Source organism: Pomacea canaliculata, linkage group LG6 (assembly GCF_003073045.1).
Source record: "Pomacea canaliculata isolate SZHN2017 linkage group LG6, ASM307304v1, whole genome shotgun sequence".
NCBI classification, from domain to species: Eukaryota; Metazoa; Mollusca; class Gastropoda; order Architaenioglossa; family Ampullariidae; genus Pomacea; species Pomacea canaliculata.
In genome coordinates, this window is record NC_037595.1 from 23492575 (window position 1) to 23614470 (window position 121896).

Here is a 121896-nt window from a genome sequence, read left to right on the forward strand (position 1 = left end):
TGTTTGTGTCTGTTTGTCTCTGCTTGCTGTTTGTGGCTTGTCAAGACGGAGGTGTAAAAGGTAATCATTCCACATCAATCATTGACATTTGAAAGACTAACCTCAGCTCATGATAATTTTCAAATAACTAGGTTTAATTAATAGGTCGTATCGGTTGGGTTCAGTCTTTTAGTAATAAGCATTTTAGCACCAGACTATTTACCTGCACCGAAAGAAGGAAGGCAGCAGGACTTCAAAAGCAGGTTTGCCAGGCTGCGTCAATATTTATTGCCTCTGGGTTGTCCTCCCTTTAGCTTGTAAATCACAATGTATTTATTCAAAGGGTCCAATATATTTCCTAGACCTTGCTTGATCTAACTTAACAAAACACAAACGCTTCTTATTAAAAGAATTGTTGACGATCATATAAATAAACTGTAGAGGTATGAGGGTACAATAATACTCGGTAAATTCGCTTTCATTATAAAACGAGAATTTGTAATCGGTTGACACCACCTTTTTGTTTATCGATCAGTTGATTACTTTATTTCCACAATGATAACAATTTTTTTGTAAATATTTGCTTGAAGTGCAGGACTTGCAGTATTCATTCAAAAAAATTAAGCTCACATATCCCTGTTTCTCGTTTTTCCGATTATTATTATTATTATTATTATTATTATTATTTAATACAGAACAAAAAACGTCGGTCCTAAATTGGAAAAGGAAGAATGACTACGACGACGACGACGACGATGATGACGACGACGACGACGACGATGATGATGATGATGACGACGACGACGACGATGATGCCGTCCTTTACAATGGATACTTCAGGAAGAGTATTGCGGTAAAATATAGCAGAGCCTATAATAAGAACTATAATACTGTCCGTGACTTTGATGTGTAAAGAAGTAAACAGATAAATAAAAAGTTAATCAAAGACAAAGCGTGGAGATAGGTATTGGAGGAGATCAGGGTGGGGTAATACTGAGAAGAAACATCCAGGTACTCGTTACGCATGCGCTCTCTCACACCGGACATTCCAGGTATCAACGTCAGTCACACTCACTCACGCACGTGCTACAATGACGTAGGCGGCTCTAGTCAAAGTCGCAGTCAACGGCAGGTCAGGAGGAGTCACATACCACATCAAAGCGCTGACAGCGACATCTCGCACAGACCGCTACACCATTTAATTTGTAACAACGATCATAGCTTGGGCATCCTTTGATGTAGAGAAATGGGCAGACCCGCCATCAGCTATACACCCATTTCCGACAGGCTGATCTCCATCCGCATGTCTGCCAGGCCTCGCAATGTCCCCAGACCTCCAAGTCGACATTCTGACCTCCAAGCAAGATACAAGATACAAGATATCTTTATTGTCTATAGTCACAAGAGACATAGAAATTTTTCTTCGTTGGGAGCTCCGAAAAAAAAATAAATAAATAAAAGCACAAAGACTGCGAAGTGAGGAGTTCTACGATCAACTGGTAAAGGTCAAAAAGGAAGGATAGTTAGTCGCACTCAGTTACTGCGATGTTAAGATCGGCCCAGATAATAAGACCTCGGTGAAACCATCTGCAGGGGGGAAAACTCCCAACGTTTTCACAAATCCAGTGACTCACCATCACCAATGTCCCTCCCGCATCTCCATAAGGAATGGAGGGCGGCTTATTCGGTTCATAACGAAATCGATTTCGCCCTGTGCCATTGCGTTTCCGATCCAGCATCAGCAAGACTGAAAGTAGGTCATATTCAGACGCTGACATAGTGACCTCATTCCTGTGTTAGCGAGTCGGGAGTGAAAGCTGAAGGCGAAACATCACTCAAGACCCAAACATATATTTTCATGGTCAACATAGATTCGCCACCCTTACTGTGAAACACAGAAGCTGTGGTGCTTTCAAAAGTTGAAACGGTTCTATGTACCCAGAGGAATAAGTAATAACCCTGAGTCGCTAATGTTACCCTAGGTCTCCGTGACTAAAAAAGGCCTTGAAGAGAGAGAGGAAGGAATCCAAGTACAAAGCAACTGAGACATCAGGAAGGGATGAAGGCAGAAAACAAGAACTGGATGGAGGATCAATGGAATGAATGGCATCGAGACCCAAAGTCGGACAATGCAGAGAGGTATGGCTCAAGGTGCCAGCAGAAAGGCGAACCAACTACTTCACCAAGACAGGTCAACACGAGACTTCAATTATCGAAGATAACAACAGCCACTTTCTCACAAAAAGCAGTTAATATATATTTGTGTTATATTTATTTGGTTACATGCGTGCGCATGTCCAGGTAGAAGTGATTCATTAACCAGGTTTAGGTGGTTAATGAGTGAATGTTAGCGATCTCACTTTCTCGGGTGCAACTTTATGTGTGGGGAAGGGGCGGAGTCCACCTCCTCTCGCTCGATACCTAAACTTTACCTTCCTCTACCCTGAGATACCCATTCCCGACAGCTGGGTCGACTGGGGAAAGGTTGCTGAGCAACTCGGCTCATTAATTATTGAGCGCTTATAGTTCACATCATCGCAATCAGAGCAGATCGCACTGTTTGCGCGGACTAACGACGATAAAAAAAATGACAATAAAAATCCGGATTTTAATGACATGCTGACTCAAAAAACATTTACCTACGTGTTAAAAGTACACGGCAATAAAAGAGTTAAAGATTAAGTGTAAAAAATACATTTATTAAATAAAATATGTGAAACTGGAATGTGTTCATCTTGAAAAACCATCCTTGTTGTAGATGCTGTGAGTTCATATCCCATGGTGTTTGTGTCCAGTGTTAAGTCCATAAATAGATATCTTAATAATATGCTAACCTGTGTGTAATGCCTTGTACCCCAAATGTGTATCGTGTCGTGTGCTGATATATGCATTACCACGTTGTCATGTGTCATGTGACCCTAGATGTGTGCGTGTGTTACTAGATTGTGTGTGTCGTGTACACAAATACTCTCTCTCTAATATTTGAGGCATGTGTCATTACATGCGTGTCTCTGTACGCCGTATCGATGAGAATATCACTGTGTACCGGATCTGAGAAGACGATTGCATGCTGTGACCACGATGTTTACACCCGACAGGTCTCGGGTACACTCAGCTGTCATGCAGAACCATGAACCCATTTTTTATTTAGCTTGCCAATGGTGCTGTTCAGACTTATTGAATGCACAGACACCTGAAACCTTGGGCGTGGCTATGTCGAGAGAAGTCAAGACGCCAGGTCACCAAAATCAGATGGTGGAACAGCGTCGTACAAACATATTCTCGAAAGCCGTCCACCAGTCCGGCCATCAGTAAGGGAAAATGTTGATATTACGTTTCATCAATGAAAGTGAGGTTTTTTTTTCCTGAAAAAAAATCCCAAACTAGTTTTGTAACAAACTCATGACAGCGCTATGTTTGATATCAACATTTAGCTTCAAATTATGTCCGACATCAAGAACAGGATTTCGTCTCAGTTAATGTCGGTGTGGTAGGGTACACGTATTTTGTTTGTGCTTTTTTTTTCTTTGCATGTCGGTTTGTTGACAGCACTTCATAACCACTCCTAGTTGAGTAAAGGGGACTATTTTCTGTGGGAGGGGTGGAGGAGGAATAAGAGGTCCTGCGCGCGCCGGTTTCCCGCTCTCGACGCCGCCATTGCCTGCACAAGCGAAATCAATCTCTCGCGAAACCTCGCCGCATTCGCAAGCGCGATGAACTCGCTGGTCCTGCCGGAAGTTGATTATGATTGCTCTCTCCGCTGCATCGATTTGGCTACAAACGACAGTCTCGGCTTTTCACTGATGCTGCCAGTATTCAGCCCTCTTCCCCACTCGGCATGGCCATCTTTTGGAGGGCAGTCTGTTCTTCCAGGAACATCCTGACCGCTCTCTGCTGCAGAAGGCGGGCTCTTCCGATATATTTTCTTGTCTTTATCGCCGCTGTATGGAGTACGGTGTGGATGCAGAAGAGCCAGGAGACATTGACGAAAGACGATGTCAACGAGAAAAAAGTCTCAACTCTAAAGGTTATCCGGTATGGTGAGGGACACCCGAGACTGGCGCTGTACTCGGCGCACGAGCGAACGCTGGACGGCGCCATGGTGGTGACGGTGGTGGGGCTGGTGGACAGAGACAATGTACAGTTCACTCAAGTGACCTGCCGTTTCAGTGTCGAGAAAGAAAAGCTCGGAAGTGGTAATGACACCTCGTATTGGGACACCCAGGGGAAAGTTTTGGTCTTGCCGGAACACCACAGCCAAAGGTACAGTTCATCACACCACAGACTTTTTATTCCTGTGGCGGAAAAATGTAATGACTGACATGTGTTGATTATACAGATAAATACAGATGTGTAATAATATATATGCTTTCACAACATGCTCTGTCTATTATAGTCTATTATATATATAACAGTCACACTTTTTTTTATCAAACATGCATGGTTATTGCTCTTTATCATCAGCACAACACTTGCTGAGTTGGAGGAGATGAAAGCCACAATTTTTCTTCAGATACTGAAAGCGTTTTCTCTGTTACTTTTGCTAATGAATCACTACTGCTTGTTTTGTTTCTTGTCCACATTAAGAGTGTTGTCTACCACATAATTACAAAGTCAATCAAGTCACTTACGGGGAGGAGCTTAGTTCAAAGATTTCTCAAGTAACTTCATTTTGTCATTGTTTGAATAAGAAAATTCGTTTGCTAACTTAACAGTCGGGTTGTTGGTACAATGAAGTGTGTTTTTTCTGTTACCTTTTTCTCTAAACTGTAGTTTGAAGCCATGGTAACTACAGGGGTACACTAGTCTAAGATACAGAATACATCAAATAGCTTTATCATTAATCGCATACATTTCCTGCTTGCAGGTACGGGGCAGCTTTAATTGACTGTCCCATTCTTCTTGAACGTCCACGCCCCAACTTAGTCTCCATTGTCGTGAACGTGACTGACCCCTACCTGTACTCCGCACAAATAACCTACCTTGACACAGGTGAACCCAAGAGACAGCTGGCACTTTGCATGCCGCCCATACACAGTGGATACAACAACTGGAAGGAACTCGTGGAGACGCTGGAGCTTCAGCAGCTCTTGGGAGTGGATCGCGCAGACGTGTACGCGCATAACACCGGTCCCAACGTCACTTCCGTCCTAAATTACTACGTCACCAGAGGCTTCCTGCATGTGCACGAGTGGCCAGACCCTCCACAGCCAGTCCACTACTTTGGCCAGCTGGCTGCCATCAACGACTGTCTCCTGCGCATGCGCAATGTCGCCAAGCTGGTCTTGTTTACCGACTTGGATGAGGTCATCGTGCCCCACCGCCATGATTCTTTGTCCGACATGCTGCAAGACGTTCTCAAAGGACAACAAGATCCAGATCATGTTGGAGCCTTCAACTTCCTCAACTCCTTCTTCGTGCCTTCAAATGACTCTGAAGCCCAAAGCAGACTTCTCCAAAACTCCACCCTCAACTCTGACCAGATTCGTCTCGCTCGTTCTCTTGGACTAAAAGCAGTGTCGGGTGTGTACCATGGCAAAGTTTTCCCTTTCACTGAACGCTCCAAATGCATCGTGGACCCGCTGACAGTGACGATGATGCAGGTTCACTTTGTAGGAATCTTTTCCAAGGGCTTCAGGTCAGTGACTGTGGATCCCAGCATTTCCTTGCTACATCACTATCGCGGGAGAGAAGACAGAGAAAATCTTGTTCCAGAAACTTCTGCCTTAAAATTCGCTCCGGAACTTATAAGGAGAGTGCACAGTCTCGGGAAAGCTGTTGGATTTCTGGAACATAGTAACAGCTAACAAAGTGGTGGTGGAATGATGTGAGAGGGAGAGACATGGAAAGCTTCTCTTTGTCTCTCTTTCTCTGTGTGTTTGTGTGTGTGTTTTTTATACAAACGCCGGAGATTCTGTCCGTTGGAGTTTTTGTTTATATAAAATATGTTGTTATTTTTTTATTTTTGTTTTGTTGTTGTGTAAGAGAAGAAATTACAGACTTATTACTTATTAATAGCTGAAGATAATATAAGGAGAGTTCACATTGTACAGCACTTCGATTTCTAGAACAGAATAAGAGCTAACTAGAGCAAGGTAGTGGTAGAAAAGAGGATGGTAGAGAAAGAGATACAAAGAGTTCCCCTGTGTGTGTCTGTGAGAGAGAGTCAATATTTGTTTGTTGAGAACAGTTTTCTTTATATGTCACTGACAGTGATGCTCACTATCAAGGGAGGAATACATATTTACATACAAAACGATTGTGCAAACTTTCTCTCTCTCTCTCGCTGCTTTCAAATCGTTGGTAACCAGAAGCTGTCTCTTCACTTTCAGTAAAGTTTTACTCGACACGACTTCTGACAATATTCAGTATTCCACCCTATCTCACTCATAAGTAAAGTCAGATCTTCCTGGTGAATTACTAATCACCTATTGTCTTGATTGCCAGAAATATACAAACCGGAAATCACTTCCGCTGAAGCCTGCAATATTTTAAAATATCCTGTCTGCGCTTCTTGAGTTTGGTTATTATTATTTATCACATTGCATGATATCAACACAGTGACCCATCAGAGTATCCGTGTATCCAGATTTTTTTCTAGGCTTCATCTGAGATCATAGGAGGGATGTCCTCGATGGTGCCTTCTAGGAGTTCCAAGAGTATGTGGTGGAGATTCTACAGATTATTATTGTCTTTAGTCCGAGGCTGTAAAATGTCAGAGATGCTCAGTAGGAGAGTCAACGTCACAACACAGACTAGCGTGACCCTCCGAGTGACCCCGAGGATGCCACGACACAGACTAGTTTGTTTGCAGTTCCATGTTTGCAGTTTATCCTGCCAGTATATCACAGTATATACCACTCTACCGTATTCCTTCTATCAAACTCTGGCCTCTGACAAACAAGAACAACACTCGAAAACAAATTCATGTATTTTACTCAGCAGGGTCACTTCCTTTTCAAAAAACATTCTGAGTGCACATACAGAGCAGGCAAGTAGGATTTCATTTTATATAAAAAAATGACGATTAAAGAGGATAGACATTTCATGAAAAAGAAACACTACAAGATTATATCAACACTCCAAAAACGGTTTTAAAACGGTTTGAATTTTTATCATCGCTGTCATCTTTCCGATCTTCTTCCACAGAAACACTTCGCAGGTACGTGTGAGAGAAAGAGAGAAGTTTGTAATATTAATAAACCCGGCATCTGTGTCAGAAATTTTTGTAATTTCACAAAATGATAGGAACAATGTAAGTGTAGAAGGCAGTATTGTCAACATCACTCAATAATACCCGCATCAATATCAGGCCCTGAGTGTGTATATTAATATGTGGAGATGTTGGGAAGGACATACTATCAGTCACTAAAAGTCTAGTTTGGGTTGTTGACAAGACAGACACCATTTATGCCAAACGTGTTCCAGTGTATGTGGGGTACACCCAGGTTACAGCAAGCCACGCACGACCAGCTGGCAAGTAGATATGTTAATGATCTATCGGAAGATAATAACACCTTAAGGGTCTCTCACACATCTCCGCCAGGACCTAGTAAAATGACACGGAGAGTGAAGGATTAGTCACTTGTTCACCCCACCACCTGTAGGTGGGGCAGAGGGTCAATAGGGGTGGTCCCTCCCTCTTGTCCTTGTTGGCTACTTGTTGATTGCATGAAGGATGCTGGGTAAGTGGTTGGCCAATGGCATCCCTTGCTGTATGCATCTCTTCGAATGTGTGAAGTGAGGCAGAGAAACCAGAAAACTGTAAGACACTTCTCGGCAGGACGTCAGGGTGGACGAAGCAACAGGTCAACAGGCAAAACAACTTCAGCATCTCTCAGTACCTCGAAACCAAGAGTTCAAGACTCGGAGGGAAGGACGCTTGACTAGAGACCCTTGGGTGAATCAGTGGCAAAGGACTGTCAGGACTGCTTGCTGTCGCCATGGAAATCAAAGGGCCACGTGACCCGGACCTGCACTACCTGTGACAGGTACACGTTCGACACCAGGACCGTCAGAAGTCGTCGTTCTCAAAGAGAAGCGAACGTCTGCTGAACGTCTGCTGGGGTCGCCCGCACTCTAAAGCAAAGGAATGAGAAAAACTCCACATCCAGGTGGCGTTCGTTCAGCGGCTGCACATACCATTGCAGTCGTCGAAGACACTCCGTGTAGGTCCCTGGACGAGAACAGTGATCACCTCTGTCGCCGGTACAGCAGTCGTCGCTCTCTCTGACGTGGTTGTCTGTTAGAGCTGTAGTGTTTGTAGTAGAAATTGAGAGCAGCTGACGTGTGATTATTTACATATTGTCCTCTGCAAGTTTATGTTGACTTGTATAGCAGGAGGTCAACCTCGTCACCCACGGGCTCAGTTCCCCGGGGCCAGTGTCCGAGTTTGTCGTAAAATTCAGGAACATAGAAACAAACACACACACACACACACCTCTACCTTTCATGACAGTTATAGATCGAAAGTTGACATCTTATCATCGACAAGACCATGCTCAGGGCAGAGATGGAGTCACACGAGAATTTCTAGCAAACTTCAATCAGATTTCTAGATATTTATATCAAGTATTCAAAAACAGAAGTAAAACATGAATATAAAGAAATATTAGCATGTAAAATATAACTCTATTGTAAATATTGTCGATATTTTATGTATAATTTATCCCTCGAAACAAACCAATGGGTTTGTTCGATAAAGAATTACTCTCGCAAACACACACACAGGTCCAGGATTTTCACAAAATTCTCTCACCACAACTATACGTTGTCGTCCTTTGCTTGAAATCCAATGCTAGTCCAGACACTGTGCACTCTCCTTATAAGTTCCGGAACGAATTTTAAGGCAGAAGTTTCTGGAACAAGACTGTCGTTCTTTACTCTCCCGCGATAGTGATGTAGCAGGGAAACGCTGGGATCCACAGTCACTGACCTGAAGCCCTTGGAAAAGTTTCCTACAAAGTGAACCTGCATCATCGTCACTGTCAGCGGGTCCACGATGCATTTGGAGCGGTCAGTGAAAGGGAAAACTTTGCCATGGTACACACCCGACACTGCTTTTAGTCCAAGAGAACGAGCGAGACGAATCTGGTCAGAGTTGAGGGTGGAGTTTTGGAGAAGTCTGCTTTGGGCTTCAGAGTCATTTGAAGGCACGAAAAAGGAGTGAAGGAAGTTGAAGGCTCCAACATGATCTGAATCGTTTTGTTGTTTGAGAACGTCTTGCAGCATGTCGGACAAAGAATCATGGTGGTGGGGCACAATGACCTCATCCAAGTCGGCGAACATGACCAGCTTGGCGACATTGCGCATGCGTAGAAGACAGTCGTTGACGGCAGCCAGCTGGCCAAAGTAGTGGACTGTCTGTGGTGGGTCTGGCCACTCGTGCAAGCGCAGGAAGCCTCTGGTGACGTAGTAATTTAGGACGGAAATGACGTTAGGCTCTGCGTCAAGGAGGTACATCTCGGCATGATCCACTCCCAACAGCTGTAGCAGCTCCAGCGTCTCAATGAGTTCCTCCCATCTATTATAACTTCCGTGAATGGGCGGAACGCACAGCGCCATCTGTAGACGGGGTGGTCCTGATTCAGGGGAGGTAATTCTGACAGTGTGAAGGTAAGGGTCAGTCTCGTTTAGGACCACGGACACGAAGTTGGGACGTCTTGGTACATCATGGAGGGGACAGTCAATCAAAATCGCTCCGAACCTGCGGTTAGAAAACAAAACAACGTAATTAGTGACAATGTAAACAACGTAGTTAGTGACAATGTAAACAACGTAGTTAGTGACAATGTAAACAACGTGTTTATCTTTATACTTGTCTGCTTTTCACCCTTTCACAAACATCGCCGGCATAGTGTCTACACATCGGTCACAGCCGAATTTATTAGCTACATCCATCATCCGGTTGAATCACTCTTTCCGCTTCTGGGTAATGCTGCTGTACCAAGCGGTGATTGAGAATGTCAACACACCCTCGATCGCCACCCGGTACAACACTAACATTCTCCTGTAATGTGCAAACGCCATACCTCTCATCGTGATGCTCCGGCAAAACGAAAATTGTGCCTTGTGTGTCCCAGTGTCCACCGCTTTCGGGCTCTTCCTTCCAGACTGTGAAGCGGCAGGTCACGTTGGTTGATGACAAGTTCCCTCTGTCAGCCAGCCCCACCAACGTCACCATCGCGGCGCCGTCCAACGTTCGCTCGTGCGCCGAGTACAGCTGCAGCTGCAGCTGCATGCAGCTGATCTCTAACTCAGACGACTCACGTTGTTTCCGCCACCTCAAACCACACACCACCACCACGACGATGACAAACACCCTGACGATCCTCTTTTTGTAGAAGCGACGCAGCAGGACTTGTCCATGCACAGGCAGCGCGCCATGTTGGTTTTTACTGATGAAAGAACCCGGAGGTCAGGCAGAGAAGGAGGGCTGTTATATCAATACTCAAGCGTTCAGCTGCAGGATGACAGATGGACCAGAATAAAAGGACTGTTTAGGTCGTTGGTCATATTGATTCGCTGCCAGGAGCTGTGCGTTCTTGAAGAACAAGTAAATTTTCCTCTCCACCCCGTCCCATGATTCCTCCGCCAACATTCCAACCACTGGAACCCGTTACGCTGACATGGCTTCGCGCGCGACTGGAGCGAGTGTATTGACTCGGGTAGATGTCGGTAGACTGCTGGCGCTGTCTAGTCCACGGTACAATCGCGTGAGTACAGCTCAAACCAGAGTCTCCCACCATAGACACTAACCTGTGATGCTGTGATTGTCGCGTGTCGCATGCTCTCTCACCCCGAACCTTTGTTGTAGAGGGGAGGAGGGGGTTGCTACGTCATTATAATATGACGCAATTTTGTTTTTGTGGTTTTTGACGTTTCATCAGGCTGCGGAGGTAAAAGAAAAGATAAGATGGCGGTCACCAGGGTGTGGAGCTGGAAAAGAAATCTGTTGTGAGAACATTTGAAAACATTTATCTGCGTGAAAATCCGTTGTGAGCCGTTGTGCTACACGGAACAATGATGATCAAACATCTCCTCGGCCGCAGTTCCTCAAAAAACATCCTCCACGTGCGCCTCGAGCTTTAGAGACAACTGACTGAAGTGTTTACTTGCTGTGGTGAAACCGAAACCTTAGAGATTGGTACAGAAGCGTGAGGGTCGAATCCCGACTGTTCATTTACGACGACAAATGTAGTACTTGCTCTTTTTTTTCTTCTTGTTTGCTTGCAGTCACTGGACTCTGTTGTTTAACTTGATACTCAAAGCATTTACCTGCTCCTCGGTAAGATATGGAGTTTGCTGCTGACCCATCAGAGTATCCGTAAATTCAGGTTTTTTCTAGGCTTCATCTGAGGTCGTTGGAGGGATGTCCTTGATGGGTCCTTCTAGGAGTTTCCAGAGTATGTGGTGGAGATGCTACAGATTATTATTGTCTTAACTGTGGAATGTCAGACATGCTCAGTAGGAGTGTCAACGTCACGACACAGACTAGTGTGACACCCCGAGTGACCCCGAGGATGTCACGACACAGACTAGTTTGTCTACCGTATTCCTGCTATTAAACCCTGGCCTCTGACAAACAAGAACAACACTCGAATTCATGTATTTTACTCAACAGGCTCACTTCCTTTTCAAAACATGTTTCCTCAAACGATATTGTGAGTGCACATACAGAGCAGGCAAGTAGGATTTCATTTTAGTTAAAACAAATACGATTAAAGAGGATAGACATTTCAGGAAAGAGAAACACTACAAGATTATATCAACACTCCAAAAACGTTTTAAAACGGTTTGAATTTTTATCATCACTGTCATCTTTCCGATCTTCTTCCATAGAAACACTTCGCGGGTACGTGTGAGAGAAAGAGAGAAGTTTGTAATATTAATAAACCCTGCAGCTGTGTCAGAAATTTTTGTAATTTCAGGTAGAAAACGATAGGAACGATATAAGCGTAGAAGGCAGTATTGTGCAACATCACTCAATAATACCGGGATGAATATCAGGCCCTGAGTGTGTGTATATTAATACTGTAAGGTGTAATTTTGTTCACAAGGTTACAATCAATTCATACCAGATGTCAGCACAGCTTGCTTTTGAGAAAACACTTTCTCCTTTGCAGGTCGAAGCTATAAAAATGTCGATTACACAGAAGCTTTCAGTCTCAATCTCTTTCTCTCTCACACGTTAAGACATAAACATAAAATAAACATAAAATAAACATAAAATACACTCTGTCATATGAAGATGTTAAGAGGGACATACTATCAGTCACTAAAAGTCTAGTTTGGGTTGTTGACAAGACAGACACCATTTATGCCAAACGTGTTCCAGTGTAGGTGTTAGGTGGGGTACACTACACCCTGGTCACAGCAAGCCACGCACGACCAGCTGGCAAGTAGATATGTTAATGATGTATAGAAGATAATAACACCTTAGCGGTCTCTCATACCTGTCCGCCAAACACACACACACACCTCTACCTTTCATGACAGTTGTACATCGAAAGTTGACATCTTATCATCGACAAGACCATGCTCAGGGCAGAGATGGAGTCACACGAGACTTTCTAGACTACTCTGTAGCAACCTTCAATCAGATTTCTAGATATTTATATCAACTATTCAAAAACAGAAGTAAAATATAAGCAATAAAGAAATATTAGCATGTAAAATATAACTCTATTGTAAATATTGTCGATATTTTATGCATAATTTATCCCACGAAACAAACCAAAGGGTTTGTTCGATAAAGAATTTCTCAGCACACACATAAACACATAGGATCAGGATTTCTACAAAATTCTCTCACCACAACTATACATTGTCGTCCTTTGCTTGAAATCCAATGCTAGTCCAGACACTCTGACTCTCCTGGTAAGTTCCGGAACGAATTTTAATGCAGAAGTTTCTGGAACAAGATTTTCTTTGTCTTCTCTCCCGCGATAGTGATGTAGCAAGGAAATGCTGGGATCCACAGTCACTGACCTGAAGCCCTTGGAAAAGATTCCTACAAAGTGAACCTGCATCATCGTCACTGTCAGCGGGTCCACGATGCATTTGGAGCGTTCAGTGAAAGGGAAAACTTTGCCATGGTACACACCCGACACTGCTTTTAGTCCAAGGGAATCGGCGAGACGAATTTGGTCAGAGTTGAGGGTGGAGTTTTGGAGAAGTCTGCTTTGGGCTTCAGAGTCATTTGAAGGCACGAAGAAGGAGTTGAGAAAGTTGAAGGCTCCAACATGATCTGAATCATTTTGTTGTTTGAGAACGTCTTGCAGCATGTCGGACAAAGAGTCATGGCGGTGGGGCACGATGACCTCATCCAAGTCGGCGAACATGACCAGCTTGGCGACATTGCGCATGCGCAGGAGACAGTCGTTGACGGCAGCCAGCTGGCCAAAGTAGTGGACTGGCTGTGGTGGGTCTGGCCACGTGTGCAAGCGCAGGAAACCTCTGGTGACGTAGTAATTTAGGACGGAAGTGACGTTGGGGCCTGCGTCAAGGAGGTACATCTCGGCATGATCCACTCCCAACAGCTGTAGCAGCTCCAGCGTCTCAATGAGTTCCTCCCATCTATTGTAACCTCCGTGAATGGGCGGAACGCACAGCGCCATCTGTAGACGGGGTGGTCCTGATTCAGGGGAGGTAATTCTGACAGTGTGAAGGTAAGGGTCAGTCTCGTTTAGGACCACGGACACGAAGTTGGGACGTGTTGGTACATCATGGAGGGGACAGTCAATCAAAATCGCTCCGAACCTGCGGTGAGAAAACAACGTAATTAGTCACAATGTAAACAACGTAGTTAGTGACAATGTAAACAACGTAGTTAGTCACAATGTAAACAACGTAGTTAGTGACAATGTAAACAACGTAGTTAGTCACAATGTAAACAACGTAGTTAGTGACAATGTAAACAACGTAGTTAGTCACAATGTAAACAACGTAGTTAGTCACAATGTAAACAACGTAGTTAGTGACATTGTAAACAACGTGTTTATCTTTAGCTGCATACTTGTCCGCTGTTTGACTGTATCCTGTACCATATGTTTTTAAGAGTGGAGCGCGAGAAGAATAATTTCAACAAATTTTACAGAAACCGGCATTAATAAACACCACATTGTATTATTATATGCTGTCTTCTTACATTAAAGTCAAATGAAAATGTCATTTAGAAAAAATATGAACAGATAAATAAAATAAGAAAGAAATGAAAAAAAAATACAAGGATGTATACAAATAACACCACCAGATTCAAAGGAAGGAGACAACTGCCATTCACACACTTCACCACCTTTCTATAGGGGACTACGAAGCAGAGAAAGTGCCTTCATACATTCTGAGTGGTGTTTGCAGTCAGTCCTTTGACACAAAGAAAGCAGACGGATTTTTTTTAAAGGAGCTGAAACCACACAAAAGGCGGAACATTTCATAAGCGTTAGCAAGGAGAAGTAATTTAGAAACTGCCCCGGATGTCACTCTCAATACGGCAAAGTGATAAAAAAATAGACCAACGCCCTTTCTCCAAGCGCACTTATTTTTCTCCCTGTCACCTACACACCTGGACCTTGGTAACACGAGATTAACGAATGGCTGCCAGAGTCGCCCACTCCATGGCAATGTGTCTACAAATAAAGCCGTTAGAGAGGCACGTCCAGGGTGAAACACCCGCTTAGGGGAAATATTCAGAAATATAGGCCACCCTGGGGGAACGACAACACGACCTTATCTTTGTCCCGCGACCTACACACCTCCATCACGTAAACGTACGACAGCTACGTGGACATCAAGAGTCTCACGTGACCCGTCTCTGTCAGATCATGTGTCCCCTTCGCCTAGTCCATACTTTCAATGAATTCATTATTTCGACTAAAAAAATTAATAAACAAAAAATAAATACTAAAAGAAATCATTATTTTCTCCATCTACACATTCAAGCTAGCATGGGTGGGAAGTGCGACCATAGCCTCACCTACCTTACCTACTCACTTCCAAGCTACGTGACAGATACGTTCAAGATTCCATCGATATTTCCAGAGAAACCGTGATGCAGACAGCAGTGTCATTTGCATAACAAACACACAAATAGATTGAAGTGCAGGTGATGTCGTGTAAGTATTGGGATAATGAATATTATTAGAAGCCGGGAAATGTCCAGTGTATTCAGAATTTCTGCTATTATCAGGAATCCACAAAATGTCAGAATACATATCAACGCTGGATAAATTTTATAATATGTAAATATCATGATGTCGATGGTAGACTGACCAGCCATCTCAGTCACGAGGAGCAAACATTCGAATGTCATCATAATATTATTACACACCCGGTCTGCGAGTCTGATTAAATTGTCAGGGTGTGAAAATGCTGTCTGTCACAGAATTTCGACTCATAGCCTCGACATGAACTGTCGGACTTCAAACACACCCGGACAGATGTCTAGCTTACCCTTTACCCTAATCTTATTTTAATTAAATCTCTGACAGGATGCAGATGGTAAACGAGTTCTGTTTCGAAGACTCCAAATAACAAACCTTTTCAGCCATTGTTTTGTTTTGTCTTCACTCATTTAAATTTACATTCCTCTGCTAAAACATCCAAACAGTAAATGTCAAATAAACTCTCGTTTAGAAACATAAAATCAATTCTTTAGAAAAACAAATTAGTAAACTAAGTACAGAATAGAAATAACTGGTCTTTGGCGAAAGATATTCGCTTAACAAAGGAGACAGACGACGCTCCTGTACACACTGTACACACTGTACACAATGTACACACTGTACACACTGTACACACTATTTTTTACCTGGTTTCTCTATTGACTTGGGGGACCACTCCCACAGTCCCCTTCCTTCGATTCACAAAATGGGTCAAGGGGTTAGTCGATGACTACCACAAGAAAGGAATGGAAGTAGGATGAAAGACGATAATCATCAAAGATGCGATGTAAGGTCTGACAATGAGATTAATATTCCAGAAGGTAGGTGGGAAAATGTGAAGAGACAGAGAATGAGAAAGCTGCTATGGAGGAGAAAACAGGACAATAATATTGGCCTATCTACCATATATCTCATTCCCAGATAAGCAAAGAGCAAACACACTTAGTTCGCTTCCCGACGGAAGTTGCGGAGGATGTTGGGGGAGGGGCTTCGAGTCTGCTTTGATGGTGGGTGAAGCACTTTCAACCAACTCTATTTCTATTCTGCTGTGTATTTTGCTTTCTTGTTTGTGTATTCGTGAGGATGAATACTGGCGGTCTCTGTGTAAAGCGCTTCTGATGGTGAAGAAAGTAAATACGCATGAATGCACACACACAGACACGCGCGCGCACAAACACACTCTCTCAGTCCTCATGCACTTAAGTTCCGCTACTAACAGCGTGGACAGACACAACCAAACACACATACAAGCACGCTGTCATGTGATGACATCACTTACATTGAAGGTCTAGTGGGGCTTGTTGACAAGCCGGATACCACTTGTGGAATATCCGGGAAGAACGGGTTTAGTGTGGGGGGTGGGGTAGAGGTGCTATATGGAGTTACGTGGTTACAGCAAGCTAAACATGGCCAGATGCATTGCAGAGATGTCAAGGATGTCTAGGAAGAGGAAAACACCTCAAGGGTCTCCTAGCTACACCTGACTGTCACACCAGGACCTTCGTCAACAGCATACCTCACACGCCTTTCACAAACATCTCCGGACATTGATTGAGTCTACACATCGGTCACAGCCACATCTACCAGCTGCATCCATCACCCGTTCGAATCACACTTTCTGCTTCTGGGTAATGCTGCTGTACCAAGCGGTGATTGAGAATGTCAACACACCCTCTAATCGCCACCCGGTAGAACTAACATTCTGCTTGTAAGATGTGCAAACGGCATACCTCTCACCGTGATGCTCCGGCAAAACGAGAATTGTGCCTTGTGTGTCCCAGTGTCCACCGCTTTCGGGCTCTTCCTTCCCAACTGTGAAGCGGCAGGTCACGTGGGTTGATGACACGTTGTCTCTGTCAGCCAGCCCCACCAACGTCACCATCGCGGCGCCATCCAACGTTCGCTCGTGCGCCGAGTACAGATGCAGCTGCATGCAGCTGATCTCTCTCTCAGACGACTCGCGTTGTTTCCGCCACCTCAAACCACACACCACTACCACCACGACGATGACAAACACCCTGACGATCCTCTTTCTGTACAAGCGACGCAGCAGGGACTTCTCCATGCACAGGCAGCGCGCCATGTTGTTTTCTACTGATGAAAGAACCCGGAGGTTAGGCAGAGAAGGAGGGCTGTTATATCAATACTCAAGCGTTCAGCTGCAGGATGACAGATGGACCAGAATAAAAGGACTGTTGAGGTCGTTGGTCATATTGATTCGCTGCCAGGAGCTGTGCGTTCTTGAAGAACCAGTCAATTTTCCTCTCTACCCTTTCCCATGATTCCTCCGCCAATATCCACCCGCCCTCGAACCCGTTACGCTGACATGGCTTCGCGCGCGACTGGAGAGAGTGTATTGACTCGGGTAGATGAATATAAGTCGGTAGACTGCTGGCGCTGGAGTCCACGGTACAATCGCGTGAGTACAGCACAAACCAGAGTCTCCCACCATCGACACAATCCTGTGATGCTGTGATGCTCAAACATCTCCTCGGGCCGCAGTTCCTCAAAAAACATCCTCCACGTGCGTGTCGGGAATTAAAGAGACAACTTCCTGAAGTGTTTACTTGTTGTGGTGAAACCGAAACCTTGGAGATTGGTACGCAGCGCGTGAGGGTCGAGTTTTTTAGGACGAGGATATTTTAGGGAAGGGCTGGGGATCAAGGGGGAGGTTACGAGAGGTCAGACGTGAGGGCTCGACACAGCTTTTTCTTAGGCCAACACAGAAAGCTATTTCGAGATCATTGGTTTTGGAGGGTTTTGTTTATTTAAAAAAAGTAAAAAAAAAATACAGTTTAGAATGCTGAAAAGTACCGACAACAAAAAATGTAAATAAGGTGTGGAAAACGAGGGCTTGACTTCTTTTATTTTTCCACAACACTCACAGACAGACTCCAGTGTTCTCGACCATGAGTGACATAAAAAGCGGAGTCTTGTAGATTAAAAAAAAAAAAAATAGGGGGAGAGGGTATAATGTCCTTGGTGACAGGAGACATTTCAAGTGACACACTTATACCCTTAGTCGATGTTTGCACAGGGACAGGTAGCAGTTTTCTTTGATTTATCCCCACTGTATTATTATATTCACGTTCTAAAGAGACGCACTGAAAGCATCTAGGAATGAATGACAGGTAGGCAGACGACAAACGTCTACGACCTAATATCATGTGGAAGTAAAAGTTTGAGAACCGCTGGTCTAGGGGCATACAGGCACAATTCACGCCTAGAAAATGTCCATAAAAATCACAAAAACTTAAAAGCAATATACCTCAAAGTCAGACTTACAGAGCTTTACAAAGCCCATCTACATATTTACAAACTAAATTATACTCAAGCGTTAGGAATCAAACGTTGTAGCTGACGGCGCTTTAATCGCTACTTGACCCCGCGTGACCCGCACTACTTTGACCCTGTCCACCTGCGCCAGTTCTAGCGAGTGTGAGTGGTGCAAGACTTGATACCTCGAAACGTTCGCTGACGACATGTTTCTAGATGTTTTGTACATTGTATATAGGTCCTGTGCGGTAGAGACAACAGTAGAAGTGAAGAGACATCACGAGAGTGGTTACTGAGGCAACGGGCGAGTGTCGTCGCTGTTGTTGGTGTAGGTGTGTCTCGTCTTTAGTCATCGTGCGTCATAATTTGGGTTCTCACAGTGCACAGGTCAACAAGGTCTTGTTGTGTTCTTGTGTGTTCATGCTGTTATGTAAATAATTTATTTACTACTCAGATCATGAGCTTAGTGATCAATGTACATTCATTATTACTCAATCAATCTTAATCGTCTGTAAAAGGTGCAAGTCCATGACAAAAATTTGTTACTTGAACACACAAAAACAATTACATTGACACATGCCTTCTTTCCCCCTAAACACATGGTATCACACACACACATACAGACACAGACACACGCGCGCGCAAGGCATATATCTGAGCAAGGAGAGAGAGAACCACCCACATATACACGCACGCAGACACACACGCAAAACGTGTTTCAGGACCTCATAATCATCTCCATGAACTCTTTCCCTTTGTTGATCAAGATTTCCTGACAGGTTAGGACATATTGCTGCAGCATCACGGTCCGGGGCCAGGCCTCGGCGATTTTGAGTTCATTTCAAATATTTACGTGAAACCTCGATCACACCCAGCGATAACACCTCGGACCTCAAAGGAGGACGAAAACACAGCACTCTACATCAATGTTTTTACAGGTAACCATAGCAGCTCATTAGTGTTGCCTTTACAAAGCTTTCAACAAAGCAAAAAACGTGTCGACTAAAAACTGATGAGATTACAAGTTAACGGTTGCCAGTGAATGGTTAAAGACCCCACAGCGTGCAATATTTTTTTTTAATATCAATTTCCTTTTTTTAATTTATTTTTAGTTATTACCAAAGTACTACAATCTTACCGATGCATTCTGTATTCCATTCGAGAAAAAGACAACTTTAAATGTCGACATAGTGAATATCATCAAGGCTACCTCCAATGAGAGAGCAGCAAGAATATTCTTATTAAGGATGTCCATCGGATACTATAGTGTCACTGGCTTAATCTCTTTTCTTGGCTGTTGTCATGTTACACTAAAGACATAATGCACTGTAATCATTACGCAATAAACTGGTTGCTCCTCATTGGGTCTTTAAGTTCATAATTAAAATAAAAAAGGCAGATAACAGAGAATAGGGACTGAAAAGAGGATATTAAGAGATAATGTTGGTGGTGGGGGAGCCGAGCCAATCAGTAAGGTTGAGGGGTCCAAAGGGGGGAGCGGGGAATAAAGAGAAGCGAGAGAAGAAATGAAATTAGTCCAGAAAATGGACATTTTGACGGGTTTGAAATCATCCCGACTGTTATAGTTTCCTCCATTCTTCTCGCAAACCACGCAGACTACTGCAGCTGTCACAGACACTGGATCATCAATAGTCCAGACGAGACAAGTTGAGTGTTTTTCATGCCACATCAGTGCTCATTTAGTTTCACTTTGGAAGAATCTGAGGAAATATTTCTAAAAGTTTTTGTCAGAGGAAGTGAGGACAAAGCAACAAAAAAAAAATGAGCCTTAAAAAATCCAGTTTCAAGCATTTCCGAGTAAGAGAAATTTTACCCGAAACTTTCCACTCTGGCGACAAACCTGAAGGTTCTCCCGACGACAGGAGCCCACGTACCATGCCCTGGGTCTTCCGGGTGACATTTGCGGTCCTGTTCCTCTTCGGGGTGTATGTTCCACTCGGCTCCAGTCTGCGGAAGGTCCGAACGTGGGTGAAGCTGCTCATCGCATGCGGCCTCGTCCTGGCTGGAATGTTTTTTCTCATCCTGGACATTGTCGACAATTCATTCGCTCTCTTCTTCTTGATTTTGACTGGAAAAAACTACATAAACCAGCTATTCCTTCTGTTGGTCAGCATTTCTGATCTGTTCCTTGCCACCACTCTCCCTCTCGATGGTTCTCGCTTCCTGCGGAATTTCGACAAGATTATGACCAGTTACCTGCACAAATACAAACAACCACGAAGCTCTTTAGCCTGCCGAGTGGTGTTCGTGGTTGTTGTAACAATGTTCATTGTTGTTGTAATAGCCAGTGAAAAGCAAGCAGTCTCCATGAAGCTCACCTTCTACAGTTTAGCCAACACTTCGGGGACGACAGGTCATGGACTTCCCTTTCTTTGGAGGCGCCTTGGGTGTCCTGAAGACACTTCTAGTCACTTACTTCAAATTGAACCAGATGGCCATTTTCAGTGCGTTCGTCATCTTCTCCATTTTTCTTCGATACGAGAGCAAGCGACTCATAGTAGAGATGAGAGAAGTTGTCCACCACGAGCTTGTCGGCTGATTCGGACCTCTTGGAAGCCTTCCGTGTCCGCCATGGACACCTGTGCAGCTTGATTACCTCCCTGAACGGCTACATGCGTCACTTCATCGCCTGCACTTACATTGGTGGCATCGTAACGATCATTATTGTCGGCAACAGCTTCACCACTCCGCCCTGAAGATCGACTTATATGCATTCTCAGTGACTGACATGGTCAGATCGTACGCCGGTCTCGCCATCGTCATCACCTACGTCGGCATTCTTCTGAACCGTGAGGTGACACTAACTCAGTATCTTAATCTGGCGATCATTTCTCGGTCTCAACCTGTTTAAAGACTGCTCACCAACTTGAGAGCAAATTTTTTTTGTATCTCCCAACCGTCGGTTTGGCCAAGTTAGGACTCGAAGCCTAGTTGACATTACAGTTGAGGAAAATTCTATTTAGAGATTGGTCGGCTCTTGAATTTAAAACAAACCTGATCCGGTTGTACAAGTTGGTACCGGAAGTGATCGCCAGATTAACAGCTTTGAAATATCACAAGGTTGGTCATAGTACACACTAATAATGCGAGTAAGGGGTGTTTGTGTGTGTGTGTGAGAGAGAGAGAGTGTGTGTGACATTTAAGTGTTGTCATAGGTCACTGGCGGGCGAGAAACTTAATTAGTACACAGACACATCAGATGAGGTATGATACCCAGGTTATCCAAGGACACCCTCCTCTAGGGGTGAACGCTCCTAGTAAAGACAAAAAAGCAGAGAAGACAGGGACTGTAATCACGTTTGTCTCACTCTTGTCTTTCTCGCTCTAACACCTGCACGACACTACCTGTATCACCAACACTTCACCCTAGGGTTCGTCAACCTTTCCCGAACCCCGGATCGTGGGACCTTCCCCAACGAACAATTCAACAATCGTGTAGGACTCTAGGTCATCACAGTCATTTTGTACACGACAGTCACAGGGAACCCCAGAGCCCTCTAGTGCCGACACTTTGCAAGCACTAACATGACGTACATCCTGTTCCAGTCATTGCCGTTGTTGCCAGGAGAAATTTATATCTAAACCGCTTATCTCCTTGTTTGGTTCCGACACACGTGTGCCAGTCACAAGCAAGATAAGTTGATGTGGGGAACATTGTTCTGCCCGAGGCGGGTACAAGTGTTTTGCTAACAACACACAGAGGTTATCAGCTTGACCTCTTTGTGGGTAATTCTAGATGTGAATTCCATGCCAAACACTAGACATTCATCGCAGTTTGTGACAAGCTGGTTCCTTTCTTATTATAACATTCGTCTGTCAGAGATTCTGTCTCGTCAACAGTTATTTGAAAATGCACCCGCCCGTTTATTTCAAGTTTTAATAATAACGAACAGGGGAAACGACTTCTAACTCGTTCCCTTCGGGGAGGTAACTAAATACCCCTCTCGTCTCCATTTTTTTTAACGTTGGTGGAACAAACTGAATAGTGTGATTGCTGATAAGTGATTTAAAGTTAATTTAAAGTTAGGGTTTCGCCACTTGTTAACATATTTTTGCATTGCAGATGCACAAGACTGAAGACATTTTGTACGACCTCGATTATGGGAAGATGACCACCAAAAGCTTCGAAATAGTATGCTGCAACTCTGAAATTTACTTTATTTACTTACATTTCAAGATGCTAAATTGATTAGGAGAGTTGAGCTGTTGGGATAGTGCTTTATAAGCTCGTATTTTGTCTGGATCATGAAACTGCTCTCTCATAGTTCTGTCTGTCAAATTTTATTTTTGTTCCAGTTGGGTGAGGCTACTTGATTGGCTTTGTACTTGACTGACATTATGACAGCGATGCCCCTTGACCTTTAGCTCAATAGCCTTGTATGCAAATGTTGCTTGAAACTATCCTGCTTTCATGTTAGGGTTATGGTATCCATTGTTATGAATTTCTAGTTTTAGTTGAATCATCATCTACTTGATGGATTTTTTCTTGTGACAGATTTCTTTTTACTCTTTCAGTCTTTCTTCCAGCTGTGAATTCCTCATCCTTATATTCAAGTTTCCTTTACTCTTCTGTATCCTAAAAACCGTAACGATTTACTCAAGTGCACGAATCTTTTTCTCATGACCAAGCAGAGCTCTATGGAAAGTATTATTCTCATTCATCACCCCTCCCCTCTCATCTGTTTCAAACACCAAGAGGTCACAGGTACATCATACATGCATGCGTTTACGTTGATTTTAATTTTAATTTATTTTATTTAGTGTACTAATTATACTGCTTAAATGTCTTTTATCTCTAGTGCTGGAAATGGGGTTCATTAGGGACCTATTGACTTATTGTTGCCATCACTATCATCCCCACAACCACCGTCACTGCTGTCATCGTCGTCATCATCATCATCACTACCTACCAATATCTTTCTATGCTCCAATGCGATGCCTTTGAGGCGAATGAGTGTCCCACCTCACTGTAATGTTGCTAATAATGTCGATGATAATGTTTATAGGTATTATCGTGTCATGTTCGTTCAAAGTAACAAGGACGGGGTGTGTTTCTGTGTGCAGGTGTCACTCTTCCTGTCTCGCCTCCAAAGAAAGTCTAATCGGGTTTAACATTTACGGTCTGGTCACCATAGACTCGTCGATAATACCTGGGTGAGGAACATGCACCCATCTGAACAGTTGCATACACAGATGTGTACACACAAACATGCACGCATGCACATGCACACATTCATGAAGACAAAAACTCTCTCTCTCTCTTTCTTGCTCGCTCATTTCAGTCCTGTACAGTGTAAACAAACATCTGCTTTATCTCAGTCTCACCACCTGGTGCGTGTATGAGAGAGAGAAAGAAGAAAATCGATTGATCACGCATGTCACTGTAGAGACACCACCTACCCCACACATGCACCAAACAATCGCAGACTTTTTAGTGTCGAAGACAGCAAAATCAGAAGTCAAATGAACAAAGTCAGTTCTTTGCAGGTTTTGAAACTCCTGATGATGTACTTCGCAATCATTACCAAGTTCCAACCGACAACCATAACGACAGCGGACAAGGTGCCTAACGACATCAGCACCAACACCAGCGCCATCATCAGCACAACGTTGTGGACGACCTAGACGACGAGAACGCTAGAAAGTCAAAAGTGAAAAGCACATTGTCAGACATTTTAGAACATGAAAAATACTGTTGTATTATAATTTTCATTATGCCTTGCTCTTTGTTAATTTGAATGCACTTCCTTCGTTTCCCTTCACTTTGTACTTTTTTGACACGACGATGGCTGACGACAGACTTGAAGCGGAACGTGTGACATTTCGACAGTAGGTAGGCAAACTAACTGACCTTTCTCGTGTCACCTCGCTCCTAATGAATACAACAAACGGTATTTGCACTCGTCTTGAATTACTATAAAAGTCGTCCTCGTTTAACTCACTGGTTTCTGTTCCATAATGTCCTTTTGTCACACTCTGAAGTCCTACAACTGCTCACTGAAGTGTAAACAGTCTTAAGTCCTGATCTCATCTGTTCACAGGAGTCTTTGAAGTACTGAATACGATTGAATGTCGTGCAATGGCTGTAAAATATAAACCAGATGTAAACTGCTTGTTGGCATGTGGTGTCCAGGATATGAACAACTCCTCAATGTAATTTGTATGCGCAAGAAGATTTATTATAAACACCATCAAGAAATAATGTATTAAAATAATGTATAGTAGTCATCTTTGATAAATATTAGATTATGGGACGTGAAACTCAAACTTTCTTGTCTGTTTGTTAAATAATCAAAGTGTATTTTAATAAACACAAAAAATCTGTTGAAATGAATTTTTTTTTTTTAGAGAATGGGTACTAACCGGTGTACGAGTGTACGTTGAGGATAAGATTACATTTACATCGTGTCATTGCGACAGAAAGGTCGTTGGATAAAACAAGGTTACACTAGTTTGTAACCTAAAATATATTCCCTATTCCCTTTGTACTTACATATACAAACTCTGAAATACATCCGCGCTTACACACACACAGACATTCCTTTAAAGATTCTGCATTATCGCAAAGGTTACATGTTGGCTGAAGTGTGCACATATGTCACGTGATGTGTCAGGTTTTTTCAGTAGACTGATGCAATGGGTTCGTGCCCTTTCCTGATGAAAAGTGGGTCCTATCAACGCCTGGCTCCGTCACCCGCTCCACGTGCCAAAGGTCAAAGTTCGCAAAATTCTTGCGCTGTACATTTTTGAACACAAACTACTTCACTAAAATCAGCTCCGACAGTGATACTATCGTGTTTCAACATAAAACTGATCTGGGGTGTAGTAGGGTTTTATTAAATACATGTGAAATACTATTTTTTTTTAAATAGTCAAGATTCTTGTGTGAATGGCTTTGGTGTTGTAATAAAAGTTGGTTCGTTTTTCTTTTATTTCTTTTTTTTTTGTCCTAATGTAATGTATATTTAAATATCCCTCTGGCAGTAATCTTCAGGTGCTCGACAGTCTTGTTGCGATTGTGCAGACTGTAGAGTGTAGACCATTTTGCCAGTTTGCCAGCAGCCTCGTGGCCCCACGTGCACTTGATTGCGTCACAACGTTCCCGCCGCTCCCTCCCTGGCTGCCCTCTGTTGTCGAGTGCAGTAAATCCTACAGGGGAACAAGGGGTGCAAGTGTGTTTCGTAATCTCTTCCCAGCCAATCCCCTGCTCGTTTTGAGATCGTCGACTGGTAATTGGTGAAGGGAGGAAGGCAGGTGAGTGGATGGAGGTGGCGTGGGAGGCGGACATGAAGAATTAGGACAGTAGACTGGGGAAAGGGAGACAAATACAAGCTGCATTGCACCTTATCTTCGCGCTCAGCACTGCATCCTGGCTGCAGCTGCAATCTGCTTTTTATTTTTTTTTTAAAGTAAAATAAAAGACGACTCCTACCCCATGACTCAGAAAGATCCTGCTACCTCCGTCTGCCGAAATTTTGGCTAGCTATTTATAGAACCAGAAATCCTTGTTCTATTTTTCCATATTCCTTCACTCGCGGCTTGAGCATCCAGCATGGAGCGAGAAAACAGCGCGGGTGGATTTCTGCGACTGGGGGGTGCCTATTTCAGGGTGGTCGTGACCAGCGTCCTGCTGGTCCTTCGCCTCCCTTCTCTCGATGCCGCCACCAGCTACGACAACGACGACAGCGACAGCTTTATTGCTGAATGCCTGCCGCTGAACTCTTCCTTTTGTCGCCCCTATGCTCCTACAATAACACCGTCTTCCCCAATTTCGCAGGCAAGACATCGCCGGAGGAAGCAGAAGCGGACGTGACGAAATATTGGTGGTGGGTGGAGAGTAACTGCTCGGAGCTGTTGGGACCATTACTGTGTGCCGTGTACTTCCCCAAGTGCCAGGACTTCATGCCTGTCCTTCCGTGCCGCTCCTCCTGCGAGTCTGTGAAAAAGTCGTGTGTGAGTTCGTGGAAAGTGCCGGCTTCCTGTGGCCGGAGGCGCTGGACTGCGACCAGCTACCCCTGGAAGTGGTGGGCGGAGCCTCCCCCACGTGTCTGAAGCTAACGGGGTCACGTGGCGATGTCCTAGTGACCACGCTCACCCCAAAAGATACTGGCACGAGCATCACCGTGAAGGAGGCGAATTCTGATAACAGGAGTTGGCCCAAAAGTTCCATAACTCTAGCAAACAACGACACCACGATGACGGTCGCCGAGGTGTTGTCGCCCCTTGTACAGGAAGGCAAGTTGTCTTGATTTCTAGGGTGGGTGAGCAAGGGGGAGAGTACATTGTGTTGTGGGTTCGAAAAAGCGCGAGAGAGAGTGTGTGACAGAGAGAGAGATAGAAGGCGAGGAGGGGGAGATAATTCATGTTTTTCTAGAAGCGAAAATCAGAGTCAGTCAACAAACCAGTGAACGATTCAACCAGTGAGTTAGTCAACAAATGTTTGGTTCAGAGGTTGAATGAGCAAGACAGAGCCAGTAGAATGTGCACTGGCACTTTTCCCACAGCAGAGAGGAAGGAAAGTGGAGGGAAAAAACAAAGATGGAAAAAAGTGTCTGTGAATGATTTTTTTTTTTGTGCTATTGGGTGCGAGATGCCTACCGGCAAGCAAACCTCATGTCATTCCGGATCTTTATGACTGTTGTCTCGTTGGGATTGGTGTTCACATTCTTGCCTTCTTTCTTTTTATGAACACACACTGTTTCCCCAATATTATGCTTACATTAGTAGTGATTAGATTAACGACACTGCCTTTTGGGATAGTCAGATAAAGTACAGTTCTCAAAACAAAATTCAATTTTTACCGAGTTATACCAGTCACAAGCCAAAATTCCTTGAGTATCAAATTTCACTTATTATCATTAGAATTGTCGTCATCTTGCTAGATGACACTGTAACCGCTCTATTTTCCATCACTACCTCCATAATCGATGTCGTCCTCATTATCTATTTAATTATCCGTTAATCTAATTATCAATTATCATAAATAATCCACTAATAATAAATGCAAAATTTGCTAAAGCACATACACTCCTAAGGAGCTCTTAGCGCTTAAGAAAAAGAACGAGATATGGACAGCATACTAGGGACAGGATACTAGGGACAGGAAAACAAACGAATAACACATGAACTATGAAAGAATAAACAACAGTACTAATGATGAATAAAATCAAAAATAAAAACCAAAGATTAATCATTAATCAGCTACCACCACCACCACCCCCATCGTATTATTATTATTATTATTGTTGTTGTTTTTGTTGTTGTTGTTTGCTGCAGTATAAGAACTCAGAACACCTTTTCCGTTGCAGGTCATTCCACTTCATCTCCCAGCCGGTCGTCTCCCTTGAAATGTTCCGCGGTGACGGCCCTTTTCCTTGCCTTGGTATCAGTGTTCTCATCTTTGACATGCTAAAAAAAAAATCACAATTTAAAATAGAATATTAGAACATCGTCATGATTAATAAAAACAACACATGGAGTTCTGTAGGTCAGTTAAATTGAAAGCATTAATTTACTGAATTACACCAGAAAATAGCAGAACCACACATATAAAAAAATCAGCTTTTGTTTTTATTTTTCTTATGTTCTGTTGTTGTTGTTTTTTGTTTTTTTTTTTATCTAAGTCTAATTTATTCAACCCAGCTTGTGAACAAGGCAGAGTAACCCGTTTTCATTTTATGATTTAAGTGCCTCTGTATTTTTTTTTTTTTTTCATCTTTTGAAGAACTTGTCTGACTTGACTTCCATGATTGTAGTGATAGCAAATGGCTTTTTCTAGATTCTTTGACAGCAAACAATAGAGCTGCTGGAGTTACCTTACCTCCAGTCATAGATTTCCTTGATGTTGATTTATTCTCTGTGTGAATTTCTGTGTGAATTTGCAAGAGTCACTGACTTCAACTCAAACATTCTGATCATCTAAGATCATTAACTTTTCTAAGTGGTGTCTTGCTGGTTTGCTTGGAACCTAGCTTGGAAATGCTAAAAGGTTACAAAAATAAGCATTACTAGACAAGGTTGGTAGCTGCCTAATTTTTACACCCCAAGTTTCAGAACAGGTAAGTAACAGACAGAAAAAATTTAACATTAAAACTGTAACTAAAAAAAACGTTCCAAATGTCTCGAATTCTGAATGGGAAGAACACAGAATCATGTCTGTCCATAGTATCTGCTTATTTCAGACAAAACTCTCTGAGCTTATGCATCATTATTTATTTTTATATTTTGTTATGTTTTGCATTTGATCAAATGAGAGTGATGTGATAAGAAGAATAAACTTTTCTATAAAACAGTTTAAGTTCTCGAGCTAAAATGACAATCAAGCAGCTTTAGTGTACGTTTGAGTGTGTGTGTATTATTCTTTTTTGCCTACCCGTGTTCTTTTTCTAATTGTTTATTATATGTGGCGAGTCAGAGAGGTAAGTGAAATGCACTTTAATGTCTCTTTCTTTGTACTCTCCTTAGCACAAGGCTTAAGACATAAATCTCAAAGCCCTGTTCTGCTATCAGCCATTGGACCAAAGTGCAGTGAAAATAAAAAGACTTTTGTACAGTTCCATTTATACTAAACAGCATGAAAAGCAGTTTCCTTACATCTATGAAATCTAATCAGTCGTCAGAATGTGAAAAAGTTGAAGGCAACAAAGAGTGCAGTAGTTTACACCATTTACACTTTACTGGCCACATCATACTCTCATACCCTCATATCTTCCTGTTTCTGTTTACTTTGCCGCAATTCTCCTGCAATCTAAGCTTTTATTCGGCATTGGAAATTATGTCAAGACATGTCGCTGAGTGAAAATGAGCAACCATAACAATGGAGGGGGCATAACTGCTATTGAAAGCTTAAAAAAGCAATGTTTGGAGGTTCCCTCCCTTTGACTGCGCTCGGGCTTTGTGCTTTCATTACGTTACTGTCTCATCCGCTCTACTTATTATTATGATTAATAGACATAGTTTTTGTCTTGTGCATATTCAAAGCTAGATGTCAAATTACACACACAAAATAATTTTGCTTATACACAAAAACATGTATATCACACATAAAAGAGCGATAAACATAAACACACACACAATATATAATCACTCACTCAAATAAGCACAAAAATCCACACGCACGTGAGTCAAAAATAAATCAGATCTAAAAATACATATACACACAACATATCATAGACGTGAAAACAAACATACTCAAAAACTCACATAAACACATTAAGAGATAAACCACACCATGCCCAAGGAAAGCGTGCGGCCATTCGCTCACATATGGTAAGGTAAAAGAGAAAGATGACAACAAGTTCTTTCCCGTCTACACAGGGACCGCTCACACAATTCCCTACTGCGGTACCGCACGGAGCGTTGTGAACTCTGACCTCTACAGCCACGACCCCAGTGACGAGGTACTGACAGCAGAAGAAAGGGCACCGAGCTGATGGCTGTCCTCCCGCGACAATGACGGCAACTAATTGGAGGAAGAAACCAGATCCCAACTTACTAATCCCCAGACACCTGACAGGGGACAGAAGGGGGTAGAGGATATGGTGGGGGACAGAAAAAAGCGGGTAGACAGCTGTCGCTGAGGTACCTCTCTGTGTCGCAGGTCCACGAACAGGTTCAACAGCCTCATGTCGTCTGAAATAAATAAATGACTGTTTCATCACATCATTGAAAAAGTCCGTTTGTTTGCTGAGATGCACTTTTTGCATGTTATAACAAAAACCGAAATGAAATAATTTATGATGATTGTAGTCGCTACCCATAGCTAATGTAAGAAAAGTATCTCCACCCTGATTCCATTGTACAACAACCCTAAAAGAACCCTCCAAGAAAAATTGTGAACATGAACAGGACGTTAATTATTCACAACAATGAGATGATAACTTGAGTGAGTCGTGCTATCACATTAATATACTTGCTTACATTAAAGTTGAGTATGTCAGGGTGTCGATGATGTCAAACAGTTCTCAAGAAATTTTCAATTAAATAACTTTTAGAGTATGGCTGGAAGGAATGGTTGAGAAGGAATCGATTTGTGATGCCAAGGCTGTTTCGCGGACCTGATTGCTTCCCTTTAATCATCACACGTGAGCAAAAATTCCTTAATTCACTCGGCCATTTCCCTAGAGTCATTTCGGCCGCAGAAAAGAACAGTTTGCTGTTGACAGGAAGAACTCAAGGCAGTCGATGAATGTCGAGTTAAAAGCACATTTAAGGTCCCTGTGACATCCAAAGAAATGAAAGAATGACAAGAAGAATAAAACATAATTGTTGCGGGTCCCACCTCTCCCTTTTATGAACTCGGAAAGAGAAGGTTTAGGCACACATGCACATTTCATCGTCGTCGTCGTCGTGTTTATTGCCTTTAAGAGAATGAAACCAGAGAGATATTCTCGCATAAAAATGTTCTCAGAGTTTCCGGTGTGTCCACACCCGTGAACTCTTCTCGTTTTATTCGTCTTATACGTCCGTCTGTCTATCCTTCGAAAACCCGTTTTCCCAGCCGTCAGCCATAGTCTCGTGTTTCTTGTCACCTGACAGGCTGTCGTGTCGGACATCTCCCTGCGGCGGGCGGACCAAGCGGAGAAGCGATTTGTTGGGCACATGTCGGTGTCACGGGTACAGAGCGCCCTGAGCCTGTCCCTGTCAACCTCGTGGAAAGGGATTCTCTCCCTGCAGCACTGGGCGGGGTAGAGGAGGGGCTGGGGGGACCTCTGTGGGAGGTGAGAGTGGGCTGGGGGTTAGTGGTGGAGGTGGTGGAAGGACAAGGCTCTTGCTCTCTTTGTGCACGTGCATTGTCGTTGCCGGTAGCAACCGCACGTGCAGGTTTCAGGGGGCATAAGCCGGAGTCGGCGCAGTGCACTGGCATCTCACGGGATGTGAGAGTTGATTGCCCCTGAGGGAGTTGGGCCGGCAAACAAATTGCAGTTGTGACAATAAATTATTTTTTATGAAAGAACATTTACAAAAAACAAAACAACTTGGGTTTTATCCCTTGGAGAACAGTAGTGGCTGGCAGGCAGAGAGGGAAAGCGAGATTCTGCAGCTTCCGAAGTGAAGTCCACGGATTAGGTTCATGTATTTTATGTATTTGGAGTTGAGGTTACTAGAGCAGTTATTACGCCCACTTAAGGCAGATAATTGTTCTTTCTGGTCCTAATTCCTAGCTATATAGTAGCTCAGTCATGTTGCCATACAAGCGAAACAAAAAACATCACTGGCCAGATCAGGAGGACCAGAGCTGTACAAGGCCAACATATCAAGCAACCTCATTATCAAAGGTCAGTTGGCCAGTGAAGATGTTTTCAGCAGACACTGAAGAATATTTATGTGCAACTAAAAAATAAATAAACAAAATTTTAAAATAAGCAACTTCTCGCCTTCTGTTTCTTGTATTTAGACATTCTGTTGTTATTTTAGGACCTCGTTCGATTCCTGGAAATTGGTCAGAGCTCGACACGACAACACGGAGACACAGCGCCACCAAGCGACTCGCAGCATTTGACGTTCGTGCAGGTCCTCCGGGTGGTCGGGATTGTCGTCTTTGATTGTGCGACGCATCCCCGGGACGCGGGCGACATCAAACACTCCAGACACGCCCCTGGCAGCTGACCTTCGACCGACCTGCGCACGCCCTCACGCACTTCCGTGCTCGGCCTGTTGCAGCAACCCGGGGTAGGAGGAGCTCCAGAGATTCTTGCACGCGCCACCGCGCATACCTAACACGTTAGAAAAGACAGGAAGAATGGAAGAGTGAGAGAAGAGACAAACATGCATAGATCAGCTACCAAATAAAAGAAAAAGAGAGAAAAGGGAAAGAGAAGAAATATGAAATAAAAAAGAGAAGGAAAGAAGAAAATAGAAAAAGAGGAAGAAACAAGTACGGTGCTTCTGTAGACTGACGGAACGAATAAATATAAAAGAAGGAAAACAACAAAACAAAAAGAAAATAAAAAAAGAATTCCGGTCCCCACTTGTTCATCTTGTGTCAGCCTACGGTACCCTGACGGTGTCATAAACACCACCCGACCCCGTTCACGAGTGGTAATGTTAGATGTAGATTCCTGCTTCGTTTTAATTGGCGGTACAGTCAGCCATGCAGACACTATTATGTCTGCAGAAGTCGTTCTCCTCCTCCTTTACTTCTTCCTCTGGCGGTCGACAAAAGGGGAGGTAAGTCTGTAATCCTACAAAATAAAACCTAATAAAACGAGAGCAAGCCACTTGACACGACCACGGCAGTCTGCGAGTAGCGCGCTCTTGAGTGCTGATGGTGGCCGCTGGTGTCGGGGCGGCCAGACACACAAGATTAATCTCCGTGTTTATTCTTTGTTCGCCCCGAACTGAGCGTAATTGGATGAGACGTATGAAATTCCGTGATTTTATTGTAGCGCCGACAACCATAGTCCTCTGACTGGGGACAAGTGCTGGCACTGCTTACCTTGCAAATGTATCCCTGACCCTATATATCTCTCTCTCAAATCATGTATATAAAAAAAAAGCCGCGGTGTTTTGTTTTGTTGTTTTTGATTCGCTGATCGTAGTTCGACCAAGAGCTTATTGCGTACCACACCTCTGTATAGATGTGTGTTCTCGTTGACCTCACGTTCCAGATGAGATCTTGGCGTTATTGGGTAAATGTTCTCTCGACAGACAGGAATAAAGACAAAAATTATAGACAGATCGATATTCATGCCTGCGAGGGTTGATATATATAAATGGTTTGTTGGGTGGACAGTCTATACTCATTTTCAATTAAGATCTCCGAGCAGCACGTGCAATGCGCGGCTGCCTGTACACACATGGGTGTCTTTGTGTCTCACTGCTCTACAAATTGCCTGCAGGCAACCGGGACGACTGTCGCCAGCTTCCCAGAGGAGACTATTGACATCTGCCTGTGTCCAAGTGGGATAAAACTGAAGGTGGGGTTGGATGTACACCACGGCCTTTCATCTCACAAGCACTCACTCCTCCCAGCGGCAGGTGTTGTTGCAGCAAAAGGCTGATGATTAGAGCAACCGACGACAGTCGTAACTGCAAATTTAGAACAAGTTTTGAGTGGTTACCAATGGCAACAACACGTGAACAGGATCACGTGCTTGTTAAGACTATTCGCAAAATGAAGCATAATGGAAGAAGTAACTGACTTTAGGTGACATCGAAATGGAAGGTCAAGGAGGAGTCCCAGGAGATTTTTAAAGTCTCGCTTAGCTCACCGTTATTACCGTTCTTGGACAAACCTGATGACTTGCTTATAGTTTAATGGTTATTTGGGCTGACTGCTTCATTTCCGACATCCAGCTGTGTCGACTGACACCCTGCCTAAACTACGTGATGAGCGTTGGGCATAATGATCAGAAAAGACACAAAAAAAGCTTTTGCTCTCAAGCCCTAAGGTCTTAAACGCACAGCAGAAAAACATCAACCGCCGCCGAGTTAATCTGATGAAAATATACAATGCATAACAACACAATGGCGACATAAACATTATGACCGAAGACAATAACGACAAATGCGATGTCGGACCTGCTATTACTGAGAGCTAGCACCGAGCATGTGTTTATGGCCGAGTCAGATCACCATAACTTTCCCCTCTCATCAGTCTATTGATGCCAGACCAGTGGCTGGTGTACATTCGCTCTGCAATGAACCGGATGGCACCGACGGAAAAAGTGCCTAGGTGCAGGTGTATTGATCCCCGGTCAGGTGACAATGGATCTGATGGGAGGTATGGAGGTTGCTATGGTAGTGGGGGATTCTAGAGCTTTCTCTTTTGTTTTAGGTGAGTGGGAGAGAGAGAAAAATGATAAACGGCTTGCACGGTATAGTAATCGTGTAGGGGATGGGTTAGGGTCTTTGTTAAATTCTTTGTTCTTTTTTTCCTCTCTGTATATAGTCCGGTGTCTAAAGAATGGCGTGTGAGCAGTAAAGTTGGATACTTTTGTGACCCAGCCCACTTACACCAAATGACCCACAGCAGTAGTCTCGCACACCTTTGCCCCTAAAAACTGAAAGGTCACAGCTTGATCTGTTGTGGCATTTTATTTGTGGCAGGTTTTATAGCCAGCAAACAAGCTCGGAACGATTCCACGAAACGCAAGTCAGGTGACATGGCGGAGGTCTCAAGTGAAGCGGTGCATGCTGGTCAGGTTCCGCCATGTCTGAGACCGTCCTTCACTGTACTTTGGGAAAAGGTCAGTGCCGAAGTGGACAGAGGAAGAACTCACTTGCATGCATGAAGGAATGGACTAAACTTGCTCACCACTACTCAAGACAGGCCTACGTGGTAAACCGCCGTCTGTCATCTTGTTCCTCCCCGGCGACTACCACCAGGTGACCAGCATAACCGTTCGTTAACTGATACCAAAAGATGAATAAATGAACGAACGAATAACCCAACCCGTTATGGCATGACATCCCAGATTATGAGAATGAGATCCTCCGATCCTCGCAAGTCGGCCAGTCGTGTCACGTCAACCTCGGGTCCCTGTAATTCCACGCCGGCAGTTGGGAGCTCGGCGCCAGGGATTTAAAAACCACCTCGGCCTCTACCAACCGAGCAGTTGCTCCACTGCGCGTGCTTGATTTTAATTAACCCTCCCAACCCACACACGCACAAAAAAGCCAACTGGCAGCACACGCTTTATCAAGGCTTGGGGCACATCAACGCACTTGATTGTCTAGGGAGGGAGGTACCGGGTAGGGGTCAAGAACGGGTAGAAATCCCCACCTACGCAAGAGAGAGATGGGGGGTGGGGTAGGGAGGCGGAGGAACTGTGGGCTGGTCGTGCTCTAACATCATGAGGGGGGGAGAGGTAAGGGGGGGGGGGCTAACATCTGCGCAAATCAAACGGATGAGGCGATCAGCCATGACCCCGTTGAAATGGGAGGTTAGAGCAGCAACCTGATACCCGCGCCTCGTTTTTTGTAGATTGTCCAGTTGTAAGAGCTTTTTGTTTCAATTTCTGTGCAGCTGTAACGAGTTTTTGCTTTTCTGTTTAAAACTTTCATTTTTCACGTCTGCTGTGCATTTGATCTTTTTTGTTGTTGTTGTTGTTTATTTTATTGGTCCTACATATTGGTAAACATTTATTTCACTCTGCCTACATATCCATTTTCATAAACAGAACGTTACTTTTTGAAAATAAAATTAACTGCTATAATAATGATATTATCATACAGAAAGTTTATTCACAAAACTGTTTGTCTCCCTTCTTTTTTTCCGTCGCAGTTGTCTTCCTTGCCTCAAAGGCGTCCACAGACGATGAGCGCGACACAGCAAGGACCGTACACACGTGCACACGCGACAATCGCAACACCACCTTGTGACACACATGTACGCACACGCATACTCACTAACAAACGCATACGAATATGCATGAACACGCGCACTCACACACAAATAATATTTGATATTATACACACAAATACAAATATACACAAGCACACGTCAGCACATACACACACGTGCACCCGAGGCAAGACACTGTTATTAACGTCTGCTACTCGGTTGTACAGTTCCATGACGACGGCAACACCATCAGCACCGCCAGCAGAGGCCGCTGCGGGTCGAAAGGCCAAGACTGTCTGATAGGATTACCTCCCCCTCGGCCGCCTGGCCTCCGTATCAAGTTCAGCAACTCCTGGCTCGTAGCCTGATTTACGCTCTCTTTCCTGCGGGCTGCCTGACGTCCAGGGACACCCCTGGGCGAATTTATGCTCCCTTTCTTTTCTTCCCATTTCTCCACCCTTCTTTTTTCAACTGCACCCGTAACTTCGAACCGGGCATGATTTAAACTGCCCGAGCCCTTGTATCATCCCCACTCCGTCTTCCCCTCAAAGTAAAACGTTTTTATTGAGGTGTCCATGTTGCTCTCAATGTTGTTGTTGGGTTTTTTTTTCTAATGACTTGTGGTTATGTTGCAAACTCCCCTTGAATTCTCTGGAATTTGCCAGAATGTCGACCAGGTCACTCTAAACTATTCTTGGCCACACTCCTAGTTTCCTTTTCTTGTCAACTGTAGGCTTTGCAGGATTTACATTTTTTTGTGTTTTTTTTTTTTTTGAACAAGATTGAGCACAACGGCTCTCATATTCATTGCCATCCATTTCTGTCTTATGAACGGGGGCAGGGGGAGTCTATAGACGCAAAGACAGTGGAATCGAGCTTCAACTGACCCCATGAGCACACTATTAATTTTTTCTAGTAGTATAATTTGTCTAGGGTGTCTCCTGTCGTTTGTTTTGTAATGACACTGTTTAAAATTTTCTTTCGTGGTACTTTGGCGGGTGGTAGACGCTGACGTGGACATAGGTACCTAAGGGTATGTACTGGCCATAGCAGGCAGGACTGGTTACTGCCCTTAGAGTCAGGCCTTTATCAGCGTTATCAGCCGCTGTTTCTATTCTTGACCCTCCGACGACCGGTACTGGCGGACTAGCACAGCTGTCGACATCTGGTTCCAGCTAAAGGATGAATGATAATGATGATAAATAATGCAACCTACTCCTGGGACCGTGATTATGAACAAGAGGTAAACGCGTACCCCAAGTCTTGTTTTACCTTCTTAATAACTACAACCATCGCTAGCATTGTCTAACCATAGCTATGGGTCGTACACTACCCTGTAGATTAAAACCCAACCTCCTAGGTCTGTGACTTCCTCCAGACTAGAACTAGGCAACTACACTAACCCTGGGATAACACTATTCCCGCTTCGTAACTAGGGATCCACGAGAGTAGAGAGGCCGACGCGGTGAAAAATGAACGGCACGGGGGAGTGGGGAAGAGACAAAAAAATCCACAATTATTGAAACAAGTTGCACGGGTGATCCTCGCATGACTCTCTCCCCTCTGGAGCGTTAACGATACTCACTGCCTGCTCGAGCTGCAAGGGGAGGTAGTTAATCGCGAGCAAAAACTCTTGATGACGTAATAATGATCTCGATTTTCCTCGTTAATGTACTGAACAGGGGCTGATCCGCCATGCGATTGTGGCGCCACGGTGCGGCAATTTAAAGACGATTCACGAGGGTAGGGTAGGCCATGGATGTTTGGGATTCCCACAGGTATCAACAACAATGACGACGACGACAATGATGATGATGATGAGGAGGAGGACGACGACGACGAAGACGGCGACGATAATGATGTAACCATCAATCGCACCCTCTGTCTCTTTTTGTCTCTGAGACACACTTAAGAAGATGTGAAAGTTTACATTTTCATGATGATGGCTCAGCAACTGGACATGAATGATAAAGGGTAGGTTTGTGGTTTAACAACTTCATCCAGGTACCTGTCGTTATTCCTTTATTTAATATGAAACGGGCATCCTCTAAATCCTGAAAATGAAAAATTTAGCGCAGAATGCTTTTGAAGCATGTTTTCTTGCATGTTACAAACAAAACACCTGTTCCGTAAGATGGATGGTGTTAGATTATTAATGGCTTCCACAGGTCTTTAGAACTGAAAAAACACACAATTCAAACATTTTTCCGCTTAGAAACATTCTAAGGTAAGATTTTCAATACATTCTCATAATATGCAATTAGTATGAAAAACATGCGCCGGTCACGTGGTACACAGCCGCGGTGCGCGTCACAACACTGCGCATATCTGCAGGAAATATTTAAACAAAACACGTGACCACATTTTCTTCAATCTCCCCACAAACCTCAAAAAGAAAAAAAAACCTTCTCCCACCCCAGATGCACGGGCGCCCCTCCATTAAAGCGAGCCTCATGTGGCTGTTTTATAATGCAAAGCCGATACTGAGTGGGGGTCCCTCCCTAACGAGCAGCAGCTGCTTTTAATGAGTTAATGTACGATCCAAAGGCATCCTCCTCATACAGTGTACTGGCTGTGTACCCCCATCTCCACAGCAGCTTTGCCGCTACCTCCACAGCATTAATGACATTCAGACATGGAGTGTTGCAGAACAGCTAATTGGTCACCGGGGATTTTCCTCCTCCCGATGGGTCTTTCTACCTGGAATTGGCCGACGGTACTCGAAGCATCTGTTTCATGCAGAAAATAACTTTAGTACCGCAGCCTCCACAGCATTCATTTAAAATGAAATGTTCATCTTCTGTTCATTGCGTCGAGGGAAGGCAAAATTATTAAGTTAACTATTTTTTGAATGGGGAAGTAAATTTAAAGTTCATAAATACCTGGATTCTCCTTTCCAGTATTGGCCAGCAGACTTCCTGTCTCACCTGAGGGACACAAACACACAGACGTGAGAACTGAACTAAACTGTTGATTTGATGTGTCTAACGACCCTTTCAAAGAAGGGTGAAATACAGTTTCATCCTCACCCATCGAGATTGAAACACAAACAGGCATAAAACATAGATTAAGATGAATATATGCACACGTCTCGTTCTCACCTCTCAATTATGCTCCTGCACAAGCGCGCGCGTGCACACACACACACACACGGGAGAAAGAGAGAGAAAGAACACAAACATGAAATTATTATTCGATTTTGTTGCAAAATGCATCCTAATACGCGTTGAAACTTCAAATCGATGCAGCTGCAAGGGTACACCAACCAGAAACCATATTATTGGCTAACCGATACGCATACCCACACATACTCATGCACCAGAACGAGGCCTCTCATTTTTTACCTCTACCTCATCATTTTATTCCCCCACCCCACCCTACTTTCTCTACGCCTCTTCAATCACTACTATCTCGGCCGTTAGTTCCCACCTCACCCCACCTCCCCACTACCTCCACCACCACCACCACCACAGATCGACGACGCACACAGAAGTCTTCCCCTCCCTTATCTCAAATCTCACCGTCAGTCTATCTCTTCTTCTTTGAGGACTGCAGCAGACGCGCACACGACTGCTAGGTGTCACCCAGTGCTATCAGAAGCTACATCCTAACTTCTTTTTTCAAGACGATATCAAGACATATCCAAGCAAGAGTGATAAATGTTTTGCACACGCACGCACGCACGCACGCGCACATGCACACCACAATTGCGTGTTCCGAGACAGAAATGGCAGATGTTCTTGTCATACATAATTTACATCTCGCGATATTTTGCGATAAACGCGAGCCTGTCTAGAGACCATGAAATAAGACGGAATGAGATATGTGAAATTAAAGGAAAATGAGTTCAGGGTGTAGGGGTAAAAACACCCGACTGAAGCACCCGGTGCCGCCAGTTGACTGTGTGACGTCATCCGTCAGGCGCGTGCGGAGGTCGCGCGGAACGGGGTCGGTGTCCGCGTGTCGCTGGAACGATGCGCTTGAGTGGTTTGAAGTTCAGGAAACAATCACACACACACGTGCACACACAGAAGCACGGAAAGATGAGGAGAGAAGAAAGATTGGAAAAGAATTCCCTAAAACACATACACACGCCTTTTCTCTCTCTTGTTCTCTCTCTCTCTCTCATGTTTATATATGTAAAGCGAGCACTCAGTTGCATTCATTCATGCGCCAGAACAAACATCGCAACCCCTCTCTTTCTCTCTCTCTCTCCTACACTTGCTCACACACACACACAGATGGAGCACGAGAGCACTCACTTGCACTCATTCATTCGCCAGAACAAACATTACCTACCCCCCTTCTCTCTTTCCTACTTTTTTTTTTTCACTTTCACGTGCGCGCACGCACACACACACTCATTATGACATACGATAACCAGTAATTTGCTACAGTTTTTCAAAGCAGAAACTTTAGGCCAAACACGCCAAACGTTTCAAAAGAAAAACTAATTAACATCAAAAAGAGGCTCAGGTAGGCTGTGCTGATGAATTTCAAACGCATCACCGTGCAAGCAGATCTGCAACTCATAAACACCAGAGGGCGCTCTCAGGAGGCGGTTTCACTTTTTCTTTCATCGTTCGTCCGCTGACCCCCGCATCCCTGCCTCCGTCCCTCGCTCCTCATCTTTGCTGCTGCTGCCGCCACGGTGCTCCGCGAAGCAGCGGTTTTTGTTGGCATCTGGGACGTTCTGGCTCATAGACTTTCATTACGAAGGGAGGAGGCCAAGGGAGGAAAATGAAGATTTTTGTGTAGTGTGTTTAATATCTGGACGCTTTGATGATGGGCGGGTGGGCAGGAAAGGCCGTGCGACCGCGTCTGGAGACCTCTGACGTCACTGCTCGTGCAGTTTTCATCCCTCTCCTCCATCCTCTCTCTCTCTCTGCGTGTGTGTGTGTGTGCACGCGCCTGTTAGCATGTGTGTATTGTTTGTGTGAAGTGTCATGTGCGTTTGCGTGTAGGTAAGCTTGTATGTGTGTGTGTGCGCGTGTCTGCATGATTATGTGTGTGTGTGTGGAAAACTGCTGCAGACCAAGAACAATATCAGGTCATCCGGGTGCAAACAGCCCCACTGCCTCGGAGATAGAAAAATAAACTAGAGATTTCCATCAACAAGTATGTAGCATGAGCCCCCTGAAGTAGCCTGATAATCAAAATATTTTCATCCTGTACCTCGCGTGTGAAGTAGGCAGGTAATCAAGAATTCCTAATTCCGTATCGTAATTGGTGAGGTAGCTCGGTAATAAAGATATTGTTATCTTGCACTCAAGCTCCGAGATAGAGGTTCCGATTCTCCACCTAACAAAGCTAGGTCACCCAGGTGCAAACAACCAACCCCTTGACTCGGCGATTTCTCCTTCAAAAGATTTTCATCCTCACCTAACTTCCTGTTCATCATTTAACTTCTGATGCAGCCAGATAATCAGTCTTTGTCGGAACCTCTGAAGTAGCCTGATCATAAAAAATCTCATCTTTCGCCTAGCCTCGGAGTCAGGAGGATAATCAACTATATCCAGAATCCGTTTAAAAACATCAATGAAAAAAATATCCCACTTTGCACAGCTAGAAACCCTGAAACAAAGACTAAATCCTTTGAGTTCAGATTCCAGATATGTACAGCATCCTCCCACGCTGAGCTGCAAGAAAGAAGTAGAAGGGAAGGGGTTTGATCAGCCTCCCTTTGTGACCGTTTGCACAGAAGACCACTGGGTCTCCATTTCACAGTGAGGCTAGGGGGAGGTGCAGAGGAGGGAACGAAGGCTGGGTCGTGCTGTTTGGGGGACTGGCAGTCAACAAGGCCAGAAGAGGACCTCTGTGTAGCCAAGATTGACATTATTTGTGCAGATTCCCTCGACAAACTCCCCTCTCAAAGGTGGTTTTTAAAGCGTGGCGATATTTAACATCTTTGATCTAAGCCCTATGTCCACACCTTGAGGGCTGAGATGGACGCGAGATGTCTTGAAAAGAACCAAAAAATGTATCCATCTCTGTCAGCCCTCCACAGTTTGGAATGTAGTATCTGACATCTTCTTTCGATAAAGTCCTGTTGTCTTTGACACTAACTGAGCACCGAACTCCAGGAAAATGTTTTTGCAGACCTTACAGGACAGCTTTGAGCCGAGGAACATGACAGCTTAATGCAAGAGCTACCAATCACTCCCTGAAGTGTTGACACTTGACGAATTAGATGGGTGACAAGCTGTGATAGTCTTGACTTGCCTGTGACGAATGCCTATAAAAATCATAAAGAAAATGCTTGAATGATTCACCTTTCCTTAGGTCTATGGTGTATAATATTCACACAACTCTTATTTTATTTTTTTTTATATTTATTTTTTTAATATTTATTTTTTTTGTTTTGTTTGTTGTTTGTTTCTGTTTTTTTGCCCAAGTATGATATCCGGTTATAGACCAGTTCTGATTATAAAATATTTTCTTACCTCTGAGGAATAAAATATTCAGACACTTGATAACTTTATCTCTATTCCAGATGCAGAGAAATATTTCTTCTAAGTTCGAAGGCTTTTCCATATTTAAAAATAAACAGGTTTTCTTTTGTCTGGACTAACTGTGACAAAGTTCGTTAAAGGCACTCATCCATCTGTCATTTGAAGGAAGGACGGCCTAAAGTGGCTGATGGCGCCTTTGGGAGAAAAGAACTGTTGTTGGTGAAAGGGGAGTGAAAGGTATCAACCACCCTCTCACCCCTCTTAACGTTTGATGTGGAGGGGGAGCCACACAGCTCACCTGTCCTAGTGTTTCTCTTCTGGCTGGACCTCAAGGGAGGTTGACGGAGGGAGGACACGAAACGTCAGTGCGTGCGTGCTCGCGGCGGCTGTTACAGTTTATGCTAGTCTACTCCCTTTTCCCGTCTCTCACATATTTTAATTAATGCTCCTTTTCTCTGAGAGATGATTAGTGCGCGCTCCTTCGAAGGATGTTTATTTTTTGCTGTTTATTTTCTTCGTTCTTAAATGTTAGGGATGTTTCAAGTTCGAAGAAAAATAGTAATAAAAAAATTTGTGTATATACATATTTGCTTCTGGTGTATATATATCGGTCTGTGTGTGTATATGTGGGGGGGGGGGGGGGAGGAGAGAGCGCTTGTGAATATGTCAGTGTTTGCAAGTAATCACACATAAGTAACCACAAAGTCAAAGACAGAAAATTTCCCAGTACTGAAAACAAACAAGGAACAAAACGAATAATATTTTTTCTTCTTTAAAAATTGCTATCAAACGAAAGAAGACTTATTAAGGATGAAGTAATTTTTTAACATTTCTACTAAAAGTATGTCCAAGACAACAATGAGAAAAAGAATAAATTAAGAACAACCGATAATTTAATTCAAATGCAGATAGTCTGAGAAGGATTTATTTACACATGCACGCACGCACAGGAAGAAGAGGATAACCGATACATAAACAATACCAACACTCATGTACTTATTATCTGACACTGGTCACGGAGGAAGGTGGAAGGGATGAGGGAGGAGGGGCGAGCCCCTAGCATCCTGTGCCCCAAGAAAGGCGCTGACAAGGTTCTCTCCCTCCCTCGGCCCCCAGGGTCCCGTTCTCGTCTGTCTGCCTCCCGCCGCACGTCACCGGCGTGTGGAGAGGTGAGATTGGCTGGCAGTGACGAGCCCCGTGTTGCTGCAGGTAATTTGTTGCCGAACATTTCACAATTATCTCTCGTCCTCCTGCGGCCGTGACGTCACGTGCTTCCTGTAACAACTTGGAATCCCCCCTTTATTTATTTTTTTAAAGTGTATTCTTCACGAGTAAAATGATCTTTTCATCCAGCAATCACACACACACAAACACAGCTTCAATATTTTCGTTTAGAGCTGAATAATCGCCAACAAAGAAATGTGAAGAGAGAAAAAAAAAATAAATAAAGACCCGATAGAAACTCGTCCCCACACTTTCAGTCAGACAAGTAGAGACAGAAATCACACATGCATGTAGACAGAGGCTCAACAATATGGTTCGTTACTGCACAGCACTTATCTATGCTCCAGGAAAAGGTCACAGGGTCACCTCTCGTCTTCGGCAAACATTTTTTCTGGCTGTGATAAAAATAATAATAACAGGCATTAAAAAAATGCGCAGATGCAAGACAGACGTGTGTTACATACACATTCCGCCCTTTGTGTTGCTTCATATTATTTTATTAGACCATTCTAAAGAGTGCTTAACATGAATTATGAAACATGCCTTTGAGAAGGACTTAAGAGCATCGAAAACCTTTCGGATTTTTTCGTCTAATACAACTAAGAGTAACACTGGGGACCAGGTTTATAGATGTGGATCTCTGCGCATGCGCTCAGCTAAGGTGCCATCGCATAGTTTGGTATTCATGAAGCTAGGGTAAGTCGTTATCCCGGAGTTAGACTTGGGAAATATGGGGCTCGTGCCTTGTTTCTGTAGTTGCTCGGCAGAATACAACTCTGAACTCTCCCTGTATTACTGTTTATGCCTGGTAAAGATTGTCTGGGGTAAATAAACATAAAGAATTCTGTGCGAGGTCTGGACATTTTGTTTTCTTGATTTCCACTTGGTAACGATTTACCCTCGGTTCATGAAGGTGTGCCTCCACAGAACGTTGTCGTTAAGTTGATGGTTATCCCAGCTATCTCAGTTCAAGTCCAGTTCAACTAGCTGCATAACAGAAGGTAAAAAAAACCAAAAAACAAACAAACCAATATTATCAGTGAAGGTGAGTGCTACTGGGAGTTAAAATCCAGCTAGGACTACCATGCATCCAACCCCAGTGGTAAGGGGGGTAAATAATGATAAAAGGATGTCACACCCGTTTGTAAAAAGATAAAAGGGTCAGACCGACTCACCAGCCACACCGACGACAGATAACACAATAATAAAATAATAACAAAACGGCGTCTGGCGGACGAGCAGTACTGTGTTGCCGAGATAAAGCAAAGAGGAAGAGGAGGAGGAGAGGGTGTAAGAACCCTTCAGAACCTTTATTATACCACGAAGATCCACTATAGCGGCCTGAGTACACCGGACTCTAAAGGCTCCACTTTCCTTCCCACAAATGAGAATGTGTATGAGAGAGAGAGACGACAGAGAAAGACCTTTCTTGAGTTCATTTATATGGATATATATATATTTGTATATGTGCGTATTTGTTTGTGTCTGCTCGTGAATAAATGTGTAAGTGCGTGCATTAACTCATTGTCAGTCAAGTTGGATTGTTCAGCATTCAGATGTTTGGATGGACAGAGCAGCCCAGCCGTTTGGAGGCAACGGGAGGTGCTGCTATAAGTCTTAGCCAAGAAATAAAAAAACCCAGCAATTTCTTTATTCACTCCTCCTCCCGTCAAGCACCCTCCACCACCTCCACACACACAGAGGCAGAGAGAAAGATAGACAAGGTGGTCTGCCTTCTTGTTACATGTAATCTGGCCGCCAGGGTGGCTGCGGAAGGATGCGAGATAATTGTAAATTGCTCTGACAAAATTACCCGCCATGAGTGGAACCAGAGAACAAGTTGATCCAAGAGGTAGGGAAATGTTTTCGGGGGATGCGAGTCAGAATCCAAGACCTTCAGTGGAGCTAGAGAACAAGTTGACCTAGATTCCTTGAGGAAGGGGAATATTTTCTAGGGATGCGAACCAGATTTCAAAGCCTTGGGGAGATGCCGTGACCCCGGCAACGCTGTCGTGTCCCCTCGTCTTTGACGCATGCGCAGATCTCATAAACATATGCAGGAAGCGCCATCTATACATCCCTTATGTTAGCTGGAGGGCAGTGGCGTAGGAAGATGTTCGGCGTTGGGGGGGCAAACTCTTTTTTTAAATTTTATATTACACAAATAGAGAAAACAAAACAAGCAAACATTTCGATCAGTACTGATTCTCCACACTTTCCTCTTTCGTCCTTGGAAAAGAGGCAAACCTCTAAATTTCACTCACTCACTCACTCACTCACTCACTCACTCACTCCACTCACTCACTTCACTCACTCACTCACTCACTCACTCACTCACTCCACTCACTCACACTCACTCCACTCACTCACTCCACTCACTCACTCACTCACTCACTCACTCACTCACTCACTCACTCACTCACTCACTCACTCACTCACTCACTCACTCACTCACTCCTCACTCACTCACTCACTCACTCACTCCGACTCCACTCACTCACTCACTCACTCACTCACTCACTCACTCACTCACTCACTCACTCACTCACTCACTCACTCACTCACTCACTCACTCACTCACTCACTCACTCACTCACTCACTCACTCACTCACTCACTCACTCACTCACTCACTCACTCACTCACTCACTCACTCACTCACTCACTCACTCACTCACTCACTCACTCACTCACTCACTCACTCACTCACTCACTCACTCACTCACTCCACTCACTCACTCACTCACTCACTCACTCACTCACTCACTCACTCACTCACTCACTCACTCACTCACTCACTCACTCACTCACTCACTCACTCACTCACTCACTCACTCACTCACTCACTCACTCACTCACTCACTCACTCACTCCACTCACTCACTCACTCACTCACTCACTCACTCACTCACTCACTCACTCACTCACTTCACTCACTCACTCACTCACTCCACTCACTCACTCACTCACTCACTCACTCACTCACTCACTCACTCACTCACTCACTCACTCACTCACTCACTCACTCACTCACTCACTCACTCACTCACTTCACTCACTCACTCACTCACTCACTTCACTCACTCACTCACTCACTCACTCACTTCACTCACTCACTCACTTCACTCACTCACTCACTCACTTCACTCACTTCACTTCACTCACTTCACTCACTCACTCACTCACTCACTTCACTCACTCACTCACTTCACTCACTCCACTTCATTCACTCCACTTCACTCACTCCACTTCACTCACTCCACTTCACTCACTTCACTCACTCCACTCACTCCACTTCACTCACTTTTATTTGTCACTGTCAGATTTGAACACACCACCTTTCAGTCTTCAGACCTCGTCTCTAACCACCAGGCTATTCAGCCGTTACCAACTAACGTGTCTAAAGTTCGTGAAAAAGTCAAGTTCGCCGTTTACAACAATGAACAAATCCGCTGAACCGAGACGCACACGCCCCAGAACCGGTGACGTCATCGACAACGAGGCTGCTGTTAACGAAGATGACTAGTGCACGACGGACCACGAACACTCTGCTACTGTCCTCCTAGGTACCTCCAACTGCCAGGAACACATACGTCATACTCAATGGAGTGAACAAGATCGGAGTGACAGACGGCAACAACCTACCCGATCCTCTCCTCTCCAGACATCATTGTACGCGTGGTCAGAGTTGTCTGCCCAGTCAATGGAGGACATCGAAAACGGACTACAGTACCCTACAAAGAACACCAACAAGAAATAAGTGACAAGATGGCCGGTCCTCCACAGTTCATTAGAATTGCCATCCCATAATGTCGAGGACTTTGTGTGGACGGCAAGACACAAGCAAGACAAGGGAGAAAATAAGTTTCACTGACCCAGTGACTACGCGACACGAGGTGTCCGTGCTAACGGTCACCAGGACACAGCACGGGACTCACCCGTGAAAATATTTCACATCTTCAACTGCGACATCGACGGTTTGCTGGTGAAAACACTATCCTGGCTTTGTACAAAGCATTAACGTGTTTGTTATTGTGTCTTACAGACATTGCTTGACGTCAGCAGTACACTGCAATGTTTCTCTGACTTCCAACGATACTTCAGTCCTGCTTCTACACTTACATCGCAAGGAAGAGCTGCCGGCCGATATCCTTGTTTTAGTAAAAAAATGTATTTAATAAGTTTTTGCATAGACTGCAGTGTACGGTTGACAATTTGATTTTATTGCAACCAGTAGGTGAGACAAACACAAATGTTTAGCTTAGTCTCGGGATTTTTTCTAAACCGAGTATATTTGACGGCGCCATCGTTAGGACAACAAGGAAAGGACTTTCTTTGAAGTTATAAGTTGTCGGTAGCCGTGAGATCAGATCCCGTCCCCAACACACCTTTTTTTTTTTTTTTTTATTTTAATTACCTTCTTTTCCGTACTCCCACCCGGCTAGCCTCTTGGTGACAAATTATGGGTAATGATCAGTAACAGGGTTGTGCCTCTTTTTCATTTTATTTATTTTTCTCTTTCAACTCGGGTATTTAAATAAAAGGTACAGCGTGTCCATTATTTCCAGTCACATGATGTGAAACCAAAGTTTAATAATATATGTGCGTGTCACGTGATGAAACATTATGTTAATGTTGTCTTAATTATGCTTCAGAAAGTGTCGTTCTGTGGGTTCCTGTCATTATGTATTCTGTGTTTAACGGTCTGCTTCCTCCAATAGTTCTTGCTTTCATCATCTGGGAAACGGATGGCCGGGTGGTTAGAGTACTGCCGTCCGTTCCCAGATGCTCGACGGTTCGATACCCGGGTATCCACACACAATCGACAGAGCTGACGGGAATGAATACCTAGGATGGGGAACGGTATAGCGGGGAGAGGAGCTGAGCCCCACCTTAACAAAAAAAGCTTTCGTCGAGAAAAGTGTGGACTACCCCTTCCCTAACACCTCCACCTCCAAAAAACAACAACAAAACATGAAAAGGTTCAGTGAATAAAAATTGTGTGTGTGTGTGGTTCTGCCATTTTGTTGTACTACGACTACTACTCCATATACACAGAAGTTTCTATCTACCTCAGCCACTTCGTTCCTATTTCGTGCAACCTACCCCTACCCCTTTGTGCTGCAGTCCCCTGGCCGGGTGGGTGCTTTTCTGTTGTCTATATCCCCCCCTTGTCGGCCGACATTGCACTCGTTTGTTGACATCTACGACCGCTTGGAGCAATCGACTACAAAGAACCGTCGGAGCCATTGTTTTTGTTCCAAAGGTCACGAGCTGCACCTCCACTCACAGGGGAGTTGCAACAACATCCGGATGGCTTCCACCCGGCACATCGCACAGAGCAAGGTGTCGGATCCGCCAAAAGGTCTCGCGTTTAAGTAATAGGGTGGGTTTGAAAATAAAGAAGTTGCAGCAAGTTCATGTCTATTATGTTGTAAGTCGACATGATTGTTGTAATACCGCCTTTCTTCCTTTGTCCGTCCCTTTATCCCCGCCCTCGTCAAATATTTATTTTTCCTTTTTTTTTAACTTTCTGTTTTCTATAAACTGTAACTACACTCGCTGCTTCACTCTGCTCAGTGATGCCATGGTTTGTAGTCGTACTCAAAATTGTACTTTCGTTAAAATAAAGGGGGAAATGCACACACACAAACAAGCAAACATTACGAGAATATACAAACACATACCGGTATACACACATATGAGCATACACAGAAACACGTGAAAATACAGAGAGAGAGAACACGCGCGCGTGGGCACCCCTCAGCTCCTCAGACCCCCAAGCACCTTGCACATGCCGTCATGGTAATCTCCGATCAGATCGGGGGGGAACTGGCAGATAAGGCTCGGGGGTATCGGCTGTGCGGGGTCACAGGGGCGAGGCGATGGCGAAGGGAGGAGGCGAGGGCGAGAGAAGCGATGGAGGCGGGGGAAGAGAAAGAATAAAAACAGAGATAGAAGAACTAAACGCATATCTTTAACAGAGATACGCCAAACGCATTTCCACCCATGCTTGAGCTTCGGAATGAAGCGGCGAGCGCCGCGAGAATCTCGCGCATGCGCGACGGCGATGGCGCGTGAGTGCTGGCGCGTGCGGGCATGCGCAGTGATGGTGTCAGATCAGAGATCAAAGGAGCCAAGAGATGCTGGTTAGGTATGGGCTCGGAGTGGGAAGGGGTGGCATACAGGGTGTCTGTCTATCACACAGTCTGCCTCTGTTTTTCTCCAATCACCACTTCACAAGTTCTTTTTAATTTTCTTGTAAATGTCCGTATCTCATCGCACGCGCACTTATCATAAAAAGTTAATGCTTGAGGCTTGAGTGAGACAGCGCGAGCGGGCAACAAATATATAAAATATTGCCTTCTTTTTTCATTTTTGAAGAACATGATGGAGTGGCACTGCAGTCGAGCTGATGGTCAGAGAAGAAAAGACAAAAATCTCATTTTTTCCCTCCTTGATTCCATCTTCCTTTTTTTTGTCTCCACTCACTTTCTGTGCATGTGTGTGACTTAGAGACCCAACAATTCGTTTCTAGAAAGTATGGGAACACTTGCACACATGCCAATTTTGATTAACCAGATTGTTTAATAGCACTGACAGAGAAAAGTAAAATGAGATGTAGACTGTGATACATTCATTGCCCTACCTTTGTGTGTGGTCAATGTGTCGCCCTACCTCGGTCTGTCAGCACAATGAGTCATCCAAAGGAGGACAGCATAAAGCCGATACTTAACCGAAACGTCACAAATCCGTTACCAGAACACACGTTACAAATTCAACCCAAGCTACCCCTTAATGACATCATGACAACAGGTTTATCCCCTTGGCTATCACTTTTCGGCTGGTTCATCAACTCCGGATCACTCTCAATCCTGATTTACCCCCGGCCCGCTAGATCCCTCATTCCGAGGGTAAAACGGTTTACAAAGGACTCCTTCTCCTTCAAGGTACAGGTGGGTCCGTGAGAAACACTTACTTCCATGACAGCACCGGACCAAAGGTAGGTGGACAGGTCAAAGGTTTACAACTACAAGCTGGAGGGTCAAACCTGACCGTTAATCTCAGTCGTCGATCTCCTGTAATAGAGAGATTAGGAGGAAAGCTCCCTGTGCTGATCACGGTAGGTAACCCGAGCTGACTTCCATCGTGATGCCAGTCTGAGGGAGGGTAAGGTTGAAAGGTGAGAGGTCGTAGTTTGTACGCGCGTCCGTGACGAACAACGAGCCCTGCTGTGCGACAACGATCAAATGACGAGCAAGTCGCTGAACTCTTGTCAGGCTTTATCGCTGCAGTTATGTCCCTTTTCAAGCGAGACGTGTCGAAACGCGGGATCCTCACTGGGTCGATTGTTCTGGACTGTGCATCTTCCCCTCCTCCAGTCTTCTCCTCCTCTGTACAGAGAGCGTGTGGATGATATGTCTTTTTCTAGTAGGTATATCTGGATGGGTCGAAAGATAGGTGTAAAAAAAAAAGGGTAAAGGTCATGTAGTCTAGTACGGACGGTGGATGTAAGTGGTTCTTCGTTTCTAGGGCATAGCATGTGTAGGACATACCTCATCTCTCTTCTTTCGTCGCCTGTGGGTTTAATAAACACTGGAAATGAAAGATAATCTCGGGATCGCATCCTTTGAGCGTGCGTTTCAGTAAACATGAGTGAGGGTGGTGGTGTCTGTGTATGTACATACATGAACGCTAGAAAGATAAAGCTGAGGATGGAGGAGATGGGGATGTAGGGGAGCTGGTAACTGTTATTATTACAAACCGTACACAGGACTCGCTCATCCATCATGCACAGAGGAACAGCCAAGCACGCGCCAGACGGCGGCCCTCAACCAGTTCAGACAACGACAACAACGTACACAAAAGCCTGGCGGAGGCGGCTGGTGATGGGGACTAATGCTGATAGGATAAGTCTGGCAACGACGACAAACTCGTTGCCTCCGTCGTCACCGCACAGCGCCACTGCGCATGCTCTGCGCGACCTGGCGGGGAGCAGCCAGCGGGGCGGAACTCGCTGGAGGAACAAAAGCTAACAAAGTGGGGAGAGAAACCCAAACACGTAACTAATTGTTATGGTATCTGGCGAGGGCCATGCAGACGGAATGCCACGTCTATGATGCTCTCACAACACCAGAGGGCGGGATTGAAGCCACATGCGGCAAACTACTGTCACGGGGAGTGCTCTCCCCTTTTTACTTTTGCGTCATACCCCTTCTCCACCCCAACCTCCTCCAATCTTCCACGTTTTTGCTCTCGGTTCTCTGTTTATGTTCAGGGTTATGACGGAGTCTGCTGCAGCGAATAAAAGCAAATTTGACGAATGTGTGTTTTTGTATGTTTCAGGCATGTGTGTGCAACCGTACCCTTTGAAGAACAAAGAAAATAGGACGAGAGAAGGGATGAAATAATGTCTTCAGTTTTAAGTTAGTACATGCATTTCTGTAACAATCCATAGCTATATATCAAGAACTAACAAAACAAACAAACGAAAAACAATATTTAGTAGGCACATGAAACGTTTCATCTACCCCAGTGACCGTACTTATTATGCCGTGGAAGTAAGTCGTTGCCTCCAGGTAACCTGGGAAAAATAAAAGGCAATTATCTTGTCTCCATAGTCACGAAACGGTGTCCATATTTTTTCTGTTCCTGTACCTCAGGAGATATCTTTCCACTGCTGGAACCGTAGTTATGAAGCGGTGGCAAAGATGTCCTAGGGTTAACAAAAATATGAAGTATAGTGTCCTCTGGATCTGTACACGGCTTTAAAACTTCGGAAACAAGAAACAAGATGCTTTTCCTTGAGTTCTCCATGTTGCCCCAGGACAACTCCTTTCCCTTGCTTCATAACTACAGCCCCTGATGAACAAACATCCGTAGGTACAGCAATATTGGCAGGACCTAACTACGTAGGCAAGATGATTGCCCTAGGAGTTCCCCATGTTGCCCCTTGTCTTCATAATGACAGCCTTCTACCAGCAATGTGAAGAAATAAGATTGGAAGGGATGGTGGAGGTAGAGGGCGGCACATCACGCACGTGCATGAACGCATGACCGCCCTTCGCAACTCACCAACTGCGACATTGTTCTGCCAACACTGCTTGGAAGCCTGATGATCGGGTACTGGGGTAGGATGCCCATGTCTGACCCCAGAACCAACGGCTACACATTTTTTGTTTTAATCTGGAGATCCTACCCGATTACCTGCCATAGAACTTTTTTCTGCTGAAGTTCGCTTCCTGCAGAATCCACAGACTCTTATCACAAGATATATCCACATTATATGTACGTTAAAAGCGATAGTAGATGGGAAAACTATGTTTCTGATATCGCACTTTCTGAGCCACTTATATCATTTTTATTTCACCGGAAACGATTTGGATTTTGAGTTTACTTTTTTCAAAGCTAAAAGTTCACTCATTTCCTCTTGCTACATCAGATTAATCTTGTCGTGGCTTCGGAGGTTTTTCGGACACATGGGAAGCATCAAGTTAAAATGACGAGAGAAAAATCTCAAAAGTACGGGGTGCTTGTCCACACTCATCTTATTCTACATCCGGGTCATTAGGTCCACGCTGTACTTAACCCTACAGACGTTCCTCGTACTGTAACCATGGAGAAGGGGAAAGGGGTAGACTGCTTGGATATGCCGGGGGCTACACCGCGATAAATCGAGAAAGATAGAATGGATAGACTAGAATAACAGGAAGAGGAAGGGATGGAAGGGAGGGAGCGACAGAAGGACCAGCACGAGCCAAAGCCAACTATGGTAAACCAAGACAAACAAAATTAAATCAAGCAAAAACAAACACGTAAACAAAACAAAGAAATTAGAGCGAAAAAAAACCCATCCGAACCGCTATAAAAATAAAAAAACGAGAGATTGTTTTCTCCACATAACGATTCCATAATCAGATTTGGCCCACATACATTTAACTCTCCCACTGTATCCCATAATAAAATTCTCCAAATCAGCGGAGATCTTGACAAGCAGCTTTCTTCACCTGTCCCTGAGTGTTCTACCCTCAGCCTCTTTCTCGACCCCAGCTTTAGTTTCGCTTTAAATCTTTTTATCTTCTCCGTTGCTGGGTCACAGAATGAGGGAGTAATTTAACATCTGCACGGTTCGGATCCACTGGTTGTCGGCGCTAGAACTTCTTACTTTCAACTGAAATCAGATGACAAAATTGACACAATGATCTCAAAAGCCAGAATACTTTGTCAAAAATTGACACATCAAACTTTGAAAACATCTCAACATTAAAAACGGACAAAGATTTGAATTAAGATTGATGTTTACTTACATAATTTGCTGGAAAGGTAAACAACCAGTATTTTGTATATTCATCCAGATGGGCTACAGTTCATGCCCACACACACACAGGGAGCATCACACTATAAATATTAATGGGAATTTCCAGGAATCGATCAAACCTTTACCTCCATCTGCTCGGCTGCTCCAAGAGCTTTTCGAGGGCTGCACACATGTGACGTCATGTGCTGGCGCGCGCAGACCATCATGTCGGCAACATATGTACACCGTCCTCGTGTTTATTTTGTGCAGGCAGTGAGGGATCTATGGGTGTTCTCACGCCATCTGTGTTGCGTAATTGTTGCGCAACGAGTTTCTACAGCTGCTAATGGCTATAGCTATCGAGCAGATGCTGGGCTGATACACCGCGACAACGAGATCTGCAGGCGAGAAGGGGCGAGAAGGGGCGAGACGTCCCCTAACTGGGCACCAAGACCGTAAAGACGTCAGCAGCGAGCCTGGCAAACCTCAGTCCATGGCTTCTCTGGAAGAGAAAATCTGTCTGGTGGAAAAGATCAGACCAACCTTAATAATTTTTTAATAAATCGCAAAAAGGAGGTGTGTGTACGATGCATAAAAAAAATACAACAACAAAATATTCCATTGCCAGTGTAACAGAAAATGCTTTCTAAAAGTCTTCTTTTCGACTAAATTACAATTTATTTATTTTAGTATCGAGACCGATGTGTGGACCGAACAAATACGAAAGTTGTCGCGCTTTAAAAGACTACTCACGCAAAAAAAAAAAAAAAAAAAAAAAAAAAAAATTAAATATTCTAATAATTGGGTTAAGCTTGGTGCAAGATACTGTTTATCAAATCAGAGTGAAAACGTTTTCGAGATACAGGTATACAAATACAGTAAGAGATGAACAACACTGACGTCACGATTGTACGTGCATACGTTTATGTTATTAAACCCTCACCAATGAGAGTGGCAGGAACATGATAATAGTCAGTTGTGATTTCTGTGAGGTCTGTAGGTTTATATCTCAAGACTGGTTTTGCCCAGGATTGTGGAAATAGCATGTTGCACTGAGCTTTGCTAATCATTAGAAATTTCTTGTTTGCATCCCACTAGTCTTTTAAAGATCGCCCCCAACACGATCTGGAAAAGGAAAACGGTCAATATTACCCCATGGAAGACAATTCAAGCCATCTGTCAAAATAGAACCACTCTCATTGTCAGGGGTGGGATGATGTGCAGAACAGTGATAATGGTATTTATCTTTTGGATGCTGAAGTGAAGCGAGCTAACAGTGCTAACAGATTACGCCACTTGCACACAGCAGCAGCAGCAGCAGCAGGCTCGTGCTGATGGGCGGCCTCGCATCGGAAAACAAGCTCTGGCTGGTTCCATTTCACTTCGCCTCCATCTGTCTTGCATCCGGGTTCTCTTTTTATTTTTGTTATAACAGCAAACACAACTAGTAGTAATCCCCACTCTTGTCTCTTTACCTCGCACTTTTCGTGCCTTTGTGTTGTGTGCGTGCGTGCGTGTTGTGTACGTTTGTCTTGTGTGTGTTTGTGTGCGTGCACACATCTGCGTGTTCTCCCAAGTCAAGGACACACGTGTATGTCGGTGCCAATGGTGCGCGCGCATTTTCTGATTAAACCCCCCTTTTCCCCAATTCCACTCTCCCTGCCTCCCGCCACCATCACCACCACCATCACCATCGCCACCACAACCACCATCACCTCCCAGTTCCGTGCGTCAGCTTCGTGCCGACAATCAAAAGAGACAGTTGTTGGTCGGTGTTATTGTTATAGCCGAGATGAGAAACATTTGGTGAGCGTTCGTGGGCTGCAGCACTTTGTTGACGACTCTGTTGGCTTTCACTTTGTCAGCATCCGTGGTCCCTGGGCGTCGCCTCAAGGTCGGAAATGAGCGCAGTAACTTTTCACAGACACGAATAGGAAAGAGGGGATGTCGGATGAAACGCAGGGTCGCTGTGGGGGTGGTTACACGGGTGGAGTAAAGGGATTTTAAGAAAAAAAAAGTATGAGAGAAAATATATACTCAAAGTTCACCCAGTGGCAAAGGAAATGGATGCATCATCCTCTAGGCGCTTCTATTTGCTCAGATGGTGAGGCAGGATTAAGTTTCATTATATCGAGGATATCGAGGGGGAAGGCAGTTATACACTTCACGACTTTAGGACTGGGTTTTAAGTCAAACTAAAAATGTATCGTGTCAAAATATAACCACTCGTGCGTCTTGTCTCGGTCTCTGTGATCTACCATTCTGACATGACAACCGCGAACACGAGGGTCCTGCCACGGAGACCCGACGGGTCTAAACCCCGATCCAATCCGCCTTTTATGTGGCAGGTTGACAGATGAGGCCATGTTTTCTTGTCGCTGCTCCCGTCTTTCACTCCACTTCGTCTGCAAAACCCTATATGTAGTCTCATGGAACCGATCGAGGGGCATGCACAGTGCAAGGGACAGTCGAATGAGAGACGGGGCTCGGGTGGGGGAGGGGCAGTGGAGTGAAAGGGTGGGTGTCAGGGACTCCATGTTGTATCTGAAATCAGACGGAATAAGAGAGCAGCCTATTCATTAACTTCTCCTTTAGGCATGTCCGCCTGGTTGACAAGGCATCGAACACCTCGCCCCGTTAAAGCTAAATTTTTCATTCCACAGGGGATTTCTTCAAGGAGAAACGCCAGGCTCCTACTCGTTATTAAGAACTCTGACCTTAGTCGTATTATTCCATGGCCAATACAAAACTTCAACGCAGAGCTCTCTTATGTGACAGATATTTGTCTGAATTTGATAAATTGTTTTTTTAATTCTGCTAATTCTGTAAATCAAAAGAACCTACATAAATTTTGTAGTGACTTTGTGTAATTTTCCTTTTTCTTACTGTCTCATTCTTTCTTTTATCTTTGCTTTCATCACATGGGGGAAGGTGGATGAAAGGGCCGATTGTGTTTCTATACTGAACCTTGTGAGCTGATATGCCATTCTCTATGTGTGTGTGAGAGAAAGAGCATGTTTCTAACCATCCCAAGGCAGCTCCAGATGCAAAGCCACACACGTCTGGCCGGCTATAAAAAGTAATATCTCTTCGCGGCAAAGTTCTCAAGGAACTCACACAGTCATGCACCTACCGACAGAAGGTATCTACTTGTCTAAGTCTTCTTGACAGCTGGCATCTCCCTGTATCAGGTCTCTCCGACAGCAAGCTATTAACAGTCACCTACCGGCCATCACTCCTACCTGAAACGAGACTCCACACAGGCTGGACGTAGCTACGTCACTGTTGTACCAGGACTGAAACAAGGACAAGATCTAGCAAAAGGTGAACACAGGTGTGAGGCACAATACCTTCTTTCAGACAACAGGTGTCGTGTCTTCAGCACCTATTAGATAGCTACAGACCATTGCGAGCACGTTAAAATATCAAACAGGATAGGCGTCTGTCATGAAGGACCTGCCAGGTGAAATATTGTTCTTGAAATCCTCTGATTACCTGTTCTGTTTTTGTCGTAACTGTGTTACGCACCTGGCTGCCTCACATAAACATATAACAGATACATATAGACATATACACAACTGCACTTACACACAATTATGAAGATATCAAGTTGAGTTTGGAGAAAAGGGGTCATAGGTCAGATTGTGAGAAGAGGTCGTGCACGCTACGTATTCTTCTTCCATTTTTCCATGAAGGAAAATTATACACCTCCTATAGATATACAGCAAGTGGTTGAACGCCATCTTTTCTTACCAGGTTCATACTGTGTGTGTGAGAGAGAGAAGGAGAGAGTTGGGGGGATGGGAGACAACAAGCATGCCTGGCTTAATCAGCATGAAGGATTCCTAGATTACCTTTATTTGACGAACACGATGGCAAATTCAATAACTCATTATAAACAATCAATGAGAGGTATTATACAACTCAACACTCACACACACTGGTGCAGCCACCAGAAAGGCGCCAAGTGCAGTCTCGCTCTGACCCGGAACCGGAAGAAGTTTACGAAGCGTGCGCGCAACTTTCGCAAAAGCTTCAAACCGACAGTAAAATTTAATGACGATGAGCCGAGCCTGTGTGCATGTCGCTCTTTTCTTATTTGGCCAAAGGGGTAAAAGAAAAGTTATTGTACTTGATGAACGAGAGATGTTTCTAAAAGCAGCATTAAAACAGTTCTGCCTGTCCGACATCGTCATCCTCTGCAGCAGGTGAAGAGAACACTGGGCTGAGGGCAACACAGGATGTGGTGAGTGTGAGAGAGAGAACAATATAGGAGAACGGGAGAGAACAAGCACGTGACCTTTGATGAGTCAGTCACGCACCGTCGCTGAGCTACAGTCACGCACGTGCAGAACGAGACGAAGTGGAGTAGCCCGAGATTAAAATATTGTTGTCCGAGGCAGGGGGACAGGTTCGATACCCATGTGACGCAGAGTTATTTTTCTTTCCCTAAAGTGACCCAGTTTTTTTACGGAGAGATAAGTAAAGGTTAGTCAAGTTATAAGTGCGATCCATAGTATCTCACTAACGCAATAACTAAAAGGTAAGAGGACAATTATTACCTACTGCATGAAAAGAATTAAAATTACAGCTTTCTGTTGAGTTTTCAAGTTGCCTGGGTCGCTAAACTGCAAAAACACAGTAAAGTGGAGACGAACCCAAATAATCTGCGAAGACCCTCATCACACCTTCGAGAATTTATAAGACGATGATTTATATTCGTCGAAGACAGTCTTGGTATATATCAGTCTACACATCAGGAATCCACCTCAAGGAAGACGCATGTGCAGACACACAGACGTGCGCACACTCACAGACTCATAAGCAGAGAGTGAATAATATGATAAACACGAACAAGCGCCAGGATCTGGCGTCAGGTGACGAGGCTTACCACGGGTAGACTATTAGTTAGAACGTAGATAGGTTGTCAGGCGGGCTCACGGTGGCAGATAAATGAAGGTGAGTAGGAGTGGGGAAGGGGAGGGTAGGGAAGAAATAGGGCGCTAGACAGAGAGAGGGAGGGGGACTCGGGGGTTGAGATGGAGCTTGGCGGCCAGCGATCTTCCTGAACAAGCCCCGGTGTCATCACAGACAATAAAACGGATCTGCAGAAGCAATGCGATCCCATCCCTGCGAAAATCGTGAGGCGGAATAACGGCCTGCTGCAGCTTTGTCCTCCATTCATACAGACGAACGATCTTGCTAAGGCATGAACACTTTGGCGCACACGCGATGTTACATACACACTTGCACACACACACATAGATAAGCGAACACATGCACAATTGCACGTATGCACCACCTAACCCAACGAGAGCGCGTAACTCAAAGGTATGTAAGTATATATATATACACACCCCAAAAAAATAAATAAAAAATAAAATAAATAAAAACATGTTTCTCCTCTGTATCTTTTCTTTACTGGTTCTATCTGTGCATCTCTCTGTCAAATACAATCACTCACCCACGCGCGAGCGAGCATACATACACATATATGCATTGTGTGAACAATCAAACAAAAAAATTTAGCCCCAAATGAACAGATAATAATATAATAATAGAACAAGAATTCATGTTCGAGCATACAATATATATTCAGAAATTTTTTTAAGCACTTATCAGTCTTTGCATCCGTATGTCTTATTGAAAACACACACACAATCCTATCATTCTCCTCATAACCAAGTTCACATCGTGACCTCGTAAGCACAACGTAAGCAAGACGAACGAGCGACGTCAGCCAGGTCTCCCGAGGCGCAATGGTGGATGAACACGTCACCAGCCATCCGTTCCCTCCGCGCCGCGCTCGGCGGGGACGTAGAAAAACAGACGCCACATTCCCCTCCCCCACACACCATCACTCCCCCTCCTCTCTCCATCCCCCACGCCTCAGATGAGACAGATGGCGGTCCAATAAAACATGCGGGTGTGTGAGAGAGAGAGACAGGACGAACTCCCTCCCCATCCCTCCTCTGCTCCCCATTTCCTGACAGACGGTTTCCCTATCGACAGAAGACGTGGGGTGGGGACAGTAGATACGTCACTTGGTGCGTACGTCACAGTGTAGGTAACATCGCCAAGCAGGTGAAGCGAGGATGTTGTGATATGTTGGTGATGCTTTTGTTTTAGTTATTTTCTTTACCGGGTACTCTTCAATTTTGGGGTAAACTGGAGTGTGTTGAGAGAGAGAGAGTGCTAGACGGTGTCGAGGAGAAATACAGTTGATGACATGGAAATGGCGTGTCTTCTAGAGATTTCCACTGGCATGACTTGGTCTCAGTGAAGTTAGAGAAACAGGATGATTTACAGCACTGTGCCTTGCTGTTTGGTTTGAAAACACAAACACCTGTATATACAGCGATCTTCTCTGTCCCCTGCTTGTTGACAAAAGGTGGGAATGTTTACACTGTTACGTTACTTCGTCTTTTAAACTATGTTTATATGTTCTGGGACAAGTATTTATAATATAGGTAATGTATAATAATGTATTAATGACCCTAGAGTGTGTTCAAATAAATAAAAATTTCAAATTACTCCTGGGCGTGAAAATGCTTTTCTTCCAGTCATTGAGTTGTAAATATGCATAAATTTATGTGAGTGGGTATACTATATATGTTTATATGGTGTGTGTGGGTACCCGTTAGACTGTGTATGAGAAAATGAGACAAGAATGAAAATGAGACCGAGAATGTGCGATTGAGGGAGAAAGATAAATATGAGAGAATGTGTGCGTGAATGAAAGAGAGGCGGTTGAGAAGAAAAAAAAAACTGCATGAGGAAAACTGAGAGAAGGGTAGAGAAAGATATATATAGATAATGGGAGAGGGAAAGCGTGCGATGTGTAAATTTTAAAATGTACAAAGCAGTATCTTTATACTGTGGGAGGGTACGTAGGGGAGATAACATTAATTAATGCGTTTACCTGCCCTTGTTTGGATTGCGACCGGCAAGTAAGAGACTGGATCATATCCCAACAGAGCTGTCGTACATCTATTTTCTTTCTCTTATCCTTCTTCTATACTTAAAACACACACACTGAGAAAATTAAAAAAAAAGTGTCCCTTAATTTAAACATTTTTTCCTAAAAAGATAATCAAAATTAAATCATTCTTCGTTCACTTTTTTAATTTTCCGCATTCCATGAAAACAGTATAATACGTCATTAATTTGTCAACAATATCATGTGATATTCAAATTGTATAGGCAATAATCAGTACCAGAAGAGGGACACACAAAACATGCAAACACACACTCACTATATTTGTCTGGGAGATATTCTCAGCTCTCTCTCCCTCTAATAATTAAAAAAAAAACTCCATCAAAAACAAAAAAGAAACTAGTGACACGCAGCCTCGTTTTCATTCCTCACATACACATGGCAACACACGCTGGAGCAAGACTCACAGGAGTTTTCAAGAAGGGCAATAAATTACTGCTAGGAATGTCTCAAGTTTGTTTTAAGGCGTCAAGAAGACACTTCACCTGTCATCAGTCCACCAAATATATGATGAATCGTGATCAGTAATATATCAGGCATGACATCTTGGTTTCCACGCACTTCACAAGTATTTAAGGCAGAGAATGTGAACAGAAGTCACACTTCTTAAAACAGTACACATGGACCGAAGGCGATTCAAATGATGTAGAATGAGAGTTCAGAACAGTCGCAAAAATTTTCTGTTAATGATATGAAAGTTTTCTGTCGTGACCTGATAGCAGGGTGTGCCATCAATCAAGAGTAATAAAATAAAAAAATAATAAATTTTGGCTTTCCATTTTACTTTTTTTTCAAAGTTACCAAAAGCTTTCAACAAAGCACAGAATTAAAATGTATTTTAGAAGATTAAAGATTGTAACCACCACGCATCCCACAACCATCTTCACATCAAGAAATATTTGTACATTCTGACGTCCACAGCAAGACCTCCTTTCCCCATCACACACCTCCGACAGGTCACCATAACCCTGCTGTCACTGCCACCTCCAGGAAATTCTGTCAGTCGTGGAAAAGTCTCAACTTTCATGCCCTGGTCACCGGATATTTGAGGATGCGAAAAAGTGCATAGAGAGGCTCAAGAAGATTTGACAGCTTCCTCCGGACCCACTGCTTTCCATGCCGGCGTGGTTGAGACATTCCACGCTAATGACTCTCGTCTTATAGAAAAATAAAATAAAATAAAATAAAACTCCTGTCACATCTTTTTTCTTCGACATTTCCCAAGCATAAGACACGCAGTAGCTAAAGGCAGGCCAGTGTTAGACATGTTACATAGACTGTTTGTTATTAAAGAATCGTCTATCTTCTCTTATCTTTCGTTGGTGATCGTGGGGGGAGAAATCTTTCTGACCACCAACTTAGAAGCTAAAATCCTGACATCACGTGTTCGATTCCACTGTGTTCACTATTCCGTCACCCTTACTTGCGACCGCTACGCCCTGTTGTGTGGGATTTTTTTTTTGTTTTTTTTTTTTGAGTGCCTGATGCCAATTCCAGTGCGCAATCATGCATGGGTTCACTCGACAGCAAAGCCTGGCTAACCAAGCGGAAAGCAGGAGAAATCCTTGCACCAACGCTTGCACTACTCTCGTTGAGGCAGCGTCGAGAGGTGTTAAGCAATGACGAGCGATGTTAGGTGATGATCGAGGTCAGCCTTGTCGCTTACTTTTTGGCTGATCATCAAGAGCACTTCTTCAAACCAAGTGTTTAACCTAACCTTTCCCCACCTCTTTGCCTCGGCATTTCGGTGCTGTGATATTATGAATTTGTTGTCCTCTGTTATGTATGTATACCTTGTTCATTAAAAAAAATTTAAAGTATATATAATTGTGAATTTTACTTTTCTGTGTTTTGTAAATATCTTTAACTTCAACTGGAGAGCTGCGCTAAATTACTATCTCTGGACCACGCAGAGGGCATTCCAGCAAGACTGATAAAAACATCGATAAAAGCAATTTTTAACTAGCAGCAAAATAACTTTTTTCGACAATCCTGCAGTGTGTTCTTTCTCTCCCTCCTCCCCACAAATGACGAAGTAATCAAACCGAACGCAATTTGTCATGGTCCCCAGCGAGCAATATTCTGGTCAGGAAAGTTTCCAGAAAGAAACGAAACAGTTCTTTAACTTGACTCCCTGACCCATCAATCAACCGGTGGTGTAACGGCCAAGGAGGGGAGTGGTGGTGAACACTCGTACAAAGCCATGTCTATGAACGAACCATTAACACTTCAATCGCCGACCTGCCAATGAAATGGGACTGATTACGTTTCCTAGATAACGGTCGCCGAGCTCGCGACACGGTGTCGCCCCGGACTCACTCCTCCAGCCTGACCTCCGCTCACGACTCAGTCTGTATTTGCACAGAGACAAAAAAGCTGACAGGCCCACCTGATAGGACAATGTTCGATAACCTTTTGATACACTCGGACATTCTCTGCTTATCGCGAGCAAGCCTATGCTTCTATTTGTCTTCTTTTCTTTCCTTCAGTTCATTTCAGGTCGCTTAGGCGCTTAGAAAAGGAAATAAAAACGCGAGATAATTTATTTCTTTTTATCATGTGATATTTTTTTTAAATGTGTGTGGTAATTCGATTCATCACGGCCCAAGAGACCAGCGCTGAATTTTATCGTTGGGGAAACTTAATGACGTGCCAAGCGACATTTTCGTCCGCTGTGACGTCAGCAGCTGGCGCCATCTTTCTAGTTTGTGCAGACTGATTAACCTCCCTTCTTGTCTCACCCAGTCGCTGCCTTGTTATTCAGAAATGACGGTTCGGAATTTGATAGAACTTTTCTCGTGGTTGAAAGAGTAATTATAAAAATTGATGACACCCATTCTAGCCCGCTGTCAGCAGCACAGGAAGTGTGTGACTGGGTGCGTGTTCAAGCCATCCATTTTGTAGCTAACACCTTTCTTTGAATCTAGAAGCAGCCAGAAATAAACCAGTCTAGACGAAAGAACAGAAGAACAAATGTGAATGTGGTGACTACAATTATGGACAAGATCACAACCACCATGTTGTTTTAAATTTTCACTATTTTCTCTAGACGCTAACAATTTTGTAAATCAAACATCAATCACCCAACCTTTATATGCTAAGGAGCATTTTTGTGAAAAAACTACATGCAATTTTTCAAATAAAATCTTTTCTAAGGCGAGGTACTCGTTATGTCCTTTCCATCTGCTGTTATGTGCTAAAACACTCATACTTTGTTTTTACTTGGAAGATATTTGTAAACTAGTTGTATTCAGTCTCTGATAAACCCTCGACAAAAGCCCAGAATAAATTCACTTAACGGGAATGAAATTTTTGCTGTAAGACAAAATAGCTGTTTGCTGTTATATTTAATTTAAGTCCAAAACTGTATAAAATATATCAATGAAAAGAAATAAATAAATTTCCTTGCTTCGATTCCAAAAAGTTGCTAAACTGATTCAAATACAGTTCTGCCACTCATCGTCTCATGCGATTTATGAACCAAAGCTTTTGAGTTAATTTAGGCCCCTTATGGCTGCAACTGGTTCTTGAAAGGTTTCCATCATTAAAAGAGACATTTTACAGGGGATTCATTGCTCTCTTATACTTTAGTATAGACTTTCCCAGCCCGCCTGCCTACTCCAAACAACTCTTGTCTTCTGTCTTTCATTTGCTTATGACTCTCTTACAAGCTGTCAGGTAAAGAAGACAAGGTGTAAGATGTGAAACTACAAAGTGAGACCAGATGTAGCCAATCAGGATGGTTTTTAAATAACGGTCAAGGCATTATGTTAAGTGTAACACACGTGCTAGCCGCTAAATGCACGCATAGACTATCTTGAACCCTTTCCACTCCATGCACGAGGCTGATTGTGGACCTGATGCACTTCCGGTTTTCTGCGCATTCGCAATCTTATCACGTGTGTCGGCTGTTTCCTGTCTTTGCTTAATGGCTGTCAATTGCTGTTTCTTCAAACAAGGTTTCTTCAAATCAGTCCTTTAAGATGACATCTAACACGATCCATAACCCGCCATGTAACTCTGTTCTAAACCATCGCAAGGAGAGGGGCAAGTGTGGAGAAATTACCCCAGACCCTCTTAAAAAAGAAAATAATGTCGAGAAATCATTATGGTAACTTCAGCTATGTTCAAACTTATTAACTTTCCCACAATCTGAAAAATCTGAAAAATTCGCTGGTACAGGACCTGTATTGTGGCAGCACCGAACCATGCTCCGGTTATCGTCATTGCCAAGCATCCTTAGTGATAAAGACACTTGTTCCACTGCCGCTACATAGGTTTCCTCTTAATCTCTTTGCGTCCTCAGCGACACCGACATTCTCAAACAGACCACCCAAAACTTCAAAGCTAGTATGACAGATAAAACAGTATCTAAAAAAGACATCAGTACATATGTTATGACCACCTGCTTCTGTTGGGAGTGAGGTCCTCAAAGAATAATATTTTTTCTCCCCTCGCCTAGTTTTTTTCCCAACTTCAGGAGATTAGAACAGCAAATACGCCAGAGAAGAAGTGTGTAAGGACTAACACCTCAGGGGTGGGTAAAGTACTGACAAGTTGTCCCATTTTCCTGTTTTGAACAAACAAAGATCAAGGAGAAGACGTAAGAGAAAGAGAAGAGGGTGTGGGAGGGTAGGGTTGGTGAGTAACGTCCCTTCGCGCTGGGGAAGAGGGTTTTGGTCACCTGTGCCATTCCTTGTCGTGAGAATTCCTCGGTGGATGCGAGCAGTACACGTCCATCCGGGGATTACGATACTCATGGCGACAACCCGAGCCCTTGCTAGGCAAAGGTGGGACAAAACAAGTCCTCGAAACAGCGACAACGCTGGTATGACCTGCCACGGGTGGGTTTCTAGCGGGTAGCTCGCTTTTTACTAGATAACTAGTCTGCAGCAACCACGCTTGTGCCTTAGTCTTTTTGTCACCCCGCCCTCCTACACTTCCTCCAACTCGAAGAAATATACCCCCTATCTACCCCAAGATTTCTCCTTATCTCCTTCAGGTGATCTTTACCAAAAAAAAATAAAAAATAATCTAAGCTCTGTCATTATCATGTAATTAGTCCTCAACTCCTCCTGGACCTCCCACCTTCTCACAACTTTGCCACTGCAACCTGTCAAACCTGTCTTCACCCCCACAAAGCAATATCACATTCACATTACAGTTCATAACCTCCGACAGCTTTGACGACTGAACGCTCAAACACCAAAAGTCTCTTTCTATTGCCAAGCTGGAAGAGGCTGGGGGAGAGAACGGGGGAAGTTGTATCATCATAGACAACTAAATGTTTGCAGACGATGATACCTGGGGTAGAACATGCTGCTGGACACACCCGCTACAAAAACCTGATTGTTATACAATTTCTTTGTTGCGTGCTCTGCTTCTCCTCGTGTCCTTATCCTTGGGTAAACTTTACAGACGTCAGTGGAGATAACAGATACAAGACAGAGCGACAAAGAATTGGGTGTAATTATAAAAACACGGAAAATCTGAACTGTTATTATTCTATTTTCGAAATGATTATATTCTGTTTTATAGCCAACCCACTGCCTCATTACGCAAGGCGATCGCATCTTAAGTCTGCCATGAAAGAGTTTTCATGACTTGTCAATATTCATACAACATTATAAAAAGATCTGACTAGAGTGAAATTATTTCTTTTTTTGTTTCCTTTGCACCGACTTGTCTTCTGGTCACGACAGAAAACTGAAGTAAAGCTCTCTCTATCCTCTTTCCCTCCCTCATTGAGCCAGGAAGGAAAAGTCAGTGAAAACAATATGTCTGAAGATGGGTAACGCTGACAATCTGTTCATTTACATTCGTCAATTATATAAGATCACATGATACAAAACGAACACACACATATGAATCACATAGGGCTGCCAGGGCAGAGAAAGGCCAAGCAACTCGCACTCTAAGCAGCGTGCAGATGACTGGATGTAGGCAACCCAGGCAAGATGATAATATTTCACGCTCCAGCACAGGAGTAGAACACATGATCAGTGCAGGCCATTCCCGTGGAAACTGTCTACTCGTTGGTAGACAAAACTGTTAGAATCACAGCATTGGACTGTTGGGTCCTCCTTTTCCCCTCGCACACGGCGAGTAATTTTGTACTTAGAATTCTATACAAAAGATTTGTCATTGGATATCAGTTTCTGTTCTCGAAGTATCAACAGAGATACAACTGACACGCAGTCACGCTCACTCACACACACACAAGCACACAAATCACACTCAAAATCGACTCACTCATCCACCCCCATTCACACCAGCATCTTACTACCGACCGTATAATTGCTCACAGCGGATAATCTGGTCATAAACATTTGCCAGCCTGTCCTGAAGAATCTGAACATTTTTTTCAGGGATGGTGGGCAAGCGTTTGTGGTGCACTTCGCCCTCCATGAACAGTTTCTTGAGTTCCGCTCCCACACTCTTGGACTTGTGCAGGACCTTCACGGCGCGGACAGTACTGTCTCTGAACACACACAGTGAGGCTAGCAGAGCCTCGTGGAAGCCGCTGTACTTGTCCAGCAGCCGGTACCCGTGGAACAACCCGGACTCGTTGTCCAGAAAGACCAGGCTTCCAGCCTTCGTCCGCTCCAGGTTGTGCGCCGGGTTGTTCATCATCTCGGCGTTCCACTGTTTGTTGAACATGTTGTTGACGATACGATCCAGGTTGGCGGTCAGGTAGTCGAAAATCACCAGATCCGACCACTGCAGGAGGTCGCACAACTCTTCCTTCGACCTCCCGCCAAGAATCTCCGTTGTCGGATGCAGCTTCCGGTTGTCCTCACGCAGCTCCGTGGGGATGTACGAGGGGTTCAAGTCGTCCAGCCACTGCGTGAGAACCACCACGCGGCCGTCCGCCCACTGCGCCAACGAAAGATCCAAGTGCACGGCCTTCCACTTGTCGTTCAGGGAGTCTACAGGTAGAAGGAGGGCAGGGGGTAGATTGGTGACATTCAGGAGCCGCGCCAGGTAGTAAGAGAAGATCTCCCCTTGGATCTGGTCCGTGTTCAGGCGGTACCGGGCGCAGGCTTTGGTCGAGTCGCGGAAGGTGATCAGGCGGTTCTGCATGCGACCGCAGCCCTCCTCCACCCGGACGACCTGCATCCCCAGCGACTTCTTCTTCCACGCCGCCGTGGCATCGTGCTCAAACCCTTTCGGGCACGAGGCTTCTAGTTGCGGCGACCACAGAACCCCGGACACAATGCCATCTAGCCCTCCTCTGCTGCTCTTTGTCTCAGTGTTTGCTGCCCTCGCGCCAGCACCCTTCACCTCATCAGACAAGGGTCGACCATTCCGCTCGATGGGGATAGCTGTCTCCACCAACATCCGCCCTCCGCTGTTTTTTAAGCGAATGCTGAAAGCGGTGATGGGTTCCGAGGACGGTTGAGCACCACTATTATCACCGTTGCTTCCGGTCCATGGAGCAGAGCCTGGCTGTTCTCTCGTCAGCTCCGATGACCCCTTCTTTCCTTCGGCACCTCCTGTCTCCCACCTTCGTTCCTCCCCATTGTAATCTTTTGTCACGACTCCCAAAATCTGGTTAGTGACATTACCACGTTTCTTTTCACTTTCGACTCCTGACACCAGCAGTTGTTTTTGCACTGCTCCCTTTCCTGCCGAAAAATCGTTAGAGTTGTCCACCAAGTCGTTGGCTGAATCACCGACGACCTTCCCCGGGCTCTTCCGGTGCGACTCGAGCGAACCGGACTGAGCGGAAGGGATGTCCGACGAAGAAGACAGTAAGGACAGCGTGTCTCGTTGGTGACGAGGATGCTGACCTTGACCTTGTAGTTCAACGACGTCCAGGTCGTCGCTGCGGACCTTGTCGCTGGCGGGCAGGCCGTCTGCAGGCAGCTGCAGCAGGAGACCACAGAGCAAGCCAAGCGTGAAGCCGATACCTGTCATGATGAGGATCACAAGCCGCATCCTCTAGTAGACAGACCAAGGGGTGACGAGAAGACCGACGCCTCCCCACCACCAACACCGCTGACGCCACACCTACGGTAATGACGCCAGAGTGCTTGAAGTTGTCATCGCTTTAGCCTTTGACATCCACATGGTACGAGCCAAACCCTGGAATAATAAAAAATAAATAAATTATAGGGAGTTTGCAACGGCTATCTAGAGTTCCAGCTAATTTAAGTCCAGATTTTTTTCACTATTATACTAATACTAATGGTTGAGAATTTTTAGGTTAAAAAAAGGGAGGGGGACATTGAATCACAATTACAACACAGCAAATTAATGCACGAATTTAAATAATGACTATAATTATATCTAGGACAAATGCAATCAGAGACCAGGACTAATTTTCCTTGATTTTTATTTTTATTTATTTTTTTTTGTTTGCATTAAAACTGGACGAAAACTAAACGGAAGGAGGGTTCTTTGATAGGCGGTGCTGCACTCTGAGTAAAAAAGAATAAATCAGACCGGATTCTTTTTTTTTTCTACGCCCTCACCCACACCCCTGCCCTCCAGTCTGCTTCTGTAACATTGTCTCCTCCACCTTGGTTGGCCCGAGTGTGATTACATGAATAATTCTGTAACTTAAACATCCTTGCATGCCAGCACAAGCCTGGCAGCAGCTCCTAGTAAATTATGCAAATTAAGCGACGAAATCTGCAAGGCGGCTGTTAAAAAATACACCAGGCTGCACGTGACGGGGCAGGTAAGGTTAGAGAAGCACTGGCTACACATCGAGGGTAGTATCAACCACCAGATTGTTGACAGTCTGGCACAAGTTGTTTACGATTCAGGGTACGCGCAAACAAACACAGTCACAAATGTCGATAACATAATTTACAGAAAGATTCCGATATGGCATAATCTATAATTGACTTAATACTGAAAATTAATTATTCCTAGAAAATCCTTTTCTAATGTATGATGTCTTTTTATGAATTGACGTGGAACAAATGACGCACACATGACGTCAGACACATGACACTCTTCATTGACGAAACAATGGACGACCTAGCACAACTCATTAAAAATATGAATCTGCAAAGGTTGCAAATACAACGAAAGAGAACGGACAAGAATATTAACAAACATATTAAAAACACAACCTGAAGCCATGTCACTTGTAAGCGACAGAAGAATCTTTGTAATGCACTGCGGTATACTTTTACAATATACAAATTACTGAAATGATAACAGCTTGTCTCCACAAAGGCAATCTAATTGAACAACAAAGAAACGGAACGAAATTCTTTATGGATTAGCTTATCGGCTCATATCAAAGGTGCGAAAGTACAGTTGATACAATACTAGAATGTTCGATAAGATACATATCAGCATATGAGGGGTGTTTAATTAGCAAAGCAAGCCACAAAAAGATAGTGGTATAAAAAGACAAGAAGGCGCCTCACACATTCCTTCTTTCCATTGCTTTGTAAAGATAATTAGCAGTCGATATGTCGTTACTGGACTTTAATCAGCAATTAATGTGCTCATGTGATGGGTATCTATGAAATGTATTCTACCCGTACCTCGGACAGACAAGTACAAAATGGAGTCCAGTCTCATCGTAATTACACAAATGACATTGCATAGAGAGGTTTAGTTTAGAGTGCCTAACTTTGTGGCACTTAAGACTAAATTTGTTTAGTGTCTCTTAAGACCTCCATGTCTGAGACTAGAGAGGTACGAACTAAGCAGAATGTCTAAGTAAAATGAAGAATAGACAGAAATGTTATCATCACATGGTTTATTCTGTTGTTTTTATGTAACAATGCTACCACAGTCAGTACTTTCCTAGGCAAGCGATTTTTGGGGAGATGCACTATTGTTACCCAATAACTGATGCATCTTGTATAATTATATATGAAGGGAGGATACCGTCCACACTCACCAGAAATTATGGTATTTGGGGTTCCTGGAGTGACACCTTGGAATCACTCCATTGCAAATAAATGAACTTTTTCTAGAATGTTTATATCGTCAATGATCCCTCATAATTCCGAGAAGTAGAATTGGTAGCATTTCAGTATCAAACAATTTAAAGAACAATGCTGGTTTGGGATCATCTAAATATTATAACATTTTTAGAATACTGACTCCTTTCTGTGCTTTCTCTGCAAGGTCCTGTAGGGCATGAGTAAAAACACGAGATGACAAGTATAATCCAAGCTATTTGTAAGTGTTAACAGTCGCTAGCTTCCTCTTTTCCAGAAAACCCTCTTCCTGCTTTGAAATAAACCCACCTCTTCTAAATATAACTAAATTCGATTTATCAAAATTTACCACATAATCGGACAATAGCTGCACAATATCACAGTAATTGTATTAGTGAAATCTTTTTCTATCTTATTTTATATTTCTCTCTCTTCTCTCTCTCTCTCTGCCTTTCTCTTTCATCTCCCTCTCATCTCTTCACAGCAACGAGCTGGTTCTGCTTTCTGTCAATCTTTTTTCGAAGCATCTCTCTCTTCTTTTCCCTGCTCTACTAATAACTAGAAAGCTCGAAAGTCTTGATCATGCCAAAATTCCCTGGAGCCAGCATCGAACTGCACCAGATCTGTCTGCATGCAAGTCAACAAGCAAGGGCCGCACTAATGACGACAGCAAAGGGAGCTAATCCTCAGACGTTGTAAAATTATCCGCCCTTTGATGGGCCCGAGAGCAACTGGATGTTTTCTCATTAAGCAGAAGTCTGGTAAACATGAAAGACCACACCAGACCGTCTAGCATGTCATCAGAGCCGGGCATCTTACTTCTACTGTCAACAGGGTCAGAGAGTGTACAATACACTCAGTATAAGCTGCCTAGCCCCTCCCTCTCTTCCCTCCCCCCACTGCTCTTCAGGTCTTTGAGGCAGACCGCTTCGCGTGCAGAACGAGATGTCGCGAGAGATGGAGGGTAGGGCAAGGATACACGATGGTCCGCCCTCAGACACACATGAGTGAAAGGAAGAGAGAGGTGGGAAGGAAAAGAAAGAAAAAAAGAGGGATGGAGAAATGCAATTCTTTCCGCGTTCTTATTTCTGCCATTCTGTTTATTCCATCATCAGATCATCAGACAGTGAGGGATGGTTCTCTGGCGATGCACCTGCACCATAATGCATTTTATCAGAATTCGTCCCAACCCTAAATATCGCTTAAAGAGCCAGCACCATCTTTACAGTATTTGAGCAACGATCAAAAATAATTAACATGTAATTAACATTAAATTAACATGTATCCATAGTTTCGAATTTTTCACAGGCGGTCCTCATTCAAAACTTTTGCGTGTATTGTCCTGTGAACCTACAGGATGCACATGCATAGGGTGAGATTCCTGTTTAGACCATACATCAGTCAAAATTGATATTCCGCCACGTCAAGTCTACAATTTATACTTAGTCAAGCGATTTAATTTTTTTTATTACGGCGTGAATATGTTTGAATTCAAAGTTACCCATACCCAGGCTGACATGAGTATTTATTTATCCATGGATAAGTTGAAGCGTTGTCAAGTTAAAACTGTCAGCAAAACCGGAAACGGAGAAGGACAGGCCGGGGGAGATAACGTGCTTGCGCATGGGCCCCAAGATCAGGACCACCCGTAGGCAATCGTCTGTAAATTATCGGGTTAAAGGGCACTTCCGGTGTTAGAGCATCAGAAAATTATCTCATTAACCACTCGGCAAAACCAAACAGGCCAGCAGGCGAAATAACAAGCAAGCCACGGGAAACGCTCGCGGTTTAGAATGGGGTATGTGTGTGTTTGGGGGGACGAGTGGGAGGGACATGATGGTGGGAGAGGGGGCGAGGAAAGGACCCGTCTTCTTCGGAAAGTAAACGTGAGGGTAAATTACATTCTACATTCTGAAATGAGAAAAAGAAACTTTGCTGAAAAGTCTCTATTTCGTTGTGAGTGCGTGGGCGAGCGTCTGGGTGTGCACGTGACCCATCTTAAGGGAAAAAGAAAAAAGACAATTCTCCTCATTAGAAATATACATACGCAACTGCAATATCCACAAATATTGTATTTTCTATATATATATAAACAAATGCAGTGAGAAAAAGACGAAAAATAACAGCAGTGAAGTAAGCTTTATGAAGAGGTGGAGGGCAGAAGTAGGAGATGGAAGGGTGGGGAAGCTAAAATCCCCGGTGACAGGCTCGACCTCGTTGCACCGTTGGTCGTCAGGACAAATCGCTGCAACTGCCAATCAGCCTCGTCATTATCCTTAGTCCCGCTGACACTCTGATGACACCATCAGCGCAGGCTGCGGCACAGGCCGAGGTCCCGCACCAGGGCAGACGACAGACCGCCGCCGACCAGGTCCCACACACACACGACGACAACTGCAAGTGGGCGGTGGCTAGGCACGACCACCAGCCCCGTCTTGCGCGCAAGGATGGCGAGGTCGTAACGTCACATCTCCTCACTTTGTGTGACGAACTAGTGACCTAGCGACAGTGGTATTTGAGGATCCCCACAGCGAACACAACCACTGATGATGATGATGATGATATGATGAGCTGGACTGAAGGGAGAGACGTTACTTCTTTTTTTTTCTTCAGCTAAGACAAGGGGCACATAATAAATTAAAGAAGGTGAAGTTTGAGATATCACTCTCGTGCCAAAGGTAAACTCTACCTACGGTCCCCGACTTACGAGGGTTCGACTTTTCAAGTTTTCGTCTTCAACAAACGACAAACACATTGTAAAACTTTACTTTGATTTTTTTTTTTCAAGTTTTCTATCAATTACAACTCTTTACAGATTTACAAAGAGATTTGAATACTTTGTTATAAAAAAGAATTTGCGTTGGATGATTTTGCCCAGCTTTAAGCTAATGTATTATGAGGATGTTGTGTCCATTTGCATTTTCAATATGTTAGCTTTAACTTACGGTAGGTCTGTTGGGACCTAGCTCCATCTTACAATATGCTGGTCTCATTGTATGTTACTGTATGTTGTCTAGTATCAACAACACTGTCTGACATACAGTTCTCGTTATCATTTTTGTATGCTGCGAAAACCCAAACAATTGTCGTGGTGGTGATGGCACTGATCTCATCAACAGCATGTTATACAGGTCTCAGTCATAATACAGATTGTACTAGAAATTTTTTGTTCTTTTTTACAGTTTTCCATTTTTAACTGATTAGAGCTGAAAGAAATTACAACTTTCTATGACTTACAGCCGCAGTGACCTCGTGCAGGTCACGGGTCCACAAATATTTTTATGTTCAAGTGCAAATTACTTGATGGAAACAGAACAAAAATTCAACTTCGCTGTGTGACTTCAGCTTGACCTGTAGCCTAGGGAATTTTTATCATCTCTTCGCTATCTGCTCAATATCTGCACTTGCCACCTTGGCTTCCGCTCCCAACCGTCGAGAGACAGGCCCCAGGCTATTGAGTTAGCTGAGCATGACGCCTCGGTGTGCCAGCCCCTGCTCCACAGATGCTCGAATTAAATGATTTCCCTCACACGCTAAAGAGCTCACGACTGTTTGATGCCACGCTGGGATAACCTGTGACTGCAACCTTAGGGTTTGATTTTCCCTTACGACTATGAAGCTGCGCTGTTCCTGTAAAAAGGGGCTTTGGGGTCTTTTGTGTCCTCGAGGGACAGGAGTTAAAAATTTAACTCCTAAATTCCACTTTTTCAAAAGTATTCTATTTTTGTCGCAGTAATGTTGTTTCAAATAAACACCTGACGTTTTTAGAAGTAGGTGGTATTGTGGTAAACATGTATACGTTTATGTACACGGTGCAGTCGAGAGGACAACCAGCGATGACAACTATTGTATACAGACTTTGCATGTTTACCATGCAAGCCATCAGAACAAACAAATAGTCCTAGTCTTCTTCGGGGGTTGCTGTTGAAGGAGTTGCTTTAGCAGCTTGCGAGGTACTTCAAAGACAGGACAGGAATATCCCAGCTGCTGCTGTTGTTTACCGTGACCGCATACCTCTTCCTCACCCCGTCCCCAAAAAATAAGCTGGCCACAGAATTGGTGGCGGTGGTGGGAGGATGGAGATAGGAGTGAGGATGACAATGAAGAGGATAGAGCGACGACTTTGTTCACTTAATTACCCCCACTAAGTAAGTCGACGACAAAATTCGGTGGTTTCAGGTTCTCTACCTGTTTTTCACAATTTTGGCCTGCAAAAAGGTCAAAGAATGTTGCATATCCCACCCACAATATATGAGCAAGAAAATAAATTATGTATTCCTGCACGTGTGAGATTACTGATATGGCACACTTTTACAATCTTTTATTTTTCTCTTATTCATTCTTTCTCTCTCTCTCACTTTGACCAGGCAATCCTCCTATGAACATTGAACATGAAAGAGAAGTCTTAACACGAGAATTGTATGTCATGTACTCGACGAGACCAGTCTGCTCCTGATATGATCCCTAGAATGTAATAAATTTCTATGGTCACACCCATGACCACAACATAATAAAAACAACAAAAAACGTACTTACTTTTTCTCTCTTTTCAAACAAACACACCTACGGCCGCTTCTTCAAACTGATGGTCATACCCCATAAAGGTAGTCCAGTCGGTTTTGTCCCATTCTGCATAAGTGTATAGGTAACATCTGAGTCCTTCTGCACCTACGTCACAGCAGACGACCCCCGTCAGAGACAACGACGATCAAGTCACCAGATAGTCAACACAACCGACGACCGTCTGGTCATCTCATCGTCCAGTCGCACAGACAACAGACCAGTCAAGTCCAAACACTTGAAGTCCAGGAACACATAATGCTCATCTTCTGTCTCAGTCCCTCCCGCCCTTCCTTGTGTAAACAAACCGTGGAGCTGCTGAGAGACTTACACAAGTCTACTCACCGTTACAACAACAAGTGGGGGGGGGGGAGCGCAGTACTGTTCCCATGCTGGTACCACCGAAAGGTTCCGAGAGTTCAGCGAGTAATCCGTTGGCTCGCACTCACCCACACACCTACCCACGGAGTAACTACTTCCTTCAGCAACAGTAGCAACGGGACTGGCCAGCACTCGTCGGCAGTGACATCGCTAAATGTCACCTCGTCCGCTGTCTACGTGAGATCCTCCCGAACTCGCAACGTCCTGCCATGTGGTGGGCAACCCGTCCCTCCCACTACTACCACCGCCACCACCCGAGCGAAGCTTTCTTGTGGCGGCAGTGGTGTTTGGGACAGCCGAGAGCTCTATCACAAGCCTTTGCTGCAGTCTCGGCTCGCCCTGTGCGCCAGCGTTAGGCTCGCCGAGCTCCCCTGCGCGCGCCGATTGTGTTCAGTGAGCCACTCCGCTCGCTGCTGTAGGGGGCGCTGCGACGAGAATGTGTGGGCCCTCGCTTGCCACTCACGTCTCGGACAGACCGCGAGTCTCCATGTCACACCTGTAGTTTTGTAAACTGATTCCTCTTCCCCTCCCACATGTCCATCCCACGTACATACCTATCTACCTACCCTCCCATCTCCACCCCGAACACAGTGTTTGCGGGACACATGCGATGTACCCAGATGAGCGGTGGGTCAGCGTGCAGACAAGATACAACAACACTTCAAAGTTGCCTGGAGAGAGTGGAGTGGGTCCGGATTAGGAGGGAAGATTTACATCTACAACAGCTTCCTCTCAAAGTGTGCAGCTTTTTTTTTTTTCTTTCTCTCTCTCTCCGTGAAATGTTTGCAGTATTTTATTGCTTCAATTTTATTTGCTTTTTATCTCTTATTTTGGAGGAGAGGGTGAATTTAGGGTTGCTAAAGTCTGGCTAGCGGAAACAAGAAGCATTTATTCGATTAAAAGAGACAAATATATTTTTTAAAGACCTCTCTAAACCACCGTCGTATCTTCACGGATGTACATGTCTACATGTCTTACATATGTACATAAACTCAACCACCCGTGTTTTCATTTACATTTTCAGACTCATACTCGCTGCAGAAAGCAGCCAAGCTGTGGCTGGAGTGTACCCACATCTCGCCATCACAGGCACCCTGCTGCCAAAATTATGGGATGTAATTCTGCCAGAGTCCCTTCTGATTGTGACCTATCAGAAAGTCGTCGGCATCGTTATCGTCAGCAGCGACGGGGGCTGCGGCAGCTGACGATATTATTCACTACAACTGTCTGCACAGCGTGCTACGCCCCGCTACAGCAGCTGCACGTGCACGGGAGAGACAGACGGGTGGAAGCAAGGGGTGGGGATGAAGGGTAGAGGTAGCAGCGGGGGGAGATTGGGATACATGAATGGTACAGAAGGGGGAACATAAAGGTGGGATTAATGTCTATCAGATGCATCACCAGATGTTAGCGAGAAGTCTCTTCTCTAAAAGCTTCTTTAATTTAAATTATACTTATATTATTCAAAATCTGATTAGTGTACAAGAATATCTGACAAATATTTTTGATACAACTCAATTATCGTGACTGTGTTGCTAAAGTGAGCGCTGTGGTTTAAATCCCGACTACACTGTAAATTCACGGTCACGAACCATCGTCGACAACATATGCGCCCGGGTCTAGACATCATCATACATCATCATCAATAGCACCATCTTCCCTCCGCTCCTTTATGGAGGTATAAGCCACATGTCTCAACTGGATTTTGCTCCACATCATCTGTAGCTGTCATTGTGTTCATTTGTTCTATTTCTACCTTTTCTATTCTTCGTCTAATTAATTAGCTCTCAGAACATAGTCATTGATTTCAAGTAATGAGCGACATTATTAATATTACTATTAACTACTCGGTTGACTCTCAATACAATACAGTGGTTCAAATTATTCTCTGATGTTTTGCGCATCCAAGCACAATTTTTAACTCTTCTGCCCCCTCACCATCATTCCCTCCGCCCATTCTCCTTTTATATCATGCCACGGTGATCAATCTCGATCTGGATCTGTTAAAAAGATATAGAGAGGAGGAGCACTGCTCACTCAAATTCACCCTTCCCTTTCGCCCCCATCTCCACTCTCTCTCTCCATCATGCACTTGGATGAAAAATTATCATGCCAAATAAACCAAAACTTTCATTTACTTTCACAAGCAGCTGCCTTTCTAACCTCGAGGTCAAGCAACTGCCAGGGGGACGGGGGAATAGCTCGGAAAACCTAGTCCATCGTTTGTACGAGGAGCGGATGACGTTTGAAGGGTTTAAACGCTGAAAGTTATTGCTTGGCCAAGTTCATCAAACTGCCACCAGAGGGCGAGGGATGAAAAGGAAAGGTCGTAAAACTCTCTCGGGCATGAAGGGAGGTTAATAAACACGTTTGGATAATTAAAAGACTCGAACGGGAAATCGCCGCAACCCACAGCCGCAACGGTTGATCTCAATCTCTCAATCTTTCTTTCCATCTCACAGATAACGTGAACTCACTCCCAGTGACTGTGGAAGAAAGAAAAAGACTAGGAAAAGCGAGAAGGACGGAATGACAGACTGTGAGAGTTCGTCTGTAAGTCTGTTCACCTGTGGTCTCTAGTTTCAAGGTGAGTAGCGGCAGGTAGACCGTGTCGGCACCGTCCACTCCAGACAACAAAAGCCGACAAGGACCTCAAATCCCATAAAACTGACCCCAGACGGGACCGCGACACAGATGGAGGCTGCTAAACTGCTGTTAAACTCCGACACGGTTAACCGACCGTGAAAACCTGTCTCGACACCGTGGCATTGTACACCATCGAGGTTGGCCGGTTAAGCGCAGGAGAACACTTGGGAGCGTGGCACAGCGCGCTAAGGTTGGGATTGCGGATCCTCCGTGGGGGGGATGCTAGCGGGGATGGTCTTCTCCGTGAGTCGTGGACACTGACAGGTGAGATAAGACAGTGGATAACTTTCAAAGCAGGTGATATACTGCATGGGTTTCTTTGACTCTTGGCTACCCTGTCTCTTTCTCTCTCCTTGTCTGTCTCTCTCAGTCTTTGTCTTTCTTTTCTCTGTCTCTCTCCTTTCCTCTCGCACTCTGTCAGTCTGCTTAGATTATGTGATAAAGGAAAGCGTGGACTAATTGGAGATTTTCCCATACACACCTCCTTTTCTGAAAACAAATTTCCAGTCAAGAACCTGTAGAGTTACTAGGCAGACCTGAAACCTCTAACGATGAGGAAGATCATCATTTCGGTGTTGGCTGCGACGACTTTGATAACAGTGAAGACCACAACGACGACAGGTGAACGAGATCGAGGTCATGACCAGCTCCGCCTCCCCAGAGAACCCTCATGACTGGTTTCTGACACAAGTGCTCCCTCCTCTGGAGCGAGGGTGTAAACCTGGGTCGCCATGCATGACAAACCACGTGATAATTAAAGCGACCCCCTCCTGCCACTGGCCTAAGCCTCAGGTAAGACCCTACAGACCCAACACTGCGAGAAATTAGGTAAAATTCTGCTCCATTGAGCCTCCGCCGGGTAGTGAAAGGGTAATCAGTGCCAAGGGAAGACAATCTTGTACACCTATGACATCACGGGACGCCACGGGGTCGCGGCATGAAGAAACTCTAAATATTTCTCGGGACTAATGCTGGGTACTCCCTGGGGTACCGGTCGAGTAAACAACAAATTAAGAAACAGCAAACAGGAATGACTGCTTCTAGTTAAGACGGAAAGACACTGAAGGTCTCAGTATGGGAGACAACCTTCCCACGCCAGCGCCATCTTTATCTGGAGCTGGGCTCCAAGGCATGTGATTCACATTCGCCGTGTGAACGCAATGCACGAAGCAGAAAAGATATAGGATCTTATCAATAATTCATGAGCCATAAACCAGCAACAATATAAAAATAACTGCTTAGATTTTATTATACTTACTGAACTGTAAACACCACTTCTTTTATTTCTTGCGTAGAACAAACGACTAAAACATTTTGATTATGAGGACAAAGTCGTCGTCGTCGTCATCATCATTGTGTCCGGAATCAGATTAGCACTCTTACAGAAATAAACCCTTTAGGTCTTTCTTTTTACTCGCATTATAAACTTTCGGAAAGCTTAACTTAATTAATAAAATAAACTCATACTTTCTGAAATTCAACCTGGATAGCGATGCTGTTGCCAATGTCTCTTTCTTTCAACAAGTGCGGATAATATCTCGGGTTCAAAAATGCGCAAAAAATTATTATCTCAATTTTTATTTTATGTATTTATTGTTTCAGATGAAGATAGTAAGACGGAGGTGCGTGTTTGTTTTGACTCACTTTTGTGCATGTTGAAGGAATGTATTCATAATCTGGAAAACCTCGGGTACTGTCGCTGAGGGACATCACCTACCTGAGGTATGTCAACCAGCACAGAAATACCTCATCAAACAGAATGACACCTTCATACCTAAGCGACTTCTTTGACAGGCAGCTCGCTCAGACATGACTGAACTCCTGACAAGGGCTGACCACTCTCACCTGCCATGACGGATCGCGGCGCTTCGATCTGTCAAAAAATTCGATGGATCGGTGTCCCTCTTCCACCTCCGCCATTCTTGTCTTTTGATTTTCCTCTCAACCCACCAAGAGAGCGATGACAGCGCGTGACATGCCTGTGACGATGACTGATGGCTCCCCACGTGACAACGTGACCCTGCAGCTGCGAGGGTCACGCAAGGAACGTGACGCCTGACGTCACCTGTGTACATCTGCGAACGCTGCACGTTCCTCCTCGGGAAGATGGGCCGGAGGTGTGTCGCATGAACGATGAGGTCACGAGGGTAGGATTTGCATGTTATTTTTCCTTGAGCTTTCCCCGAGATTGATGGGGGCTGCTCCCTGTCTATAAACCTCCGTCGATATATTTTATGATGTATGATGGGGTCACACAAATTAGTTCTCACGAGACGTTTAGCAGCAGGCGAGGAGGAAGAAATGATTCACCTACGAGCCACACACAGAACTCGTTCACAAAAAATATTTGAGACTTCACCTTTGGTGATGACAGTAATGACGAAAACAAATCAAACAGCTATTCGTTTTTATTTCTTTGTTATTACTTTGTTCATTATTGAATCGGGGTCTGCAACAATAGCACCATAACAAGAAAACACACACATACACACATATATATATATGAATGTTACTCATTTCTTGGAATGGCTATTTTTTTTTGTATTTGAGTCAAGAAAGGAAGGCATCTATTTTAGGCAATTATGTATTAAAACATTGTGATTAAAAATACAATATAATACCCGGGTATGCGTGTAAATGGTGTTTTAGGTTCATTTGCAAAATATCTTAGGACTGGTCTGCGCTTCCACCCAACATCTACTTTTGAACACCTTGTTCCTTGGGAAAATCATTTGAACATTTTGTCCGTGTGAGTCGCACAAAAGAAACTCATCGAACGCACATCCTCAGATGTTTTCTTTCTATATGTTGCCTACCTGTCTTTCGTTTATTCTTTGTTGCCTTTCTTCCTCATTTAAAAAAAAAAATCTTTTTCGACCTTTCTATTTGCCCTTTTTTTTTTTTTTTTTTTTTTTTACTTCTTTCCTTTCCTGCATGTCTTTCATTTTTCCATTTCTCTTCTCTTTCATTTATTCGCTATTCCTTCTTTCCTTTCTAATAATGTGACCTGACAACGTGCAGCATCACGAGCAATAATGATGAATGAAAGATAACAGCCAGTGGACAGTGAGGTGTAGGCACTGAACAACAAAAAGATGAGGTACAAGAGTAAAGCAATGGATGAAGAGATGTAAGGACAGTAGACAATGTAAAGATGGAGATGATGTAAAGATATTGTTACATGACAATATTACAAGGGAGTTTTATACGTTCATTCACTCTTCTTTCATTTTGTTTTGTTTTTGGGGTTTTTTCTTTTTTCTTTCACGAGCTCGATGGTGGCGCGCAGGCTAGATGGCGGCGAGGTCGGCGACTGTTACTAAGCAGGCCGAACACAGAGAGACGACGACGACGAGGAATGTTGTGACACAGACACGGCGCATGTCGCGTGACCTGGGGGTCAAATGGTAAAATTGTTCCACCTCGGAGTCAAACACTGGTCACATGACTGCACCTCTGGGTCCTTTTGTCGCATGCGGGTGAACAGGAAGACCTCCCACATACACGACTTAACCTTTTGTTCCTGTGTGTATGTGTGCGCGCTTGCTTGCGTATTCATATGTTAATGCGCATTTGAAGTCTACCTGGAAAAAAACTTTCTTTGTGCATTTTGTTGCGAGCTGCATATAAAGTGTTAGGGAGACGCGCGATATAAAGGTGATGTTAATAATAAAATGTAGTGAATCTATACAGCTCTCTTACCCACCATCAAACTAAACTCAAAGCGGTTTACAGAGAAAAAAATATAAACACACAGACATAAAAATAATAATAGTCTCTAAACAAAGAGTTTATTGTGTTGTCAAGGTGACTACCGTCAGGACAGATGCATCCGCTGACTCTCAGTTCTACTACAAAAATATTCATTTCTATCCTTCACTTTGATTTATTATGAAAAGGTTGTTCTTTAGATGTTAAAGGAAAGGTAGGTGCGAGATCCTTTTATTTCAAGTGCGGATGGCCAGACATTTCCTTTCTACTCCCCACATGTCCTCCTGCGGTGGCGGCCGATCTTGGCGCTGGACCCGCCGCTAATCCACTCCCTGGCCTGTGTCCACTCAGCCTCCAGCAGCCGAGGCCGTCACACAAGGACACCAGCATCCCCACGCCCCAGGTGACCCAGCGGAAGCACTCCCCGTTGGCACGACCCTCGGCCAGTCGCTGCGGCACATCAAAGCCGCGGCCGCTGCACGCCGCGCGCAGTCTGCAGGCGTCGGGTGCTGCAGATTTTTGGTTAATCAGCGCTGAGCTCTCGCAAAATATTTTTCCGGGGCGACGAGGCTTTCTTGTCGGAGCTGTGCGAACCGGGAGGATAAAGCTTTGGAGGTGCTGGGTGAGAACAGAAATTAACGTCTCACAAGAAATTACGAGATGTTGCCAAAAGACAGTTTGGGCAAAGTAACTTTACTCCACCCCTTTCCGTCTAGTCTGATTCTACCTTCTCTGTGTCATTTGAAAAAAAAAAAGAGACGCAAGGTATTATTTCGTAAAGGCACTGCAATTCTCTTCATGTATGCTTGTGATAGGTCAAAGGTTAGGAGGTTGTTTTGATAGTCGTATGACCTTACGTTTGTAACTGTTAGAACCCTCACTTTTGGAAGGGCGGGGACTTTCTTCTCTACCCTGCTTACCCATCTTACCCAACCCTCTACTGAGTCAGCCATCCGCTTGATCAACCAGAGGGAAAGTATGTTGCGCGACACGGGTATAGAACCGACTAGTGCACACACCAACGGGATTTGAATCCATGGCTCCAACTACTAGGCTACCTGCTTCCCCTACGAGAGGATGCGCGTGAGGTCGAGCTTCTGCGGGAGGGGAAGAAATGTTCTACCATGCCGTTAATAATGATTATAATTCGTGAACTGTGTCCTCCACCGGTATTTTTATTTACATGTTTTTAGGAAGCATGTGTTGTCAGACTAAAGAGTTCTGAAGTATGTATTCTAATTCAACGAACAGTTAATAATCAGAAAATGAGTTCAGTCTTGCGGTCAAACAGTGTCAACCCGTGTCCAACCCATGGACGGTCACACGGCTGAGGTCATTGTGACATACACGAGAAGTAGCGAGACATAACCGAGAATAGACGGGTGGGAAAAGGGGCAACAGTTGGTGCTTTACAGCAACTAAGGGTATCTCACGACAGATCAGCCACAGCTCAGTTGCACAACACCTGTCGCAACTTTTAAACTGTTTTTTAGAAGCATATTTAGAAATGTTTTATGAAGCTGCTTGTAAGCCGTATAAAACGTTATTTATATATATATAAATTTCTTAAACTTGATATCTGAATGTGTTACAAATTCGACATGTGTTGTGTGACTGAGTCCTGGCCTGTAAACAGGTGCCACATGCAGAAAAAGAAAACTGTCTCCAAGAAATCGAGAACAGACTCTGCACAACTTCAATAAAAGCGATGAAAGAAAGAAGAGACGTATGTGGTATTGAAACACCCACATCCACACACACACACACGCTCGCGCGCGCACACACACACACAGACACGAGGCTGTCGTCTTTGTCTCAGACAAATGTGCATTTATCAACGATGACCGGCAAAGACCCAAATTTGTCGCATGCTTTGCGTTGACCGCAGTACAAAGCCCACAAGCTTCAAAGAACGAACAGATTTTCTCTCTTTCTTTTTTTTTAAGTTGCAAGGTTGGTTGATTTTCGAATTTTTATTTTTCGTTTTTGCTATTTCTTCCCTCTACCCCTCAACGACGACGGCATAGTGGCGACATGAGAAAAAAAAAAGAGTGAGCGCTGAAGCAAAAGCCAAGGAAAAGAATTCTGTCAGTGGCTTTCATTGAGGCACAAGACCAGCATCAACGAGCCAGCGAACTGTGCAAGGTTTTTTTGTTTGTTTGGTTTTTTTTTTTTTTTTTTTTTTTAATATTCCTGTCGTCCGTCGATGAATCCCCCAACCCACCCACATCAACCGATGTCACAGTCCTGACAACAATTGCTGAATCCGTTCTGCACGACAGCCGGACTTGCAGCCCACCCTCTCCACTACGAGAACGAAAACGAATGAAAGGGTGTTGGAGTGTGGAGTGTTGTCAGAGGGAATAAGGGAAAGAGAGAAGGAGGGGTTGGAGCTGAGGAGAAGGAGGGAGTTGTGATGACGTAACTGGCCGGCGTGACATTGGCAGGACACAATGGCGAGCTGAAAATACACTGTGGTCATAGTTACAGACAGTACTTGGCATTACTTGCCTTATTATTGTATTCAAGCCCATCTAAACCCACCATGACCCTTCTCAATTGCGTAGGACTGCTATTAACGAATTGGCGTATTTCTATTCTTTCTCCATTACAGTGGTGGTGATGCTGTTATTATTATTATTATTATTATTATTATTATTATTATTATTATTATTATTATTATTATTATTATTATTATTATTATTATTATTATTAAAGAATGAGAATAAATTTATTTGCAAGCTGAGCCTAGTTAGCAAAGCAAAGAAATGGTGTTTGCTGGTAACCCACCTGGCGGCAGAGACACACATGTATTCCGAACAGAAAAAAAAGAGCAAAGTTTTTTAAACAAGATTAAGCACGGAACCCTGGTGTCATCATTCAGGTTTCTTTTTTCCCACCTTAAAATTTTCTCCATTTACGACAAAAAGGGGGAGAAAAACATCCTGTCTCTGTACGAGAAATGCGCTATTTGCGAATAACCTAGTTCAACGGATAATTTTTTTTTTAATCAGCTAGCAAACAGCTGTCTTGCCAAATTTTTAAGTTATTCATTTTTTAACTGTATATTGGCCCTGAGCAGAGCAATGGTTGTTCGTAAAGAGACATTTTGTATAGCATCGCGTTCAGTTACTCAGGCAAGATCACCATTGAGGTCGTCAAGCTCTGCAGTTCATGGAGAAACGTTTTGAGTTCTGACTCAAAAGTCTTTGTACCAAACTCCACTTGTCAACAAGAGAAAGGTTCATAAAGAAGTAAACAAACAAAAATGAACCAATGAATGAATAATTGAATGGCGTGCTTATGTCTTACAGTCAAAAACACTTTTTCTTGCTGCACAGATTCTTACTGCCCCAGACCCCATTCATTACAAAAAGATCAGTTAAATTAACCTTTTATTTTTTTTATATTGCTCGATAAAAATAAGTCTACGGTTATTTCTCTTTCCGTTTAAAAATGCAGCGACATTTTTGGTTTACTTTTTTTTTTTTAGAAACCTTAACTCACGTGCAAAGACGAAGAAATCCTCGTTGAGGAGGAGTCCGACGTGAGCGGCACGTGCAGTGAAAGTCGACGCCTAATAGACCTCTATCTAGTTTCCGCCATTACTTGGCATTTGGTGCGTTCTGATTGGTTCATTTGCCACAGCGCTCACAGTAACGAGTAGAACAAATCCCGTTTTGTTTTCGCGTGGCTTTGTTAATCTTCTCATTCACTTGCTCCCCTCAGCAATAACATTTATTCACATGAAGTTTAACAAAACAAAACCAAAAAAAAAAAAAAATCGTAATCAAAGTATTCATGTGAACTTCGATCTTTCTGGTGCTGATGCGAGATAATTAGTTTGCATGCGAATTATAGTCCTTCCTCCCTTCACACACATATTGGATAACCGGTGTATTAGCGAGTTTTCTTGTTTCACACACAACGAGTGGATGTTTCACGTGCGTCTCACAATTCACTTTTAGCAAAGTTTCCAGAGATTGGCTGCAGCAGCCGATGTTTGACGGACAGGCGCCGGGCACAGGCATTCATCTGGGCGATGTTGCCTAGCAGCTGTCCAGCATGTCGTGAGCCTCACCCAGAGCTGTTTTCTCTCCCAGCCTCACACAACCCTACAATTACATGGCGCAAATGATGACTTCGCACAACGACGCGATTTCGTTGTGAACCCGACATCAGTGGGAGGGCACGGTTAGGTCCCCCACCCGTTCATTGCTTCCTCCAAAAAAATGAATTTCCGCTGCATCAGTGTAGTCTGTATATTTTGTTTTCCAGTCATAACGTTTATGGAGGGAAGGATGGTAAATTATTCTATTTAAAAGAAGCTTATTTGCTTAGCAGGAGTTGATTGTTGGCGCTATAGGCCCTCAGCAAGAGAGTTTATATCACGGCTCAATGCCTTTTTCAAAAAACAAAAAAAAAAAACAAAAAAATTACCACATTGGAAACGATGAAAATACCATGCACCAGGCTAGATATATCACAGCTTCGATAGTCATTCTCTTGTGATAAAGAATGTATTATTCTATAGCCCCTTCCTGCTAGAAGGAAGATGTACTTCATAACCCGAAATATTACAAATAGGTTGCAGCTGCATCTCAATGACCAGAGCAACAAGTTCTTCCCCCCAAAAAACTCACCAAATGAATAAACACGTGTAAGTAAATTACAACTTCGGCCCTTTCACAGTTTAAATAATTGGTGTGAAGTCGCAGAGGTGACATAAGCACTTTATCAAAGTTTAAAACATAGGGTACCAGTTCTCCCTGCTTAAGACCCTGTTATTATGAGAAGGTTCTGGGAGTAACTTGAACACCTGGACGTCGGTCTGTGTCGGCCACCTCTCCCTCGCCTACGATCAGTGGTGAAAAGCTGTCACCTCTTGCTATTCACCGCCACCCTGCAATTCATCGTCCGCCGTTTGGCTTTAAACAAGTCCGGCAAATACCCTTTTTGAAACTGTAACAGCCTCGAAAGCCTTCATTGCCCTGTCTTACAATAACATCTTCGTGATCCATTCTTCGGGTGGGCAGTCGCCACATTTCAACGACACAGGCAGGGGATCCGCCAATGTTTGCATTCTCATGGGAGGGTACTCACTGCATGAAAGGGACGTCCCGGTGCCTACCTGTGACTCGAAGCTCCTACCCCTCACCTCCATTCCCTGCCACACAGGCCGACATCTCTAGTCACCTGATGCCTGCTTCTGAGGTCGACTAGGCTGTGTCCAACCCCACCTTTTCACTCCCTCCTTTTCTCCCAATTTCCGCAGCAGCGTTCGATTCTCGCCTCCAACTGGTCCTGGTTTCCATGGGGACGTATTGTCGTTGCCTGATTAGTGCAGGTGAGATTTGGTCTAGTCGATGTTTCCGCGATATGAAGATGACCAAAGTGATAAGCATATGCATTGGTTTATGATATTAAAATGTTGCTTTAGTTGGTAGGTTAGGCTGGTTGATAAGTTGTCTGGTTAGGTGGTTTGATAGTTACTGGGTTGGTTAGTTGTTTAGATGGGTGGTTAGTGAGTTCTGGATTGTAAAACAGAAAACTTCTGTTATGTTCGAGCCTGCATCTGGAAAAATCGCCCATCCCACAGCAAATTCCCAGAAGAAGTGAATACCTGATTTTTCAATGAAACTCTATGGCGAATGGAGACGACTGAGCTTCGTACCACCAACTGGACACAGTGATGCCCGTATGTTCACTGTTCACAGGCCACGAGGCTATGGTACCTCTTTACATTTTTACATTTATTTATTGGTCTCTCACTAAGAAATATAGCCTAAAGGTGGCACCACACAGTCACAACATTCAGGTGATATGTGTCACGTTACCTGAAGACGACTCCTAAACACACCCAGCAATTAAGGGAAGGCATTCGGGGTGGTGAGAAAAAAAAAATTGAAAGAAACCGATGCTGGCAAGCCCACGCCACGATCCATGCCATAAAAAGCTTCTGTGGGTGCTGCACAGAAAAAGCTATTCAAACGGGTAAGTTAGAACCTTGGCTGTTTGACCTACCACCCACCGCTAAATTGCAAAACATGATCGGGGTGTTGTCAAGCCGTTTGAAGGGCGGACAATATCAGTCACACGCTCTACTCAGCGCTAAACCCTGCCGACCTCGGGCCTCAGAAATTATTTTTGAAAAATTGGAAGAGGGAGAGGGGTGGGGTTAATGGCTGAGACGATCATGGAAGAAAACAAATGAATGGTGACGGTCGTAAGCGAGAGTCGGAATGTTTTCGATTTTCTCCATCTCACGGTCCTTCAGCATTTCGTTTTTTTTGTTTTTGTTTTTGTTTTCTTTTTTGTGTTTTTGTTTTTTGTTGTTTGTTGTGTTTTTCTATTTTGTTGCTTGTTGTGTTTTTCTATTTTGTTGTTTGTTGTGTTTTTCTATTTTGTTGCTTGTTGTGTTTTTTTATTTTGTTTTGTTTGTTTGTTTGTTGTTGTTGGGGTTTTTTTTTCACGGTTTCGGTGATCTTATCTGTGCTTGGGTCTGGCCTCAAAGAGGATATTTTTAAAACATAAGCTTAGCGCCTACTTTCTGATTAGAAACTTTTCTGATCTGAGATAATAGTTATTTTCTTATCAGAAATATTTCTGGTTTAAGCTAATCGCTGCCTTCTGGTCCCAGATACATAACTGCCTCGTGAGTAGAAAGGTTTGTGGTCTGAGATAATTGGTTGCTTTATGAGTAGAAATGTGGCTTGCCTGTGATGCCCTGCTCTACTGGATGCTATTATAAGTCGGTTTTATTTCTTTCCATCTGATAGTACGAATACATGAAGCGCATCTAACTTTGTCGCGAAAGCGATGCAGTAGTTTTCATTGTTCAGGTTTTTATGACACAAATCCTGCTTATGTTTAGTTTTTTTTTAATCTCTTGCCTTGAACTATGAAAGCTACTCTTAATAATAAACTCTGAATAATATACATTGCCCCCCTCGATGTCATCAATTGAAACCGGCTCCTCCACGTGCTCCGCTGCGTTTTAAGGTAATGGCGGAGGTAGGTCATCAAGATTTTATGTACATGTATATATAAATGAATGTGAAACGACTCAGTAGGAACCAAGGTTCTTTCCAATGACATCACCATGCTGCCTGTGTTTATTGTCGGGAACTATTATGTTGTTGATTCTTCCGCGGAGGATGTAACGCGCAAGCCGACATCTCACAGCACGCCGCTGTCTGGCAGACGGACTACTTTCCAAGAAAAAAGCAAACGCAGAATGAAAGTCGCGGAAGTACATAGCTGGGGCGGAGATGGGTGAGTGGGTGGGATGCGAAATGGATTAGATGACGGGAAAGAAAATCAGACATTTGCGACTTTAAAAATAATAAGCTCCATGCGATTGTTTGGCAAAGGTAGGAAATAGTTCCATGTTTTGTATGCACCTAGTTTTTTTATTTTTGTTTTTGTTTTGTTAGTTTTTTTGTTTGTTTTTTTTTTATTTGTTTTTTGTTTTGTTTTGTTTGTTTTTTGTTGTTTTTTTTTGTGTCAACCTGCTTGGGATATTTTTCACTTTTTAACGGTAATAAACATATTACAAACTCCGTCGGAGTTTTTCGTGTTATCTAAATAAATACGAAGGGGCGTTCCAAAAAGCGATAAAAGAAGATATTTTAATTGCCAGGTCTGTATTTCAAAAAGAGCAGAAAGCAAATTGCATACCCAGTGTAGCTATGTAACCGAAAGAGCGACAGAAGTATGTAAATGCTTAAACAGAAAATTTCACTTACCGGAAAAATATTAATACATTCTTTCCAAGTAAGTTTTGTAGAGTTCCGCAATGCAACAGTTGAACATTATAAAGATTCCTTCGACATCTTTAACACAGACTCCTGTCTTTGTCATGTGTTTTTAGCCCTCCCTCTCTCTTTCTCTTTTGTTTACTTACTCACTCACTCAAAAGCACATTCACGCCCGGACTTCTCATTAAAACAAAGACGATGCAACCATTAACATTTTTTTTCGCCACACAGGAACCTTGGCGAAAATGGCTGCCTAAGAGGAGCATCCCAGCCGTGTACAATTATCTTCGGGCCTAACGATCAACATCGCCCTCGCCGCCTGCCATTTTTTCCGCTCAAGTTCAAAATGCGTATCTAACTCGTGCAGGCCTAATCACAAGCCAAGAATCTGGTATGGTCTTAGCACACACGGTCGGCGGAGGAATACTTTAGCAAAGGGTGCGCAATTCCCGCTCCTCGGTACCCCGTTGGACGTCGGTTTGCCCCCGACTTGGGGTAATTCTCTACTTCATCTCGGCGTGAAACAGGATCTGGACGAAAGATCAAGGAATATTTACGCAACCCCTTGCTGACAGATTTCAAAGATGTGAAGTTCCCCAGTTCCCCCCCGCTGCAGGGGGGAACAAGCTGCGTTTTTCTGTGGGTGGCCGTATCCTCGCCACTGCACATCGCACTGCGCACTACGTTATGAAAAACCTTTCTGACAAATTTTGCACTGCTTCAAAGAAAATTATAAACAGCCAGGTGCGTCGGCGGGGAACAAAGTACACGATGAGGGATTTTTTTTTTTTTTTTTGGCATGCTCTGTCAAATTTCCTGCAAAACAAACCGACCTCCAAAACATACAAGAGCATCTCCAACTAATAAGAATATCTGTCGGCACACCCGAAGGATAATAAGTAAATAAATAAGCGCAAAGGTCTCTCTGGATCGAGGGATCCACACACTAACATCACTGAGTACACGCTAACCAATTTATTCTGTCTGAAAAGAATTTACCTGCTGGAAACATCAGTTTTATGTTTGTTTAGTTTTATAATATGGCATCATCAACAGTGAAAATCCGATGTCGAGAGTTCGTATCTCTGCTCCGACATACCTCTGAATGCGATACTTGTTTACTAAGATGACCATTGATGGCTTTCACCTGGTACTCCGGTTTCCTCCACCATGATTGTGTGCGTGTTTGCAGCAGTTTGAGCTGGTTTGGGGGATATAGCATGTATAACTATTTACCGTTTAATTTATAAACTTTATATTTACGTTCATCTATAACTTATTGAAAGTTACCCGAAAAAAATGAGAGGAATGATCACATAAACTCTACAAACTGTTCTCCTGTGATTTTGTTTGTTTGTTTCTTTGTTTGTTTGTTTGCTCGCCTGTCATCGTCTCTGCGATGGTCTGTGACCCAGGTCACCCCAGCAAGCCTGCCAGCACACAGACACAGCTTGAAGCCAGTTAGGAGCTGGGAGTCGGAGGGTTAACTCGCTGAAGTTAGTTAAAAAGTGGAAAAAGAGAGACAGAGGGAGGTGGACATAATCCCTTGTTATCCCCAGTTCCGCTACAACGAGACCGCGTGTCTTCCGCCCTCGCTCCCCCCGTGAGTCTCTCAACCGCTAGAGGGCGCCCTGCGTTTTGGCCTCTCCTCCGCGACACCTTCCAGCCGGCTTCAAAGATCAAGGGAGGTCAGGCAGCTGGAGGGACTTGAAAGTGTCTCTTGTGTGTGACCGGGCACAGCGCGGTGTGTGGATAGAGACGCTCCACAAAGACAGGGGTTTAAGGGGAGAGCACGCTAAGACCTGACGGAATCTCACTCACGAGTTGCTCTGCCTGGCGACCAAAGAAGTTAGCCCTAGGGGTAGGCGGACTATGAGCGATTGGAAAGTTGAGGCATGTGCTGAAGAAATTAGAAGAGCGTGAGAAATAAAAAAAATAAATAAATAAATAAACAGCTTTGAAGTCTTCTCTGACAAAGAAATTTATTTTAAGCATTTGCCGACGGGACGGGCAAGACTTGGGAAACAAATAAATAAACAGTAGTTTTTTGAAAACTGTATCTCTCCGGTATAGGTCCACTAATGTGTAATGGAACTGTCCTGGCTCTGAAGTGAATCACGGAAGCGAGAATTACAAAATAAACAACAGAACTATTTTTTATGAAGTCGAACAATTTCTTTTCCCACCCCACCCCCATCTCTCATTGACTCCCTTAATAAATGAGGTGCTAGTCACTGATTGGTGAGTAGTGGGTTTCCAGTCGCGAGGTCTCCATCCATAGACTTCAGGTGAAAAAGGTGATCACTGACTGACACCTGATTTATCAAGGACACCTGAAGATGAGTGGGGACCGAGCGTGTTTACGTCCTTGGGTGACTAGAATACATACTGAAGATATTACCTTGAGGCATTTGTGATAACTTTCTAAAAAAAATACACTTTAAACAAATGTAAGCTCCTATTCATTTTTAAGAAAAATTATCGCAATGCAAAAAAAAAAATTATTATGATAATAATAATGATTTAAAAACCCAAATCTCGTCGTAAGGACGCGTGTTCGTTCAAATTAAACTTAATCCCTAACCCTAACTAATTGTCGACATTTGGGACCAACCACTCAGTTCGCTATGCTGGCCCGCAACAATAGCCCTGTTTAACGGACCCTGCTCGCCTCAAACCCAAACATGCCCTTCAGACAGACAATTATCCTGTCCGGGAGGTAGGCCCACGTGTTACAGCCGGGCAACGTTCAAGGGCCATAATCGCCATTCGTCACAAACACCGGCATAAAGACCCACCACAAGGCCTCAAGCTTCAGGGACACCACGTGTCCTATCTATCAGCTGAGCTCCCAATTATTCTGTTCAGGATACGCCGAGCACATTAGCCTCACTAGCAGAGCTTCCTGTCCCAGCAGAATATTAAACAAGAAGCGGCGCCACCTACTGGAGTAATTTGCCTTCCATTTTCCTGCGTCCGTCGTCGGACTTCTTGGCCAGCCAGTGCTTACGTCACCTGCGGGGATTCCCGCCAGGAGGCAGCACTTTGTTCCGAGACGGAGGTGTGGGAGGACAGCGAAAGCGATTTAGCTACGCCGCAGGACAGCTCAGAAGGACAAGCGTCCGAACCACCGCGGGAGGGCGCCAGGTTGTCTTGGAAAAAAATCGGAGGGCAATGGCGCGGACAAGTTGTATCCTAATGAGTTGTTCCACTTGTGGCTGGCACGTGCGCGGTCCCGTAGACAAGGGGGTGTGTGTGTCGGGAGGTAGAAGAGAAAAAGACCCGAGTGGACAAGGGGAGAAGACCATTGGACGCCAGTCCCTCCCCACAACGGTGACACGCTCCCCACACCCCTTTCTTCCCCCGGGGTGAAAAAATACTTCAACTGTTTGAATGTAAGTAGACTGGTTGGCAAAGACGACATGGCCACGCGACAGGACGAGGGTTGGGTGGGACAGAAACCAAAACAAGGAGAGGAAAGTCTACCAAATCCAAAAGGTTATTATGTCTCCCCCAGAAGATTCCATTGCTGCCTGCAAGACTAGCATACCGAGATTTCTGACAGAAGTGGTATTCCATAGACCCGCCGGCTCTTTTTATCAAACGCAGGTGTTCGTGAGTAGCAGAAACGGACTGAGACGGACTGAAACCCAAGGCCAAGGCAGTGACCCATAGCAACCATTCGTGAGAACTGGTGGAGACTAGACGTGTTATACAATGCTCACCTAGCCTCACCTGTCTCACCTGTCTGCGGAGGGATCAGGTGCACCTTCAAAAGGCGCGTCACCGGTGGGTAGTGTACCGTTTCCCGCTGATGACACCGAGCTTATACAGCCTGTCTTGCGTGTGCAGGAAACCGAAAATGGTTTTCACGCGTGCATCAATCATCGCATAAAGAACTGCCCCGTGCGCGTGAAAAGAAGAAATAAAAGATGGCTTAACGATCTTGAAGGGGGGAAAAAAAATGCGAGTTGACACGCAAACCACCGACGTATGTATCTACTGACACCTGGTGTATGTTACATAATACGTGATAAGGGGGAGCAAACTGTTTCTGGCTTCTGTTCTTTCTTCATTCCCTCATTCATTTCTTTCTTTGCAAATTTCCCATATTCTTGTATTACTCTCCTCGTTTGTTATATGTATTGCTCGTTATGTAGGCAACAAACAGGCACAATAATTTTTCAGTCGTTGTCACCAACTTCTCAACTACAATGATTAATTCATGGAAGCTGGTAATCATCTGTCTTCAGTGTAAATAATCAAAAAGACAATTAAAAGCAGGTGCAGTTCATACAAAGACAATCATCACAAACAACAGGATGCATAAACTCTCCCAGACAGTCTATCAGACAGACAGAAGTATTTACTGGCGTAAGGTCTTCTGTATTTAACCCAGTGACCGTGCATAATAATTTAGCAAAATTTAACACCCCTGTTCCCGTGTTCTACACGGCCATTAATACACATTAAACAGACTATGGGGGGCGGGACTGAACAACGAGCCTTTTAAACCCGCAGTGACAATGAGGTATGTTCAGTCCGCCCTCCCCTCGTTTCCTCCATAAAAACCGCCATGCGATCTTTTATTGCTGGTTTTAGGTAAAGGCTGTGAAATACATTCTCTCAAACTTAAATAATTTAAAACAATTGTGAATTTTTTTTTATTTTAACATTTATCTTTAGCCAAACAAACCACACACAATCTCGATCTTTGTTTTTCGGGAATTCTCGCTTTTCTGGTTGGTTAAGGTTGCTAAGTGCCAGAAAAGTAAAAATAAAAAGTCTGAAAAAAAGAAAATGTTTATTCATAGTCTTCTGGAAGTATTCAGAACATATTTCATTATACAATATAATACAAAATACAATAAAAAAAAAAGTAGAACAGGAGGTTCAAAACTCCATTTTACATTTTTGGGCAATGTATTAACAACGAATCGGAAAATGTGCAAGCAATGGACCGGCAAATACATTAGCAATATACTGGCAAACTATAGTTTAAACTTAGTAAGTTCACCAATTTCAACATCCAAAACAATTGCCCCCAAACTACTGGCTTCCAGTCATCTTCAAGCAGCTCTGGCAAACTTGGTCAAACCTTCGCCAAATGTTAACTACTCTGACTTGTGACTCGGGTGCCCCCGAAAAACACATCAACAACAACTTTCTCCAGCCACCCACCTCCATCACACATCACACCTGTAAATATTTTAGACACCTGCGCGTGCAGTCGGTGAGATGAAGAATTTGTGCTCCTCAGATCACGTGGCTTGCGGGAGACGTTTAACGGCAGCTGAAGTCGGTCCTCAGGACATTTCCTGCAGCTCAAAGCCTCGGCGTCGTCTGGAGTCAGTAAAACAAGCAATAAAGCTCCGAATTCGTGGCGGGAGATCGGTTTGTGCAGGCTTGCCCAGCCACCAACAATGCAGCTCGTGCCATGCCCGCTGCTAAATGCACTCAAAATGGCGGTTTTATTCCGTCCGCGCAGCAATTGCAGACGACGGAGTCCTTAAACTTCGAATCTGTTCCCTTCTCCGTTCTGTGGGTTGCAATGACTTCAGAGTGCGAAAATGGTTTGTGGCGAAACGCAGACCTGGCACCAGACATCGGTTTTTGTTTTGTTTTGTTTTGTTTTTTTGGTTTTTTTTTTTTTGTTTTTTTTGTTTTTTTGCCGAACCTCGCGGAGAAGTTGCGCGGCCAAGATGAAGAAGCTAAGAACCTTAACTCAAGCGTCGTCACTCCTTCTCTCCCCCTGACCTGAGAAGGGTGATTTTGCACGCTTGACGGGGTTGACCACGGGTAGGCTTGTGACAAAAGGAAGGGAGGAACAGGGGAGGGGCCGCGGTGTGCGTGGTAGACTCCGGGTAACGATCGCCGCTGCCACGTTCTCGCCTCCCCTCTTGAATTTCTCCCCGACCGAACGACAAACGACAAAAGCCTACAACCCGGGTGCATGGGTGCGGAAGGTTCTGGTGACAGCGAGGCGGACGTTAGTTGCTTTTTGATTTTCTGGTGCACTTTGGGGTGTTACTTCCCACTCCACCCCCAGGTAATCTGTAAACATCAACTTGGGGTCTACTGAAATTTTAATGGTCTTTACGAGAGTTTCCACAACTAACAAAAGTCGCGGTGAACAAGGCAGCCTTTAATTTGTGGAATGTTGAGGGAGATTAACACCAAGGAAGCATTGTTGGGTGTTAGAGTCTTCAGTTGAGGTGAGATTTGAGGGTTAGAACCTATCAGGACAAGGACACTTTGTTGGTCTCCATTTATCTGACGTTCCTTCTCTCTTTCACTGTTTATCTCTCCCTATCTCTCTTTCCTTTATTGATTACTCCCGTCTCTATCTCCCCCGTGATCACAGTTTCTCTCTCTCATCATTGCTTCTCTCTCTCGCTTGATGACTGTTCATCTCTCTCCTTATTGTTCTTCTATCTCTATCTCTCCCTCATCATTGCTCTTTTCTCTTTCTCCATCGCTGTTCATCATTCTCTTGCTTGCCTCCTACCTCCATACCCCTCACCTACCATCAGCTGCAGCCGTCCGTAATGTCTTCTGTAATAAACTGCGCAGAGCAAGCTGTAACAATACACCTTCGCATCGCTCTGCAATCTCGTGCAATCTCAAGCAATCTCGCCCAGCTCGTGCAACAGGACTCTCCACCCCACAGACTTGTCCTCTGGCCACCAGCCGACAGCGGGCAGACTGAGGGCCGCCTGGTGTCGCCACTCGTTAAGCTTAATCTCGTTGTCTCCTGACAACCTCTAAGTAGAGTAGATGAAAATACGGGCCGTCTCGTCTCCATTACAGGTAGTAAAAAAATATAAAAAAAGAAACCCGCTTTTCGCTTCTTAGGAAAACTATGTTGTGACATTTAGCATACAGACTGCAGCGCATTGGGTGGAGGACCCTTGTGAAGCACCACCCGGCCTCTCCCAAAATCCTTCTCGACATCCTTATTCTCCTGTCTACTGGCAATATTCTAAAGCAAAGAGAAGAGGTGGAGGAGGAGGGACTATTTCTATTTGGTGAAACATGCTACTAAACTATCTTATCCTAATTTCTTTGGTTATTGTTATTGCTTACAAGGACATGCATTTACATACCTTTAGTTTAGGATAACCAAGTTTAGCGGTTATATAGGGTATTGTAGTGTTTGGGGGTTTGGGGACAGGAAAGAGAGAGCTCGAGGTGAAGAGAAGGAAAAATCATCATCGCTGTCATCGTCGAGATCATCCTTTTCATCAACAATGACAGCTGCGACCAGTTTTTCGGCAGTAAGGACTTGAAATATGCTTCGGACGCAGTGGTGCGTAGCCTATGGAAGAATTCCCTCTACCTCTACCTCTACCTCTACCTCTACAAACCCTCCACAAGCCGGCGTCATGGTTGTTGTGCTGGAGACCGAATGTCAGGACCCAACAATAACCAGCTCCTTTGCCATGTGATACCGAGCCCTCCAGTCCCTAGATCCGTTTTCAGCAAGACAATCCAACAACCTGCAAAAGCCCTCCACTTGTACCTATCTGATAGGTGCTTCAGTCACCTTTAAAGTCCATCATAAATCACCCCCAACACACACACAGTCCTGTCTCCAGACCTTCTCCACACTCCACTGACACCAGCCTCACCCTCCTCTGTCTCGGCTATTGTTCCTTCATGTTCCCCTTTCCATGCATCCCCCAGACATCACGTGGTTGTGATCTCAGACAATGACGGTCTGGCTGGGTGCTGTATCAGTGGCTTGGGCACTCATGACCCTTGCTGACCCCTGACCCGCGCAGACTGCGTAAAGGGCAACGTTAATGGAAAGGTCACGTGGTGAACAGCGATAGTGCAGGTCAGTAATTGCTTAATAAGTGTTCTTTAAGTGATTAGCAATTGCTCAGTAATTGCTTAGCAATTTATCTCAAAGTGCTCTGTAAGTGATTGATAATTGCTCAGTAACTGCTCAGCAGCAAATACTGAAAAACACTGCTTGTCTCCTACTTTAGAAAAATCGCACGTGCGTAAGCAATTCACAAGATTTTTTTATTTTTATTTTTATTTTGGGTGTAGTGGTGAACTCAGCGCGTTGTGAACAAGTTATGTTAGCAACCAGTCGTTTGGTAATGTGATAAAAGAAGTTTGTTTCCACGTTTTCCTCCAGTTGTTTTGGAAGTCTTTCAACATCAGACCAAAACAAAACACCAAAACAAAAAAAAAAAACAACACACACACAGAGATTAGGATAAAGATGCACACACCGAAAGAGAGCGAGGACGATGCTGGAGCAGACTGATGAAAAAAGCAAAAATGAGAAATAGATTGAGACGAAGACAAGACAAGAGACAAGACCGTTGAGAATTGATGCCAAGTCACCGAGTGCGACATCCTCCTACTTGATTGCGCAACAACCACAGAGAAGCAGGTGTTTGAAATTCCAGGTGATTTTAGTTAGCCCCAGCACAGTATAAACGACAAAATAATTCGGTACTGACCATGAGATGATAACCATCACTGTCGTGTCACCCTCCCAGATCCTCTAAAGCTTGACGAACATTACAAACTGCGCGACATTCTCTACCTTTGGCCAAAATGGTGCTGGTCTTGGTCATAGGTCATAAGGTCACGTGACGGAAAACGAGACTTCGTCGAAGCAAACTAAAGAGTCCCGTGTGATTTCTCTTATTAAACACAGCATTCTACGAAACATTTTTCCACATAAACAGACGAAAATAGACGAGATTCAAATTAATCCCACTCTTTACGACATTCTAAGCAGTTTTATTTTGCCTTTGCAATCCTTTTAAGCATGTTCATGACAGGATTAGACAGGGGAAAAAAGGGTTAAAAAGTGTTTAGTGATAGTCTGAAGACTCACCTCACCTTCTAGAAGTAGGCAAATCCACTGACAGGTAGCTAGACCCATGAAAGTCGACACTTAGAATCTGAAAGTAAAAGAGGATTAAGGATTTATTAAACTTCTTTTTAATGATTGGCCTCACAGTTTAAAATGTGACACTAACTCCCCCGAATTTTATCAAATCCCACCACTCATCTCCTTCCGAGTGATAAATCGTTGAAACGTCTACATTCGTCCTCTTCCTGAAGCTGTTATACGGCCAACTGTCTGTTTGTTGAGTACAGAGTGATGAGGACGCCTCTACACAGGAAAATATCCTCTACAAATTTTATTATTTCATCTTAATCCCTCCCGTGTATGAATACATAACAAAATTTGTTGCATTGTCAGAGCATGACAGGCTACCGTAGTCCCTCCTTGGCACAGACCATGACAACCTTAGACTTTAATGACGCCATACCCAGGGTCTTCCTGGAAAAATGTAAAATGGGGTATAGGAGGGAGGGGAGGCGTGGAACGAGGGACAGAAAAAAATAAAAAATATTTGTTCAAAGAAAAAAAAAACACCCTAGAGACGGAGACCGAGATTGACAGATGGGCCGAGGGTCGAAGAGACCTGATGCGTCAACAACTCCGACAGAAATATATTCTGCACCTGAACTGCCGGGTCAACACACCCGGAGAAGACCGGCCGGCCTTTCACAGATGCCGTACAGCAGCTTAGTCCGACATTCCTGTCAGACGGAGGATGGGAGTGCGACTGAAAGCCTTTATGGAAGCACATCCCACGCCACGAGTATCCGACCTGTGGTCGGGTCAGTCGCTTACCTCCGAGGCAGGCGAAAGGATATCTTTTACGACAAAAGGACATTTTTACGATGCAATTATATATGCAGGTAAGCGTACATGATCCTGAGGCAGTCCACAACCAATCTTTTCTCCCTTTTTTTTTGAAATCTTAAGGACAAGAACATTTTTGTTTGCGCACTAGGTGTGCATTTTCTTTTTTGCTGACCGCGACAACCATCAGGGCGGTTGATTCCAGGGTTCCTATATTTTTTTTAAGGTTATTGGCTTCGTAATTTTTTTCCCCAACACACAAAAGATGGGGTAAGGCATTCTCCTCTAAGTTTACTATCTCTTTTTTGGTTTTGGTTTCTCGATTTTAATGAGTCCCACGGATTTATTGAATAGCACCCAGCTTCTGTGACCTAATTCATGAATGACAATCACCATCTATCTTGTGTGGTTTTCTTTCTTTTTGGTTTTTATTTTTTGTTGTTACTTTAGGAGTTTAATGTTAGATTTTCCTTTTTCCTTAAGCATCTTTGCTACTTTTTTCTCTCGTGGCTTTATATTATCACTAGTTCGTTTCCTCTCTCCCCACCCCTTCCTCACCTTGGTCCTGGGGCGGTGCTATGGTAACTTGAGCAATGCCAGGCTAAATACAAAATGTGCGAGAAAACTCTCAAGACAAAGTATTTCCTAGAAGGGGGAAAAACTTGTTGAACTGGGAAAAAGTAATAAATGTAGCTCCTTTATGATATTCAGGCTCATCAAAACATTGAACCCTGCCAGGGCGCCAGTCCCAGCGTGTTACGTAAACACAACACGTATCGCCTCACCTGTGATTGACAGGCAGTACCTGGGAGGGGCAGTCACCACTGAGTTGGACCGCCACCTGCAGGACAGGTGAGGTGGGGTGAGACCGGAGGGCGTGCGTGTGTGTGTGTGTGGGTGTGCAAAGTGTTTGACAGGTAGAACGGAAACTTCAGGTGCGACTATATACCAGCGAGGAGGAAGCTTCACGCTTTAGCGAACGTTCGCACCTGCATCTGACGCACGATGAACAAGGAAGAGGGACGAACGGAAAGATGGACAGACAACAGAAACCTTCTCACCATCCTGACACCACCATGTGCCTACACGAAATAAGTGCAAGGGCAGGGGACATGCGCACAGTCCAAGAGCCCAAGTGACATAGTGTCGCGCCCCGATGCAGCTCGGGATACCACCCGCCATTTTGTTTTCTACACGTCATCCTTGCTGTGAACCTCGTACTTAAAAATAAAAAAAAAATTTTTTTTCGTTATTATCGTGCCACAAGCTTCTCACCCATCAAGCTAAATCAGATTCCCTGAAAAAAATGGCACCTGGTTTGTGTCTAACTTGCAATGAAAACTTCCAAACACGATATAACCAAGCTGTTGGTTTAAATTATAAGATGCTGGGTTATATTCTTATTTTTTGGCGATTTTTATTGTGCATATTTTTGATAGAAAATATCCTACGACAGGATGGGCGGTCCGGTGGCGCAAGAATTACTGCCTGTCACCAATGCGGTGATAATTGGTAGTCTTGGGTTCAGATCTCGTTTCGGGTACGCTAGTTTTTCTCTGCATGTGGCGTATTTATGTTTTCTGTTCGTGCATCACCTTGTGCTCTTTCCTGGCTGCTTTACACGACAATCATTCTTACCTTTTTGTAAGAAATGTGTAGATGAGTTTACATCGGTGAGGCTAGCGACCCAAATAAATTGTGTACGGCCGCAACTCTCTATCTACAATATAAATTGTTGCACAAATGTAAAAACGACTTCAGTGAAAAATCTGTCACGGACTGTTAACACCACAGACGACACCGACACCCGTATACGACACAAGCGCCGTTCTCTCTGATACCCCGATGGGGCGAAGTCACGCCAGGTACAGGTGAGCCTGAAATTTGACTACCGCTGTACAGGTGTTGAGACAAATTGACCATGGCAGTTAGGACACAACAGTCCACCCTCCCCAAAAACGTTATTATACCTTGTGAAATCAAGCTGGCAAGTAGTTGAGATGTAGCACCGATAACACCACACCTGGGCGCGGAGGGGGCACCGAGGGCTTTGTCGCTCCTGTCGTCGACCCTTCGCCCAGTGGAGATAACCACCGTGACAACTGTGGTGTGCATAACTTCTTTTCATGGAAATGCAGTACTCTAAATAGCTAATTATCATTTTTCTTTTGAAGCTGCGAGCGTATTGAGTAAAGCGAGATAATTTTTTTGTGGGAATGTTGCAGGTTCGGTTGTTAATGATTATTTTGTTTATTTATTTGCTTTTGTTCTTTACGTGAAAATATGTTTTCAAGTGTTAGCTCGAAATCCGTGATTACGATTGCTTTAGGGTTTGAGTTAGGTTAGGGATTAGGATTAGAGTGTAGGGATTTATTTTGGACAGAAGGACTGAGCAGATCAACCGTTGTTTTGCTGGCAAACGTCCGGCTGCTCGCGCATGCGCAGCACGGGTCAGTGGCCCGAGTCAGTGCAAATAATAATAAAGAGTGTTGCGCGCCGGCCTCTCTGCATGCACCCTAGAACTGAGGAATGCCACCCGGGGGAGCTTGGGGGTGTCTGCTCGGCACTGAATCACGCGAACAGATCGAGGTGGGGGACAGCATCGGGCCTCGCTATTCACATCAAGCCCGCAATGGACGGACTTGTCTGTCACACACCTGCACGGCTCCCGAAATCACCATAGTGAGTCACAGTCTCAAAGAGTTTTTAAACTTTATGTGATTATCCGCCAAGGTTTGAAAAAAAAGTTCCACGTGTGCGTTGTTTACGCGCGGTCACATGTTTGTGTGCGTGCATACGTATGTCTGTGCGTGTGTGGGTACGTTGGTGGGTGCGAACGTTAATGTCTGTTCCTTGTATATTGGAAGCTTTTTCTTTTTCAGCGAGTGGCCTAGCACTCTGCTGTTATATATATATTTAAGTTTGCTGTTTACGAGCATTAGGCTGTTATTGCAGCTGGCAATATCAAAGTCCCTATCGCCAACAGACGATCTCAAAAGTGTTCTGACTAGGAAACAAAATTTTGCCATTGTCAGCTCTCCTCTTTTACACAAAGAAAACACACCAACACCTTCTCCAAGAGACCGATTAACAGGCGGAAGACTATTGTGACATCGCGACACAAGAAAAGCCCATCGCGAACTCCCCAATGTTGTCAAACTGTAAAAATATTTGTGTTGGACAAAACTGTAAAACTTTATTCATCAAAGAGATCGCTTTACCGGCAATGGAAGACATTCAAATTGATCTCCTCCACCCCAAGCCCCAATTTCCCTCACCCACCATAAACCTCATCGCTTCTACCTTCTACCTTCCTGTCTTCGTGTTTCCCACCTGTGTGTTGTCAGCCACACAAAACCCGCAGTTTTATCCTCCACGGGAGGTTTTTACTGTTGTGTTGTTTGGGACACGGTCGGTAGTCTGGAGGGCGAGGGCAAAGCTGTTAGCAGCGCATCATTGCGACAAGACGAGCGGTTTAAATGCCGTTAAATGCTAATCGGCCAGAAAGTATCTTCAGATGAATGCTGCCTTCAGTTTATATGATGCGAGGTTCTCAAAGTATGAGTACATGACCCACCTCCGTTGTCAAAATGCAATTTTTGAGCATCGAAATATTTCAAGCTCTTGTGTCTTTAGTAAAGTTTCCGAAGTAGATTCATAGTTATTCTTTGTAACCATAGCACATCATCATCCTGCCAAGTTTACTGGCTTCAGTCAACGGGGTGCAGGGTCACCAGAGGTTAACTTCAAACTGTATCAACTAGAACACAGCACAGCGCTGACACCTCTCATTAATTGTAAATAAAGTTACTTTCTGGAGTTATGACTGTCTATGCCAGACATTTATCAAGTCGGAGTTTTGTCTTATCGCTGACTTCCCTGCGACTTCTGACATCCGTCAAAACAAAACAAAACAAAACAAAACAAAACCAAAGGAAAAGGAACTAAGTAGCGAGAGAGGACAGGCAGACAGGCAGATGTATGATGACAAAGGAAAAGAAAACTGAAAGGACAATTGAAGACAAGAAGTGGCATACATCATTTGCTTGGAAAAGATTGCGACCTTCTTGAGTAAAGGCCAGAATTATTCAAAGGCCAAAATAACACGGTAGCCGGGTGCTGAAGGTTCGCGATCTCCAAACATTTCCAGCTCGATGGACAGGTAAAAGGTGTGCAAAAAAATAAAAAAATATTCCAAGGCATGTTTATCCACGACAACATGAATGAAAAGGAATAAAATAAAGGAAAATAAAAAAGAAACAAAACTAAACAACAACAACAACAACCAAAAAAGCCAACAACAACAAAACCAAAACCAAAACAAACAAAGAAACAGAATTTGTAAAAGCTAGATGATGATAATCTAAGTACTGTAATATTTCTCACTATTTATTGCAATCTAATAATTATAAAATACAGTAAAATGTTCAATGTTGTTAGTATAGAATAACACATAGTGGCTCCGAACTGCCTCTCTGTTTACAGGGCTGACCGTCGGTGTGAGTTCGAGAGAGGGAGACAAAATAGTTGTGAACAACAAGCAAACCAAGATATTAATAATTTATTTCTTTTGACGGTATATGTTGTCACTATCTTTTATGAATCTTTTATGTATATTTTGACATATTCCCTTTCTAATATTTCTTCTTTTCTACGGCTGCAATCTTTATTATTTAGTTAGTCACCTATCCCTGCAGAATTAGCGAGAAGGGAAAAAAAGACAGAGAGAGAGAGATGCGCAGTGCTGCGCCATGTTTCCATGTCGCAGCCAAACATTGTCTCAAAGTTCAACATTGATTGGCTGTCACGCCAGCGACACAAGTACACAAACCAATCAAACGAAGACTTCCTTCTCAGCAAACAGCCAATGAGGAAATTACACGGCCTTGGCCTTAAATCCGCGAATTTGTGTGATTTAACCCCACACCCCAACCCCAACCCCGACCCCTCGACCGCAAACACCGTGCAGATGACACTACTGCATGATTAGCATCCGGGTTCTATTTGTTTACAATGTTTTTCCTTGTGTAGAAGTGTTAATAGGTTAAAGTTCATTTCCGCAACAAATTTGATTGGGGGACTGTTATATTTCCTTCTTGTCCCTCAGACCTGAGGTTAATATCATATTATTTCAATTGATACAAAGGACCACACCAAATGATTGGACCTTCCCCACCCGTGGGTTAGTGGGAACAGGTCTCCGCCTCAAACTTGTTTACAGCTACCTAGAGTGTCCAGTCACGTGAGCATGAGATGACCAACAGTTCACCCGTCCTCACCACCGGCACGTGGTGGCCATGCTTGTAAACATTCCTGAGAGAAATTAATTTCCTCTGACTGTAATTGCAAGCGGTCGCACGATGTTTGTGCCGCAAACTTCCTCCGCCGGCAACACTGACCGTCAGCGCCATCTTTCCCTCCGTGACTTAGAAGCAATATCGCTGACACTCGCCCACAGGTGGGAGGCGAGGAGACAACTGTTTTCCGTGGAGTGGCTCACCGTGACCAGATGCAGGACGAGACCAGAGGTCCACCGTGCGGTGTTGCCAACTGGAGAAAGCCAAATTCAACATGAGGATGCACGCAGCTCGCTGCTCCACGTTCCAAGCTGCACAGTGTCTCCGCTGGTGTTTGTGTAGACATCGGCCGCTGGACCATCTTCTCCGACATCCCTACACCTCCACCTTTCCTCCCCGCTCGCTCCCCCTCTCCCCTTTCCAACCTCAATCGTTTGCTTGGACCAAACCTGACCAAGCTAAGCGCGTGCAGAACAAACCTCTGTCGGCCTCCACCGACAGCCGCTTACGATGGTGGGGTGGGGAGAGGGAAAGAAGAGGAAAACATCACGTGATCAAAAACGGTGTTGACGCCTCGATCTCAGCCTCCTGCTGATCTCCATGGTTTAGAAAAAAAAAAAACTGTCTAGTGTAGTTCAAACCGAGTGCTGAAGGTCATTGTGATATTTTAGATACCTTCCTTCCTTCCGTCCCCTCCCCTCCATGTTGCATGCTAGCATTGTGATGTTGGGTCGGGCAATGGTGATGCTTTCGCTTATAGCCTTAGTGAAGAGTTAATACAGTAAAGTTCGGAAGGTCCTGGGTTCAGATCTCTTCTCAAATCAATCAACCAATCAATCAACCAGTCAATCAACCAATCAATCGACCAATCAATCAATCAAACATTGTTTGTTCGCAGATTATTTGCATTGCAAAATACGACGATCTTGCTAGAGAGGGGGTCGTGGATGCTGATTTTCAGTTTCTTTACCCACAAGTGACCCAAAAGCCTCAAGAATAAACACAGTCTGACAGACGGATTCATAAAGACAGAGCGATAGACACACAGGAATACAGAATCCTGTATTCAGGCAGAAAGGACAGTGTTTAGTGGAGGATGGTTTATCTAACGGTATTAAAATATGGCAGCAAGAAAGAAATAACTATTTTAATCTTAGTGTACAATCTTCCCCCAGAAAGAAAGGAAGGAGGGGAAGAGAGGAGGGAGGGGGAGAGAAGTGGGAGGTAAGTACCTGGCGCAGGTTGAGGTGCACGGACGCGGGTCACTAGTCGTGTGTTTTCACGTCTCCTTCCTTCAATGCGCAGGTGCGAAATTCTACCTTTGGGGTCTGGCTTCCTCACCAGGCATTCATGCCTTTGTTTACTCGTCGACGTGTGTGCTCACAAGCCGACGAATGAATGTTCATATTATGTTCCGCCAGTTCACCAGGGTACAGGTAGGACGGCACCTTTAATTGATTTGACCCACACGACCTGATGCAATATTCATGCACCATACAGGTAGACGGAGGCGTAAGTCACAAAAAAAAAAAAAAAAAAAAAGAAAAGAAAAGAAAAAAAAAAACAGAATGAAGACGCACCTGAGCGCAATTTTCTTTTCAAATAAATGGGTCGAGCTTATTGTAAGATGTTAATTAGTCCGCACGATGTATTTAGCCATTCGTATTGTCACACATAAATCTCTCTACACTACAGACAGGCACAGGTGAACGAACAGGTGGATGGAAGGCTAGTAGGGAGAAACACAAATAAGCGCAGAGGACAGAAGATGAAAGCGAAAAAAAAACCTTCCCATCAAAAGAAAACAAACAAGCAAACAAACAAAACCCACACCATGTATAAAGCCTTCGTTGTACCTAGTCTTACCAGTTCACCCCAGACTTCCTTCCATCCCACCCAGGACTTCCTTCCACCCCACCCCGGACTTCCTTCAAGCCTACCCCGAGGTTCTTCCCTTCTTTGTTTTTAACACCTGCTGCTAAGGAAGTCAGTTGGCGCAAGATTGAGGGAGGGGAAGCATCCTCCCAGATACTAGATAAGAAGGCGGGATGTCACCTCACCAAAGTAGATAAGCCAAAACCCAACGGTTATTTGACTGGTACCCATGTTCATAAAAATGGGGGTCACACGACGGAAAAATGTTCCAAAGAGAGTTTTCTAATTACAGAATAGTTACTTTCTGTTCTCGGATTGATTTGATTGAATTTAGGAAAGTTCTATTGGTATGTGATGTCATGGTTGTCCAGACGATAAGTAAGACAAGAATGAAAGAGTCTACCTACTAGGGGAGGGAAATGTGAAGGAGAGTCAGGCGGCCAAGGGTCCGGGACGATGAGAATAACGACGCATTACAGTGTTACTGTAACATCATTAACTGTGGTGGTCGCCCCTCAGAACAATGGTGCTTCTCGTTAGCTGGGTTATCAGCCCTTGATTTACACCCCAACTCCAATGGTGCCACCGCCGGGTAGCCACACAACTCACCCGGACCCGTCTCATTACCGAGCCTACGAGCTCAGTTCATCATGTCAGTGCATAGGGAGTGACACACGGAGACTTGGTTTATTCACATTTCTCCTCCTCCCGGTGCATAGTGCAGATAAAACATTTCATCACAGAAAGTAGGAATGAGATCCCAGGGTGGAGTAAGGAAGCCTCTCATTTACTATGCCATGTATAGGTGTTACATGGCCTTTCTTAACTGTCTTATTTTATTTTTTATTTTTAACCATACTTCTGTGTTAATCATCATGACCATGATCATGATCATCACTTCTTTCCTCATCTTCTTATCCCCTGAGAACATCTACCTTTCTGTCAAGACATCTTTTTATTACAATATTTATTACAACATTTATTACAACAATATTATGTACATATTATGTAAACGTACACATTCTTTTGAGAAGATTTGTGCTCTGAATAAAGGTTCAATCTGTATGTATGTGTATGTGTGCACGGCGCGATTTTATTTAAGATTTTAAATACACTGTATTTGTATCTTTAGCAATAAAACAAATTAAAGGAATAGAGGCAACAGTTCAGTATATCATTTAAGATAAACATGCAAATTATTTTGAGGGCAAACGTTTAAACTTAATTTCAGTTCTCGCCTAGTAAAGAAACAAATAATAAAGAGAGAGGGAAGGGGCAGGAATTTATTGTAATTTTAGCAATCGTCCTGGAAAGATCTTTACAAGCATTGTACTAGTAGGTGTTTGTTACCTATGGAGTTGTAAAGACACTTTTACATGTTGTTAGGCGAGTATTTTTGCTCTGCTCTAGTTACGAATCCCCTCCACCCCCGCCAACCCTCCCGCTTTCTAAAACTTAAAACTCGCTTCTCCGTATGTCTTTTATAGAGCACCGTAAAAAATCGACTAATAGAAACATAAATAACATATGGGTTTTGATATTTCCAAACCTTTGTGTATGTGTCACGCCAGCTTACCATTTATTTATTTTGATACACCCGTACCACCTCCATTGGCTTTTGCATCCCTTGTCTCACATACCAACCAGTCAACCAACTAAATTACCCATTCCGACCAAATCGAGGATATTAGTAAATCATTAACAAACAAATGTGAATAAAAGGAAACACCTCCGACGGGATTCGAACCCGCAATCCCCGGCTTAGGAGGCCGATGCCTTATCCATTAGGCCACGGAGGCAGATGAATGCTCCCGTAATGGACACTCCATAGAATCTTCACACTTTCTATTTTTATTATAAGGCTATTCATGAGAAAATTAACAAAATGAGCTAGCAGTGAATACGAGTTTATTTTAACACACTAATGTGAATGCATACATACATTTTAAACGTTCATCTTCACTGTTAACGTTATTGGAAATTTATTGTGGGCCACAGCAAACACCCGGGACATCTCTCACTAAATCAGTGGTAACGGCTAAGATTTATGATATCCGTATGATTAAACTGTGTGCGACTGGCGCTGTTGGTTAACAAAAAACCTTGGCCTCCTCGAAAGTATCATGGTTTGAGACCATAAACTGAGTATATGTTCTAGATTACAAAGGAGACAAGCTGTGTCGGTCAACATTCGGTTTATCGTCCAGGAATGGATTATAAAACAATAACTTGAACTGTGATTACAAAAAAAAAAACCAAAAAAACAACAAAAAAAACAAAAAAAACAAACAAAAACAAAAAAAACAACAACTCTGCAAATGCAATGTTGTGGAAAACAAAGATGATGAAAATAATTATTTACACTCGCATACGAAAAGCATCGAATGTGAAACAATTAAAGAAGGGAAAACAATCAATCTTTGTGAAAATAAGAAATAAAAAAAAAACATGAAAGAAAAGCGAGTACAGGTAGCTAAGATGGTTTTAATCCCGTGACAGGCTCTCAAGATCGATGCTTGACGTCATCACACGCGAACATCAAAGACCGGAGCATACCTGGCCAAGCCTGAGCTCTTCTTGTTCAAACGGCAACACCGCCGTCTACAAACGCCTCTGTCGTCGCTGCTCGGGCGGGACACCACCACAGGTATGTCGGCCTGAGAGCAGACGACAGCAGACGACAGCGGACGACAGGGTGTCAGCAGCAGGCCATTTGTTCCATGTCAGAGTTGGGCTTGGGTGGGATCAGGTGATCGCATCGATGTGCGAATTAAATGAGTTTGATATCGGGATAAAAGACGATCAGCTCGATGTCAGAATCAGAGGTAACGAGGTCGATGTAAGAATTGGATGTGATCGGTTCACATGATCAGTGCTGTGTATTAGATATGATCGGTTTGATGTCAGAAGCAGAAGAGATCGATGTCAGAATGGCAGGCGATTATGTCAGAATCGAAGCCAACCATGACAGACTCAAAAAGGAATTAATTTTCAATAATTATAAACCAGGCGTTCAATATCAGAAATCAGCTGACTCAGTTTTGTTATAATTTAGTTTAGTTTACATTTTCGATCCAGGAAGAAAAAAACAACTCGATGTTCAAATCGAGCAATTAATCAGGCATTAGGTTATGGTGTCAAATCCCGAGAGATCGATATCAGTAACTATGGCGACAATAAATCTCAATCAGAGGATGGGTCATTTGGTTATTTGCGTTCAGGCCGAGTGCTCGTGTCTGCTGCACTCGCGTGTGCATGATTTCATTTGTGGTAAAGAAGCCTTCACACAACATTTAGCTCGTCGTGAGTCATCCCCATTAAATGGTTTTTAGCATTCTGGTCAATCGGATGCTGCGATTACATCTGCGATGACAATCGACTTTCACTGGCCAAGAATTACATTGTAGAATTATTGTGATTATTGTTATGATTATGATGGTGGTGGTGGAGTTGCTGCTGTTAATGATGGTGTTGTCCCCACTCATTTCGTAGTTAATTATAATTTGCTCGCTTGCCCGGTTGATAGTCAAGTTCCACTTGACAGACAGGCAGATAATGCTGTCATCTAAATAGATAATGCTGCCATCTACATAGATAATGCTGTCATCTACATAGATAATGCTGCCATCTACGTAGAGAAGATCTGATAACAGCGATTCTTCTCAAACATTTGTTCCCCGGTTTCACAGAACTAATCAAACTCACACCTCCTAATTCATTTCATCATAAGGACACATCGATGATGACATCTACCAGCGCATATACCTAGTCACAACATAGTTCCCGCTTTTTCTTACCTGTACAACAGGTGTGCTGTCTGTAATCACTCTCTGTACCGAGTACGTCCACTGGACAGACTTCTACTGCGGGTGGATATGTTGTTGTTGTCGTCCCCCCGGTATGAAGAAGGGGAAGAAACACAAAGAAACTCCAGTGGCTCAAGGCATGGAGCTCCCACGGAGTGGAGAAGTCCTGAAAGACAAGTGTCAACACCAACACTAAGCCTCCGTCGTCCTCTTATAGTCTTATCAGCTTCTGTGGCCGGGATATAGTCCCACGCGCACACACACACCAACAGCCGGACTGTAGTTTGTCGAGCAATCAGTCCTTCACTCTGTAAAGTTGAGGACAAGAATTCCCGCAGAGTTATGTCCCGGTCGTTGTGGTTGCGGGCCAGTAGGTGGCAGCTCTCAGTACCCGGAGGTAGGTCGATGCAGGCAGAACGTCAGCCCTTGCCCCGACTCCAGCCAACGCAACAAGCGAAGGGGGCGACGACAACATCTGCGGCGCTGGCGGCGCGCTACACGCGCAGCTACAATCGATGTTTGTTTGCTTTTTTTTTTCTTTCCTTCCTCTCGCTGCCGTGGGCTGAGTGGCTGGCTCCTGTGACACGTAACACGAGTGGGCGGGGCTTGGCGGCTTCGGATGGCTAGGCAGGTGACGTAGGCTAAGACGTTGAGGACGCTGGCCCACCTTTGGCAATTCACACCTGGCATTGTTCGTGTTCTGCTTGAAGTGCTGTTTCAGTACCCAGTCAACACGCACTTATTTCAGGATTAGTTCGAGAGAATTGAAGATTTTGCGGTCTGGTCGGAAGCGAAAGAAAGAAAAATTTTCGTCGGTAAACAAAACTGACTGTACAGGGGTATAATTATCTACTTGGGGTAGGGTAGGGTTGTAAAACAAGTTTGAGGTAACACTGGCTGGCTTCATTATGTCCTGTAAAGGTTTATCAGTACGGTAATCTGACAATCGTATCCAGGCGTTTTGAACATTCCTTGTAATTCATTTCACTTCCGACAAATCCTGAAAACATTGATTCTATAATCAGTTTTCATTTTTATTTATTTACTTTTTTATTATTATTATTGCACATTCTTCTTATAATCGCAATTCTGTCTACAATTTCGTACTTTCGTATAAAAGAGAATGTTAATTTTCCACACTTTACACCCTTTTTGACAGAGTTTTAGCAAAGTTGCTCTAAAATTCGGAAATCAGGGAATTTACATTCGTATTTGTTTTTTATGCTGGAGGCTGCTTACATTATGAGAAATTAAAGCCCTAATGCAAACGCTGGCTCAAATTTGTTTTCTTTGATTCAGTTTCTCGTTCCTTTTTTTTGTTAATTTTTTTTCACACTCGATCCTCACTCTGCAATGCCATCAGCCATCTTGAAATTACCGCGCCTACTTAACACTCATTAAAATACAATCTTCTGTGGGTCACTCGATCGCTGTCAGGAACAAATTGAATGTCGAGATGCAGAGTGCACAGGAAACAACGACAAAATGAATGAATAAGAAAAAGGACGGAAGGGGAGGGGCAGTGGAGAACGGGGAAAGACAGAATTAAAAACAAAAACACACAGCAAGGGGCCGTAATTTGCTTGTAATACGAACGTCTTCTGCGAGGTACTGAAAAAATGATAGGATAGGAGCGGACCGACAAGTGTAAAATTATACACCTTTTAGCTGGAGAGGAAATCAGAAAAAGGAGCTTCCACGAATGTAGGTCTCGCCAAACCTAAATAATCTCTTCTCAAGAAGTTGACGGCTCGCCATCATCATTCCTCAACCTTGCTCTTCGAGACCATGTCGTTCATTTGAGCTCAATTGGGCTACTTTTGTTTGTTTGTTTGTTTGTTTGTTTGTTTGTTTGTTTGTTTGTGTGAACATGCTGATAGCATCACATCCATAAACAGCAAAGACAATGAAGTCAAACTGGAAGCAAAATCACTCACTTTTTAATTTCTTGTTAAAGTTTGGTTCCGTCTTCTCCTTTTCTTTGAAGCCATTGCCTTATACGATTGACAATAATTTATAGGTTTATTTATGTTTTTATGCTAAGCATTGTAAGTGTACATAGGGCCGTGCTTAGGTTTCTAGGCTGCAACACAAACCTTGTAGACAGAAGGACTAGCATCCTTGCGTTCATCGTGCCAAAGCACCACTGCGCATGTCAGACCGCGCAATAAAAACCTGTTTACGATGTTCTCAGTGTGGCAGCTCTTGTTTATTTCTTAATTTGCTTGCTGATCTGTTACAATTAGAGTGTCTAGCGACAGAAAACAGTCCAGCTTGGTCCTAATTGTGCTATATTTAGAAAACGGTGTGCGGATGGGAAGGAAGCAGACGACGGCAACGACGCCAAACCTCGTATGGGAGTCATCTTCATGTCCTGGTATGCATGGAGGTGACATGTGCCCGAGTTCAGGAATCATTGTTTGGCAAGGTGTCAAGATGATATTGTGGTCCTTTCAGTAGGGTAGTTAGTATATAGCTTGCTTTAAAACATTTTTTCTCTCTCTTTCTCTCGAGAGAAAAGTTCTGCATTTAAAAACAGTTTCACAAGGGAGTGGGTGGGTAGAGAAAACAAACTGACACAATTGGTTCGGTCAATAAGGAGTGGTTCCCACGTATCAGGTTCAAGAATTAAATTTTATACAGCAGCTGTTTTTTTTTTTTTTTTTTTTTTTTTTTTTTTTTGTGTTTTTTTTTGTTTTGTTTTTTTATATCAAGTTTTGAAACAGTATACCCGCTGTTGAGTATTTGCGAGATCACTTTATAAGTCCAGTGTTCGTCTCATGTTACATCTTTAATTATTTTGGAAGCAAAATGCATCCAAAAAGATTCTGTATTACATTCCACTTTTTATGGATGTCAAGAGCGTTGACAAGTCTGTGAAAATCCTCAACAGCGCTGACGGTTTATGCGATAGTGAAAACGGACTTTCATGGGAAAGACTGAGAAATGTTAAGCTGCTGTGAAAGTCTGTTTACCTGTACACCTAGAGACACGTGTGTCCTGAGCATAATGCTGTGCTCACCGAGACTGGTGTCTAGTTGCCAGGAATGGATGAGGGCAAGTTGAGGTTATTATTGTGGAGTCAGCATTTTGCTTTTTTCTTCTTCTGTCGGCATTAGCATTGAGAACTGCCTGGCTTAGTGATCTTGAAAAACTTTTTCATGAAAACCTTTCATCTTGTTGAGCCAAGAAAAAAACTTTCTTTTTCACGTTTTTCACGTCCAGCTTAAAAAAAGGTAAGGGAGGTAATAGAAGGGTGCGCCTGTTTGAGGGGTGTGTACCCGGCAGACAGGTAAAGGCTTTTATGGTACAACTAATTTTTTTAAAAAAGTATTTTTTTTGTTGGGGGAAAAACCTTCTTTCTTTAGTGATTTTATTTTCTTTTTATTTTCTGCACAAATGGAAACTATTTTAAGTCTGTGCTTGTTAGCACATTGTGTATGAGGGGTGCTCGTCCGTGGCTGAATGTTTTGTTCCTTTGGAAGACATACAAATGTCTCTGGAGAGCAATAAATCATTGCTGTTGATATTCACTCATGCCATGCGTGACCGGTAATAGAAGACCACCAACTGGTGAAGCGTGGACAGCAGACACTGCCGTTTGGTTGACTTCAGTTGACGATGTGTATGTGCAGTTGTTTATTATCTATGAAAGTGAGATTGCTCATTCAACACTGTAATATGCCAATCAAGAGTGACACATGTGGTGGTAAAATGCTGATTATACAAGAAGAAAGGAGAGGAGGATTGTGTCTCAAGCCGAGCCAATATTCATGGCACAGCCGTCAGCCCTGTAAATAGAAGCCACTTGCAGAAAAAGAACGACCCGAGACGAGATCTGAACCCAGGACAACCAATCCTAGCTGTGTTGGTGACAGGCGCTAACCATTGCGCCACCGGACTGCCCATGCAAGAGGAGGAGGAGAAAAAAAAAAACAAGAAGGAAATCAGTAAAAGTTATAATACTTAAACTTCCCTGACATTGCTCACGAGCTATTGTAGGAATCAATCAAAGCTGTTGATTACAGATAGAAGTTGGTAGAGTAATCACTGGCATGTACCCACATAACCATCATCCATTCCGGAGTGACGATGGGCAGACAACTCGTACAGTTGTTAGCTGCCCATGAAAGCAATCACGTAAAACTTCTTGATTCTGGTTCCAGAGTGATAACAACCTTACAGTGCAAGACGAGCCTCCTTTTAAGTTTTCTGGTCTGCGAAAACTGAGATTTGCGACACGCCTTGTACAAAGTCCGATGTTGTCAAAGACAGTTCTTTGAGCTGTTAACTCCCTTAGCTCCCCTGGACATTACCTTATTAGTATGACGAGGAAGGGAAGTAATTTTATAGGTGGCGCAAGAAGTGAAGGTCTTCTAAAGAAAGCTTTCATTAACCGGATGTGTCTGGCAATCATCGTGAACAAAAGCTCGATAAATTGTCTACGCAGCCTCGTTTCGGAGTAAATTAGATTGTGGATTAAAGAAAAACTACAACGGTCTTGAGAATAACTGGCGGGAGAAGATTCATCTCGAAACTAATTCCGGTAGAATCTCACCTCGTTAATCTCCCATGAGAACCACCTACCCAATCCTCAACCACCACCATCATCACAAACCCTAACACACACCCGTTTAATGTAAAGGAGGGTCGGAACCTGCCACAAACTCATGAAATACAGGTTGTAACTCAGGTCCCGACACCGCCGACTGAGTCAAGGGACATCTGCTGTCGTAGCTACCTCAGCCCCTGTGCCGACATGGGTAATTTGTGGTCAATTTGCTTCTGCAGAGGGAAACTTTATCCGCTCCTCCCCTTTACCCCTAAGCCCTAAGTACCCGATGCCCGAGCGGATATTGTTTCGAGACTTTTGTCGAGGGTGGCGTGGTCATGTGATCCGGTCCTGCTCCACTTTCTAAAAAAATGTCCACCTCCTTTTACCCTTTCCCTCTGGTACGGGTACTGATAGCTTCCAAAGTTTCGGAAGATCTTAGTTCTGCCCCCAGTCGTTTTTGTTTTCTTTTGTTTTCCTTTTTTTTCTTCGAGGAGCTGGCATTGTCATGCCAGGAGCTGCCATTGACAAGCTTTCGTTAGTCCTCGGACATTGCCCAAAGTTTGATGAATAGGTCAGTCAGTGAGTTTGGGTCATGATCGAATCGCAGGTGGTAGGTACCTAACAGACTCATCTGCACCATCTTCCCCCAGTGTTTACCTGTAATGAAAGAATAGCAATCAGATGTGACAGCGGTGAGGTAGTTTTGCACACGTTCCTAAACATGCATCCATCCATCATGCGGATGAACAGTAGGGGGAAGCAATAGAAGTACAAAGAAAGAAATAAAATCAAGGAGGCTTCAAAAAAAAAAAAAAAGAAATTTCTCACAAATCTTGGCAATATTTTTCGGAAAATGTCCATGCGGTAACAAAAGTCAGTGAACTATATCTGACAGATTTAGATCCTATGCTTCTGACATTATTTAACCAGGGTTACCCACCCGCGCGAATTGTATCTGAAAAAAAATCACCATGATGGAATGAAATGTTGGCAGACAGACAAGCAGGCACGCAAACACCAGATATCACAGCACAGAAAGAATGAATATTGCTAACCTTAATAGCACAGTACAGACAAAGTGAATCCAGTCTCTGGTGTATCTTACTAACCATTCCTGTCGCTAACAAATTTGACTAGAGAGGTGTGAATCCCACCTTTCTGGGGAGGTGTCATCCGTGGGGATCAGACCTCTCAGGCGAGCTTCTCCCTGAAACTTCCCCTTCCGGTGTTAAAGGGTTTACGAGATTAACACGTTGAGGTCGTCACTGGTGGCCAGGTCACAGTGGCAAATACAACACGCCTTCCTTTGGCACTGAGGTGAACCAAACACTTGTCCACCCTCCCTCCTAAAAAAAGTGATGGATGAACCAACCACTGCGAGGATCTAATATCTGAAAAAGACAGAGAGAGAGAGATGGACGTACAAAGTAGAAGTAAAGTTAGAGCAGGTGAGAGAATGATGCTGTTTCTGAAGATTCCTAGCTACTGACCTCACTATCCGAGTCAGAGGATGTCCACCTGCATCGTTGGTAAAAGCAATAAGGCACAATGTACACACAATGTACACACAATTCTTGTCCACATTTTGGAATCACAGACAAATAAATGAATAAATGACCTATCTTGTCAATTGCAAGGATTGTTTATGGTCTTCAGAAGTGTTGACGAGGGAGGATACATCGTATGTTCTGAAGGCTTCACACGGTCTGTAGTAAGTAAGCAGACTTCTGAATGTTATCTCAACCACAAGAGCCTCCTACAGCTACACCAGTGTCTGTACAACCTACTCCCCACCACCTCCACACACAGACCCCCCAAAGCAGCAGGGAGCGAGTACGACAGGTTTGCTATGAAAGGGGATGAATAAAAAAAAGAGAAAAAGAAAAAAAGGAAGGTGGGGGCGCTGCTGTCACCTTTGAAACCGAGCCTTCAAGTGGCCATGGTCGAGCGCATGAGGAGATAATCCTCTGTAAATCCCGTAATTAAGGCCCGCCAAACCTATTTTTCCCCCGCGGCTTCAGGCTCTTGTGCGCGGAGTCTCGGGACATAGTGGCGCGAGTTATCTCGACGTGTGGTGCGTGAATAGCGTCCCCTTAACTCCTAAACGTTATGAAGGGTTGTCTCTTCATAATTTGCGATGCGAGCAGCAACAACATCGCTGACTAGCATCAACGGCATTAACTCGGAGCATATTATCTTGTGGGGGCCAACGAAAGCCCTTAATAATTTTATTGACAAGATAAAAAAGTAATTCTTCAAGTAATCGTTGCCAATATTCATCGCTGGCGGTCCTCGTCCATAACATGTTGTGGTCTGTGGGTTTTTCCGACCAACAAGGTTCCTTATAGCCCATCCGCAATAAACTTACATATTTAGTCCACATTTTCTCCTCCTCGTCGTCATCCTCTTGCTCCATCGCCTCATAATCATCGTGGACCCAATACTCATGTCATCAACTCGCTTACAGGAAGCTTCCCGGCCAAGTTCACAACAGTAAAAAGAAATCTGCTGGAAAGCAAATTACTATCAGGTCACCCAGTTAATGAAAACCGATTGCAGGAAATTTTTTCGCTTGCTAAGTGTAATCATGGTCTGTAAACCAACCAATCCAATTGAGGGTGGTTTTTTGTTGGGGGTGGGGTCAACATGGCGGCCTGCTCCATTGTTTGTACTTGATTATATATATAATTGGTAGCTATGACTTAGTATAAATTATTATATTCTCTATTAAATGTAGTTTCACGTTTGAGTTATTTTCTGGTATTTGGTGCTTGTCATAATCAGTGGTTAGCGCTCAATAAAATTATTAATTATGCCTTCTCTTCTTCTTCTTCTTCTTATTATTATTATGTTTTCTTTCTTTCTTGAATAGCTTAATCTATAATCTATGGCAAGGTTATCGCCTTGTTGAAAAAATGTCCCGAGCACTCAGGAAGCAGCAGCAATATGTGTGCGCATGCGCTGTAGCCACTTGTTTAGAGTGCTATAGAGTGAGGGGAAATTACTGTTGTATCTGGTCTCGTAGATAATTATGGTCCTGCCCGGAGAAACAAACAAAATTGCCACTTATCTTTAATGCTGCATGCACACACAGACACAAAGAAAGAAAAAGAGGAGCACGAAACAATGGTGGGAGGAACAATCACACGGGATGACATGCTCTGTTCTGTATTGTTCATATTTGTATTCACTACTTTATTTGTTTAGTGCATTGTATTCGCCAAAGTGAATTCTAGGAACATCATTTCTCTTGTTAAAAATCTTTAGCCTTTAATTTTCAGTGGGCAAAATCTGAGGAAAATGTTGCAGCACTGGCCCAGTCGGCTTGTCCCCCTTTCTAATGGGACCAGTAAAATTATTTTGCTCGCAAGTGTAACAAAATAAAGCCAGTACTTCCAGCTTTTATTCTTGAGGACGAAACATGCTCATTTCCGCTACTTCATTCAACTGAAGTTGCGAAGGAATTCTCAGTCGCTTGATGTGTTGTACACTATTTCTTTGCTTATTTATTTGTCAATTTCATTTATTTGCTCTTCGCTTGGTTGCCATCTAAATGAGAAAGTAAAGCTGGGGAAAGAAGGGTAACTTTGCACAGTAAACAGTGGGTATCATAACCACAATGGCGCCGCGGTCGGCATTTGTTGTCAACACCAAGCGTGTCCAACCCCCCACAAACACACACACCTCCACATACCCACCCACATAGCCACCCACCCACCCTTATAAAGGGCAACAAGAAAATGGAGTCTGATGCACGCGGCGGGATAATTGCAAACCGCTGGCAGGAGACAAAACCCAAATCCAAAAAACCCCACGAGGTACTGTCGCAGACGAAATGGAGGCTTCAGAGTGTGTATCAGATGGCACTGTATTGTCAGTTATTTACGACATCTTATTTATCTTTGCTCCTGGACTGCGATGTTCCTGAAATCAGTCTCTCTCTCTCTTTTTTCAGGGCGTGGGGATGGGATTTATTTTTCAAAAGTACACCGTTGTGAGATGACATCTTTAAGCTGGGTTCCCTGGATAGTGTTTAATGCTATTTTGATTTTATGACTGTAGCAATTACTACACAATCTGTCAAGCCTCCCTCTAGAAAAGGATAATTAAGAAATTATTCCAAGGATCCATCAATGTGAGAATTCCGTCGGGAGCGGGTGACACTCGTGAAATTCATGCATTGACTTCGTGGTCAAAGTTGTGAAAGTTGTCTCTAGTTTACTCGTGAGGGAGTTTTTGTAACATGAACTGTAACCTCCAGATTCTGTGTTGACACAGACACTATTGTTTTTTTATTTTTTTTATTTATGTCTTGACGTAGGCTCTCTCCGTTCCAAAGGTTTACCCACGGGGAATCGGTGGGTGGATGGGCGGGTGAGAGATGGAGTTTGAGTGAATGGGTGGGCGGGTGAGTAAGTGGCGTCCGCATCCAGGCTGTATCTTAATTACGGCAATGGAGGAAGTAGGATGGGGATCGATGAAAGAAACACATGAAGCTCCCCAGTCTACGAGAAGGGTAAAGGTCAGATGGTTACCTCGGAGTACTTTCAGACCAGAACATGGACAGCAAAACAACAAGAAGAACCATTGTGGGGATCGATTGAGAGAACAATCAAATAAGAGCGCCCACGTCGATTTTTCAAGATTTTCAAGAATAAAAAATAAATGGTTTGTGAGGAAAGCGTTTGGACCAACGGGTGATTATGGTGAACAGAGGTTTAGAGCTATGGCTTCTGTTGGGTGAAACAGTTTACACTGACTGCTTGTCCTACTCGCACTTTCCGTTTTTTTTTAGAAATCTTTGTTCTTCAGTTATGAAACCTCACCCCAGTGGCAAAGTACCACTGTTGAACTATTTTAAAATTTGAGATTTGTGATATATTTAGCTTTTTACCACAGATAATTTTTTTTTCATCTATTTTTTTATAAACTCTTCTTGTTCATTGATTTGTTTGCTTACCCTACCTTGTCGCCATGATCTTTACTGTGAACGACAATGAACTGTGGTATAGTCCATTGGGTAGGTTAACAGAAGTATTTGTAGATGTGGTGGGATGCGAATCCTCCCCTTAGTAGCCTGTGGGGTAAAGAGTACGTCACAGTACTTTGGCCAGTGAATATAGTGCCACCTATCAGGGCTGTGTCATGTGACGCATGGTTTGACTCTCCTACTCCACATTCCCCTCCCATATGCCCCCACACCCCGTCACATCAGGTGTTCCCGAACGCAATCGCTTTACCTGGCAAATCCCTCCTCACCCTCCAACCCACTTCCAGACCCCAGTTCTTTCCCTCCGATCTCGAGTGTCCAAAAGCTGGCGCAGCTCTCTCTGTCCTGACTAAGGAGCTCGACAGAAGACGATTGAAGAGCGGCCCTCAGCCCACCGTCTCTGGTCAAGGTGTGCTAAGAAACTGGGGAAAAAACGCAGGTGAAAATAGAAGCCGTAGACGAGAAAACCACGCGGCTTCCACAGACGTAACACTTCAGGTAGACGACGACGGCAATGGCCAGGTAAAGACGCTGGACCTCTTCTGGCATCCTTCGTGTCTGTTAGTAGCGGGGGCGGCAATGTGACAGCAACATACACCAGTTTCTCTAACGACACAAGGCAGTTGTATTTATTGTTGTCATGGCAGAAGGGATGGCTTAACACCTGAAAATGCGTTTAACTGGAAAGCAGGTAGGAGGGGGAGAGAGAGAGAAAGAGGAGGGTAAGAGAGGAGTGAACAAGAGAAAAGGAGAGAAAAAGAGAAAATATATCTATATAATATATAGAGAGAGAGTAGTGGGAGGGGGGAACTGACCATATAGATGTTTATATATATTCAGATGACATACAAAGCTTAGGTATACAGGAAGACAGAAAGTTGATGTGTGAGCCTGTCTTCATTCACACTGGCAGCTGAAATGCACGTGTGTACACATATGTAGACAGTTGATGTGTGTATACGTCTATGTTCACATAGACACAGCTGATATGTATGTACACATACATCTAGGCAAAGACTAAGAAATATTTTACACACACATTCTCTTTCTCTTTCTTTCTCTCTCTCAAACGCAGGCACGTACAGTGAGACACATCTACACAAACTCACAAATAACCAAACACATACACACATGCATACTTACATGCAGACGTACCAACACGCACACACACACACTGCAAACAGAGTTTTCAGGAAGATCAGAAACGTCACTGGCGTTTGTTTACGTGACAGTCACGTAGAGGTGACGTCCTCCTCCTGACTGGGCGGAGCAGACGACAGCGAGTGTGGTATTTCATGTGACGGAGACAACTGAGGACGACAACGATGATCTATCGTTTTTTTCTATCCCTTGCACTTTTGTTTTCTGTTGTTTTTTCTTTTCTTTTGCGGCGCCCAGGCCCACGTGCGGGTCACAAAGACGACACCGGCGCCGAGCGTGAAATAAGAGATGAAACGAGGGTTGCGGCGAGCGCCAATCTCAGGGCGGTGTGCAAAAACACAAGAGGTTTGAATTTCGCAGGTTTCTAAACGCCTTTCCTTGGGTGATCCTCGTGAAATCACGTATTCCAAATAAAATGCCTGGAAACTGTAGGCCGGGTCAGGGCTGCGAAGCACCAAAAAATGTAGACTTTAATCCTTAAGGACACACAAGAAGAGATACTATCGTCCCCACCACCACCTACCGAGTCCCCGCCCTACCTTGAAGCTGAAAATAAGTTGCTAAAGAAGCACAGACCTCTTCATCTATCCTTACATTTAATGCTCACGAAACTTCTTTTTTTTTTTTTTTTTGAAAGTAGTTAAAAACAGTAAAAAATTTGAGTTATATCTAAAACTTTCATAACTTTGGAAGTCAGCAGGTATTTCAGAACAATTCTCGAAATGGAACGAGCACCACTAGAGGTCTGGTGACAAAGAGAACAATACAGATCAAAATAGAATAAGATCGATCATGAAGCCGATCAGTGAACTAAGCTCATGGACTGACCTGAGTGCTGGCTGTTATAGAACTTTAACATGTG

At 43.9% G+C, this 121896-nt stretch overlaps 4 protein-coding genes, 1 long non-coding RNA gene and 1 other non-coding gene across 8 annotated transcripts in view; 3 read left to right on the forward strand and 3 right to left on the reverse strand.

The window, feature by feature from the left end:
- LOC112566479 overlaps window positions 1-598 on the forward strand; it is a 2995-nt gene extending 2397 nt beyond the window's left edge. Inside the window, exon 2 of the mRNA XM_025242688.1 lies at window positions 1-598. This exon is cut by the window's left edge and continues 1009 nt beyond it. The gene's annotated coding sequence lies outside the window, so the exon portion shown is untranslated.
- Window positions 599-3523: 2925 nt separating this feature from the next.
- On the forward strand, window positions 3524-5937 carry LOC112567203 (beta-1,4-galactosyltransferase galt-1-like). Its single transcript, XM_025243805.1, has 2 exons — window positions 3524-4242; window positions 4847-5937. Exons 1-2 carry the CDS (start codon window positions 3818-3820, stop codon window positions 5784-5786), a joined length of 1365 nt encoding a protein of 454 aa, XP_025099590.1. The 5' UTR covers window positions 3524-3817; the 3' UTR covers window positions 5787-5937.
- Window positions 5938-6746: 809 nt separating this feature from the next.
- Window positions 6747-17862, reverse strand: LOC112566960. The gene is made up of 4 exons (XM_025243390.1): window positions 16871-17862; window positions 12781-13740; window positions 10011-10397; window positions 6747-9685 (listed from the first exon to the last, which is right to left on the reverse strand). Exons 1-4 carry the CDS (start codon window positions 17221-17223, stop codon window positions 8743-8745), a joined length of 2643 nt encoding a protein of 880 aa, XP_025099175.1. The 5' UTR covers window positions 17224-17862; the 3' UTR covers window positions 6747-8742.
- A 1336-nt stretch (window positions 17863-19198) lies between these two features.
- On the forward strand, window positions 19199-23593 carry LOC112566613. The gene is made up of 3 exons (XR_003099666.1): window positions 19199-19354; window positions 22501-22569; window positions 23502-23593. It is a non-coding gene; the product is annotated as an uncharacterized LOC112566613 (long non-coding RNA).
- Window positions 23594-60800: 37207 nt separating this feature from the next.
- Window positions 60801-111111, reverse strand: LOC112565780 (four-jointed box protein 1-like). Of its 3 annotated transcripts, none has more exons than XM_025241538.1 (3): window positions 110320-111111; window positions 98534-98595; window positions 60801-68781 (listed from the first exon to the last, which is right to left on the reverse strand). In XM_025241538.1, the coding sequence occupies exon 3, from the start codon at window positions 68632-68634 to the stop codon at window positions 66976-66978; it is 1659 nt and encodes a 552-aa protein (XP_025097323.1). In that variant the 5' UTR covers window positions 68635-68781; window positions 98534-98595; window positions 110320-111111; the 3' UTR covers window positions 60801-66975. The 3 variants fall into 3 exon arrangements, with proteins under 3 accessions (XP_025097323.1, XP_025097321.1, XP_025097322.1); XM_025241536.1 differs by having other exon boundaries at window positions 98529-98595; XM_025241537.1 differs by lacking the exons at window positions 98534-98595; window positions 110320-111111 and adding an exon at window positions 75144-76126.
- Trnar-ccu lies at window positions 108249-108321 on the reverse strand. The gene has a single exon. It is a non-coding gene; the product is annotated as a tRNA-Arg (tRNA).
- Window positions 111112-121896: the final 10785 nt, after the last annotated feature.

Excerpts from the sequence above, each read along its gene's own strand:
- LOC112567203 (XM_025243805.1), top strand. The coding sequence starts at position 3,818 with ATGGCCATCTTTTGGAGGGCAGTCTGTTCTTCCAGGAACATCCTGACC. Across the intron at positions 4,243-4,846 it reads CCGGAACACCACAGCCAAAG|GTACGGGGCAGCTTTAATTG; the intron begins GTACAGTTCATC and ends TCCTGCTTGCAG.
- LOC112566960 (XM_025243390.1), bottom strand. The coding sequence starts at position 17,223 with ATGGCGCGCTGCCTGTGCATGGAGAAGTCCCTGCTGCGTCGCTTGTAC. Across the intron at positions 10,398-12,780 it reads AGTTGTGGTGAGAGAATTTT|ACCTCCGGGTTCTTTCATCA; the intron begins GTAGAAATCCTG and ends CTTCTCTGCCTG. Across the intron at positions 9,686-10,010 it reads CCGGAGCATCACGATGAGAG|GTTCGGAGCGATTTTGATTG; the intron begins GTATGGCGTTTG and ends TTCTAACCGCAG.
- LOC112565780 (XM_025241538.1), bottom strand. The coding sequence starts at position 68,634 with ATGCGGCTTGTGATCCTCATCATGACAGGTATCGGCTTCACGCTTGGC.